The following is a 144,179-nucleotide window of genomic DNA, read 5'->3' on the forward strand; positions in this document are numbered from 1 at the left end:
AGCGAAAATCTAAAAACAACAAATAACATCAAAAATGCCAAAAACTTTCGAACTACGTTGGCTTGATCCCTTCCCACAGTACGTAGGTAGCTTGTGTCCACCCAAGTTCAGTCAAACCTTTTTAATAAATATTTTCAAACATTTCAAAACAAAAACAAAAATGGGCAAGGATGATGATTGCCAGGTCACTCGGAGCCCTCTTTTCATTCCATTTCCAGTTTTCATCGTGGTTTTCCGGTTTCCATCGGTTTTCTGACGTTTTATCGGGTTTTGGGGCGGGCGATGACGTAGCGTGGTCCCTTCACAGGGATTGTCCTCGCTGAGCCCAACAATAGGTCATGATGATCGCGAGACTTGTCCGATCTTCAGCAGATTAGGATCGCTGGGCTTGATTCTTTTTTTGAATCGCCCTCTTAGCCTATCGTGTGTCCATCTTCTTTCCTCTGGAATTTTTGGTTCTCACATGCCGTTGATTTTTCGATTTCTTTCTTTTCTTGCACCTTTTAGCTTGATGTGTGCTTATCTTAGATTTCTTATGCATTCTTGTTTGTTTGTTCTTCTAGCGTGCGATCGATTGCCATTTTCTTAGTCTTATCTCTTGCATAGGCTCGCATGCTAGTGTGTTTACTTTACTGCTTTGATTGCTTAGCTATAGCGTTTATCCATTCGTCTTAGCTTGATTGTCTGTCTAAACTTAGATATTTGCTTTCTTTATCTCATTATATCTATCATTATCTGCTTAGCTGTAGCTATGCATGCGATTGTTTATTGCTTTCTTAGATGCGATGAGTTAAGATTTGGATTTTCATTTTCTTTGCCCATCCCCGGGTCATGCATGCGTAGATAGACATTTTCTCGGGGATGATTGTTCCCATTTCACATGATTTTCCAAAACTCTTCAAAGTTGATTAGAACTGGCATAAGAGACCATGCGCTTGCACTTGGGCGAATTGGGGTGCTCTTCGGATCTTCCTCATTCGTCACCAGGCACGGACCTTTTGTATCTCTGGTTATCCGTTGCAACAGAGTATTTCATGGGATCCATGGCCCATTTCCTTGGATGGCGACTCTGAGTTATTTTCAGGTGCGTCTTGGTTTCGAGGCTCCTATCTCCTGATCAAGAGATATCTCATACATATCCATCGCCACCCATGCTGTGAGTGGCATCATGTTTTGAGAGTTCCTTGGTAGAGCTCTCCTTCACATTGTGGAGGTCTCAGAGGATTGACGGGAGATCTCGTGTCCCTCGCTCACCGTCCTTGGGATCGGGGTCCACAAGCTGGCGACTCTGCTGGGGAGTTCTTGAAATATTGCCTAACTCTGTAAATATGCCATTTTTACTAATTTTGAAGAAATTTGGGCCAAAATCGAGTTAAATGGGAACCTTTTCAATTAGAAGTCCAGGGGCACCAGATAGGTGCGTAAATAAAACAAGGGATTCACACACCGCACAACATCCATTATCATATTTTTTTTTATTTCTATCATTGTTTTTTATTGTTTTCATTATTGGCTCTACGGGATAGATACAATGCATGCCCGATTGGGATGTCATTACCCTGATGGTGCTGTTGAATCTATTTTCAAGCTATGCGTCGGTGGTGCAGTCATAGACATTGGGTGTACTTTTGTCTAAAGCAGCCGATGAGCAATGAAGCATAATATGTATAACATTGGGCGTACTTTTGTTATACATATTAAGTATGGTTCATATGCATAGTGCCCAATAGATTGAGTCTGGAGCCATACTTTGTTTTATATATTATGTATATACTTACTGACTGAGTGAAACCCCACTAGGAAGTACCCGTGTTTATATATGTATATATTGCATTCATATAAGGACGAACATGTGTTGCTTACACATGTGAAGCCTAGAGTTAGGAGCCTTGTCCCATTTGTAGACTAGGGTAGCTCACCTTGCGTGGCTACAGCGCGGTTCTAGTACACTCATCAGTCTGTCATGAGTCGAGACCTCCTTGGCTCCGCTAGATTAGACTAGGGTTGGTGCCCCTGGTTAGGATGTATATATATGTATATATTTATTATTAGATTAGGGCTTGCTTCTTAGTTAGGTTTCCTTCTAATCTAATCAATTTTTCCCCATCTATCGATTCTGTGGATTATCATCAGATTCTTGGCTCTTTTAGTCATGATCTGTCTTCCGTAAGCCTGATCCTTTGATTGATCCTGATCAGACCGTGTTCCACATGTCGATTGTGAGTCTATCTTGCCATTATCATTACCAGAGTGTGTACTCTTGCTGAGAACCCTATTTCATCTTTGTCGGCGTACTCTCTATACTTAGTTGTTTAGCCCCTTCGTATAGCCGTTGTGCTGTCGGATTTTCTCTAAAAATCTTGAGTGTAATCATTATCCTCATAGGCTTGTTGACAAACTATGTGTCTATCTTACCCCATCTCCATGTACAGCCGTTATGCTGTCGGATTTTATCCTAGGGAAGGATGTGTTTGTGCTACCTTTTGTTTCAACTTGCACATTACATTATCATGTGATTACTTCTCATTGAGCCGAGTGTTTGTCAATTCTATGACAGGAGTCTCACCCAGTTACTCATCATACCTCCTAAACCAGCTCGCATCTCTAAACTCCTCAGTCTCACCAGTCCGTTGTACCTATTCCATTTCACCTTGCCCGGATGGCTGAGCCTACTGAGAGTCTCGTCTTGGCAGAAATGAGAGAGATGATGATGAAATCCCGGACCTGATAGACGGGGATCCCCTCATTCTTCTCGAATTCAAATGCTTCTCAGAACTCTACACCTAACCATGTTGCACCTCTTTCACCCACCATGGGAACTACTTTACCCTGTCAACCCTTCATAGATCTCACCACCTTTACCTGTACCACCTCTGGGCTGGAAAATGAATGGGAAGGAAAAGGAAAGATGTCATAGCTAGAACCCCTTGAAAACATCATACCATAGAAAGCCTTGCCATTGTCAGGTGCTAAAGAACAATTTGAGTTGGGTCAACAGAAACCGAAGAGGCCCTCCCTTCTAAGATTCTAACTCCAGGATTGCTCTCTCCAATCATTATTATCATTTAATAAAGGCACGATGTCATGAACTTTCAGCGCTAGTCCATTGCCTCCAAAAAGTGTCATTTCTTTGAAATTCGTCCTTGTCGTGTGTGTAACAACTCTCTTGTCCAAGTTGGTAGGTCAAATAATCATATTAGTGTCAAGTCCAAGTATTTTGTGTCTGCTCGCCTTTCTTATGAAGAGTCAGCATTCAACCCATTGTTATGTCGGATGTAAAGCCCAATGTTGCGTGTCGAGTATCATCCATGTACATAAACTTCTCAATGAAATGAACATGTGTTTTCAATGTCCAATTTTCCTCTGTGTTTCCTCTTGGATCTAATGTTGAACAAACTAAGACACCCTTCTCGAAAGAGGATGGAGACAAAGTTCCCCTCGAGATCTGAAAGATGGTCAAACGACAGGAAGAGCGTCGAGCAAAGCCACTTGAAGACGAAATCGAAACTGTCGATGGTGGTATCAAAATCTGAAACTCGAAAAATACGGATTGGCAAAATTTTATCTCCCAAAGAGCACGAAGAATCGATAAGCCTACTAAGAGGGTTCCAAGTAGTTCTGCTTGGTCTTACGAGGATAAACCGGGAGCATGCCCTTAGTGCTAGTCTATGAAAGACTCCCTCAGCTTTAAACATCAGGTCGAAAAAGCAAAATTTTCAAGGACGAATACAAGACATCAAGTGAAGATGATCAAAAGAATGAGAGAAGACTTTCAGACAACAAAGTCATAATCATGAGAGCATGAGTCCCAAAAGAATACTTTGGCCGTGCATTCCGATGGAATTTCAAGTTAGAGCATTCAAGGAGTAGGGGCCTCCCCGACGTCCAATAAAAAAAAAGAAAAAGAAGAAAAAGAATCAGTAAAAAAAAAAAAAAAAAAAGGGAGAATCCAGAATAAAAAAAAGTGAAGGGAACCTGCCCCTACGTCAAATCCTTAGGAATGTCAGAATCCCAAAAATTGGAGTTGATAAAATGAAAAGAGATTTCAAAATCGTTTTCAGCATACCGAGAGGACCCCGAGTCACAGAATCTCGAGTACCAGTTCAAGATCCCAAAGACAAAGTGGGAATTCAACCAGTCAAGCTTGCGCAGTGCAGATGAAGTCTTGCCAGGAAATGCCGCCAGACTCCTCGAAAAAAAAAGAGAGAAAGAAAAATTCAAAAGCTGTTGAACCTCAATTATTTGAGAAAATTTCATGCCAGAACACCAGAAGGCCATCGTTGGCCATTTGAACCTTCAAAATAAAAAATCCCAAGTTCGAAAAAATCCTTTTGCAAACTCCTTTGAGCCTCAACAAAATCAAATATTCTTTCAAACACCCAACAAACCAAGGGCATTTTTTTTTCTTGAACTACGTTCGGCCTGATCCTCACCACATGGGGGTACGTAGGTAGCCTGGCCAATCCAGGTTCGGTCGAAACCTTAAAAACCAAAATTAAATCCCGTCCTTTTGAACCCTAACCCACCTAGGAAGTCCTTCTAGTGCAACAAGCAGAGGTTCAAAGTAAAAAAAAAACGATGGAGTCTGAAGACCCGCTAAGTCGAAAATCCGAAAGGGCGACTTAGGCAAAAATTAGGGTGTTAGCCCGCTGGACCGAAAAACCCGAAAGGGCGATCCAGGCAAAAGATAGGGCACGCGGTCTGCCTGATTAAAAACCTGAAAAGACAATCTGGTCAATGGCAATGACTTCCTGCAATGCGCGAATCAATGAGGCGGAGGAAGAATCTTCAGTCACAGCAAAATCTCATAGTTCAAGTTGCGCTGGCAAAGCTTACTTTGACACTCCTCTAAACTAGGGGCATCGAAACCGAGCAATCCGAAAGGAGATATTAACCATGATGGAAATATCGAAAGAGAAAATTAATGCCTCTTGACACGGTATTCGAAATACTCTAAGAGTGGCTAGGTCATACCCTTAATAAATAACACATTAGATCCAAAAGTCAGCCCGCAGTGAGTTGAGTCCTTGGAGTTATAGTCGTCTTTGGATGAGTCCATTCAAATCCATTCCTACTTTTCCATTCGTTTTCTCTTCCCTTTGAAGTCAAAGTCACTGGCGTTGAAAGAACGGCAGCACGCCCTCCAAACGATGAAGAAAATTCAGAGTAACTCCTGGTTTAGGTATCAGAAGGGGTGAGAGACATCCTAGTCAAACCTACCAGAGACCTCAAGCCTCCAGAAGCGAGCAGTGCTAGAAAGAGATTCTCAGACTCAGCCATCATGGTGATTGTCCTAATCTCTCCATACCAAAAAAAAAACCTGTGCAACCTCAAGCCTTCATGAAGTAAAGCATCTTTTCTTCAACCATCATTGTTCCACCTCCTTAAGACCCTTGTCATGGAAGTAGAAATACACTAGGGGCATCTTTTATGACTTGCGTCATAAAAGATGTCAAGCACACAAAGATAATTAGTGTCAATATCTCTAGCAAGTTGAGATGAGAGAGGCATGTGAACATCTCGAGTCAAGCCTCCCAAATCCCCAACCGAGTCAGCTCCCAGCTGAGTCCGCTCTCTAAGAAAATCTACTCCTTAGCGAAATCAGTATCTCCAGCTGAGTCCACTCTCAAATACAGTGAACTCTCCATCAAAATCAATTCCCCAACAAGTCATTCAAGTCTTGTCCTCAGCAGAGAACACGCACTCTTAATTTCTCTCGGCAAGAGATGATCAATCAATCCCCGGTAGAGTCAGTCAAAATCCTCTTCTAATTTCGAATCCAATCCAATTTCTCTAATCCCTATTGATTCCGTCTCGCTGACCTCCAGTCCCACTGGTCGTGTCTCATTCGCAGACAGGTCAATTTCGCAGACAAATCAAAATTTCTTTAGCTCATGTCTCGCTGACCCCAGTCCCGCTGGCCATGTCTCATTCGCAGACAGGTCGATTTCACAAACAGGTCAATTTCGCAGACAGGTCAATTTATCCGGCCATATAGGCCAATCCCTATTGATTCCCGTCTCGCTGACTCCCGATCCCGCTGGCCGCGTCTCATTCGCAGACATGTCAATTTCGCAGACAGGTAAATTTCGGAGGCAGGCTATTTTCATCTGCCTTCCCAGGGCATCCTTTCTAAAGTCCCTCTGAGGCATAATTTCCAAAGTCCCCTGTGACATCATTTCCAAAGTCCCCTGTGGCATCCTTTTCAAAGTCCCCTGTGGCATCCTTTCCAAAGTCCCCTGTGGCATCCTTTCCGAAGTCCCCTGCGGCATCCTTGCCAAAGTCCCCTGCGGCATTCTTTTCACAGTCCCCCACGGCATTCTTACAAAGTCCCCGCGGCATCCTTACCAAAGTCCCCTGCGGCATTCTTTTCAAAGTCCCCCGCGGCATTCTTAACGAAGTACCCTCCGGCATCCTTTCAAAAGTCCCCTGAGGCATCCTTTCCAAAGTCCCCCGAGGCATTCCTTTCATGAATTCAATCTTCGCAAAATCATTTCCTTTAATTTTTTCCTTCTTTAAACCTATTGTCGGGGCAGGTCAAAATGTGTTGTCCTTTGGCTTTGGCATTCGTGCGACAAACACCCTCTGCCAAAGAGGGGCATCTGTAGACACCTCATTTTGACCTGACCCCCAATTTCCCCCCAAATTTGAATAAAATCCTGGAACCGAACAAAGTTCCTGAGTATCCGAGTCCCGAAATCAATTTTTGAACCCTGAAATTGAGCCCTGACTGAAAGTCCAAGAGCCAAACCCAAGTGCGAAGAAAACCCGAATGATAACTTACCCATTGTACCCATTCTTGGGTGCAAATTTCCCAAGAGGCCCCTGCAAATTTTTAGATAAGCTGGGCGAAAAATTGCCAAAAAGGACAAGCCGAGCTTTTGCCGTTACCATAGCTAGGTTGAGCTAATATCAGTTGCAAGAAAAATGGCTGTGAATTTAAATTTCAAAGGTGTGCCTATACCAACCCATGTGCATTGAAACCAAGATTCAAATGGCATTCCCCTTCTACCCAGACCACCCTTTTAGACTAAAAGAGTAGCCATAATGCACTAGATAGGAGGCTGTACCAGTAAGAAGGGCGGGGTCGGAAATATCATTTTCTTTTGTTAAAACCTCACTGATTTAGGGTTCGAAGGGGAGGGGATTTTCAGATTTTTTTCACACAGTAGGGAGAAGAGGGGTAGAGAAACCCTAGTGATAAAAAAAGGGGTTCCTCTTCATTTTTAAGGGGGTTGCAGAGAGGGAGAGAGGCAGAGAAGAGAAAAAAATTGAAGGGAGAGGAAGAAGGAAGTTGCAGCCACCTCTCCACCTACCACCACCACCATCTCTTCATCTTCCCCGATGATCCTCGCCGGAATCTTGCAGAAATCCCATTAAAACCGACCCCCCACAACCATCTACTAACCTCTATCCAAACCCTCCTCCATTAAACCCCAACTCCTTTAATCTCTCAAACCCTTGTCCATTGAAACCCTTTTTCGCTTTCTATTACACCACTTCCTCCGATCCAAATCCAACCAAGCCATCACCATCTCTGGCCATTTCTCGGCCCCTATCGCCACCACCTCTCCATCTCAATCATCATCACCACCTCTAACCCATTTCTTCGACCTCAACCCATATCCGACCATCTTCACCAATTCCAGCCGGAATCCCGCGAAGCCACCTCCACATCCCCTTCGTCATCCAACACCTCGGCCATCATTTCTTCCATCTCCGGCCACACTTCTTGGGCAACACTACCACCTCTATTGCTCTTGTTTAGAGTATAAAACCCAACACAAAGAGGGTCTTCTCATTTTGCAAAGAAAAATAAGAGAGAGAGAGAGAGGAAGAAGGGGATATTGCAGCCGCCTCCTATCTCCATACCGCCAGCCACCATCTCCACCACCACTTTCAACTTCCCCTGTTTATACCTTTTCCCATTTTAACCTCCATCTCTAGCTAACCCACCCTCTTCACTACCCAAATCTAGCTCATCAACACCCATCTTCACCCCTATTGCCTTCAATTCGACCACCTCTATCCTCAATAGCCTCCAATCTCCATTACTTTGTCAATACCCAACTCCATTTCTGCTCTCTGCAAACCCACCTTCAAATTCCAGTCGAAACCGACATCAAAACCGTCAATAGATCTTCCATTTCACCTCTCAAACCAATTCCAAAACCCATATTCATACCCATCTCACTTACGGCCACCTCCCACCTCCAAACCACCACCAAATCTCTTTGTTCCCCCCTGCTGTCCGAAAATCATTTGTATCCCCTACTCCGATTCGGAAACGAAGCCATTAATTTCGGCAATCGCCATTGATTCCTGTTATTTCTCCTGGATCCGATCATCGTCATCTTCACCGGCATAAGCTCCGGTCATCATTGCTATTGCTGATATTACGTTCTATCCAGGAGAAGTTCTGACCGAGCACTACGCTCTCGTAGCGCGAGATCGTCCCCGGATTGGTTATTTTGTGAGACGTCAACAGAAAGAGCTCTTACAGAATTGATATCTATTCTACCCCGGACAGATTCAGGTAATCCTCTTTCCCTTTCATTTTTACTCATGATTAGATCATAGATCAAGGTAACGATGTAATTTTGGGTTTTGTGTGTAAGTTGCTAATGATTTTCTAAGAGATTAAGACTCCCCTTCTCTGTTCCTTGTGAAAAATGGTATCATCATGTTCTGTCTTCATGATTGCACAAGCTTGCCTTATGTGACCGAGAAAACAGGATAAGCTTGGTGTCAAGGAAATTACCTTGTCGTTTCCTCTCCTTTTAATGTTTTTTTATCACAGGCTGTTTCCAGATTATAAGAGCATTTGATTGCTCTGTGTATAATAAAAGAGAAGGTAAGTTGATACCATTGTGAAATCCAAGTAGTGACTTGGTTTGGCAACCTAGAGGGGGGTGAATAGGATGTTTATAAAATCTTTACCTTTTAAAAAACTTTTCCTAAGATTTCACCCAAGACTTATCCCTTGTTTAATTACGTTTGAAATAGTTGAACTTAAACAATATTACAAATTAATATAAGTTCAAAAACCCTTGTTGATTAGCAAACTTAATTAGGTGATTTATAGCCTAGTTAGCAAGGTACCAATATTCAATCAAAACCAAAATGCTAACTACTCACTCAATTCCAAATATGTAAGAATGCAAGCACAAATAAATAAGAAAGTGAGAGGGAGAGAAAGATAGAGAAATACCAACACAAGTGACACAAAGATTTATAGTGGTTCGGCAAACGGCCTACTCCACTCTACTCAAGGTCGCACTTGAGGATTTCCACTATTGAGACCTCCACGACGCCCGGCTCCGAGGCTTTTACACTCCAAGGGAATTAGATAAGGATGCCCTTCCACCTTTACAATGACTCTCCTTCTCCGCCGAGTTCTAAGCGCTTTCTCCCAAGGGAATTAAACACGGATGCCCTTGCCACCGATCGAATAAAGAAGAAGATAAAAGCTTTGCCTCTACGTAGGCTACAATGCAAGTTGAAGCTCCAAGGATGCTCTCAAGAATAAACAAGTTTAAGCCTAAACCAATCTCAAAAGATTTTCTCAAATCAAGGCACAAAGAGTTTGGTTGGTGAGAGAATTTAACCAAAAATAGTTCACAAATGATTTTCTATGGTTTGTTGAAGTTGGACAATGTTCCTCTCTTGTTTTAGACCCATTAGATGGGTATATATGGTATCCCAACTCCATGTGACCGTTTGGGGGGCAAAACAGTCAAAACTGGGTCAAAAATTCAACTAGCCGTTGGACAACAACGGCTATATTTTTTTGAATTCATAGTGTTCTCGGAGTTCCGAGACATTTCTCGGAGTTCCGAGCAAATTCTCGGAGTTCCGAGCAAAATTCTCAGAGTTCCGAGCAAAATTCTCGGAGTTCCGAGAATCCAAACAGAGCCTTTATTTTTAGAACCTGGACCATTTCTCGGAGCTCCGAGAATGGTCTCGAAGTTCCGAGCTCGGAGCTCCGAGAATAATTCTCGGAGTTCCGAGCCTGGATTTCCAGCAAACAGTGTTTCATTTGAAAAATTCATATCTCCCACATTTCTCGTCAGATTTCGATGTTCTTATACTCTACGGATATGAGAAAAATGAGAGCTATCTGTTAAAAATATTTTCAAAAATATTTGAAAATGTTTTAAATAAGTTTTGATAGGATTTAGTTGCTGGTCCAGGTTGTTGCTTCGGAACTCTGTTTTGTTCTTTCTTGTGTTGAATGCCATATGGGTCCCAACATGTTGGTACACCACCATGGTCATTCACTTATCCATTTAAGTCCTTAAAGGGTGTGTTAGTCTCTTTGAAAAACATATTTTAGGGGTTTTAAGATGTGCCTTGATAAGAGAAAACACAAGAGAGATAGGTGATACAATCTACCATTTTTACCACTCTCTTGAATGAACTCTTGAGGTAGTCATTGCTTGATCTTCTCTTTGAGTGCATGGCTTGCTTTGGGATCTTCAAGGTTGAGCATCTTTGCTTGACACCTTCAAAGGATGATGCCACCATTTGGTTCAAGCTCATTTGCAAGTTGTTGATCCACAAGCTTTGGCCTTCATTGATCTTCCTTTGCTTGTTCAATGCTTTGAGATGGTTGTGTGGAACTTCTCCTTGATCCTCCAGGGTGTGATTGGTCCAAGTATGTTCCAAACTCCTTTGCCATTGTGTTTGGTTCATCTTTAAGCATAGGCCAACAATGGTGTGTGCTAGCATGGATTGACATATGAATTCCCTGTGTATAGCACAACACTCAAGGCAAACAATTAATCCATAAACGACTAATCAATTTGCGTTTATTAATCATCAAAACAAGATGATTGAATGAACCCATGGGGAACCCTTGGGCTTACAATCTCCCCCTTTTTTATGATGACAAACCAAATTGATTAGACAGGTGGGAGGAACCTCTATGAGGATTAGATAGACAATTTAATCATTACTACTCCCCCTCAACATATGCATGAGTTATATTTAACAAGTTATAATACAAGAATGCATATGATAATGGATCTAATCAATTATACAAATTCTCCCCCTTTTGGCATTAGCAAAAAAGAAGGATTGAGCATTTAAGCACAATTACATAAAGCATCAAAGATATTGAATGAGAATATGATGCTCCCCTTAACTTCTTATCATGATTTACCAATTAAAATCAAGGTATAACCCAAAGTATATGTGGCATGATAAGAGACAATCAACATAGGAAATGAATAATCACAAAACAAATCATGCCTATGTTGGCAAAACAAAGAGACATTTCAATTTTAGCACAAATTTTTAGGATGTATCTTAGTATCCAATATAAATCTACCCTATGACCCGTAATATAGTAATAGATTAGCAAGTTAAAGCTTATATTTTACTTATCATGAAAGAAAACAAGCAAGTTTAAAGTTTAGCATGATAAGCCCCCTTTTTCTTTTTCTTTTTTTTTTTAAAAAAAAAATCTAATGATTTGCAATTTTTAGCATAATTAGTGGGAAAATGCTTGAATGGATAGTGTAAGCATCTTACAATGATCCATATCAACATAAAGATAGCAACAATTAGCTCTCCCCTTAGTATTTGTCATTGGCCTCAGATAAATCTAAGATTTAAGGCATGACATGACATAATAGGCCAAAGATATGACAATGGAATATTTGGCCACCAAAACTTATTCTTGGAATAGATGATATCATATTAGACCATCCAAGATAAGTCAAAAAGCCTAGAAGAATATGTCACTAAGACCTAGGCTATGGGCTTCTTGTCTTAAACTCTAAAACACAAATAAAAGTACAAGACAAGCCCGAACACCCCATATGGAGCAATCATGCTCCAGATGAGTGAACTTATCATATGTGAGGTGATAACCACATTAGGAATCATATGATAAGTAACTAAGGACAAATTTACCTTTAAGCTCCCCCTTTAAAAATGAATCATGCAATGCATGAATCCAAAGGGATGTCCTTGCATAGACTTCAAAGGTTTTTGGATATATTTTCCAAAAGATGACATGTTAGACTCAACCCTTGGGCTACAATGACACTTACTCTCCAAGTGTCGGTTTATCATGATAAAATGATAGCCATAGTTTAGCTCATCATGATAAACATGCAAAGCACAAAAGATTTTCAATCTTTGGCTCATGCTCCCCCTAAATGTGATATCATATTTTCAAATTCACGCTTTACTTCCCTAAGCATGTAACATTCGTAACTAGCTAGGGAGATCACATATAAATGTATACCTATTCATGTTTGAGATGTTGGCACAAGGCCAATTTGTTTGATATTTTAATTAAGGTGAATGTACCATCTCCCTCTTAGAATCTAAGAAGGCTAAGGGCACCAATTGAGTGACTTTTAGGATTAAGGTTTAACATCTCATACGTGTAGATATTATCAAACAAGGGGTGATAACTATAGAATATGTATGTACCAATTTGAGTTCAATTCTATAGGACTAAGACATAGTGAGAATGGTCAATAAAATACCATGTCTTAGAGAGACATCCATGATTCATGAAGGTGAGAGTATACCTTATGAGAAAGATATGATCATCAAGGTTTCCATGGATAATCTACCATGTTTGGACATAAATGGCATGGCACATAATGTGCATGGTCCAAACATTACATCCACATCCACAACCACATGTAAAATGACAAGGCATTAGGCACAAGGTGCATAAGCCCTATTGAAAACCAAAAATGTGTGGGAGGCACATGTTCCCATCACAATCTAATGTATACAACCACCTTAATGAATTTTAATTTTACTCAAGTGAGTAAATGCCCAAATATGATTCTAGATATCTATGATATTTTCATTTCAAGTCATACATTGAATCTAGATTCATGTTTCAACTTCCCTACATATTATATCATTTTGTGATTCTAGGGAAAGATCCAAGGAAAATAGAGTTTAAAGAATAATATTTTGGCATATTCACAACTTTCACTCAAAAACTATTTGATTGCCAAAAAAAAATTTCCATTTAAGTTCAAGTCTTTAAACCTATGGGTTTCTTCTCTTTTTGGTTTTGCTAGAGAAATGTGATAGATCGTACAACCTAGCTTCTAGTAACTACCAAATTAATGTTCAAATATGATGATATACTTGTTAGTACAATTTGAACACAAGGGCACAAAGGTGTGGTTGAATATCCTGTAAGCACAATTTATGATTTTCACATTAATGCTCTATTATGGTTGTCATGTGGATGAATGACATATTCTAAGTGCGATAAGATTTAAGTCATAGTGTGTGCACTTAGCAAAAATACATATAGATACATACAAGTCAAACAATATAAGTATATTGTATATATAGGTTGTTTCGTCACAAATGATTTGATCATGAAGCACATATCAACTAGATATCAAACATAAAATATCTAGGGGACCTTTTCCAATAGATATAACATTTTAGTGCAAGATATCAAAGCCTTATCAAGTTTCAAGCATAAAGACTTTGGATTTTCAAGGATGATCATTTGAAGCACAAAATATGGATACATGGCATTCAAGCAAGACAAGTATATTGTATCCAAACAAATTTTCATATGATATAAAATTAAAGCACATCCCCTAATCTAAGATAAACACAATACATATCATGCTGGGGTTTTTGGAATCCAAACCATCTTGGTTCCAAGCAAGTTTGCTCTAGGTGATAAGTCCTTTTTAACCCAAACAAACTTACTGCTTTTTACAAATCTAAACATACATTTAGATTTGTAATGTCCAAATCTACCACAAAAATCACAAGACATATATGAGTAGGTAGATGGACGGGATGAACATGATGATCTACAAGAATGGTCATGATGGCAATTATGTTTTACACTTTCTTGTAGTTTGTAATTTTCCAACTCAAGTTTCTCATTCTTGATTTTCAAATCATTGATTTCCATTTTGAAGTTATTTGTTTCAAGAGATGAGGAATTCTTGATTTTATATTCTTCTTCTTTAAGGAGTTCATTTTCTTCTCTTAGTGATTTAATGGTTTCACTTAGTTCGATAAAATTATTTTCAAACATTTCATTCTCTTCACTAAGATGTGCATGGTCTATTTCTAGTGACCTAAACTCCTTGTGAATACTAGCTAAATTATTTTTCAAGTTTGAATTCTTAGTTAGTTGATCCTCAAGTTTCTTATTCAAATCTTGAAAAGCACAATGTAGTTCTTCAAATGTGAAATCAATATTTTCCAAAGCATTTTCATTAGATTTCTCAATTATTCCACTTAAGCATAGGATTTCACTTTGACAAGATTTTTCAAGTTTGTTTAAAATCTCTTTAGCATTAGTACATGAGGATACCTTCTCATAAATGTGTGGTGGTAATGCACAACATGTTGCAATTAGGGCTTTTGTATTTAATAAAGATAATTTTTTATTATATTCATTTAATCCTTTAGATTTAGTATTTAAAATAAATCCATTTTCAATTATCTTTACCATATCTTTATCTAGACCTTTTAAGTATGTCTTCATATGGATCAACCATGATCCATAATCCGAACCATCCAAAATAGGTAGTCTAGATCCCATCTTTTAAGTTGCCAAAAAACTAGATCGTTCAACTCTTAACCGGTTAGGGTCTTAATCAAGAGCCCAAGCTCTGATACCAATTGAAATCCAAGTAGTGACTTGGTTTGGCAACCTAGAGGGGGGGTGAATAGGATGTTTATAAAATCTTTACCTTTTAAAAAACTTTTCCTAAGATTTCACCCAAGACTTATCCCTTGTTTAATTAAGTTTGAAATAGTTGAACTTAAACAATATTACAAATTAATATAAGTTCAAAAACCCTTGTTGATTAGCAAACTTAATTAGGTGATTTATAGCCTAGTTAGCAAGGTACCAATATTCAATCAAAACCAAAATGCTAACTACTCACTCAATTCCAAATATGTAAGAATGCAAGCACAAATAAATAAGAAAGTGAGAGGGAGAGAAAGATAGAGAAATACCAACACAAGTGACACAAAGATTTATAGTGGTTCGGCAAACGGCCTACTCCACTCTACTCAAGGTCGCACTTGAGGATTTCCACTATTGAGACCTCCACGACGCCCGGCTCCGAGGCTTTTACACTCCAAGGGAATTAGATAAGGATGCCCTTCCACCTTTACAATGACTCTCCTTCTCCGCCGAGTTCTAAGCGCTTTCTCCCAAGGGAATTAAACACGGATGCCCTTGCCACCGATCGAATAAAGAAGAAGATAAAAGCTTTGCCTCTACGTAGGCTACAATGCAAGTTGAAGCTCCAAGGATGCTCTCAAGAATAAACAAGTTTAAGCCTAAACCAATCTCAAAAGATTTTCTCAAATCAAGGCACAAAGAGTTTGGTTGGTGAGAGAATTTAACCAAAAATAGTTCACAAATGATTTTCTATGGTTTGTTGAAGTTGGACAATGTTCCTCTCTTGTTTTAGACCCATTAGATGGGTATATATGGTGTCCCAACTCCATGTGACCGTTTGGGGGGCAAAACAGTCAAAACTGGGTCAAAAATTCAACTAGCCGTTGGACAACAACGGCCATATTTTTTTGAATTCATAGTGTTCTCGGAGTTCCGAGACATTTCTCGGAGTTCCGAGCAAATTCTCGGAGTTCCGAGCAAAATTCTCGGAGTTCCGAGAATCCAAACAGAGCCTTTATTTTTAGAACCTGGACCATTTCTCGGAGCTCCGAGAATGGTCTCGGAGTTCCGAGCCTGGATTTCCAGCAAACAGTGTTTCATTTGAAAAATTCATATCTCCCTCATTTCTCGTCAGATTTCGATGTTCTTATACTCTACGGATATGAGAAAAATGAGAGCTATCTGTTAAAAATATTTTCAAAAATATTTGAAAATGTTTTAAATAAGTTTTGATAGGATTTAGTTGCTGGTCCAGGTTGTTGCTTCGGAACTCTGTTTTGTTCTTTCTTGTGTTGAATGCCATATGGGTCCCAACATGTTGGTACACCACCATGGCCATTCACTTATCCATTTAAGTCCTTAAAGGGTGTGTTAGTCTCTTTGAAAAACATATTTTAGGGGTTTTAAGATGTGCCTTGATAAGAGAAAACACAAGAGAGATAGGTGATACAATCTACCATTTTTACCACTCTCTTGAATGAACTCTTGAGGTAGTCATTGCTTGATCTTCTCTTTGAGTGCATGGCTTGCTTTGGGATCTTCAAGGTTGAGCTTCTTTGCTTGACACCTTCAAAGGATGATGCCACCATTTGGTTCAAGCTCATTTGCAAGTTGTTGATCCACAAGCTTTGGCCTTCATTGATCTTCCTTTGCTTGTTCAATGCTTTGAGATGGTTGTGTGGAACTTCTCCTTGGTCCTCCAAGGTGTGATTGGTCCAAGTATGTTCCAAACTCCTTTGCCATTGTGTTTGGTTCATCTTTAAGCATAGGCCAATAATGGTGTGTGCTAGCATGGATTGACATATGAATTCCCTGTGTATAGCACAACACTCAAGGCAAACAATTAATCCATAAACGACTAATCAATTTGCGTTTATTAATCATCAAAACAAGATGATTGAATGAACCCATGGGGAACCCTTGGGCTTACACATTGTGAAAACATTGTTGTGAGGGTGCCATCTCCGTAAAACATTCATTGAAGACTGATATCCCCACAACCATGTTTTGTTCGTAAAGAACCCTTTTTAGTAGATTAATTGTTGACCCTATACTCATCTATGATGCGATTTTTCTAAAGCTCTATTAAGATGCTATGGAATATGCCAAAATGTACCTGTGGATTGATGTAGCTCTTGCTCCTGCAAGCTTTATATTCTTCTGTATATCAGATGGCTTTGTTTTCGGTATAGGTGTTGAAACCATCTCTAATGTTTTGTTGGGCATCTGATCTCCACGATAGTGATGTCATGAGCAAATGGAAATTCAGCTCAATGTCCTATGTTTCTCGTCTTCTTTGGTGCTATTCTTCTTGTAATGCTTAAGGTTGGAGTCCACCTTGAATTGGACAGCATGGTCTAATACTAGGGTTCTGATTTCTAGAGCTTCTCCATGGCTGCGGGATTTTCATTAACATTCCGGAATGCTATCGGCGTTTGATCTTTCCATTGATTTTCGGAAGCCTTCCTTCGGGCCTAGGCTATGACGGAATGCTTCTTGAGCCACCCCGAACCCTTCTTATCTTCTTTCCATCCTTAGGGTTCTTACAGGGTTTGGGGTTTCCTTTTCTTTCGGGACTATTCTCTTCGTGTTCCTTGGGATCCTTTTCGTGTTTCGAGATTCTATTGATTTTGGGGACACTTCGTCATCTTTCTCAGGTTTAGGAGATGACGGACGGAAACCTCCTGAGCCAAAACTTCCCTTTCAATCAAAGGGATAAAAAACAACAAAAAACTAAACACAACAAATAACATCAAAAAGGCCAAAAACTTTCGAACTACGTTGGCTTGATCCCTTCCCACAGGGTACGTAGGTAGCTTGGGTCCACCCAAGTTCAGTCAAACCTTTTTAATAAATATTTTCAAACATTTCAAAACAAAAACAAAAATGGGCAAGGATGATGATTGCCAGGTCACTCGGAGCCCTCTTTTCATTCCATTTCCGATTTTAATCGTGGTTTTTCGGTTTCCATCGGTTTTCTGACTTTTTATCGGGTTTTGGGACGGGCGATGACGTAGCGTGGTCCCTTCACAGGGATTGTCCTCACTGAGCCCAACGATAGGTCATGACGATCGCGAGACTTGTCCGATCTTCAGCAGATTAGGATCGCTGGGCTTGATTCTTTTTTTGAATCGCCCTCTAAGCCTATTGTGTGTTCCATCTTCTTTCCCCTGGCATTTTTGGTTCTCACATGCCGTTGATTTTCTGATTTCTCTCTTTTCTTGCACCTTTTAGCTTGTTGTGTGCTTATCTTAGATTTCTTATGCATTCTAATTTGTTTGTTCTTCTAGCGTGCAATCAATTGCCATTTTCTTAGTCTTATCTTTTTTTAGAAACTTTATAAAACATTAATTTTTAGACTTTCTAAACCATAGAGATAGTGTCAAGGAGCTTTTAGCCAACTTTTGTGATTGTGGTAAGATGGTATTAAATCTTAGATTTAGGTTATAAAAGATGGAGATTGAAAAACTAGAAAGTTTCTTATTTTAGAAACTTTATAAAATATCCATCTTTTAAACATAGGAAATCATAGAAATGGTGTCAATGAGCTTTTAGCCAAGTTTTGAGGATGAGATGATATTGAATCTTAGATTTAGATGATAAAGGATGGAGATTGAAAAAATAGAAAGTTTCTTATTTTAAAAACTTTATAAAACAACCATCTTCTAGAAATAGGTGACCCTAGAGATGGTGTCAAGGAGCTTTTAGCCTAGTTTTGGGATGATGATAAGATGGTTTTGAATCTTAGATTTAGGTTATCATGGATGGAGATTGAAAAAATAGAAAGTCTCTTATTTTAGAAACTTTATAAAACATCTATCTTTTAGACAAACGATACCCTAAAGATGATGTCAACGAGGTTTTAACCAAGATTTGGAATGAGAATGAGAGGGTGTTGAATCTTAGATTTAGTTGATGACGAATGAAGATTGAAAAAATTGAAAGTTTCTTATTCTAGAAACTTTATAAGAGATTAATCTTTTAGACTTAGTAAACCCTAAAGATGGTGTCTAGGAGCTTTTAGCCTAGTTTTGAGATGATGATAAGATGATATTCAATCTTAGATTTGGTTGATGAATGATGGAGATTAAAAAATAGAAAGTTGCTTATTTTAGAAACATTTTAAAACATCCAACTTTTAGACATAGGAAACCCTAGAGATGGTGTCAACGAGCTTTTAGCTAAGTTTTGAAATGATTATGAGATGATATTAAATCTTAGAATTAGTTGATGAAGGATGGAGACTAAAAAAATAGAAAGTTTCTTATTTTAGAAACTTTATAAGACATCAATCTTTTAGACATAAGAACCCCTAGAGATGGTGTCAAGGAGCTTTTGGTCAAGTTTTGAGATGAGGATGAGAGGGTATTGGATCTTAGATTTAGTTGATAAAGGATGGATATTGAAAAAATAGAAAGTTTCTTATTTTAGATACTTTATAAAACATCCATCTTTCACACATAAGAGACGCTAAAGACGGTGTTAAGGAGTCTTTAACTATGTTTTAGGGTGAGCATGAGATGATCTTGAATCTTAGATTTAGTTGATGAAGGATGGAGATTGAAAAAATAGAAAGTTTATTATTTTAGAGATTTTATAAAACATCTATCTTTTAGTTATAGGAACCCTAGAGACGATGTCAACGAGCTTTTAGCCAAGTTTTGGGATGAGAATGAGAGGGTACTGAATCATAGATTTAGTTGATGAAGGATGGAGATTAAAAAAATAGAACGTTTCTTATTTTTGAAACTTTAAAAAACTTACGTCATTTAGACATAGGAAACCCTAGTGATGGTGTCAATGTGCTTTGAGCCATGTTTTGGGATGAGGATGAGATGGTATTGAATCGTAGATTTAGAAGGATAGAGATTGAAAAAAAAAGTTTCTTATTTTAGAAACTTTATAAAACATCCACCTTTTAGACGTAGAAAACTTTATAGATGGTGTCAACGGGCTTTTAGCCATATTTTTTAGATGAAGATTAAATGTTATTGAATCTTAGATTTAGCTGATCAAGGATGGAGATGGTAAAATTGAAAGTTTCTTATTTTAGAAACTTTATAAAACATCAATCTTTAAGACAAATGAAACCCTATAAATGGTGTGAAGGAGCTTTTAGCTAAGTTTTGAGATGAGGATTAATGGTATTTAATTTTTGATTTATATGAGCAAGGATGGAGATTGAAAACATAAAAAGTTTTTAATTTTAGAAACCTTAGAAAACATCAATGTTTTAGACATAGGAAACCTTGAAGATGGTGTCAAGGAGCTTTTAGTTAAGTTTTGAGATGCGAATGAGATGATATTGAATCTAAGATTTAGTTGATGAAGGATGGAGATTGAAAAAAAAAGTTTCTTATTTTAGAAACTGTATAAGACATCAATCTTTTAGACATAAGAAACCCTACAGATGGTGTGAATAAACTTTTATCCAAGTTCAGAGATGCGGATGAGATGGTATTGAATCTTATACTTAGTTGATAAAGGATGAAGATTGAAAAAATAGAAGGTTTCTTATTTTAGAAACTTTATAAAACATCCAACTTTTAGAGATAAGTGACCCTAGACACGGTGTCAAGGAGCTTTTAACCATGTTTTGAGATAACAATTAGATGATACTGAATCTTAGATTTAAATGATGAAGGATGGGAATTCAAAAAATAGAATGTTTCTTATTTTAGAAACTTTATAAAACATCGATCTTTTAGACAAAGGAAACCCTAGAGAATATGTCAACGAGCTTTTAGCCATGTTTTGGGATAAGAATGAGAGGGTATTGTATCATAGATTTAGTTGATTAAGTAAGGAGATTGAAACTTTATAAAAATCCAACTTTTAGACATAGAAAACCTTAGAGATGTTGTCAAGGTGCTTTTAGTCAAGTTTTCAGATGAGGATGAGATGGTATTGGATCTTAGATTTAGTTGATAAAGGATGGAGATTGAAAAAATAGAAAGTTTCTTACTTTACAAACATTATAAAGCATCATTCTTTAAGACATAGGAGAACCTAAAGACGGTGTCAAGGAGCTTTTAGCCGTGTTTTGGGATTAGGATGAGAACATATTAAATCATAGATTTAGTTGATTTAAGATGGAGATTTAAAGAATAGAAAGTTTCTTATCTTAGAAACTTTGTAAAACATACATCTTTTAGACATAGGAAACCATAGAGATGATGTCAACGAGCTTGAAGCTAAGTTTTTGGATGAGAAGTAGAGAGTACTGAATTATAGATTTAGTTGATGAAGGATGGAGATTGAAAAATTAGAAAGTTTCTTATTTTAGAAACTTTCTAAAACATCAATATTTTAGACATAAGAAACCCTAGAGATAGTGTCAAGGTGCTTTTAGCCACGTTTTAGGATGAGGATGAGATGGTATTGAATCAAAGATTTAGATGGTGAAGGATAAAACATCTATCTGTTGGACATAGGAAACCCTAGAGATGGTGTCAAAGAGCTTTTAGCTAAGTTTTGAGATGAGGATGAGATGATATTGAATCTTTGATTTAGTTGGTAAAGGATGGAGATTGAAAAAATTGAAAGTTTCTTATTTTAGAAACTTTATAAGACATCCATCTTTCAGACGTAGGAAACTCTAAAGATGGGGTCAATGAGCTTTTTGCTCAGTTTTGAGATGATAATGAGATTGTATTGAATCTTAGATTTAGTTGATAAATGATGAAGATTGAAAAAATAAAAAGTTTATGAAGGATGTGGACTAAAAAAATAGACAGTTTCTTATTTTAGAAACTTTATAAGACATCAATCCGTTAGACATAGGAACCCCAAGAGATGGTGTGAAGGAGCTTTTAGTAAAATTTTGAGATTAGGACGAGATGGTATTAAATCTTAGATTTAGGTTATAAAGGATGGAGGTTGAAAAAATAGAAAGTTTCTTATTTTAGAAACTTTATAAAACTCTTAGATTTAGTTGATAAAGGATGAAGATTAAAAAAATAAAAAGTTTCTTATTTTATAAACTTTATAAAACAACCATCTTTTATACATAAGAGACCTTAGAGGTGGTGTGAAGGAGCTTTTAGCCTAGTTTTGGGATGATGATAAGATGGTTTTGTATCTTAGATTTAGTTGATCATGGATGGAGATTGAAAAGATATAATTTTTCTTATTTTAGAAACTTTATAAAGCATCTATCTTTTACACATAAGAAACCCTAGAGATAATGTCAACGAGGTTTTAACCAAGTTTTGGGATGAGAATTTGAGTATATTGAAAAAATAGAAAGTTTGTTATTTTAGAAACTTTATAAACTATTAATCTTTTAGACTTAGTAAACCTTATAGATGGTGTAAATGAGCTTTTAGCGAAGTTTGGAGATGAGGATGAGATGGTATTGAATCTTATATTTAGTTGATAAAGGATGGAGATTGAAAAAATAAAAAGTTTTTTATTTTAGAAATTTTATAAAATATCTATCTTTTAAAAATACGAAACCCTAGAGATTATGTTAACGAGCTTTTAGCCAACTTTTGAGATGAGAATGAGAGGGGATTGAATCTTATATTTAGTTGATTAAGGATTTAGATTGGAAAAATAGAAAGTTTCATATCTTATAAACGTTGTAAGACATCCATCTTTTAGACATACGTAACCATAGAAATGTTGTCAAGTAGATTTTAGCCAATTTTTGAGATGAGGATGAGATGGTATTGAATCTTAAATTTAGTTGATGAAGGATGGAGATTGAAAAAATAAAAAGTTTCTTATTTTAGAAACTTATAAAACATCTATCTTTTAAACATAGGAAGCCCTAGAGATAATATCAACGAGCTTTTAGCCAAGTTTTGGGTTGAGAATGAGAGGGTATTGAATCTTAGATTTAAGTTGATGAAGGATGGAGATTCAAAAAATAGAAGGTTTCTTATTTTAGAAACTTTAGAAAATATCAATCTTTTAGACTTAATAAACCTTAGAGATGGTGTCAAGGAGCTTTTAGCCAAGTTTTGAGATCAGGATGATATGGTTTTGAATCTTAGATTTAGTTTACGACGGATGGAGATTGAAAAAATGAAAGTTTCTTAGTTTAGAAATTATGTAAAACATCATTATTTTGGACATATGAAACCCTATAGAAAGTTTCTTATTTTAGAAACTTTATATAATATCAATCTTTTAGACTTAGTAAACCTTGGAGATGGTGTCAATGATGAGCTTTTAGACAAGTTTGGAGATGAGGATGAGATGGTATTGAATCTTATATTTAGTTGATAAAGGATGGGGATTGAAAAAATAGAAAGTTTTTTATTTTAGAAACTTTATAAAACATCAATCTTGTAGACATATGAAACCCTAGAGATGATGTCAACGAGCTACTAGCCAACTTTTGAGATGAGAATGTGAGGGTATTAAAATAGATAGTTTTTTATTTTAGAAACTTTGTATGACATCCATCTTTTAGACATAAAAAACTTTAGAGATGGTGTCAAGGGGCTTTTAGCTAAGTTTTGAGATGACGATGAGATGATATTGAATCTTAGATTTAGTTGATAAAGGATGGAGATTGAAAAAATAGAATGTTTCTTATTTTAGAAACTTTATAAAACATCCATCTTTTAGACATATGAAACCCTATATATGGTGTCAAGGAACTTTTAGCCAACTTTTGAGATGAGGAGGGATGATATTGAATCTAAGAGTTAGTTGATAAGGAATAGAGATTTAAAAAATAGATGGTTTCTTATTTTAGAAACTTTGTAAGACATCAATCTTTTAGCATAGGAAACCTTAGGGATGGTGTCCTGGAGCTTTTAGCCAAGTTTTGAGAAGATGATGAGTTGGTATTGAATTTTAGATTTAGTTGATAAAGGATGGAGATTGAAAAAATAGAAACTTTATTTTTGTAGAAAGTTTAAAAAACATCCATCTTTTAGACATATGAGACCCTAGAGACGGTGTCAATGAGCTTTTAGCCATGTTTTGGGATGAGGATGAGAGGGAATTGAATCTTAGATTTAGTTGATTAATGATGGAGATTGAAAAAATAGAAAGTTTCATATTTTAGAAACTTTATCAAACATCCATCTTTTAGACATATGAAGCCCTAGAGATGATATCAACAAGCATTTAGCCAAGTTTTGGGATGAGAATGAGAGGGTATTGAATCTTGGATTTAGTTGATGAAGGTTGGAGATTGAAAAAATTGAAAGTTTCTTATTTTATGAACTTTATAAAATATCAATCTTTTAGACTTAGTAAACCGTAAAGATGGTGTTAAGGAGCTTTTAGCCAAGTTTTGATATGAGGATGAGATGGTATTGAATCTTAGATTTAGTTGATGAATAATAGAGATTGAGAAAATAGAAAGTTTCTTATTTTAGAAACTTTATAAAACATCAATCTTTTAGACATAGGAAACCCCATAGATGGTGTTGAGGTGTTTTTAACAAAGTTTTGAGATGCAGATGAGATGATATTGAATTTTAAATTTAGTTGTTGAAGGGTGGAGATTGAAAAAATAGAAAGTTTCTTATTTTTAAAACTTTATAAGACATCAATCTTTTAGATATAGGAAACCCAAAAGATGGTGTCGACGAGCTTTTACCCAAGTTTTGAGAAGTGGATGAGATGGTATTGAATCTTAGAATTAGTTTATAAAGGATGAAGATTGAAAAATAGAAAGTTTCTTATTTTAGAAACTTTATAAAACATCAAACTTTTAGATGTAGGAAGTCCAAGACACAGTGTCTAGGAGCTTTTAGCCATGTTTTGGGATGAGGATGAGCTCATATTGAATCTTAGATTTAGTTGATGAATGATGGAGATTGAAAATATAGAAGGTTTCTTGTTTTAGAAACTTTATAAAACATCCATCTTTTAGTCATATGAAGCCCTAGAGATGATAGCAACGAGCATTTAGCCAAGACTTGGGATGAGAATGAGAGGGTGTTGAATCTTAGATTTAGTTGATAAAGGATGGAGATTGAAAAAATAGAATGTTTCATATTTTAGAATCTTTACAAAATATCAATCTTTTAGACTTAATAAACCCTAGAGATGGTGTGAAGGAGCTTTTAGCCAAGTTTTGAGATGAGGATGATATGGTATTGAATCTTAGATTTAGTTTACGACGGATGGAGATTGAAAAATAAAAAATTTCTTATTTTAGAAACTTTTTAAAACATCCATCTTTTACACATATGAAACCCTAGAGATGATGCTAACGAGCTTTTAGCCAAGTTTGGGATCAGAATGAGAGGGTATTGAATCTAAGATTTCGTTGATTAAGGATGGAGGTTGAAAAAATAGAAAGTTTCTTATTTTAGAAAATTTGTAAAACATCAATCTTTTAGACTGAGTAAACCATAGAGATGGTTTAAAGAAAGTTTTAGCCAAGTTTTGAGACATAGGAAACCTTAGAGATGGGGGCTTTTAGCTAAGTTTTGAGGTGAGAATGAGATGGTATTGAATCTTAGATTTAGTTGATAAAGAATGAAGATTGAAAAAATAGAAAGTTTCTTATTTTAGAAACTGTATAAGACATCAATCTTTTAGACATAGAAACCCAACAGATGGTGTGAATGAGCTTTTAGCCAAGTTTTGGGATGAGGATGAGATGGTATTGAATCTTATATTTAGTTGATAAAGGATGAAGATTGAAAAAATAGACACTTTCTTATTTTAGAAACTTTATAAAACATCCATCTTTAGATATAGGGGACCTTAGACACTGTGGCAATGAGCTTTTAACCATGTTTAAGGATTACGATGAAATGATAGTGAATCTTAGATTTAGCTGAGGAATGATTGAGATTGAAAAAGGAGAAAGTTTCTTCTTTTATAAACTTTATAAAATATCCATCTTTCAGATATTGGAAGCCCTAGAGATGATGTGAACGAGCTTTTAGCTAAGTTTTGCGGTGGGAATGAGAGGGTGTAAAATCTTAGATTTAGTTGATTAAGGATGTAGATTGAAAAAATAGAAAGTTTCTTTTTTAGAAACTTTATCAAACATCCATCTTTTAGACTTAGGAAGCCCTATAGATGATATCAACGAGCATTTAGCCAAGTTTTGGGATGAGAATGAGAGGGTATTGAATCTTAGATTTAGTTGATGAATGATGAAGATTGAAAAAATTGAAAGTTTCTAATTTTAGAAACTTTATAAAATATCAATCTTTTAGACTTAGTAAACTGTAAAGATGGTGTCAAGGAGCTTTTAGTCAAGTTTTGAGATGAGAATGAGATGGTAATGAATCTTAGATTTAGTTGATGAAGGATAGAGAAGGAAAAATAGAAAGTTTCTTATTTTAGAAACTTTATAAAACATACATCCATTCGACATAAGAAACCCTAGAGATGGTGTCAAGGTGCTTTTAGCAAAGTTTTGGGATGAAGATGAGATGTTATTGAATCGTAGATTTAGTTGGAGAAGGATAGAGATTGAAAAATAGAAAATTTCTTATTTTAGAAACATTATAAAACGTCCACCTTTAAGACATAGGAAACTCTATAGATGGTGTCAACGAGCTTTTAGCCAAGTTTTGTTATTAGGATTAGATGGTATTGAATTTTAGATTTAGTTGATCAATGATGCAGATTGTAAAATAGAAAGATTCTTATTTTAGAAACTTTATAAAACATCAATCTTTTAGACAAAGGAAACCCCATAGATGGTGTCAAGGAACTTTTAGCCAAGATTTGAGATGAGGATTAGATGGTATCAAATCTTTGATTTATTTGAACAATGATGGAGATTGAAAAAATAGAACGTTTCTTAATTGAGAAACTTTATAAAACATCTAACTTTTTGACATTAGAAACCCTAGAGATGGTGTGAAGGAGCTTTTAGCTAAGTTTTGAGATGAGGATGAGATGATACTGAATCTTAGATTTAGTTGATGAAGGATGGTAACTGAAAAAAATAGAAAGTTTCTTATTATTGAAACTTTGTAAGAAATCAATCTGTTAGACATAGGAAACCCAAAAGGTGGTGTCGAGGAGGTTTTAAGCAAGTTTTGAGATGAGGATGAGATGGTATTGAATCTTAGAATTAGTTTATAATGGATGAAGATTGAAAAAATAGAAAGTGTCTTATTTTAGAAACTTTACAAAACTTCAATCTTTTAGAGGTAGGAGACCTTAGACACGATGTCAAGGAGCTTTTATCCATGTTTTGGGATGAGGATGAGATAATATTGAATCTTAGATTTAGTTGATGAAGGATGGAGATTGAAAAAATAGAAAGTTCCTTATTTTAGAAACTTTATAAAACATCTATCTTTTAGACATAAGAAGCCCTAGAGGTGATATCAACGAGCTTTTAGCCAAGTTTTGGGATGAGAATGAGAGGGTATTGAATTTAGATTTAGTTGATGGCGGATGGAGATTGAAAAAATAGAAGGTTTCTTATTTTAGAAACTTTACAAAATATCAATCTTTTTTACTTAATAAACCCTAGAGATGGTGTCAGGGAGCTTTTAGCCAACTTTTGAGATGAGGATGATATTGGATTGAATCATAGATTTAATTTACGACGGATGAAGATTGAAAAATTAAAAGTTTCTTATTTTAGAAACTTTATTAAACATCTATCTTTTAGACATATGAAACTCTAGAGATGATGTCAACGTGCTTTTAGCCAAGTTTTGGGATCAGAATGAGAGGGTATTGAATCTTAGATTTTGTTCATGAAGGATAGAGATTGATAAAATAGAATATTTTTTATTTTTGAAACTTTATAAAACATCAATATTTTAGACTTAGTAAACCCTAGAGATGGTGTAAAGAAGGTTTTTGCCAAGTTTTGAGATGAGGAAGTATTGGTTTTCAATCTTAGATTTAGTTGATGATGGATGGAGATTGAAAAAAATAGAAAGCTTCTTATTTTAGAAACTTTATAAAACATCAATCTTTTAGACATTGGAAACCCTAGAGATGGCGTCATGGAGTTTTTAGCCAAGTTTTGAGATAAGGATGAGATGGTATTGAATCTTAGATTTAGTAGATGAAGGATGGAGATTGAAAAAACATAAAGTTTTTTATTTTAGAAACTTTATAAAGCATCTATCTTTTAGACATTCCTATAAATGGTGTCCACGCATCACATCTAACATCTATGCCTAAAAAGAGTTGGTATCAGTATCATCTGTCATTAGAATGAGCAGTAGAATCCACCGTCTCTCAAGGAGGCGGAGAAGACTAGAGCCAATCCAATGCCAAACAACCCTGCTACCTCTCTCCACATATCACATATAATCCTAACTCATCTCATCTAAGAAAGCGGTAAACAAACGCAAGCGTAACTATAGCAAAAGAGACAAACCTTTACAGTGAGCAAGTGCCAGTAAATGATAGCAAAAGTAATAATCAGCAATTGTAAAGAGCTACAGCTAAGCATATGAGAACTACAGCTAAACATGTGAGTAATCAAATAAGAAAATAATCCTAGTATGAAAGAAGACATACTGTCATGGTCTTATACAAGAAATAATGATAACCACAAACACAAACCCCAAAGCACTAACAACAAACCCTAAGACTCTAATTATTTTTTTGCTTGAATCTTGGATAGTCTGATATTCATCTGAAGCCGCTTACGCATCCTTGCCTCTACAGGAATTAAGGCCACGTAGTTCTCGCACCTATTCTAAACTACAATGCCTAACAAATCTAAGACGGCTATCCTAAACTCAATCAATTAGACTTGACTAATTGTTAATAGCTTATTGCATACGATTAGTTAGGTTCCACTTGTTTGTGAGTTTTAAGACTCCCTATATGTCCTAACTAATGCTAGTTAGCCCTAAACTAATGCAGGTGGGCTCTACATCCTATGTTCACTGGGCTGTAATCCTAAAGAAGATAATGGGCTATGGAGCTTTTAGCCAAGTTTTGGGATGAGGATGAGATGGTAATGAATCTTAGATTTAGTTTATTACGGATGGCGGTTGAAAAATTGAAAGTTTCTTATTTTAGAAACTTTATAAAACATCCATTTTTAGATATCGAAAATCCTAGAGATGATGTCAACGAGCTTTTAGCCAGGTTTTGGGATCAGAATGAAAGGGTATTGAATATTAGATTTAATTGATGAAGGATAGAGACTGAAAAATAGAAAGTTTCCGATTTTTGAAACTTTATAAGACATCCATCGTTTAGACATACGAAACCCTAAAGATGGTGTCAAAGAGCTTTTACCTAAGTCTTGAGAAGAAGATGGGATGGTATTAAATCTTCGATTTAGTTCATGAATGATGGAGATTGAAAAAATAAAAAGTTTCTTATTATAGAAACTTTATAAAACATCCATCTTTTAGACATAGGAAACCCTAGAGATGATGTCAACGAGCTTTTAGCAAAGTTTTTGGATGAGAATGAGAAAGTATTGAATTTTAGATTTAGTTGATGAAGGATGTAGATTGAAAAAATAGAAAGTTTCTTATTTTAGAAACTTTATAAAACATCCATTTTTTAGACTTAATAAACCCTAGAGATGGTGTCAAGGAGCTTTTAGGTAAGGTTTGAGATGAGGATGAGATGGTATTGAATCATAGATTTAGTTGATAAAGTATGGAGATTGAAAAAATAGAAAGTTTCTTATTCTAGAAACTTTATAAAACATCCATCTTTTAGACGTAGGAAACCCTAGAGGAGGTGTTAAAGAGCTTTTAGCCAAGTTTTGAGATGAGGATAAGATGGTATTGAATCTTAGATTTAGTTGATAAAGGATGGAGATTGAAAAAATAGAAAGTTTCTTATTTTAGAAACTTTATAAAACATCAATCTTTTTTACACAGGAAACCTTAGAGATGGTGTGAAGGAGCTTTTAGCCAAGTTTTGAGATGAGGATGAGATGATATTGAATCTTAGATTTTGTTAATGAATGATGGAGATTGAAAAAATATAAAGTTTCTTATTTTATACACTTTATAAAACATCAATCTTTTACACTTAGTAAACCTTAGAGATTGTGTCATGGAACTTTGCCAAGTTCTGGGATGAGGATGAGATGGATAAAAGCTCCTTGACACGATCTCTAGGGTTTCTAATGTCTAAAAGATAGATATTTTATAAAGTTTATAAAATCTGAAACTTTCTATTTTTTCGATACCCATCCTTCATCAAGTGAATCTAAGATTCAATACCCTCTCATTCTCATCCCAAAACTTAGCTAAAAGCTCGTTGACATCATCTCTACGGTTTTAATACCATAAAAGATGGATGTTATATAAAGTTTAAAAAATAAGAAACTTTATATTTTGTCAATCTCCATACATCATCAACTAAATCAAAGATTCAATAATATTTCATCGCCATCCCAAAACTTGGCTCAAAGCTCATTGACACCATATTTAAGGTCTCCTATGTTTAAAAGATGGATGTTTTATAAAGTTTCTACAATCAGAAACATTCTATTTTTTCAATCTCAATCATTCATCAACTAAATCTAAGATTCAATGCTATCTCATCCTCATCTCAAAATTTGGCTAAAAGCTCATTAACACCATCTCTAAGGTTTCCTATGTCTAAAAGATGGATGTTGTATAAAGTTTCAAAAATCAGAAACTTTCTATTTTTTCAATCTCCATCCTTGATCAACTAAATATAAGATTCAATACCATCTAAACCTCATCTCAATACTTAAGTAAAAGCTCATTGACACCATATAGATGGTTTCCTATGTCTAAAAGATAGATGTTTTATAAAAATTCTTTAGATCAGAAACTTCCTGTTTTTCAATCTCAATCCTTCCTCAACTAAATCTAAAATTCAATACCATCTCATTCTCATATCAAAACTTTGTTAAATGCTCATTGACACCATCCTTAGGATTTCTTATGTCTAAAAGATAGATATTTTATAAAGTTTCTAAATAAGAAACTTTTTATTTTTTCTCCATCCTTCATCAACTAAATTTAAGAATCAATACCATCGCTAACTCATCCAAAAACATGGCTAAAAGATGGATGTAGGGTCTCATTGCGATCATACCAGCACAAATGCACTGGATCCCATCAGAACTCCGAAGTTAGGCGTGCTTGGGCGAGACTAGTACTAGGATGGGTGACCTCCTGGGCAGTCCTCGTGTTACACCCCTGTCACTTTTTTCGGCTATCTACCACTTTTTTCCAACAATCTTTCGGTTCTGGAATGTCGACGAGGATTGAAACGCACGTTTGGTGCGACGCCTCTTAGGTTTCGGTTCGGATATATTTATTTTCTTCCGGATGGTGAATTCAAATACGTTCGATCTTTATTATGGCGGGGTGATAGTGTCGTTTGATTGGAAAAACGGAATTCGTTCTGACATTTCATTTGCAGTCAGAATATAGCGGGGGTTTGTTTATATTCAGTGTCGTCCCGGCCATAGCGGATGAGTGTACTAGTGGATGCGAGTCAGGAATCCGGTCGGAAGGTGTTTACAGGCCGTGAGCTACCCTTGGGTGCACAAATATCGTTCCGACGATAACTTTTGATCCCCCCGTCAGATCGTGGCGAATCTTATATTGATTTGGGGGTACTCGAGAAGATTCGTCACGTGATCACAGCCCTGGCGGTCATCCGACTTCCCGACGTGCTCGGATCGTCCATCCGATGTCATCTATCAGGATTTTTTCGCACTTTCATTTAAACGGACTTCGTACGACAATGCAAATAGAAAGTCTTTATTACTTTGAAATGGAGAGGCATGCTGGGTGCGATCATACCAGCAGAAATGCACTGGATCCCATCAGAACTCCGAAGTTAAGCGTGCTTGGGCGAGAGTAGTACTAGGATGGGTGACCTCCTGGGAAGTCCTCGTGTTGCACCCCTGAGACTTTTTCGGCTATCTACCACTTTTTTCCAACAATCTTTCGGTTCTTGAACGTCGACGAGGATTGAAACGCACGTTTGGTGCGACGCCTCCTAGGTTTCGGTTCGGATGTATTCACTTTCTTCCGGATGGTGAATTCAAATACGTCCGGTCTTTATTATGGCGGGGTGATAGTGTCGTTTGATTGGATAAACGGAATTCGTTCTGACATTTCATTTGCAGTCAAAATATAGCGGGGGTTTCTTTATATTCAGTGTCATGCCGGCCATAGCGGATGAGTGTACTAGTGGATGCGAGTCAGGAATCCGGTCGGAAGGTGTTTACAGGCCGTGAGCTACCCTTGGGTGCACAAATATGGTTCTGACGATAACTTTTGATCCCCCCGTCAGATCGTGGGGAATCTTATATTGATTCGGGGCTACTCGAGAAGATTCGTCACGTGATCACAGCCCTGGCGGTCATCCGACTTCCCGATGTGCTCGGATCGTCCATCCGATGTCATCTAGCAGGATTTTTTCGCACTTTCATTTAAACGGACTTCGTACGACAATGCGAATGGAAACTCTTTATTACTTTAAGAAAGGAGAGGCATGCTGGGTGCGATCATACCAGCACAAATGCGCTGAATCTCATCAGAACTCTGAAGTTAAGCGTGCTTGGGCGAGAGTAGTACTAGGATGGGTGACCTCCTGGGAAGTCTTCGTGTTGCACCCCTGTCACTTTTTTCGGCTATCTACCACTTTTTTCCAACAATCTTTCGGTTCTGGAACGTCGACGAGGATTGAAACGCACGTTTGGTGCGACGCCTCCTAGGTTTCGGTTCGAATGTATTCATTTTCTTCCGGATGGTTAATTCAAATATGTCCGGTCTTTCATATGGCGGGATGATAGTGTCGTTTGATTGGATAAACGGAATTCGTTATGACATTTCATTTGCGGTCAAAATATAGCGGGGGTTTGTTTAGATTCATTGACGTACCGGCAATAGCGGATGAGTGTACTAGTGGATGCGAGCCAGGAATCCGGTCGGAAGGTGTTTACAGGCCGTGAGCTACCCTTGGGTGCACAAATATCGTTCTGACGATAACTTTTGATCCCCTCGTCAGATCGTGGCGAATCTTATATTGATTCGGGGCTACTCGAGAAGATTCGTCACGTGATCACAGCCCTGGCGGTCATCCGACTTCCCGACGTGCTCGGATCGTCCATCCGATGTCATCTATCAGGATTTTTTTGCACTTTCATTTAAACGGACTTCGTACGACAATGCGAATAGAAATTCTTTATTACTTTGATAATGGAGAGGCATGCTGGGTGCGATCATACCAGCACAAATGCACTGGATCCCATCAGAACTCCGAAGTTAAGCGTGCTTGGGCGAGAGTAGTACTAGGATGGGTGACCTCCTGGGAAGTCCTCTTGTTGCACCCCTGTCACTTTTTTCGGCTATCTACCACTTTTTTCCAACAATCTTTCGGTTCTGGAACGTCGACGAGGATTGAAACGCACGTTTGGTGCGACGCCTCCTAGGTTTCGGTTCGGATGTATTCATTTTCTTCCGGATGGTGAATTCAAATACGTCCGGTCTTTATTATGGCGGGGTGATAGTGTCGTTTGATTGGATAAACGGAATTCGTTCTGACATTTCATTTGCGGTCAAAATATAGCGGGGGTTTGTTTAGATAGAGTGACGTACCGGCAATAGCGGATGAGTGTACTAGTGGATGCGAGTCAAGAATCTGGTCGGAAGGTGTTTACTGGCCGTGAGCTACCCTTGGGTGCACAAATATAGTTCCGACGATAACTTTTGATCCGCCCGTCAGATCGTGGCGATTCTTATATTGATTCGCGGGTACTCGAGAAGATTCGTCACGTGATGACAGCCTTGGCGGTCATCCGGCTTCCCGACGTGCTCGGATCGTCCATCCGATGTCATCTAGCAGGATTTTTTCGCACTTTCATTTAAACGGACTTCGTACGACAATCCGAATTGAAACTCTTTATTACTTTGAGAAAGGAGAGGCATGCTGGGTGCGATCATACCAGCACAAATGCACTGGATCCCATCAGAACTCCGAAGTTAAGCGTGCTAGGGCGAGAGTAGTATTAGGATGGGTGACCTCCTGGGAAGTCCTCGTGTTGCACCCCTGTCACTTTTTTCGGCTATCTACCACTTTTTTCCAACAATCTTTCGGTTCTGGAACGTCGACGAGGATTGAAACGCACGTTTGGTGCGACGCCTCCTACGCTTTGGTTCGGATGTATTCATTTTCTTCTGGATGGTGAATTCAAATACGTCCGGTCTTTATTATGGCAGGATGATAGTGTCGTTTGATTGGATAAACGGAATTCGTTCTGACATTTCATTTGCGGTCAAAATATAGCGGGTGTTTGTTTAGATTCAGTGACGTACCGGCAATAGCGGATGAGTGTACTAGTGGATGCGAGTCAAGAATCCGGTCGGAAGGTGTTTACTGGCCGTGAGCTACCCTTGGGTGCACAAATATCGTTCCGACGATAACTTTTGATCCGCCCGTCAGATCGTGGCGATTCTTATATTGATTCAGGGGTACTCGAGAAGATTGGTCACGTGATGATAGCCTTGGCGGTCATCCGGCTTCCCGACGTGCTCGGATCGTCCATCCGACGTCATCTAGCAAGATTTTTTCGCACTTTCATTTAAACGGACTTCGTACGACAATGCGAATGGAAACTCTTTATTACTTTGAGAAAGGAGACGCATGCTGGGTGCGATCATACGAGCACAAATGCACTGGATCCCATCAGAACTCCGAAGTTAAGCGTGCTTAGGCGAGACTAGTACTAGGATGGGTGACCTCCTGGGCAGTCCTCGTGTTGCACCCGGGTCACTTTTTTCGGCTATCTACCACTTTTTTCCAACAATCATTCGGTTCTGGAACGACGACGAGGATTGAAATGCACGTTTGGTGCGACGCCTCTTAGGTTTCGGTTCGGATGTATTCATTTTCTTCCGGATGGTGAATTCAAATACGTCCGGTCTTTATTATGGCAGGATGATAGTGTCGTTTGATTTGATAAACAGAATTCGTTCTGACATTTCATCTGCGGTCAAAATATAGCGGGGGTTTGTTTAGATTCAGTGACGTACCGGCAATAGCGGATGAGTGTACAAGTGGATGCGAGTCAGGAATCCGGTCGGAAGGTGTTTACTGGCCGTGAGCTACCCTTGGGTGCACAAATATCGTTCCGACGATAACTTTTGATCCGCCAGTCAGATTGTGGCGATTCTTATATTGATTCGGGGGTACTCGAGAAGATTCGTCACGTGATGACAGCCATGGCGGTCATCCGGCTTCCCGACGTGCTCGGATCGTCCATCCGACGTCATCTAGCAGGATTTTTTCGCACTTTCATTTCAACGGACTTCGTACGACAATGCGAATGGAAACTCTTTATTACTTTGAGAAAGGAGAGGCATGCTGGGTGCGATCATACCAGCACAAATGCATTGGATCCCATCAGAACTCCGAAGTTAAGCGTGCTTGGGCGAGACTAGTACTAGAATGGGTGACCTCCTGAGCAGTCCTCGTGTTGCACCCCTGTCACTTTTTTCGGCTATCTACCACTTTTTTCCAACAATCTTTCGGTTCTGGAATGTCGACGAGGATTGAAACGCACGTTTGGTGCGACGCCTCTTAGGTTTCGGTTCGGATGTATTTATTTTCTTCCGGATGGTGAATTCAAATACGTTCGGTCTTTATTATGGCGGGGTGATAGTGTCGTTTGATTGGATAAACGGAATTCGTTCTGACATTTCATTTGCAGTCAAAATATAGCGGGGGTTTGTTTATATTCAGTGTCGTCCCGGCCATAGCGGATGAGTGTACTAGTGGATGCGAGTCAGGAATCCGGTCGGAAGGTGTTTACAGGCCGTGAGCTACCCTTGGGTGCACAAATATGGTTCCGACGATAACTTTTGATCCCCCCGTCAGATCGTGGCGAATCTTATATTGATTCGGGGGTACTCGAGAAGATTCGTCACGTGATCACAGCCCTGGCGGTCATCCGACTTCCCGACGTGCTCGGATCGTCCATCCGATGTCATCTATCAGGATTTTTTTGCACTTTCATTTAAACGGACTTCGTACGACAATGCGAATGGAAACTCTTTCTTACTTTTATAATGGAGAGTCAATCTGGGTGCGATCATACCAGCACAAATGCACTGTATCCCATCAGAACTCCGAAGTTAAGCGTGCTTGGGCGAGAGTAGTACTAGGATGGTTGACCTCCTGGGAAGTCCTCGTGTTGCACCCCTGTCACTTTTTTCGGCTATCTACCACTTTTTTCCAACAATCTTTCGGTTCTGGAACGTCGACGAGGATTGAAACGCACGTTTGGTGCGACGCCTCCAAGGTTTCGGTTCGGATGTATTCATTTTCTTCCGGATGGTGAATTCAAATACGTCCGTTCTTTATTATGGCAGGATGATTGTGTCGTTTGATTGGATAAACGGAATTCGTTCTGACATTTCATTTGCGGTCAAAATATAGCGGGGGTTTGTTTATATTCAGTGATGTACCGGCAATAGCGGATGAGTGTACTAGTGGATGCGAGTCAGGAATCCGGTCGGAAGGTGTTTACTGGCCGTGAGCTACCCTTGGGTGCACAAATATGGTTCCGACGATAACTTTTGATCCGCCCGTCAGATCGTGGCGTTTCTTATATTGATTCGGGGGTAGTTGAGAAGATTCGTCACGTGATCACAGCCCTGGCGATCATCCGACTTCCCGACGTGCTCGGATCGTCCATCCGACGTCATCTAGCAGGATTTTTTCGCACTTTCATTTAAACGGACTTCGTACGACAATGCGAATGGAAACTCTTTATTACTTTGATAATGAAGAGGCATGCTGGGTGCGATCATACCAGCACAAATGCACTGGATCCCATCAGAACTCCGAAGTTAAGCGTGCTTGGGCGAGAGTAGTACTAGGATGGGTGACCTCCTGGGAAGTCCTCGTGTTGCACCCCTGTCACATTTTTCGGCTATCTACCACTTTTTTCCAACAATCTTTCGGTTCTTGAACGTCGACGAGGATTGAAACGCACGTTTGGTGCGACGCCTCCTAGGTTTCGGTTCGGATGTATTTATTTTCTTCCGGATGGTGAATTCAAATACATCCGGTCTTTATCATGGCTGGGTGATAGTGTTGTTTGATTGGATAAACGGAATTCGTTCTGACATTTCATTTGAGGTCAAAATATAGCGGGGGTTTGTTTATATTCATTGTCGTGCCGGCAATAGCGGATGAGTGTACTAGTGGATGCGAGTCAGGAATCCGGTCGGAAGGTGTTTACAGGCCGTGAGCTACCCTTGGGTGCACAAATATGGTTCCGACGATAACTTTTGATCCCCCCGTCAGATCGTGGCGAATCTTATATTGATTCGGGGCTACTTAAGAAGATTCGTCACGTGATCACAGCCCTGGCGGTCATCCGACTTCCCGACGTGCTCGGATCGTCCATCCGATGTCATCTAGCAGGATTTTTTTGCACTTTCATTTAATCGGACTTCGTACGACAATGCGAATGCAAACTCTTTATGACTTTGAGAAAGGAGAGGCATGCTGGGTGCGATCATACCAGCAGAAATGCACTGGATCCCATCAGAACTCCGAAGTTAAGCGTGCTTGGGCGAGAGTAGTACTAGGATGGGTGACCTCCTGGGAAGTCCTCGTGTTGCACCCCTGTCACTTTTTTCGGCTATCTACCACTTTTTTCCAACAATCTTTCGGTTCTGGAACGTCGACGAGGATTGAAACGCACGTTTGGTGCGACGCCTCCTAGGTTTCGGTTCGGATGTATTCACTTTCTTCCGGATGGTGAATTCAAATACGTCCGGTCTTTATTATGGCGGGGTGATAGTGTCGTTTGATTGGATAAACGGAATTCGTTCTAACATTTCATTTGCGGTCAAAATATAGCGGGGGTTTGTTTATATTGAGTGTCGTGCCGGCTATAGCGGATGAGTGTACTAGTGGATGCGAGTTTGGAATCGGATCAGAAGGTGTTTACAGGCCGTGAGCTACCCTTGGGTGCACAAATATGGTTCCGACGATAACTTTTGATCCCCCCGTCAGATCGTGGCGAATCTTATATTGATTCGGGGCTATTCGAGAAGATTCGTCACGTGTTCACAGCCCTGGCGGACATCCGACTTTCCGACGTGCTCGGATCGTCCATCCGATGTCATCTATCAGTATTTTTTTGCAATTTTGTTTAAACGGACTTCGTACGACAATGCGAATGGAAACTCTTTATTACTTTGAGAAAGGAGAGGCATGCTGGGTGCGATCATACCAGCACAAATGCACTAGATCCCATCAGAACTCCGAAGTTAAGCGTGCTTGGGCGAGAGTAGTACTAGGATGGGTGACCTCCTGGGAAGTCCTCGTGTTGCACCCTGTCACTTTTTTCGGCTATCTACCACTTTTTTCCAACAATCTTTCGGTTCTGGAACGTCGATGAGGATTGAAAGGCACGTTTGGTGCGACGCCGCCTACGTTTCGGTTCGGATGTATTCATTTCTTCCGGATGGTGAATTCAAATACGTTCGGTCTTTATTATGGCGGGGTGATAGTATCGTTTGATTGGATAAACGGAATTCGTTCTGACATTTTATTTGCGGTCAAAATATAGCGGAGGTTTGTTTAGATAGTGTGACGTACCGGCAATAGCAGATGAGTGTACTAGTGGATGCGAGTCAGGAATCCGGTCGGAAGGTGTTTACTGGCCGTGAGCTACCCTTGGGTGCACAAATATGGTTCCGACGATAACTTTTGATCCGCCCGTCAGATCGTGGCGATTCTTATATTGATTCGGGGGTACTCGAGAAGATTCGTCACGTGGCGACATCCCTGGCTGTCATCCGGCTTCCCGACGTGCTCGGATCGTCCATCCGACGTCATCTAGTAGGATTTTTTCGCACTTTCATTTCAACGGACTTCGTACGACAATGCGAATGGAAACTCTTTATTACTTTGAGAAAGGAGAGGCATTCTGGGTGCGATCATACCAGCACAGATGCACTGGATCCCATCAGAACTCCGAAGTTAAGCGTGCTTGGGCGAGACTAGTAATAGGATGGGTGTCTTCTTGGGCAGTCCTCGTGTTGCACCCCTGTCACATTTTTCGGCTATCTACCACTTTTTTCCAACAATCTTTCGGTTCTGAAATGTCGACGAGGATTGAACGCACGTTTGGTGCGACGCCTCTTAGGTTTCGGTTCGGATGTATTTATTTTCTTCCGGATGGTGAATTCAAATACGTCCGGTCTTTATTATGGCGGGGTGATAGTGTCGTTTGATTGGATAAACGGAATTCGTTCTGACATTTCATTTGCGATCAAAATATAGCGGGGGTTTGTTTATATTCAGTGTTGTACCGGCAATAGCGGATGAGTGTACTAGTGGATGCGAGTCAGGAATCCGGTCGGAAGGTGTTTACTGGCCGTGAGCTACCCTTGGGTGCACAAATATCGTTCCGACGATAACTTTTGATCCGCCCGTCAGATCGTGGCGATTCTTATATTGATTCGGGGGTACTCGAGAAGATCCGTCACGTGATCACAGCCCTGGCGGTCATCCGACTTCCCGACTTGCTCGGATTGTCCATCCGACGTAATCTAGCAGGATTTTTTCGCACTTTCATTTAAACGGACTTCGTACGACAATGCGAATGGAAACTCTTTATTACTTTGAGAAAGGAGAGGCATGCTGGGTGCGATCATACCAGCACAAATGCACTGAATCCCATCAGAACTCCGAAGTTAAGCGTGCTTCGGCGAGAGTAGTACTAGGATGGGTGACCTCCTGGAAAGTCCTCGTGTTGCACCCCTGTCACTTTTTTCGGCTATCTACCAGTTTTTTCCAACAATCTTTCGGTTCTTGAACGTCGACGAGGATTGAAACGCACGTTTGGTGCGACGCCTCCTAGGTTTCGGTTCGGATGTATTTATTTTCTTCCGGATGGTGAATTCAAATACATCCGGTCTTTATCATGGCTGGGTGATAGTGTTGTTTGATTGGATAAACGGAATTCGTTCTGACATTTCATTTGCGGTCAAAATATAGCGGGGGTTTGTTTATATTCAGTGTCGTGCCGGCAATAGCGGATGAGTGTACTAGTGGATGCGAGTCAGGAATCCGGTCGGAAGGTGTTTACAGGCCGTGAGCTACCCTTGGGTGCACAAATATGGTTCCGACGATAACTTTTGATCCCCCCGTCAGATCGTGGCGAATCTTATATTGATTCGGGGCTACTTGAGAAGATTCGTCACGTGATCACAGCCCTGGCGGTGATCCGACTTCCCGACGTGCTCGGATTGTCCATCCGATGTCATCTAGCAGGATTTTTTTGCACTTTCATTTAATCGGACTTCGTACGACAATGCGAATGCAAACTCTTTATGACTTTGAGAAAGGAGAGGCATGCTGGGTGCGATCATACCAGCAGAAATGCACTGGATCCCATCAGAACTCCGAAGTTAAGCGTGCTTGGGCGAGAGTAGTACTAGGATGGGTGACCTCCTGGGAAGTCCTCGTGTTGCACCCCTGTCACATTTTTCGGCTATCTACCACTTTTTTCCAACAATCTTTCGGTTCTGGAACGTCGACGAGGATTGAAACGCACGTTTGGTGCGACGCCTCCTAGGTTTCGGTTCGGATGTATTCACTTTCTTCCGGATGGTGAATTCAAATACGTCCGGTCTTTATTATGGCGGGGTGATAGTGTCGTTTGATTGGATAAACGGAATTCGTTCTAACATTTCATTTGCGGTCAAAATATAGCGGGGGTTTGTTTATATTGAGTGTCGTGCCGGCCATAGCGGATGAGTGTACTAGTGGATGCGAGTTTGGAATCGGATCAGAAGGTGTTTACAGGCCGTGAGCTACCCTTGGGTGCACAATATGGTTCCGACGATAACTTTTGATCCCCCCGTCAGATCGTGGCGAATCTTATATTGATTCGGGGCTACTCGAGAAGATTCGTCACGTGTTCACAGCCCTGGCGGTCATCCGACTTTCCGACGTGCTCGGATCGTCCATCCGATGTCATCTATCAGTATTTTTTTGCAATTTTGTTTAAACGGACTTCGTACGACAATGCGAATGGAAACTCTTTATTACTTTGAGAAAGGAGAGGCATGCTGGGTGCGATCATACCAGCACAAATGCACTAGATCCCATCAGAACTCCGAAGTTAAGCGTGCTTGGGCGAGAGTAGTACTAGGATGGGTGACCTCCTGGGAAGTCCTCGTGTTGCACCCTGTCACTTTTTTCGGCTATCTACCACTTTTTTCCAACAATCTTTCGGTTCTGGAACGTCGATGAGGATTGAAAGGCACGTTTGGTGCGACGCCTCCTACGTTTCGGTTCGGATGTATTCATTTCTTCCGGATGGTGAATTCAAATACGTTCGGTCTTTATTATGGCGGGGTGATAGTATCGTTTGATTGGATAAACGGAATTCGTTCTGACATTTTATTTGCGGTCAAAATATAGCGGAGGTTTGTTTAGATAGTGTGACGTACCGGCAATAGCAGATGAGTGTACTAGTGGATGCGAGTCAGGAATCCGGTCGGAAGGTGTTTACTGGCCGTGAGCTACCCTTGGGTGCACAAATATGGTTCCGACGATAACTTTTGATCCGCCCGTCAGATCGTGGCGATTCTTATATTGATTCGGGGGTACTCGAGAAGATTCGTCACGTGGCGACATCCCTGGCTGTCATCCGGCTTCCCGACGTGCTCGGATCGTCCATCCGACGTCATCTAGTAGGATTTTTTCGCACTTTCATTTCAACGGACTTCGTACGACAATGCGAATGGAAACTCTTTATTACTTTGAGAAAGGAGAGGCATTCTGGGTGCGATCATACCAGCACAGATGCACTGGATCCCATCAGAACTCCGAAGTTAAGCGTGCTTGGGCGAGACTAGTAATAGGATGGGTGTCTTCTTGGGCAGTCCTCGTGTTGCACCCCTGTCACATTTTTCGGCTATCTACCACTTTTTTCCAACAATCTTTCGGTTCTGAAATGTCGACGAGGATTGAACGCACGTTTGGTGCGACGCCTCTTAGGTTTCGGTTCGGATGTATTTATTTTCTTCCGGATGGTGAATTCAAATACGTCCGGTCTTTATTATGGCGGGGTGATAGTGTCGTTTGATTGGATAAACGGAATTCGTTCTGACATTTCATTTGCGATCAAAATATAGCGGGGGTTTGTTTATATTCAGTGTTGTACCGGCAATAGCGGATGAGTGTACTAGTGGATGCGAGTCAGGAATCCGGTCGGAAGGTGTTTACTGGCCGTGAGCTACCCTTGGGTGCACAAATATCGTTCCGACGATAACTTTTGATCCGCCCGTCAGATCGTGGCGATTCTTATATTGATTCGGGGGTACTCGAGAAGATCCGTCACGTGATCACAGCCCTGGCGGTCATCCGACTTCCCGACTTGCTCGGATTGTCCATCCGACGTCATCTAGCAGGATTTTTTCGCACTTTCATTTAAACGGACTTCGTACGACAATGCGAATGGAAACTCTTTATTACTTTGAGAAAGGAGAGGCATGCTGGGTGCGATCATACCAGCACAAATGCACTGAATCCCATCAGAACTTCGAAGTTAAGCGTGCTTGGGCGAGAGTAGTACTAGGATGGGTGACCTCCTGGGAAGTCCTCGTGTTGCACCCCTGTCACTTTTTTCGGCTATCTACCACTTTTTTCCAACAATCTTTCGGTTCTGGAACGTCGACGAGGATTGAAACGCACGTTTGGTGCGACGCCTCCTACGTTTCGGTTCGGATGTATTCATTTCTTCCGGATGGTGAATTCAAATACGTTCGGTCTTTATTATGGCGGGGTGATAGTATCGTTTGATTGGATAAACGGAATTCGTTCTGACATTTCATTTGCGGTCAAAATATAGCGGGGGTTTGTTTAGATAGTGTGACGTACCGGCAATAGCAGATGAGTGTACTAGTGGATGCGAGTCAGGAATCCGGTCGGAAGGTGTTTACTGGCCGTGAGCTACCCTTGGGTGCACAAATATGGTTCCGACGATAACTTTTGACCCGCCCGTCAGATCGTGGCGTTTCTTATATTGATTCGGGGGTACTCGAGAAGATTCGTCACGTGACGACATCCCTGGCTGTCATCCGGCTTCCCGACGTGCTCGGATCGTCCATCCGACGTCATCTAGCAGGATTTTTTCGCACTTTCATTTCAACGGACTTCTTACGACAATGCGAATGGAAACTCTTTATTACTTTGAGAAAGGAGAGGCATGCTGGGTGCGATCATACCAGCACAGATGCACTGGATCCCATCAGAACTCCGAAGTTAAGCGTGCTTGGGCGAGACTAGTAATAGGATGGGTGACCTCCTGGGCAGTCCTCGTGTTGCACCCCTGTCACATTTTTCGGCTATCTACCACTTTTTTCCAACAATCTTTCGGTTCTGAAATATTGACGAGGATTGAACGCACGTTTGGTGCGACGCCTCTTAGGTTTCGGTTCAGATGTATTTATTTTCTTCCAGATGGTGAATTCAAATACGTCCGGTCTTTATTATGGCGGGGTAATAGTGTCGTTTGATTGGATAAACGGAATTCGTTCTGACATTTCATTTGCGGTCAAAATATAGCGGGGGTTTGTTTATATTCAGTGTCGTGCCGGCCATAGCGGATGAGTGTACTAGTGGATGCGAGTCAGGAATCCGGTCGGAAGGTGTTTACAGGCCGTGAGCTACCCTTGGGTGCACAAATATCATTTCGACGATAACTTTTGATCCGCCCGTCAGATCGTGGCGATTCTTATATTGATTCGGGGGTACTCGAGAAGATTCGTCCCGTGAAGACAGCCCTGGCAATCATCCGGCTTCCCGACGTGCTCTGATCGTCCATCCGACGTCATCTAGCAGGATTTTTTCGCACTTTCATTTCAACGGACTTCGTACGACAATGCGAATGGAAACTCTTTATTACTTTGAGAAAAGAGAGGCATGCTGGGTGCGATCATACGAGCACAAATGCACTGGATCCCATCAGAACTTCGAAGTTAAGCGTGCTTGGGCGAGACTAGTACTAGGATGGGTGACCTCCTGGGCAGTCCTCGTGTTGCACCCCTATCACTTTTTTCGGCTATCTACCACTTTTTTCCAACAATCTTTCGGTTCTGGAACGTTGATGAGGATTGAAACGCACGTTTGGTGCGACGCCTCTTAGGTTTCGGTTCGGATGTATTCATTTTCTTCCGGATGGTAAATTCAAATACGTCCGGTCTTTATTATGGCGGGATGATAGTGTCGTTTGATTGGATAAACGGAATTCGTTCTGACATTTCATTTGCGGTCAAAATATAGCGGGGGTTTGTTTAGATTCAGTGACGTACCGGCAATAGCGGATGAGTGTACTAGTGGATGCGAGGTAGGAATCCGGTCGGAAGGTGTTTACTGGCCGTGAGCTACCCTTGGGTGCACAAATATCGTTCCCACGATAACTTTTGATCCGCCCGTCAGATCGTGGCGATTCTTATATTGATTCGGGGGTACTCGAGAAGATTCGTCACGTGATCACAGCCCTGGCGGTCATCCGACTTCCCGACGTGCTCGGATCGTCCATCCGACGTCATCTAGCAGGATTTTTTCGCACTTTCATTTAATCAGACTTCGTACGACAATGCGAATGGAAACTCTTTCTTACTTTGATAATGAAGAGGCATGCTGGGTGCGATCATACCAGCACAAATGCACTTGATCCCATCAGAACTCCGAAGTTAAGCGTGCTTGGGCGAGAGTAGTACTAGGATGGGTGTCCTCCTGGGAAGTCCTCGTGTTGCACCCCTGTCACTTTTTTCGGCTATCTACCACTTTTTTCCAACAATCTTTCGGTTCTGGAACGTCGACGAGGATTGAAACGCACATTTGGTGCGATGCCTCCTAGGTTTCGGTTCGGATGTATTTATTTTCTTCCGGATGGTGAATTCAAATACGTCCGGTCTTTATCATGGCGGGCTGATAGTGTCGTTTGATTGGATAAACGGAATTCGTTCTGACATTTCATTTGCGGTCAAAATATAGCGGGGGTTTGTTTATATTCAGTGTCGTGCCGGCCATAGCGGATGACTGTACTAGTGGATGGGAGTCAGGAATCCGGTCGGAAGGTGTTTAAAGGCCGTGAGCTACCCTTGGGTGCACAAATATGGTTCCGACGATAACTTTTGATCCCCCCGTCAGATCGTGGCGAATCTTATATTGATTCGGGGCTACTCGAGAAGATTCGTCACGTGATCACAGCCCTGGCGGTCATCCGACTCCCCGACGTGCTCGGATCGTCCATCCGATGTCATCTAGCAGGATTTTTTCGCACTTTCATTTAATCAGACTTCGTACGACAATGCGAATGGAAACTCTTTATTACTTTGAGAAAGGAGAGGCATGCTGGGTGCGATCATACCAGCAGAAATGCACTGGATCCCATCAGAACTCCGAAGGTAAGCGTGCTTGGGCGAGAGTAGTACTAGGATGGGTGACCTCCTGGGAAGCCCTCGTGTTGCACCCCTGTCACTTTTTTCGGAGTCGTCTACCTAAGCATACATTTCCTGAGAATACAAATAATAAACAAACATAACATAAAATCAAAGATGTGTCACCTAAGCATAGCTAGGTTATGAGTGACATACCTAATGAGTGTCTAAGTTCTGATGTGCAAACACATGCAAGCTATAGCTAAAGGTATATGATCAGTACAATAAAGTAAGAAAACACATCAAATCCTACAATAACAGCACAACAAATCCTAAGACTGTAAATGATTAGCCCGAGTCCTCGGATGGTCTGGTATTCATCCAAAGAAGCCTACGTATCCCCGCCTCCACGAGAATCAAGGCAACGTAGTTCTTCGTGCCTATTCTAAGCTATGATGCCTAAGACATCTAGCCCTCTATCCTAGACTCGATCTAAAAGACCGGACCAATTATTAAAGTTCATTGTACGATTATTTAAATTCCAGTGAATTGTGGATTTTAGGACACCCTATATGCCCTAACTAAATGCAGCTTAGCCCTAAGCTAATGCAGGTAGTTCCTACAACCTATGTGTAACTAGGCTGTGTTTCCTAAGGAAAACAAATGGTGTACTAGCGTATCCTACTCTAGTCATCACTCGGCGATGTGGATCGCCGACTGACCGGACGGAGGCGCTCTTATAACTCTAGGACAGACCCCTAACTCTAAAACAAGCACACAACAAACAAACAATCAAACAACCTATCAAAAGAAACTCCTAACTCTAAAACTCTCTATTTAGGAGAAACTCCTAGCTCTAGAGGAAGATCTTTTGAAAACAGAGTTTTAAAGGTTGCTTATTCAAGAAGATTTAAAATGCTATTTACAAAAGTTTGGCTGGACTTGGGATATGGATCCCAAGCTGCACTACATACCTCGTGAGAGAGGATCAAGCCAATGTAGTTCGAAACGAACTCTCCTAATTAAAACCTAACAATAAAAAAGATTTAACGTTTTTAATGTTTTTCAAATGTTTTTGACATTTTTAAAGTTTTCAATATTTTTTGACATTTTTAATGTTTTTCAAATGTTTTTGACATTTTTTAAGTTTTCAAATGTTTTTGAGTTTCGACTTTCTGATGTTTTTGGATTTTAAAATATTCCAATGCTTTTGGATTCTTAAATGTTTTCACCCTTCAAGGGAACACGTAAGCATAACCACAAACTAGGGCAAAGCCCTAAATCTAAAGGGGAAACCCCGAACAAACATCAAGCGTCTCAAAGAGACGAATCACAACACGAAAGATAGTGTCCCAAGAACAGAGAAAACAATCTAAGATCCCAAGCAGGGAAGGCTCTATATGACTGAGTTAGTCTCTAATGGAAAAACTCCTAACTAATAACACTAGGGAGGGAGTACAAATGAGTCAGAGACTCTCTAATAACACGACCAAGTCAAAGACTCGCTCTAAAAGAGGAGGCCACTCTAACTTGAGGCTACGTAAGCCTCCTAAAGGAGAAACTCTCTATATGAGACATGGCTTGTCTCTGAGACACAAATGACGCAAACATCTGATGAGACTGGGCGAGTCTCCTATATACAAAGGAGGGGAGCGCTACTTGGATTGAGCAAGTCCCCTAATGATGGGCTTGGGCTAGCGCCTTCATCGCCCTTTATGATGCTAAATATAATACCTTTTGATAAACCAGATTATTGTAAAGATCAAAGCAAGGTAATGTCAAAGTCAACATCCAAGAGCACATTCATAAACACTAACTTATTTCAACGACCACACCCAGCCAACCTCACTCCTTTCAGCTGATGGAAACCAAAAAGAACATAAAATGATATCCCTCATACCCATCAACTAAATACTTATTTAATTTCTAGAGGTTATGCCACAGAGTGAGATATATTCAGCAAAGAAAAGGTAAACCAGTTTAATACCATTGAAGTATCATTGAGCACAAGATACAATGGAAGCTCTGTCTCAATTGAGGTCAGTGAATTAAATTTAACAAAAATTTCTTTGCCCACCAGATATGATTGCATATAACTCCCATGGAGATAAAATCCATTGCATAAACACATGAAGAAAGTCATGAAGAGAAAAACAGAGAAGATCAAAGAAGCCATCAGACCAAGAACACAGAACTGTCTGGCTGGTGCGACTCGATCTAAAAGATTATCAAACAATATGCAATAGCAGATCCAGATCTTTCAGAAAGTCACAAGAGCCAAGACAAAGTTCAAGATGTTCACCCAAGCCAAAGAAGTCCAAGAAAGTGCAAAGGAGCAAAGACATTCCAAGAAGACTTAATGGTATACACTATTAGAATGTATTTTGGAGTCCTCTTGATTTTATATTCAAAGCACTTTCAAAAGGTTTTCAACTGGTTTTCATACTTAAGTTTTTGTATCTTTGAAAACCATACACACAGGCAAAAATGTGTTTGAAAACCTAGGACTTAAGCCCAAAGACCATGGCCAAAAGCCCCTGAATTTTAAAGTTAAAAATGAAATTTCACACAGGGCCGGTCGACCAGGCTATGCCGGGCGACCGCGGGATGGAACCTGGAATTCCAGGACATCTCGAAATTTATCGGGCCGGTCAACCGGGGTGATCCGGGCGACTGAGGAAATGGTTATGTTGAAACATAATCATTCCAAGGTGATCTTGGAGGGCGACCGCCATGGGGCCGGTCGACCCCAATAGTGTTTTTGAACCGAAATTTTATTCAAACAGATTGCCTTCGCAGGGCGACCCCTAGGGTCGGTCGACCGCGCCGGTATGAAATTTGAAATATAAATAGAGAGCCCGATAAGGGCGGGCGACCGCCGCGGCTTGGAAAACTATTCGTTGGGGCTTGCGCAGGTTCACTTTTTCAACCCTGTTTTTTACGGTTTTACCCCCAAATGGTCACATTTCCTTGTGGGCTATATATACACTATCTAAAGCTTTCTAAACAACCTTTTGGAAGATCAAATCCTATCTTCTTGAACCTAAAGTTTTATATGAAAGGTTAAACCTCTTTGAACTTGGATTTTTACATTCTATCAAGAGGATCTCCATAGGCTTTACATTTGTATCTATTCCTTAGAAAGTTTATTAGCTTTCAAAGTTTGTAATCCACCTATTAAGAGGCATTGAGAGTTCTTATCTTTTATTTTCTTCATTTATATTCGAGGGTCTTCGATTCAGCCCGTTAACAAAAGTGAATCATTGTAAGAGGGTGTGATCCCTCACCAAGGATTCGTGCAGAAATGGTGTGTCTCCTTTGAAGTTGAAGGAGTTGGTGTACGGCTTTGAGATTCGCCCGTTGAAGAATCTCAAGTTTTAGTAGAGATCCCAAGGAGATAAACTTCAAAGAGTGGAGTAGGTCTTGTGATAGACTGAACTACTATAAAATCGTGTGTTCCTTGTGGTTGCTTCCCTTCTCCTTCTTCTCTTGCACATATGGTGATTGGTAATCTCTAACCTAACTTGTGTTTATGTATTAATCAAACAAGGGTTAGTGAATGCATGCTTAAAGTAACATCTAATTCCTAACCGTCATCATCTTGAATATTTGAACAAGGGTTAGGATATAAATGATTAATTAGTAATTTAATTTTAATAATTGAACTAATTAAGCCCAAAATTTTAATTACCCAATTCACCCGCGCTCTTACGTTGTCACACCCGTATTTCATTTAGTATCAGAGCTAAGGCTCTTAAAGAGATTTTTAAATTTTAAAATCTACAAGAGAAAAGATCCGTGACATTCCAAATAGATTTTGAGAGAGGATAATCTGCTCTAATTCCTCCATTTTTTATGGAACGAATTTTAGAGCTTGAAAAGTAAAAATGCTTGCCTATCTCAAATCCATAGATTTTAACATCTTAGATGTTATTGAAAGGGGATTTTCTATTCCAAGGAAATGTACTAAAAATGATGCAAAACTGTTTTCATCAAATTCAAAAGCTATTATTATAATATGTTGTGGACTATGTCCCAATGCTTTTGAGAAAATATCATCATGTACAAATGCAAGAGATATTTGGACTAACCTTGAAAAATTTTATGAGAAAAATGATAGTCTCTCTTCAAATGACAAAACTATTGTTCTTGAACAAAAGGAGACTATGCAAAAATCTTTTGCAAAAGAAAATTCTTTCAAACATTCAATTTCCGAATTGGAAAAGTAAATTGAAAATTTGAAATCGGAAGTTAATGAAAGTTTGAAAAGAAATGAAAAATTAAGTCATTTGAGCAAAATTTTGATAAATAAAAATGATGACTTAATTAAACAATGCAATGTCATTGGAAAAGAAAAGAAAAGCCTTGAAAACACAAACAAGCAGTTAAATGGAAAATGTAAACTTGTTTGGGAAAGTGAAGAAAAATGTAAAGTTAACTCTTCTCATCAAATAGATCATCTTAAGAATTAATTAAATGAGATTGAGTTAATTAATAAAGAACTCTCTTTAAAGAACCAAAGATTACAAAAAGATAAAGATAAAACATACATGTTCTCATGTGTATTCTTGTGGTTCTAGTTGCTCCTCATCTACCCATCCTTACTCATGTTCATATTGTGGTAGATTAGGACATCACAAATCTAGGTGTAGGCTTAGATTTGTGAAATCAAACAAGTTTGTGTGGATAAGAAAAGATTCACTTTCACACACAAACTTGGTTGGAACCAAAGTGATTTGGGTTCCAAAATTCCCCACTCAAACCATTGTTTGAAATTATTGATATATGAGGTTGTGCTTTAATTGCTACATTATATGAATTTTCTCTCTAGATACTATATCTCAAATATTGAATTTCTTGTATCTAGATGACATGTGCATAAATGGTATATCATTTTTAATTCATGAACTTGGATACATATACTTGTACTTGTTTATTAGAGGTTGTATCCATGCTCTTATTACTTAATGATCGCATCATTTTCATACTATAGTCTAAAAGTAAAACACTTGCATTTCCATTTTAGACTATATCTTGCACCTTATTGAAAATCTTTTACGAAAATCGATCTAAGTGCAAAAACACACACATACACACTTATCATCCACAACTAGAAGAGCTAACATGTCAAACCTTGCTAGACATAGATCAAACATGTATCATATTTTTGTATCTAGCAAAATACATCAAACACACATCCAAAAAGATCTTCAAATGAAAACATATGTCCAATCGTCCACTTAAGCTTAAATGCTAGAAAAATGTAAATGAATTTTTAGATGTCCTCACACAGCCTAGGGATTAAGTTTACATGTTCATTAGTGAAATACAAGGTGACAATGCAAGAGGGGGGGTGAATTGGGTAATTAAAAATTTGGGGCTTAATTAAGTGGATTATTAAAATTAATTTACCCACTAAGCCTTAGCAAGTCCAACCCTTTATAAATTAATAAATATAATGTAGGATAGGGATTAGATATGACTTTATGCTTATATACTATAACCCTTATTCAATGAAACATAAACATAAAATAAAGGGTAGAGATTACCAACCACCAAAGTACAAAGAGAAGGAGATCAGAGAGCATCCACAAGGCATAAGTTTTATAGTTTTTCGGTCACAACTTGACCTACTCCACTCTTCCAAGTTTTCCTCCTTTGGATCTCCACTAAACCAATAAGATTCTTCAACGGGCGAATCTCAAAGTCGTAGACCAACTTCTCCTTCAACGGGATCACACCCTTTTCATAAAAAGCCTTGCGAGGGCACCTCCCTCTTACAATGATTCTCCTTTCTTAACATGCGGAATCAGAGACCCTCACAAACAAATGAAGAAATAAAAATAAGAACTCTCTTTGCCTCTTAGATAGGCTGATTACAACTTTGAAAGCTCACAAACACTCCAAGGAAGATAAAATGTAAAGCGTATGGAGTACCTCTTGATAGAATGTACAAATACAAGTTCAAAGAGATTTTAACCTTTCATATAAAAGTTTAGGTTCAAGAAGATAGGATTTAATCTTGCCAAAATGTTGTTTTGAAAGGTTTAGACAGTGTATATATAGCCCACAAGAAAATATGACCGTTTGGGGGTAAAACTGTAAAATATAGGGTTGAAAAAGTCAACCTGCGCAAGCCCCAACGGATCTATTTCTATGTCGCGGCGGTCGACCGAGGCACAGCGGTCGCCCGCCCTTATCGGTCTCTCAGTTTGAATTTCAAATTTCATACCGGCGCGGTCGACCAGCTCTAGGGCGGTCGCTCGGCGAGGGCTACCTGTTTGAAATAAATTTTTGGCTCAAAAACACTATCGCGGTCGACCGTACTTATTGCGGTCAACCTCCAAGCCCAACCTGGATATTTTCTAAATTTCCAGAAAACATATCTGCGGTCGCCTGGCTTACTCCGGTCGACCGGTCCGATAATTTTTGAGATGCCCTAGAGTTCCAGGTAGCATCCCGCGGTCGCCCAGCATAGCCGGGTCGACCGGCCCTGAGTAAAATTCTATTTTTAACTTTTAGAATCCAGGGGCTTTGAGCTTTGGTCTTGAGCTAAAGTCCTAGGTTTTCAAACACATTTGAAAACCTTTTTGAAAGTGCATTTAAACATAAAATCAAGAGGGCTCCAAATACATTCTAAAAGTAAGAACCTTGAGTCTTCTTGGAATGTCTTTGCTCTTTGCACTTTCTTGGACTGCTTCGACTTGAGTGAACATCTTGAACTTTGTCTTGGCTCTTGTGACTTTTCCTCCAATCTTCAGTGCATGTTGAGGTACATGAGGTGTCACCATGGCATGTTCAACTCCAAGCTCCTTCTTTACACTTGCTGGGGAACTTGTGAGATCTTCATGTTGAGCTCCTTGACTTGATCATCTCCAAATGGTGATGACTCTAATGTAGGTGCAAGCTCTTTGCTCCTTGCTTTATTGATCCACAAGCTATGTGTTGAGTTAAGTTGTGTAATGGCGATTATGATATGAAATTTATGTATATGACACAACACCTCAAGGCAACACATTAGTCCATAAAAGCTAATCAATTTATTTTGCTAGCATCAAAACAAGAAGGTAAGGTGAATGATTAACCCGTTGGAACCCTTGGGCTTACAATTACAATCCCATAGATGCAAGAAAAATAGGAGGAAAAGGGTTAGACCACAAAATCCCTTGAAAAGTATTGAAAAATCCAAAACAGGAGTGTGGCGGTCTACCTAGCATCTGCGGGCGACCGCGAAAGGTAACCTGGATGAAAATGAAAAGTGTCGGCGAGTCGCGGTGGGCGACCGTGATAGCCCGGTCGACCTCGATGGTCGAAAACTGTGTTTTAAAGGGCGTCCGCGAATCATTTTCTAACTTCCGCCTTTCATTTCTTCTCCTAGGATTTTCTCTTCCCTTTGCTCCTAAGTGATTTTCAGTCAAGATCTTCAAAGATAGGGTGATTCGAGTAAGATTTCTTCATTTCCCTTCCTTCATTTCTCATTTTCTCATTGTCTTTTTCGTTTTTCTCCATTAAATCATATCATTGTTCATTTTCTCTATCTCTCTTTCCATTTCTCTCATAAATTTCTTATATTCTCTCTATTTTTTCATCGTCTTCGTCCATCCTCTTCATCCTCCTCCAAGTCCCTCTTGTTTTCATCTTGATTTTTCAATTCTTCTCAAAACCCTAGATTCTAAAAATGTCGTCCTCAAGGAAATCCATCGTACAAAAGGGCTAGAAATGAACCGGAAGAGGAGGTGTTCCCCATCGAACACTTCTTCAACAAGTAGGCCAAGGATCATTACAAGGTATTCGTGAATCGAATAGTCATCTCTGGAAGAAAAGTCATCTTTCAAGATTTTGATAGATTCAATCTCCTACCACTTTTTGATTTCCAAGGTTGGTCCTTCTTTCTCATTTATAGCGCCTTGGTTTATCCTGACATAGTTAGGTATTTTTATGCCAATTTGGATATTTCTCATAAAGGAGTAATTATGAACACCCATCTTCAAGGAGACAAATTTGGGTTAAATTTGAAGGATTTATGTGCTTGGCTTGATGTACCGAATGAAGGGTTAAGGATTTTCTTTTGGAAAAATGATGAGATAGAAAAACACTTTTCAAGGACGGATGTTTATAAAACCTTAGGAACTGTCCCTCCTCCTCAAGACAAACTTAACATCAATGCGGGTCTAGTGAATCATACAACCCGAATCATTCACAAGACTGTAGCCTACAACATCACTCCCAGGGCAGGAAAGTTTGATGTAGTGAAACCCTTTGAAGCCCTCATAATCCATTGCATTATGAAAAAGATCAAGCTAAACCTAGGGTTCATTATGATGGGTTATATGGATGAGGCGGTAAAGAGAGGACAAGGTGGTCTTCCTTATGGGATCCAAATTACTAAGCTCCTGAGACGCAATAAGATGAACCTGACAAATGCATTCTCTGAAAACCCTGATCCTGTAATCAACCACACCACCCTTTCTCTTATGAGAATCCCGATACCTAGTGGAGGTGGTCCTAGTGGGGTTACACCAGATGAGATTGATGAGGCCATGACAGAAACTGAAGAAGTGGCCAGGACGAAGGAGCAGACTCGATCTCATGAGCAGCAGCGCCAGGCCATGAGCAGCAGCGCCAGGCTCCTACCACTGGCTCACATGAGGAGCTTGCGAGAGATGTTAGAAACCTGAGGACTGGATTAGAAAATCTCACCACTAGATTCGACACCCTCTCCTCTGGACTTGATACCCTCTCTACTGGATTCCCGACTGCCGAGAGTCAGAGAGCCACTAATCATACTCAGATGATGGAGCTTCTAGTTGCCCACGGCCAGACTCGAACAGAGGAACATGCTGAGATGCTACGAGTTCAAGCATATCAGCATGTTGAGATGATGCGAGCTTATCAAAGGAGTTAGACCACTAGATACTATTCCAAGACTCCTCCTCATCACTGATAGATGGACCAGCACCTTCTCGGCAGCAGTTGCAGTTGATTACATCTTTTTGCTGCTTGATCATCGTTGTGATTCCTTCTCTTGCCCAGTTTGGGTTTTTGGACCATGTTTATATTTACTCTTCATGGATGATGTTTATCCCCGATGTGGGCTTTCATGTCTGGATGTATATGCCCAGAATGGGCTTGTGGATATTATGGCTTGATGCCCAATGTGGGTTTTATATTTTGTGATGGATGATGATGGTGCCCAGTAAGGGCTTTTTAGTCTCTTTTGTATATGGATGGACATGTCATGTATGGCATGGTTATGGATATTGTGATAATTTTGGTTCATGATTCAGAGACTGTGATATTGTATCCATTGTTATGGTGATGAGTTTATGTTCCTCACACTCATTTATTCATCTCTAATGATATTGTGACAGGATGTGAAGAGGGTGTGTCTCTTCCATCGTTTGATCATGTATATGAAGCTTCATCCTGCTTTATATATATACATGATCTGTTGGTTGCCATGGATGTGCTCTCCTTTGTTGTTCATTCTCTTGTATCCTTGTGGTTATTAGACTGTACTCTACTCATTATCGTGTCTTGTCTAATAATCATCCATTCACATTCAAATTGTGATTATCAAATTGTGAATGGAGCAACTACTGAGTGGTTTAAAAGTGATTACGTTCAAATTGTGGGGCCTATGTGCTTGGATCTTTTACTTTTAGATTAGATGCACATAGTTAGGGGGAGTTTTCACTTTCATATGAAACTTTTAAATGGCAAGCAACTTAAACTCAAAAGTTATTTTATAGTTTTGAGCATGTTCATGCTCATGAAGAGACTTGTCTACCCTGTCACAAGAAAACCCCCATATGAAGCAACTTGTGAACCCAAACGGTTATATCATAGATTTGAGCATATTCTTGCTCAGGTAGAAATTCACTTGCTTTAAAAATTGTCAATGAAACCCAAGTGTTTAAATCATTCACCTTTTTCAATCATTCTGCCTTGTCATGCCCTATTTCATAGGTTTCACCTAGGGCCACTGTCAAATTCATAGGGGGAGAGCCAAATAGTTATATATTCATACTTATATGGATCTTTGTGATATGCTCACAAGGTCTATTGCCCCCATAGTTGTACTTAACTTTCAAACTCTTAAGAGCAAAAAAAAAAATCCTGTTAGGACTTGCGCATGTTGCCACTAGTGGTACAAAATCCTGTTTACAGCTGCTGAGGAAATTTAACCCATTTCTGCATCTATTGTCTCTATAGTAATGCATAGCCTGTCGTCCTTCAGTAGTTTGATAGCTTCTGTTAGCATTTTCTTATGCCTATTCTTTTCCATTTCTATTTTCCCCAACCATATTGTTTGTGATTGCAGAGATATTGGAAGAGAACATCTTGAAAGCTTAAATTTGTGAGAAATTTTTGCTTACCTTTGCAAGCTGAGCTTTGTCCTTGAGAGAGGGATTTCAAACTGTGGGTCACTATTCTAAAGTTTTTTAATAGGATTTCAAAACTTTGGCAATATCTTTTAAAAAGTACATAAAAATACTTAGAAAATGCTGCAAGATATTCTAATTTTTTATATGCTTTTTAAATATGATGAGTTTTTTTAGAAGCATGACAATGCAGTATACCTTATGAGCCTCCCAATCCCTTCACTATGGGACTCATTGGTTTACTTGCTGATTAGTTTGTCTAACTTTTAATTTCCTTTTTGAATTTTTTCCTTTTTTGCTGATTAGTTTGTCTAACATTTAATTAATCTTATCATAAATATTTATATATATATATATATATATATATATGTGTGTGTGTGTGTGTGTATGTATGTATATATAACTTGATCTTAATAATAAAGCTTAGAACTAGAGCCATCATGATGGCCCCATCCTACTAATATAAAAGGCAGAGCTATCTATGATGGATATCATCCTAATAAAGTAAATAACAAAAATACATTACATCAAAAGAAAAATGTAAAAAACTAAACTATCAACACTTAAACAAGGCTAAATAACTGAAATAATCTCCCAACATATACTGGTACTTGATCAAGAATTCATTCAAGTTCTCCGAAAGTTTAATTCTTCCATTCAAGATGGAGAACAGTCCGAACATTTGCTAGCTTTGAGTTGGATTCGTGATAAAAGTGCCATGAAATCCATATGGCACCCTCTGGGGCAACGCAATTTTGGCAGTTGTGTGACCAACAACCTTCTTTGTGTCAATTATGTGAACCTGCTAGAAGGGAGCATTGTTTATAACTAATATTAACATAACTAGCTTTTAAGATGAATTCAAATATGCCTTGAACAAAAGATATCTCAAGATGATAACTTACTTGAGATATGTTATCATCTTCGTTATGAACAAAAGATATTAACCAACCATCATCTTCCTCGAGACCTCCATTCCTGGCAACAAAGGCAGCTCCTGAACAGAATTCATTTTCCTCAAATGCGTGGTAGCCCACCTTTATCTGCACTCTAGAATCTTTCTCCCTCTGATTCAAAAACTCTCATTATTAGTACACAAGAATTGATAAACACCTTTTCTTCTTTTTCTGCTAAATAAAAAAAAAATTTAAAAGTCGGAGAATCACATCCATGAACATGATGTACATATAAAAACCCTTTTCATGGTGTAAAATAAAAAAAAGTTTAATTTGAAATGCAATGATTTTGTCTTAAGGATGCACTAATTACAAGGATTGGAAAGTCTATGGATGACACTCCCTACTTCGGAGTACATAATATTTATTTTGGTTAAAATGTATGCATTTTAATATAATATAGCCTGAAACTCTTCAAACTAATGGATGTAATTATTACGCTCAATTGCTTCTAAACTCTAAATCCTATAAAATATCAAAATAAATAAACAAAAACATGGCTACAATTTTACTGAGGCATAAGAGTTCCTTACTTTAGGAATCTTATTATCCTGTTCATCCAAGTGTAACTTGGCTAGCCCCCCATATTTAGACAACCCTGCAATTAAGTAGTAAGCGCTTCCTGCTCAACTAAATAATCACTATAAAGTAAGAACAAGAAAATTGAAATTCCAAGAGGATGTGAGTTTTTTTCTCACCACAACTAGAGCTTGCAATGGAATCTACAACTTGGGTGTACCCGTACTTGTTATGTAAACCAGTGAAGTTATCATTGATCATAGGGAAATCCATTGAGAACTCAGTACCTGTGATATTTTCTTCTTTAACTACCCCTGTTTCCATGTTTAATCTCCATTCATACAAGCGAGAGAAAAGAAATCCATCTTCTGTGAAATGATCAGAATTTTCCTCACTTATAGCAATAGGCTTAAATCCTTTAGAGAACCATTCAAATTTATTCTGACCAAATTCTGGGCCTGGTATGATTGACCCATGAGCTCGGCATCCCCTCACCACAACCTGTTTCGGGTTAAAAATTTAACGTGCATTAAATATCTTTTCTACAATATTCTTGTGTTCTACCTCTCTCTTACTAGTGCATTACAGAAAGAAGAAGGCTGTTTTTTCCATTGTAGCTAATTTATTTTATCGAGAACTTCCAATACATGGAAGTGAATGAAGTAATAATACATTAGCCAAAGGTATTTTGTAGTTAATTACCTCATCTCCCTCCTCAAAGCAATTCAGCAAGTGAAAAGTGCAGTGTGGTTCTACCTCAAACCATTTAACTGAATATGAATCTCCATAGCGAGGCATTACCCCTATTCTTGCGTAAGCTTCTTTCTCAAACTTTATTAATCTATGATATGAAAACCAAATTTGGTCAGAAAAATTCAAGAATGGATGGTTTTAACTACATTACATATAAATCTTGATTAAGCAGCAAATACTTACGAGCCTCCTTTCATGACCCTATCTATGTCTATAATAAGTGGAAAATCCATGATTATGTTGTACCTGAGAGGCAGAGAACAAATGGATTAGTACTTGATTACGTCTTTTCGGACAGAGAGATGCAATCCATTGGCTGCATGGATAGAATTATTGAATTATATATATTGATAATCTACAAAAGAAGTTTGTCTATCTTGAAGAAGGTTTAAATTGTGCTCCAACTAAATTAGTGATTTTCATATTTTGCCACAAAAATCGCCACCTGCGTACAGCATTGGATTACCTATGTACATTGTGGAGCCATGGTACCTGGTCATAGATATCGTAAGATACATTTATCCATTAAAACCAATAGATTAGTATTCGTCTGCATACTTTCTTACAAAACTTTCAAGCTGTAGCACCTAATAGAATGACATGGAAATTAATCTTACCTTTCTGTAACCCCTATGTCATGTACAAAGCTATTTCTCTTGAATTTAAGGTCCACTTTATGTACTAGATTCTTTCCATCACCTGTAAACATAACAACTAATCAAACCAACGAATGCAGAATTTTGTTTTGATTTTCATATTTTGTTCAAGTTTCTATACTAAATCTTTCCCTTCCCATGAACCAACATGTCTAGCATATGCTCGTGAAAATGAAGAGGTTATCTGAGACAACACCTACAACAAAGTAAGGTTCCCTTCCATCAACCCCATGTATAACAAGGTCCCCTGTTCCAGGAGCTCTCTATTCCATGTAAATTGAATAATTAACATAGTTAGAACATTAACTAGGGATCATTTTATGCTTAAAAAATGCAGTAATACTTTAGGGGCAAATAAAGGACCTTCGCGTGGGCAGCGAAAGGGCGGTCCCAAGCCCCATTGATATCCCAGCTATCCAGTGTTTTGAGACTCAAGAGGTCTACCTCGAGTGGTAAATGGTTCTCTGTAATTGCATAGGATTTTCCACCATGTTCAAAAATGGCGGTGTTCGCAAGATCCTTGTTTACTTTGCCAAATCTTAGCTGTTGATAAAGAAAGAGATTATAGAAAGTAATATAACTAAGTAGAAACATATAACTACAGATGATAACAATGTAGTTCTATTTTCATATTCTTTCTAGCCAATCTGATTGCGTGGTGGTAGTGACCTCCTACCTGGTTTAGCAAATAAGCTGCCAGAATAGCTGGAGATTCCCCTTCTAAAGCAGGAAGAAAAGTGGGTCGATTTCTTTTTTTCTCAATGTTAAGGGTATCGGATTCAACATATTTGTTCTTGTAGGAGATATTCCAATTTCCATGAGCGTCCTTTTTCAAATATAAGGCATGAAGCATTCCTTCACCTTCAACCCATGCATGACTTGATCTTCCAAACACTGACTCTGTCAATTGCAGGGCTCCAAAGAGAGGATTTGGGCCTGCAATTGGTAGCAAAGTTATGACCCCATTTGTAGAATTATTAACAGAACTCTATCATTGCATGATTTATGATAGTAGGTGTGACGCCCGACTCGCTATGTAAATATTGTCCAATTCTGGGTCTTACACCCTCCCCGATTTTATTTTCCAACAGCACTAACCATGCCTGACCAGCTCCACGGGGCTCGCCCCTTGGAGATGTTGAAAACGCATCTACACATGAAGAAGCAGAGTTCACATATATAGCCCAGGAACTTTGTCTCCCTTTTCGATGTGGGATCTTACAGTTTAAAGACACAAATTTAGAATATGAAAAAAAATCCAACTTAGAAGAATTTTAAATTAAAAGAAATGTTGGGGTTTGTAACAAGAAATTCTAGCTAGAAAGTGTGGAGATGCATCGAGTCGTTTAGGGTTTTTGTTATGAAATTTGAAAGAATCTTCAGAAAGTAATTGTTTATATCTTCTTAGCGATCGATCATCTGAAACGTAAAGTTTCATCAAGGTGGGAAGGGGTTTGTTATGCTACTTTGCTGTATTTTTTAAAATTTATCTTATAGTTTGAATTTGCATATCATATAAATGAATCCATGATGTGTTGCATGTAACAAGACCTGAATAAAGCATAGCATAAAGAGCATTTACGTACCATTTCTTATGTAAACACCCTCAGGAAAATCAATGGGAATCTCCCCTTCTATACACTTAACCGTCACAGCTTCGCCAATCTCCTCAACCGGTCCGAAGTTGCTCTACATATTGTACAAGTTAATCTGAGTTTTGATTTATCATGTCGTGGGTTCAAACTAGCAAAAATAACAATATGATACCAACAATTTTGACTTTATAGCCAACGAGAGAAGTCAAAAATAAAGAAATAGGTACCAAAATCAAATCAGGGGAACAAATATCAGATACAAGTAGCACAAACAAAACAAAGAGCTAATCTTCAAGAATTGAGAGTATCCTCAGTTGTTTCCATCGAAATTTATGTATGTCATGACCTGCTTGGATTGCAGGAAAAAAATATTTCTTACTGAATTTTTTTCTTAAGAAAATAGTTTCTTTCTTTTTTGCAATGTGGAAATCAAAATCAGTGTGCCATGGTAAATGAAGTGTCATTGAAGTGTTCAAGGGTAATATATATATATATATATATATATATATATATATATATATGAGGAAATGGTTTGTGCGCTCGAGCGCAGATAAGCTTATCTGCGTTCGAGCACAAAAACAGGGGCGCATTGGGGGGTGATCCAAACCATTCATTTGGAAGGACCCATCATGGATGGGGGGCCTACCAAAAATCATCTCCATTGGATCACCATAAGGTGTCCATTTGTGGGGCCAATGGAGCTGATTTTTGGTGGATACCCTACCCATGAAAGGGCCCATCAAATGAATGCTTTGGATCCCACCCAAAATGTGGCCCCACCCTGTTTCTGTGCTCGAGCACATAAACCCTTCTCTCTCTCTCTCTCTCTCTCTCTCTATATATATATATATATATATATATATATATATATATATATATATATATGAGGAAAGTGTTGGTGAGCTTAAGCTCACCAAACTTATGGTGAGCTTAAGCGCCCAATCACATTGGGGCCTACTTTGTTAGGATGATCCAAAGCATTCATTTGAAAGGCCCTTACATAGATGGGGTGTGTACCAAAAATCAGCTCCATAGGATCATCCTAACCCATCCATTTGTGGAGGTCAAAATGGACAGACATTATTTGTCCACAAATCTGCCCATTTTGTCCTCTACAAATGGAGGGGTTAGGATGATCCTATGGAGCTGATTTTTGGTACACACCCTATCTATGATAGGGCCTTGCAAATGAATGGTTTGGATCACCACAGAAAATGTGGGACCCATGTGATTGGGGCGCTTAAGCTCACCAACACTTTCCTCTATATATATATACACACACACACACACACACTTATTTGTATTTCAATAGAGCTTACACAATCCATTCGGTCTTGTTTCTCCCTAGCTCATTTAGATGATTCTTATTGCATATCTTTTCATAGTCGATCCATTCAGTCCATTCAACATGTTGTACAATATGATATGTTGAAAGTTCAGTACAAAATTTTATGAAAGGTTTATTTTGTTTTTTTAAACATGATATCTTTGTCAAAACATATCATATGATATACTAACTGACAGATTTTTTAGTATAATTTCTAATAAAATAAAAAGCAGTTCAATCAGAGTTTTCTTCGAAAAGTTATCATCAAAAGTGTCAAAGTCTGTCAAAGTGGAATATTTTTTCTAAATCTTAATTTTTAAGCCTTTATTTTTCTTCATTTGTTTCATTTAGAATTACAAATTAATTTTAAAAGTTCTTTGGAATGTTTATGGTCCAAATATAATAAGTTTAGGGGAGAGGGTTTAGTGAATTATGAAAGAAAACAATTTTCTTCTCTAATTTCCGAAGATTTGATTTTTTGGACAATTATCCTTGTTTGTGTTCCTGAAAAGAGAATAAGTTTCTTCTTCTATTACCCTAATGACGTTAAAATAAGGCAAAAATCATATTCTTTGTTTATGCGAAAGCAATTTGGAATTGTAGACACCCATATTTTACTACGCTTTAAAAAACGAAAGGATTTGTTTGGTCTGTGTCAATCATCTGCATTAGGTTAGGCATTCTTGCATTTTAGGATGAATTTCACCTCAATTTAGGTGTTTTGAAGTTGATTAGCAATCACGAAGGGCTCTAGAAAATGCATCCCTCTCTCTCTTCGTCCTTGGAATTCATTCCTCTCTTCAAGTGTGTTTATCTCTCTTTCAAGCGTTCTTCACAAAAGGGGTTCTTGAACTTCTTCTTCTTCTCCAAGGCATCATATAATCAAGGATTATTGGAGTGTTCTTTGGAACTTTTTGAGCGTATAAAAGGGTTGGACAAAGTGTATATCTCGGATCACCAACCCTAGAGACAATGATCGCGATCAACGTGCTTTCATATATTCAACATATTCAACATTGGAGGCTATATTATTATTCTTCGGGGTTTTCTTTGCGATTAAAAGGGTAAGTCAAAGCATATATCCAAGGATTACTTACCCTAGAGACAATGAGAGCTGGCAAGGTTGGTCTTCTAAAACCCACTTTCATGTAGTTTAAACTAGAAGCATGCTTGGATTGAATTTGTGATTTTCTTTGAAAAGCTATGAAGATGAAAGTGTTTGTATGTGAAAATTCAAGGATATGAGATCAGGTTTAAGTTATTTCATAATCTAAAATTTTTTCTTGGAAAATTTATTTTTTAATATTAAAATTCAATTTTTGAAATTAAGAGGGTTTAAATTCACTTTACAAAGCAATTTTAATAAGCCTTTGAAATTTCTTGAATTTTTCAATCTCTAAGTCTTTTACGTATTAAAAAGCATAGAAATTTGGAATTTTCAGAAATTTTGACTTCGTTTTAACCATGATTTGACTTTTGAACTTTACCCTTAAAGGGGTAAAATTCTAAATATCAAATTTAAAAAGATGTCAAAACATATCAAAAATTAACGAAAATTTAAACATAATAGACTTGTAAGGTTCTAAAATAGTACGAATGTTTTGAAGAATTTTGGAGTTTATTTAAGGGGTTTAACAATTTATTTAATCCAAGGGGTATCTTTGGAAAAAATTAATTTTCAAACAATATATAGAGTTTCCAGAGATGAAATTTGGATGAGAAGTAACTAAGACTTGATCTAATCTCCTGTGAAGTTTTCAAGATTTTTGGTTGCTGTTAGATACTTGTTTATGATTTTTTATGCTAAATCAAGCATGCCATATTAAATCGGAAACAAATAGTAAATTGCCATGAAAATTTTGAAAAATATTTGATTACGATTTATTACTGGAATTACATACTTTCACAAAGTTTGGATTGATTTGGATTAGACTTACTATGTGTTACTTTGTAAATTCATAATCTAGATAGATATTTTTAAAATAAAACAATTGATATTAAATCAGATTTACTATTCATGAAAATTCTACAGTAGCCTTCTCTCATCAAGATCAAGTTATTGTAAAAATTTGAACATATTTAGATTAGATTTACTATGAGTTGCTGTGTAAATCTATAATCTGGACAGAACTCTTCAACATTGTAAAACTGATAGCAAAACATATTTATAATCAATGAAAATTTACAGTAATCTTATTTGGTGAAGAGAAAGCTACTGTAAAAATTTCAGCTTAATCTGAATAGATTTACTGTACGTTGATGTGTAAATCTATAATCTGAACTGAAAATTTTGAAATCCTAAATAAAATCGAAATAAATTCAATTTGTTATAAAAAATTTCAGAGAATTCTAAAACCACATCATGTATTCAATCTTTAAACGATTGAAATAGAAACCTTAGGAATCATTGATTTTCTTTGTAAATTTGCAATGCTATGATAGTTTAATCGCCAAGATTGCGTTCATAATCGTATATTAATTGCGATCAATCCTTAATAATTTGAGCATTTAAATTATAGTATGTTGTTGGCTCCGAGGTCCACTGTCCATGAAAATCCTGAGAAATATGCCAGGCAATAACATACTGTAACTTATGTGTTAAATTATGCAATGGTAGAAAGCACGATTCCCTTCCATGAATGCAACTCGAGGCTGAAACTTGCCAATAATAGAGCCATTGGTATTCCTTAGATGTTAGGAATCGAAAATCTTAAAAAAATTAAAAATCATTAACTTAATTAATTAAGATCATTTGATCCATGCTTTTGGAACTGTTGGATAACGGTACCTCCTTCGTAGGAACCTTTAGAGCCCATTTAGGAACACTTACGTCACGATTTAGGTCTTAAGGTGTCATAGAAATAGGAAGTCCAGCCTCATCACGACCGGTTGCTATTATTAGCAATTGAGTCATAGATCTAGTTATACTAATTACCCTTTTTCTCATAGGACAAGCCTAGTTACCTAGGATGTAGGTTCACCTGCATTAGTCTAAGGAATGTCTTGCACTTAGATAGGACCATATAGCATCTTAGATGGAGTCCTAAGATAATAAAATCTACTCAACTTGAACTAAATAATCTCTCTTAAACTGTTGAAACAGTCATTCCAGTCTAGATTGGTGTCTTAGACGTCTTAGGCATATAGCTTAGTTTAGGCCACCGAACTACGATCGACTCTGATTCCAGTGAGGCTTGGATACGTAGGCAGCTTTGGATGCTTCGAATGGCATACCGAGCATGAGTCGGCCCCACCACAAATGGTGGGGTTTTGTATTTTAGTTTTTTATTATAAATTCTTAACTAAATATATAGAATTTTCCTCAAATTAGAATTTTAGGAGAACATTCGCATAGATTGAATCCAAACGAATTAAGAAAATCAAGATACGCATTAGGAAATGCATTGAAATTAGATCTTAGGATGCATGTCATATAGTTTGAGCATTAATATAGAGTTAAATGAGCTATTTCAAGAGAGTTAACTTCTGAAATTGAAGATCGGATTATCGGGCAAGAATGGTGCATGTGGTGGTAACTCCACATACCTTCAATTCTCGTAATTAGGTAACGAATCTAGATTTCTGGTCAATTATGGGTCATCGATCTCTCATCTAGGTGGCGACTCTGTCATTCTCTTTTGTGTGAAATTCGGATTGCTTTAGTGATCCCAAGTTCACGGAAAAGATGAATTAAATCAATAATAAAAAACGGCACACGCCATTCGCGTGGGTACGAGAGACCAAGAGAGGCGGGTCACGCGTCGTGCCCCTCTCGTAGGATCGGGTTCCACAGACTGGCGACTCTGCTGGGGGCCACCTAACTTCATTAAAAATTTAAAGGATAACTCATTTGAATTTAGTTTAATTGGCTCATAAAAACTCTATCTTATATATTTCTGTTGCTCTTTGCTTGATTAGTTTGTTTGTTATGCTTTATTTTCTTATCACATTATACTGCAAACTTAATCTAACAAAACCTGAAGGCATCATAGATTGCGCAAACTTATTTCACACACTTACATCACTTGCATCTAAACCCTTGCATCTCGCATGTACACAAGTCCTATTTTAGGAATACTGAGTGTTATCTAGTATGGTTGACTGGGTTTCATCACCTGGTGCCTCTGTGCTAGAGAAGCATTCCACTCTTAGCCTAGTACCTTTATGGTGCGTAAACGGATCTCTTGTTCACGTACTGATACGCCGGACACTGGTACAGTATATTGAGCACGGATTCGTGCTAAGGGAACTCTTGGCCTTACCCCTAGATTACCCCACATATGCATAAAGTATACGAACACACGTGCATCACGTGTGTGAGCCTAGTTTAGGATATCCTACCCATTTGTGTCTAGATTAGGCCGTAGTCCATCTTCCAATGGCTGCGATCAGTTTTAGGTACACAAGCAAGTCATGAGTCGAGATCCTCTCTCCACTCCGCTAGACCAGGGTTAGGACCTGATGCCTTCAGGTAACATTGCATAAAATGTAAAAAGATTAAAAAACTTCCCCTTTGATGCCTCTGGATTGAAAATCCCTTTTCCCTTCTTTTCAGAGAAAAAGCAAAGGTGCCTCTGGATTGAAAATCCCTTTTCCCTTCTTTTAGAGAAAAAGTGAAGGTGCCTCTGAATTGAAAATTCATTTTCCCTTCTTTTCAGAAAAAAAATGAAGGTGCCTTAGGATTGAAAATTCCTTTTCCCTTCTTTTCAGAGAAAAAGCGAAGGTGCCTCTGGATTGAAAATTCATTTTCCCTTCTTTTCCGAGACAAAGCGAAGGTGCCTCTGAATTGAAAATTTCTTTTTCTTTCAGAGAAAAAGCGAAAGTGCCTCTGGATCGAAATTCCATCTTCCATTTCTCATGTTTTCAGAGAAAAAGCGAAGGTGCCTCTGGATTGAAAATTTATTTTCCTTTCAGAGAAAAAGCGAAAGTGCCTCTGGATCAAAATTCCATTTTCCATTTCTCCTCTTTTTAGAAAAAAAGCGAAAGTGCCTCTGAATCGAGATATTCTTCTTCCTTTTGGTTTAGAGTAAAAGCGCAGGAGCTTCTAAACCAAAAAGATTCTTTCTTCAGCCCTAGAGAAAAAGCATAGTATCTCTATGACATAGAATTTCATCCGAATAATCCAATTTCTCAAAATTCTAGGACTTCATCTAGGGTCTTGCAATAGGAAGCATTGAGGTTGCTTTGGGTGTAGTGAATCTTTTGTTAATTAAAGCTACGCAAAATGGCTATGTCACTTTTACTTTAGTATTCAATGACTATGTCGTCTCTACCAAAGAGGGGCCCATTTTACTACACTTTAAAAAGTGAAAGGATTGTTTGGTCTGTGTCAGTCATCTGCATTAGGTTAGGTATTCTTACATTTTATGGTGAATTTCACCTCATTTTAGGTGTTTTGAAGTTTATTAGCAATCACGAAGGGCTCTAGAAAATTCATCCCTCTCTCTTCGTCCTTGGAATTCATTTCACTCTTCAAGTGTGTTCATCTCTCTCTCAAGTGTTCTTCACAAAAGGGGTTCTTGAACTTCTTCTTCTTCTCAAGGCATCATATAATCAAGGATTATTAGAGTGTTCTTTGGATCTTTTTTAGCGTATTAAAGGGTTCGACAAAGTGTATATCTCGGATCACCAACCCTAAACACAAGGATCGCGATCAACGTGCTTTCATATATTCAACATATTCAACATTAGAGGCTATATTATTATTCTTTGGGGTTTTCTTTGCTATTAAAAGGGTAAGTCAAAGCGTATATCCAAGGATTACTAACCCTAGAGACAAGGAGAGCTAGCAAGGTTGGTCTTCTAAAACCCTCTTTCATGTAGTTTAAACTAGAAGCATGCTAGGATTGAATTTGTGATTTTCTTTGAAAAGCTATGAAGATGAAAGTGTTTGCATGTGAAATTTTGAGGAGATGAGATCAGGTTTAGGTTATTTCATAATCTAAAATGTTTTCTTGGAAAATCTATTTTTTAATCTTAAAATGTAATTTTTGAAATTAAGAGGGTTTAAATCTACTTTACAAAGCAATTTTAATAAGCCTTTGAAATTTCTTGAATTTTTCAATCTCTGAGTCTTTTACGTATTAAAAAGCATAGAAATCTTGAATTTTCAGAAATTTTGACTTCGCTTTTACCATGATTTGACCTTTTGAACTTTACCTTTAAAGGGGCAAAATTCTAAAGGTCGAATTTAAAAAGATGTCAAAACAGATCAAAAATCAATGAAAATCTAAACATAACAGACTTTTAAGGTTCTAAAACAGTACGAATTTTTTGAACAATTTTGGATTTTATTTAGGGGTTTAAAAATTTATTTCATCCAACGAGTATGTTTGGAAAAAAACTAATTTTCAAAAAATATATAGAGTTTCTTGAGATGAAATTTTGATGAGAAGTAACTAAGACTTGATCTAATCTCCTGTGAATTTTTTAAGATTTTTGGTTACTGTTAGATACTTGTTTATGATTTTTTATGCCAAATCAAGCATGCCATATTTAATAGAAAACAAATAGCAAATTGCCATGCAAAATTCTGAAAACATTTTATTAAGATTTACTGCTGGAACTACATGTTTTCACAAAGTTTGGATTGATTTGGATTAGATTTACTATGTGTTTCTTTCTAAATTCATACTCTACACAAATATTTTTAAAATAAATAAATTGATAGTAAATCACATCTACTATTCATAGAAATTGTACAGTAACCTTCTCTGATCAAGATCAAGTTTCTGTAAAAATTTGAACTTATTTAGATTAGATTTGCTATGAGTTGCTATTTAAATCTATAATATGTACAGAACTCTTCAACATTGTAACACTGATAGCAAAACATATTTATAATCAATGAAAATTTTACAGTAATCTTATTTGGTGAAGCCAAAGCTACTGTCAAAATTTTAGCTTAATCCGAATAGATTTACTGTACGTTGATGTGTAAATCTATAATCTGAACTTAAAATTTTGAAATCCTTAATAAAATCGAAATAAATTCAATTTGCTATTAAAATTTTCAGAGAATTCTAATATCACATCATGTATTCAATCTTTAAACTATTGAAATAGAAACCTTAGGAATCATTGATTTCCTTTGTAAATTTGCAATGCTATGATAGTTTAATCGCCAAGATTGCGTTCATAATCGTATCTTAATTGTGATCAATCCTTAATAATTTGAGCATTTAAATTATAGTATGTTGTTGTCTCCGAGATCCACTGTCCACGGAAATCCTGAGAAATATGCCAGGCAATAACATACTATAACTTACGTGTTAAATTATGCAAGGGTAGAAAGCACGATTCCCTTCCATGAATGCAACTCGAGGCTGAAACTTGCCAATAATAGAGCCATTGGTACTCCTTAGATGTTAGGAATTGAAAATCTTTAAAAAATTAAAAATCATGAACTTATAAATTAAGATCATTTGATCCATGCTTTTGGAACCGTTGGATAACGGTATCTCCTTCGTAGGAACCTTTAGAGCCCCTTTAGGAACTTAGATAGGACCATATAGCATCTTAGATGTAGTCCTAGGATAATAAAATCTACTCAACTTGAACTAAATAATCTCTCTTAAACTGTTGAAACAGTCATTCCAGTCTAGATTGGTGTCTTAGACATATAGCTTAGTTTAGGCCACCGAACTACGATCGACTCTGATTCCAGTGAGGCTTGGATACGTAGGCAGCTTTGGATGCTTCGAATGGCATACCGAGCACGAGTCGGCCCCACCACAAATGGTGGGGTTTTGTATATTAGTTTTTTTTTATAAATTCTTAACAAAATATATAAAATTTTCCTCAAATTAGAATTTTAGGAGAACATTCACATAGATTGAATCCAAACGAATTAAGAAAATCAAAATACGCATTAGGAAATGCATTGAAATTAGATCTTAGGATGCATGTCATATAGTTTGCACATTAATATAGAGTTAAATGAGCCATTTAAAAGAAATTCAATAGAGTTAACTTTTGAAATTGAAGACCGGATTATCGGGTAAGAATGATGCATATGGTGGTAAGTCCCCATACCTTTGTTAGCCCAAGGGTTCAACAAGTACTCCTATTGAATTGTTTTGATGATTAACAAACTAAATTTGTTTTAAAGGTTTTATACACTAATGATTTCCATTGGCAAAGTTATAATGTTCACAGTGTACCATCCTCAAGAGTGCATGACAAGGTTGAACTCAAGGTTGAACTCGAGGTTGAACTCAAGCACAAGAATGGCAAATCAACTCAAGCATCAATGGAGTTGAGTGAAGACATGTCAAGGCCTCTACAAGGTGCCAACAAGATTGAAGACCAAGTAAATTTAGAATGTAAACGGTCCTCAATGTTTAGTCTAGGTCTATGGCACAAAGGAGAGTTAAAATCAACCTAGATAGAATTTAATGGGTTTGTGAATGTTCATAGTGGTGTCTCAACATTGTTGGACCCTCATGACACTCCATTTATCTTGAAAAATCAAAGTTCCAAAAGCCCAAACAAAATCAGCAAAATATAAGGAAAATCTGCTGGCCGTAGGCTTCTCGGAACTCCGAGAATATTCTCGGAGCTCCGAGAATTGTTCCAGGTTCAAAAAAATTAGCCGCTCGGAGCTCCGAGCCCGGAGTCCGAGACGACCGTTGGGGTGCGAATATTTTGTCTTTTTTTGTCCCCTCTATTTATATGAACTTAGGGACTCTTGGGTTTTCTACCCAAGGACATTACAAAGATTTCAAGAGCACAAAAAGTCATTTGTTCTCCTTCTCTTGAAGATCTTCACTCTCCATCTCTCTCTTGTGCCATTTACCTTAGATTATTCTTGAGAGACCTTAGGACCTTCACTTGTTCAATCTTGTTCTTGTGAGAGTGAGTGAGCTTTACCTTAAATTAGCCTATCTAGAGGCAAGCAAGCTTTTTCATTTCATCTTCTTTGTATTTGGCACAAAGGGCGCCGTAGAAGACCCTTGGAGCGTAGAGCTCGATTTGTACAAGGCGGAAGGAACGCCGTATTTAAGTTCCTTGGAGAAGATAGTGGAATCCTCAAGGAGAGTAACTTGAGAAGAGTGGAGTAGGTCTTGAGATAAGACCGAACCACTATAAAAATCTTGGTGTCAAAGCTTCTTTGCCTCTTCACCTCTTCTTGTGTGGTAAGTTTTCACTATTGCTTTGAATACTATTTTTGATTTCCTATTCAATCTAAAACTAGTGCAATCTAACTTTTCAAAATTCTTAAAATTTGAAAAGAAACCCAATTCACCCCCTCTTGGGTTGCTAAGTGGAATTTCACTTGGTATCAGAGCATAGGCTCTTACATAGGAATTCTCTTTGAAAACCTACAAGGGAAAGATTCAAATGGCAACCTTTTCTCATAGCAATGAGGGGCAATCCACCACTAGACCTCCCTTCTTCAATGGCTCAAACTATCCATATTGGAAAGCTAGAATGAGAGTGTTTTTAAAATCTTTGGATTTTGATGTTTGGAGAAGTATCCAAAATGGATATAATGAACCTAGTGTTGATATGGAACTATGGGATGAAAATGAAAGAAGAGAATCCACTATCAATGCAAAAACAATGAATGCCTTGATTTGTGCCTTATCTCCCGAGGAGTTCAATCGAGTTTCTACTCTTGAAACCGCTAAGGAGATTTGGGATATGCTAGAGGTAGCTCATGAAGGGACAAATCAAGTGAAAGAGTCCAAGATGAATCTTCTCTTTAGAGAGTATGAGCTATTCATGATGGACCCAAATGAAACCATTGCCGAAATGCATACTAGGTTCACAAACATAACAAATGGGTTGAGATCCTTAGGTAAACAATTGTCTAGCAAGGACTTAGTTACCAAAATACTTAGGTCTTTACCTAAAGATTGGGATCCCAAGGTCACCGCCATTGAAGAAGCAAAAGACGTATCAAAAATGGGCTTAGAAGACTTAATAGGTTCCTTAACAACTTATGAAATGATTTTAAAAGGAAGAGAAACCTTAAACAAACAAAAGGAAGATACAAAAAGGAAAGGAATAGCTTTCAAAGCAAGAGTTGAGAGTGAAGAGGAAGAGAGTGAAGAAGACACACAAGATGATCTTGCTCTCTTCACCAAGAGATTCAAGAAATTTCTCAAATTCAAGAAAGGAGGCAACTCTAGCCAAGGAAGAAATAGACCCTCAAACAAAGAGGAGATGAGATGCTATAAGTGCAACAAGGTTGGTCATATACGGCCAAATTGCCCACTCATCAACAACAATGACAAAGATAGGAAGAATAGAAGACATGGCAAAAAGGCTTTGTGTGCGGCGGCTTGGGATGAAGGGAGTGCTTCATCCGGAAATGAATCCAACGGAAAGGATGAAGATCACCTTTGCTTCATGGGACTCGCCGATGTAACACAAGACATCTCCTTATCCGAGGTAAATGATGTTGATGATATATCTCATGAATTCTCTAATGATGGACTAATTTTTGCTTGTGAAAAACTTCATGAAAATTTGGATTTACAACTCGCCAAAAACAAAACAATGAAAAAGTCCGTACAAAATGTCACTAGGGATTTTGGGTTCATGAAAAAGGAATTCGATTTGCAAACCAATACAAGTGAAAAATTGTTTTTGGAAAACAAAGCTTTGAATGAAGAAGTAGACAAATTAATCTTTGAAAACAAAAGCTTAAAAGAAGAAAATGAGAAACTTATTTTGAAATGCAAAGAACTTGATTTGACATTTAAAAAATTCTCATGTGGCAAAAATAAACTAGATGAAATTCTTGAAAATAAGCTTGTCTCTCTAGAAAAAAATGGTCTTGGTTACCAACCCTTTTCTAAAGGAAAAGCCTCATTCAAAAATAAAGCTATAGGAAATTTCTCCTACATCCATGCTAACACTAGTGCCTTTATTCCCACTTGTCACTATTGTGGTAGAATAGGACACTTAAGGTTTGCATGCAATGTTAAGAAATCAAAAGCAACAAAATTTATGTGGGTTAAAAAGAATGAGCTTTATGATGTTGCTAACCTTGAAGGACCCAAGAAAAAGTGGGTACCTAAAACTTCAACTTGAGCTTTGATTCTTGTAGGTGTGCTTGAAAGGAAAACCCTCAAAGGACAAATGGTTTTTGGATAGCGGTTGCTCAAGGCACATGACGGGAGATGTAAGCAAGTTCGCCTTTGTCACCATGAGTCATCAAGGAAATGTCACCTTTGGGGATGATACAAGAAGCAAAATCCTCGGTGAAGGTACCATTAAAATTAAGGACATTAAGGTTGAACATGTTTTGCTCGTTGACGGTCTTTCATTTAATTTAATAAGCATTAGTCAACTATGTGATCTTGGTCACAAAGTTCTTTTTGAAAAAGATAGATGTAAAATTTTGAATTCCAAGAATAATGAAGTTGAATTTGTTGCCTATAGAGATGGCAATATGTATTCATTAGCATTAGAAGACCTTGAAAATCAAAACATCCAATGTCTCTCCGCCATGGATGATAACCCTTGGTTATGGCATAGGAGACTTGGTCATGCTCATATGGATTTAATTTCAAGATTATCTTCTAAGAATCTTGTGAGAGAGTTACCTAAACTCAAATACATTAGAGATAAAGTTTGCAGTGCTTGCATTCATGGAAAACATGCTAAAAACTCTTTTAAACCCATAAGTGTATTATCTACCTCTTGTCCACTCCAACTCCTTCATATGGACCTATTTGGTCCCATGAAGACTAGTAGTAGAGGAGGAAGTAGATATGTATATGTGATTGTTGATGACTACTCTCGATTCACTTGGGTGTTATTCTTAACTAGTAAAGATGAAACCTTCAAGAAATTTGTCAACTTGTGCAAGCGAATTCAAAATGAACAAGGGGTTTTCATAAATGAAATTAGAAGTGATCATGGAACCGAGTTTGAGAACTTTGAGTTTGATACCTTTTGCAATGAAAATAGAATCAAGCACAATTTCTCGGCTCCAAGAACTCCCCAACAAAATGGGGTAGTTGAAAGGAAAAATAGATCTATTATTGAAATGGCTAGAACTATGTTAAATGAGCACAATGTTCCAAGAAACTTTTGGGCGGAAGCCGTTCACTCGGCTTGCTATATTTTAAATAGAGTGCTCATTAGACCTCACCTTAACAAAACACCTTATGAACTATGGAGTGGAACACCCCCCAAAGTTAGCTATTTCAAAGTCTTTGGTTGTAAATGTTTTATATTAAACATGAAAGACACCTTGCATAAGTTTGATTCAAAATCCGATGAAGGTATCTTCTTAGGCTATTCAACCCATAGTAAAGCTTATAGAGTCTATAACAAAAGAACTCAAATTGTGGAAGAATCCGTGCATGTCAAATTTGACGAGTCATTTGAACCTCCTAATGTCATTAATGAAGATGATGATGGTGTCAATCTTCTAGAGCCTCTTAGTCAAGTAGAGTCCATTGTCCAACCCTTAGAAAATCTTAATTTAGAAGGTCAACCTATAGAAGAACTTGAAGTAGAAAGTCTTCCTAAACATAGTAGAATCATGTCTAGTCACCCCTCTACTCAAATCATAGGTGAAACCTCACAAGGAGTTAAGACAAGATCTCACTATAAGAATGTTTGTGCCAACATGGCCTTTATCTCCCAAATAGAACCCAAGTCCATAAAAGAAGCTGAAAAGGATGAATTTTGGATGATTGCTATGAATGAGGAACTAAACCAATTTGAGAGAAACCAAGTATGGAGGTTAGTTCCTAGGCCTAGTGATCACCCGGTTATTGGGACTAAATGGGTGTTTAGAAACAAACTCGATGAGCATGGAGATATTCAAAGGAATAAAGCTAGATTGGTAGCCCAAGGTTACAACCAAGAGGAAGGTATCGATTATGATGAGACCTTTGCTCCGGTTGCTAGATTGGAAGCCATAAGGATGCTACTTGCATTTGCATCCCATAAAAACTTTAAGTTGTATCAAATGGATGTGAAGAGTGCATTCCTAAATGGGTATATTATGGAGGAAGTTTATGTTGAACAACCTCCCGGTTTTGAGGATTTCAAATACCCTAATCACGTATATAGGTTGGACAAAGCCTTGTATGGTCTAAAGCAAGCTCCTAGAGCTTGGTATGAGAGGCTTAGCTCCTTCCTATTAGAGAGTGGCTTTCAAATGGGCACGGTTGACAAAACCTTGTTTATTAAAAGAAAAGGAAAATATATGCTTATTGTTCAAGTCTATGTAGATGATACAATATTTGGTGCTACCAATGATAAGATGTGTGAAGAATTCGCACAATCCATGCAAAAAGAGTTTGATATGAGTATGATGGGAGAGCTTACCTATTTCCTAGGACTTCAAATCAAACAATGTAAAAATGGAATTTTCATCAACCAAGAGAAGTATACTAAGGAACTCCTTAAGAAATTTGGCATGGATAGCTCTCAAATCAAGCCAACTCCTATGAGCACTTCCACCAAATTAGAAAAGGATGAAAGTGGGAAACCGGTTGATGAGAAAAAGTTTAGAGGAATGATAGGAAGTCTATTATATTTGACCGCTAGTCGGCCGGATATAATGTTTAGCGTGTGCATTTGTGCTAGGTTTCAATCGGGTCCTAAAGAGTCTCATTTGAGTGCCGTTAAGAGGATATTCAAATATCTCAAAGGAACTCCTTCTTTAGGATTATGGTATGAACGATCGAATGAATTCAATCTAGTAGGATTTTCGGATGCCGACTTTGCCGGTTGTAGAATTGATAGAAAAAGCACAAGTGGCACTTGTCAATTTCTAGGAAGGTCTCTAGTGTCCTGGTTTAGCAAAAAACAAAACTCGGTAGCCTTGTCTACAACCGAAGCAGAATACATTGCGGCCGGCGCTTGTTGTGCACAAATCCTATGGATGAAGAACACTCTCATGGACTATAATCTTGCATTTAGTAATGTTCCAATCCATTGTGATAATACAAGCGCCATCAACTTGACAAAAAATCCAATTCAACATTCTAGGACTAAGCACATAGAGGTAAGGCATCATTTCTTAAGAGATCATTCTCAAAAAGGGGATATTGAAATTAAGTACATCCACACCAATGAACAATTGGCGGATATCTTCACAAAACCCCTTAATGAGGATCGATTTTGTGACCTTAGGAGTGGACTCAACATTTGGAGTCTAGATCAAATGAAAGAGTTTGCACATGAAGCATGAATAGAAGACATAATTATCTTTGTATATATAAATATCTCATATTTTGATTGTGACTACATGGTTTTTGATGATCCAACCCTAACTCTAGAAATCACTCAATTGGTACCCATAGCCCACTTCATTTCAAGGGGGAGTCGGTACCATCACCCTAAATTAAGATACTTAAAACTTTGGCCTTGCGCCATCATCAAAACCCTCGGAAAGTCATCTATGTTCATGCATTGGATCATGGTTGGTTAAGTTGCAACTCAAAATATCACATGTAACTCTGTTCTCCTCCCATTCAAAAAAAAAAAATTCTCGGAACTCCGAGATTTTGTCTCGGAACTCCGAGGAAATGAACAGAGGGCTCTGGAACGTTTCTCGGAATTCCGAGAAAATTTCTCGGAACTCCGAGATTTCTTCCAGGCTTCTCGGAACTCCGAGAAAATTTCTCGGAACTCCGAGAATCGGACAGTAGAAAAATAAAAAAATTGCGTGTGTTCTCGGAACTCCGAGAAAATTTCTCGGAACTCCGAGAATCGGACAGTAGCAAAACAAAAAAAACGCTGTGTTCTCGGAACTCCGAGACTATTTCTCGGAGCTCCGAGAATCGGTCCAGGAGCGTTAAAACCCCTGGATCCGGTTCATTTTTTTCATTTTCTCCTCTCCCCTTTCCCTCTTCCTTCCCTTTCTTCTCAAATACTACCTCCATTTTCGTTCTTTTTCTTCCTTTTTCAACTTCCACAACCCCTTTTCCTCCTTCAAACCATTTCCTTTACCTCTCTTCTTCCTACCAACCCATTTTTCTTCTTCAAACCCTAAAATTTCTCCTTTTTTTCGTTTTTCTTCTTCTTCCTTTCTCCCCTTCTTCTATTTTCTTCCATTCTAGGGCTATTTCCTTGTTTTTAAACCCTTATCCATCTCTATTTCTCTATTTTTCTCTATTTCTCTCTATTTCTCTCTATTTCTCTTATTCTCCTTCATTTTAGGGCTATCTCTCTACTCACATTTCTTCTCACAATGCCTCCCAAAACCAAAAATCTCAACATTGGAGGCTCCTCCCAAGCTGCAGACCCTGAATACTTTCCTGAAGAAGTTCCCGAGGAAGAAGGGCCTTCTCGGAAGAAGGCAAAGGCAAAGGCTGTAGCGGCTGAGGTTGTGCCTAACTCATTTTTTACTGGGGATAAAGCCAAGAAACTCTGGGCCGACATCGGCACTAGGGGCATCCTCACCGGCAGGTACATTGATCCTCCTGTCCTTCAAAATTTCGACTTACAGGCCAAATTTGATGCCCTTCACTGGACATCCATCCTACACCTCAATGAACCAGTATACCCTCGATTGGTGCGTCTCTTCTACGCCAATCTCACAATTTCTCCTTCCTTCTTCAAAATTGAATCCAAAATCAAGAAAACAGTGATCAAACTCAACTATCACACCTTTGCCACTCTTCTTGGGATCAGCTTTGATGGCCTCACCCACTATTTCTGGCCGGAAGATGGGACCCATTCACTTGATGATATCGATCATGACACGGTCTATGGTAGGATTACGCGGAACTACCACTCTGGTATGCCCGTCCAATCCGCCGACCTCATTCCGGTAGCACGTATGCTTCACAACTTTATGTACCACATCTTCATCCCTCGTGGTGGGATGCGTGAAGCCCTCAGACCCTTAGAGGCCTATCTTATCTACAGCATTCTCGAGGGCCGCCAGCTTTGTCTGCCGTACATCATGTTTCGCTACATGTTTCAGACCCCTGGCCGCTACCGCTCTTCGTTGCCCTATGGCATGGTCCTCACCCGTGTCTTCCGTCACTTTGGCATCACCTTGGATGGTGAACTGACCATGACTCCGACTGCCCCGTTTGATGAGCAGACCTTTAACCGAATGGCTTTGAATCAAGTCGCGGTTGACGATGCTCCTGCCGCTGGAGGCGGCTACGAAGCCGATGCTCAGGCTGCACCGGCCCCGCAGCCATCACAGGATACATCTTCATACTGCACTCGCCAGGATTTGGCTCAGATGCAGGAGGCTCTTGAACGATCCATGGCCTCACAATTTGCGCAGCTATCTACCCATGTTGACTCTGAGATCTCTGCTCGCTTCCAGACCATGACTACCCACGTTGATGAGCAGTGGGCCGCTTATTATCGCTACCTCTCCGGTGACCAGTGGGGCCAGGCACCGGGCAGCTCTTCTCATCAGCCACCGCCTCCTCCGCCTCAGTAGATGGCTCGAGTTCTCTGATGCTCAGATTTCTATTTCTATTCGGTGTATCTATCTGTTTCTGTTGTGTATCGATAGTCTTTGGACTATACGCTGGTTGTATGGATCTTTTTTTTTTTTTTGGGATGTTTTAGGTTTATCTATATCTGTCACCATTATGCTGTGTCATGAATGCTATGTATGCTGACTGATTGTATGCACTTTTCTGTATGCCATTTCACATCCTCTATATATATCTCTATGTTTCATTCTTTTTGCTTGCATACCATGTATTATACCTACTCTCTTTATCACATTTCACGTTACTTGTTCATTTGCTCTCACCTACCCTCACTCCTTTTGTTCCACCTTTTTGGTGCTGACAAAAGGGGGAGAATATTTGAGCTCCCAATGCATATATTAAGGGGGAGCAAAGCTCTATGCTTAAAATGTTGCAATCAAATTTTCATCCTTAAAGTAATGCCTTAAATGTTCAATTAAATCAAACTCTTAGGGGGAGCCCAAAGTGTTTTATTCATCCCTAAAGGGGGAGCTCCTACCCTAAAACAAATTATGTTTGTCATCATCAAAAAGGGGGAGATTGTTAGCCCAAGGGTTCAACAAGTACTCCTATTGAATTGTTTTGATGATTAACAAACTAAATTTGTTTTAAAGGTTTTATACACTAATGATTTCCATTGGCAAAGTTATAATGTTCACAGTGTACCATCCTCAAGAGTGCATGACAAGGTTGAACTCAAGGTTGAACTCGAGGTTGAACTCAAGCACAAGAATGGCAAATCAACTCAAGCATCAATGGAGTTGAGTGAAGACATGTCAAGGCCTCTACAAGGTGCCAACAAGATTGAAGACCAAGTAAATTTAGAATGTAAACGGTCCTCAATGTTTAGTCTAGGTCTATGGCACAAAGGAGAGTTAAAATCAACCTAGATAGAATTTAATGGGTTTGTGAATGTTCATAGTGGTGTCTCAACATTGTTGGACCCTCATGACACTCCATTTATCTTGAAAAATCAAAGTTCCAAAAGCCCAAACAAAATCAGCAAAATATAAGGAAAATCTGCTGGCCGTAGGCTTCTCGGAACTCCGAGAATATTCTCGGAGCTCCGAGCTCGGAACTCCGAGAAAATTCTCGGAACTCCGAGAATTGTTCCAGGTTCAAAAAAATTAGCCGCTCGGAGCTCCGAGCCCGGAGTCCGAGACGACCGTTGGGGTGCGAATATTTTGTCTTTTTTTGTCCCCTCTATTTATATGAACTTAGGGACTCTTGGGTTTTCTACCCAAGGACATTACAAAGATTTCAAGAGCACAAAAAGTCATTTGTTCTCCTTCTCTTGAAGATCTTCACTCTCCATCTCTCTCTTGTGCCATTTACCTTAGATTATTCTTGAGAGACCTTAGGACCTTCACTTGTTCAATCTTGTTCTTGTGAGAGTGAGTGAGCTTTACCTTAAATTAGCCTATCTAGAGGCAAGCAAGCTTTTTCATTTCATCTTCTTTGTATTTGGCACAAAGGGCGCCGTAGAAGACCCTTGGAGCGTAGAGCTCGATTTGTACAAGGCGGATAGAACGCCGTATTTAAGTTCCTTGGAGAAGATAGTGGAATCCTCAAGGAGAGTAACTTGAGAAGAGTGGAGTAGGTCTTGAGATAAGACCGAACCACTATAAAAATCTTGGTGTCAAAGCTTCTTTGCCTCTTCACCTCTTCTTGTGTGGTAAGTTTTCACTATTGCTTTGAATACTATTTTTGATTTCCTATTCAATCTAAAACTAGTGCAATCTAAGTTTTCAAAATTCTTAAAATTTGAAAAGAAACCCAATTCACCCCCTCTTGGGTTGCTAAGTGGAATTTCAACCTTCCATTCTCATAATCTGGTAACGAATCTAGATTTCTGGTCAATTATGGGTCCTAGATCTCTCATCTAGGTGGCGACTCTGTCATTCTCTTCTGCGTGAAATTCGGATTGCTTTAGTGATCCCAAGTTCACAGAAAAGATGAATTAAATCAATAATAAAAAACGGCACATGCCATTCGCGTGGGTACGAAAGACCAAGAGAGGCGGGTCACGCGCCGTGCCCCTCTCGTGGGATCGGGTCCCACAGGAATGTGTAAGTCAAAATCAATATGCTAATGAAGTTTTATTTTATGTATTGAAAATTGAAGAGTCCTCATAGGTTTTCTATGCTTTTTATGTTAGGTTAGATTATCCAAGAGTCTCTTGGGGATTTATATATGAATTTGTTTGGGTTTTGTTTGGGTTGCCTAAAAGACTTATAAGAACTATAAGTATGTGTTTAATGTGGTTAGCCATTTGAGGAGTGGTTAACGTCTATAAATATGTACTTATTTGTGAAGAGAAGGTAATGTGAAAAAGGGGTGAAGAAGAAAGCACACAAAAAATTCTTGTAAGTGATTTATGTTGGAAGGGGTATTGATCTCGTAGGGGCTTATCTATGGCTTAGTTGAACCCAAAAGAGAGAAGGGTGATCCTAACTTGGTTACTCGACCCCAAAACAGGTTACTGGAACCCACGTAGGTTACTGGGCCCCAAATTGTGCAACTCAGACCCAAAACTGGTTTACTAATTAAAAGACCGCAAACAAAATTAAAACGGTTTGAACTTATCTGTCTGACAAAAAATCTTTCTTGAAATCAGATTATTGAATTTTGATGCAGAAAGGCTGAGTGGTGCCACATAGTCACTCTACTTAAGAATTGTATCCTCCCTCTACGGTGCAACCAGAATCCAGTCCATGTGCACTCCCTCCAAGATAAAACAACCAAAGAAGGCTCCAGTCCATGTGCACTCGCTGACTGGTCCACCCAGAATCACCTTAGAACTGCGCTTAGATGAAAGTTACGGAGGAGGAAGACAGACGAAGAAAACAAATTGTTTTTATGGAAGAAAACAGAAACAAAAAGAGAATTCATATTGGAGAACTTGTGTGTTAATCTGTGTATTTGTGTCTCCCAAACAATACTGTCTTCTCCCTTTATATAGAGGGAAAGTATGACTGATAGAGGGAATTAATCACCATTAGTGGGCTAACACAATTCTCTCCCAACAGTCTTATTTGCGACTATTGGAGATGAAACGGTCACACCATTAATGTGTGTCATAGCAAAAAATGTGAGGAGATTTAAGGGAAAATCAAAATGTTTTAGCACTAAAAAGTTACTTTAATTATACTCAAACCAGGACCCGGACCACAAACCACGGTCTAGCCCGGCCCGACACCCCACGGGTGTGTTTTTCCATGAAATATTTTTCATACAAACATGTTCACCCAACAAATTCCAATACCCCTTGAAAGTCTCAAGCCTTTCCTCCAACTCCACCTTATATAAGGATGAGAAACTTCTTCAAAAGTTCCAATGTGGGATTAAATGTTTTGCATTGTAGTTTAGAGCCCCTCCACACACCTCAAGGTCTTGGGTTCAAGTCCCCATAAACACAAAAGACACTTGCTTTTGAAAACAAGTGGGATCTTCCAAATTTGGAATCTTCTCTCCAAATTTTAAAGTTTAAAAAGAAAGGCAACTTTTTAACCTTTTGAATCTTTCCTGTAAATTTCTAACAATCCCCCACAAGATTCAAAATACAGAATGGAAGTTGTTAGCCCATGGGTTGCCATGGGTTCAACCAATCACCATGTTTTGATGATTAACAAACACAAATTGATTAGTCTTTTATGGACTTATGAGTTCCCTTGAGACCCTTGTTCAAACAAGTAAGATGTAAAAGCTAGGGTTTAGATGTTACTTTATGCTCGAATGCTCTAACCCTTGTTTTAATAAAACATAAATGCAAGCAAAGGGTAGAGATTACCAATCACCACAAGTGCAAGAGAGAGAGAGAGAGGAGAAAATGAAGCATCCACAAGGCACAAGATTTATAGTGGTTCGGTCTATCAGAAAACCTACTCCACTGTTCCAAGTTTACCTCCATGGGCGCTCCACTAAAACAATGAGATTCTTCAATGGGCGAATCTCAAAGCCATGCACCAAACTCCTCCAATCTCCAAGGACAAACCCTTTCTGCACGAAGCCTTGCCGAGAGGACACACCCTCTTACAAATGTCTTCTCCTTTCTTAACGGGCCGAAGAGTAGACCCTCACAATGTCTTTGCATTTCTTAACTTGCCAAAGAGAAGACCCTCAAATACAATGAAGAAAATAAAATAAAAACTTTCTGAAAGCCTCTTGATAGGCGAATTACAACTTTCAAAGCTCACAAACTCTTCAAGGTAAGATACAAATGGAAAGCCTATGGAGTTCCTCTTGATAGAATGTAAAAATCAAGTTCAAAGAGGTTTACCTTTTGATAAAAAGGTTTTTGGCTCAAAGAAATGGGATTTGATATTTCTCAAATGTTCACAAGCTTATTTATATAGGTTTTAATGATGTTTATATAGATAATCTGAAAATATGACCGTTTGGGGGTAAAACTGTAAAAAACAAGGTTGAAAAAGTCAACCTGCGAAAGCCCCAACGACTAGTTTGCCCGACCGAACCACCGCGGTAATCCGCCCCTATCGGGCACCCTTTTTAATTTTTCAATTTCTCATCATCGCGGTCAACCGGCCCCATGGCGGTCGCCCGGCGGGGGTACCTGTCCGCTCAAAATTTAAACTCAAAAACCTTATCTCGGTTGACCAACCCATGGCGGTCGCCCGCCCAAACCCATGACAGAATGGTTCTGATTCCACAGAACTATTTATGCGGTCGCCCGGCTTCCCCCGATCGACCGAGGAAGCTGAAATTCCAGCCATCCTTCCGCGGTCGCCCGGGACACCCTGGTGGACCGGCCCGTTTGAAATTCCTTTCTAACATTTAAAATTCAAAGGCTTTGGGCCATGGTCTTTGGGCTTTAGTCCTAGGTTTTCAAAGATATAAAAACTTAAGTATGAAAATCATTTGAAAACCTATTGAATGTTCATTTTACAAAATCTCAAGAGGACTCTAACTACATTCTAAAAATGATACCATTGAGTCTTCTTGGAATGTATCGGCTCCTTTGCACTTCCTTGGACTTCTTTGGCTTGAGTGAACATCTTCTACTTGATATGGCGCATGTGACTTCTCCTCCAATCTTCAATGCATATTGAATGGTACATGAGGTGTCACCAAGACATGTTAAACTCCAAGCTCCTTCTTGACACTTGCTAGGAACTTGTGGGATCTTCATATTCGAGCTTCTTTACTTGAACATCTTCAAATGAGGATGTCTTCACTGTAGGTGCAGGCTCTTGGTTCCTTTGCTTCTTGATATACAACTCATTTGTTGAAATGAGTTGTGTAATGCCAGTTATGACATGAAAATCCTGTATATAACACAACACCTCAAAGCAATACATTAGTCCATAAATGCTAATCAATTTGGTTTGCTAGCATCAAAACAAGAAGGTAAGCTGAATTATTAACCCATGGGAACCCTAGGGCTTACAGATGTCTAACATCGCCTCTTTGTAGTTAAGGGGATCTGTATCTTCTGTATTCACTTCACCCAAGTAGACACGTCTATCGGGTTGTCTGACCCCCCTACTACTATGTCGGAGTGTTAGAATAGGTTTAGTGGGTACTTGCTCAACTTGCTCATATCTCTCTATTGGATTTTCGGATTGCTCTTCTAAGGCAATCCTATCATTTCCGCTCGCATCTTGAATGAACTTTTGTTCTAAGAATGCGACATTCCGGCTTACAAAACAATTTTGCTCCCCAGGGTTACAAAAATAGAACCTTTTGTTTCCTTAGGGTATCCAATAAAGAGACACCTATTAGTTTGTGCCTCCAACTTTTCAACACCCATCTTTTTAACATGGGCAGGACAACTCCATATCCTCATATGATTCAATGTGGATTTTCTGCCCGTCCATATCTCATACGGAGTCCTTGGTATTGATTTAGTTGGTACTCGATTAAGGATGTAGAGCGCCGTTTCTAGGAATGCTTATAATCATAGTTCGATAACAGAGTTATGATTAGATAATCGTAAGCCCCAATGATTAGATGAACCCTTTCCAACTCTTTCCAACTTGTGAGCCATGATCTCTTGTCTCATGGTTGAATGAGCTTGGGTTGACCTTCTATGTTCATGCTTTGACTTTGATCTTCAACTTTGCTTGTCTTGCATGAATTTCACCTTGATCGAACTTCACTCATAGCTTTGAACCTTGGTCTTGATCTTTGAAGGGACAAACTTGAATTGGCTTATCATGCGCGAGGTTTGTCTTGATCCATCTCGACTGATTGACCTTGACTTGACTTGCTTTGGTTAATGTTGCCTTGAATTATCCTTTTTGATACCTTTCTTTGCCTGGGCATTCTTATCAAAGGTAAAACATTAGTACCAACCTACTTTGATCAATTTGGGTTTATTATCATCAAAATCATGATTAGGGTCACACTAGGGAACCCTTGGGCTAACAGTTAGTGATTTTTTTATTTTTAAGTTCATGGAATAATAGTAAGCCCACTGACTTACGATTATTCCGGAATGGTTATAATCATACTTCGATAATAGAGTTATGATTAGATAATCATAAGCTCCAACGACTTATGATTATTCCAGAATGGTTACAATCGTAAATCAGTAACAAAGTTATCTTGGAAGTATGTTTTTGTTACCTATAAGTTCATGGAATAATCGTAAGCCCTAGTGACTTATGATTATATCAGAATGGTTACAATCATAAAATGGGTCTTGAGAAAGCTTTAAGGAGGCCAGAGCCCTGTAGGAACCTTGTTGGAGTACGGAGGAGTAGGAGCGGCGCCCCATCCATGGCGAAGCATTGAGGAATTCTTCCATCTTTAGGTTTTTTATTATTTGTTTCATTATATTTAATTTATTTTCTTTGTTCTAGTATTGTGAATAGAGTATTATAGCGAAACGCCATAGGGCTTAGGGCTCCTTAGACCCTAAGTTCCATGGCAAATTCCCCCATTTCAATTTTGATAGGAAGATTAGCTCTTTTTGTTGATCCTCCCTTTAATGTCCCGGTCATACCTATGGGCCATTGGGATTAAGGATGTGAGTCATACTCATAGAGGCCTAGAAAGAGGGTTAGCTTCCTATAAATTTTTGTTTTCAAGTCCCTTTTCAATCCTTAGTCCTTTCCCATGGGCTAAGTGATCATACAAGGCTTTACAAACCCTCTTTGAGGGGATATTGATGGACAAGCATCCCTTGATAGGGACTTTTGCTTGAAAATCACCTCTGATATCTCTGGTACATGTGTGATTTCAAGGGATTCCTCTGGTTTCAACCAGATTTGTCCATTTCCCTGGTTTATGTTAAACATGTGTTTCTGTTAGTGATTCACGATTGTAAGTTCATGGAATAATCGTAAGCCCAGTGACTTACGATTATTCCGAAATGGTTATAATCGTAAACCGATAATAGAGTTACGATCGAATAATTGTAAGCCCCAACGACTTACGATTATTCCAGAATGGTTAGAATCATAAAGCAGTAACAGAGTTATGATGGAAGTATGTTTTTGTTACCAACTTATGATTGTAAGTTAATAGAATAATCGTAAGCCCTAGTGACTTATGATTATATCAGAATGGGTACAATCATAAATTAGTAACAGGGACACAAATCTATTTTTCTGAATTTTAATGATCATTTGCTCAATTCCAATATTTGAATCTTGTTAAGTTAGCCCATTTGAGCCAGTAGACTGCATATACCCAGGCGTGGGTGGTGCCTAATCCCTTCTACCCATGTAACCATGCCCTTAATTTGACTTAGGTTAGTAAGGCCATGTTTAATGAAGTCATAACGAGTCTTGGGCCCTATCCTACATGGCGATTCCAGTCAATCCCCATCAAACACTCGGTTTGTGTAGGGATAACATGTATTTTACGTCGAAATTGACCCCTCTACTAGACCCTAAGCAGAGAGCGCCCACGCTCATGGCGGTTCACCCCTTCATAGAATGGCGACTCCACTGGGGATATGAGGCATAACTCCAATGGTTCAAGTGGCTGAAATTAATAATATTTGGATACTGGTACTCAGTTACGATTGTAACATTGAGCAGTAATCATAAGTAACCCCACGTACAATTAACCTGAATAGTTATAATCGTAAGTCGTAAGGACAAGTTAGAAATTGAGCAACAGAAACATTATTCTGTTTACGATTTAATTAAATGTAACTATAACAACTTACGATTAAATTAATTGTTAGCCTGAGGACAAGTGAAAAACTATCAGAAACTCAAAATAATGTCTCTGTTTGAGATAACAGAACAGATCGTGAGATCTCTGTACTTTCATTTTTCTGCTATCTCAACAACAGAAACATTCTTCTGTTTACGATTAAATTAAACGTTAGTGTAATAACTTACGATTAAATTAATCATAATCTCGAGAATGGGTTAAAAATTATCAGAAACTTAGAATAATATCTTTGTTTGAGATAACAGAACAGATCGCGAGATCTATGTACTTTCATTCCTCTGTTATCTCAGCAACTAAAACATTCTTCTATGTAGGATTAAATTAAATGTAACTGTAGCAACTTATGATTAAGCTAATCATAAGCCTGAAGACCGGTGAAAAGTTATCAGAAACATTCTTTTGCTTACGATTAAATTAATTGTAATTGTAAAACTTATGATTAAGTTAATTGTAAGACTAAGAACACCTGAATTTTTTTTGCTAAATCTTTGAAAATGGAAAATTAGGGGATACTTGCTAGACTCTAAGACACCTAATTGCATGGTCGAAACAAGAACACAAGAACCTTTTGGTTGTAGGTTTGCTTGAACCATTGCTCATAATTGCCACCCAATTGCACTGAAAAAGCCCCGGGAGGCACCTAGGGAACCAATTGCACACACATCACCATCACTTGTACACACTTCATGAATGCATACCTCTTACCCCTGGAGTTAGTAGCACACAGGCCTATCTAGGGTGTTTGCATGAGTGATGATTTGCTTGCACCTTGATGTGACACTGTGACTGCGAAATGCTCCACCTATTAGCCTAGCACTTTTCAGTGCGTGAAATAAGTTCCAATTCGTGTCTACGTACCTTAACGTTGGAACTCTAGGCGGGTAGATCAGGCCATGGACTCGCGCTAAGGGGAAACTTTGGCCTAACCCATTGCATACCCGAACATACTTACATAGGAGTGTACCATGCCCATATAGGGTGTGTTAAGAATAGAATACGATTGCCTTAACCCATGATGATTGATGTGAGAACTTCAAATGATAGGGACACACCTAAGCCTTTGGTCCATCAAGGACACGTCCTTGACTCTAGAAAGGTCTCCCCGGGTTGCCAAGCATTGCTAGGGACTTCATCACCCTAGTTTGATGTGCACTCAGTCATAGTGCTCCAAAATCATGTGTTTTGTCTAGGGTCCATGATTGCAAACCATACCATCAAATTACGATATCCATGGCAAGCAATCATGAACCCTTGGGGAATAAGCCATATGGATGGGTCCCTAAAATGAAACTCTGAATCCCCACCATGGACTTATGTCTTAGCGTAGGTTCCAAATCCAATCTCATTCCATCCTTAGGATCTTAGGCCCAATTCCATCCTTTGAATCTTAGGCCCAATTCCAATCCCCTTCCATCATTGAGACCTTAGGTTCCAATTCTAATACCCTTTCATCGTTAAGATCTTAGGTTTCGATTCCAATTCCCTTCCAACCTTGACACCTTAGGCTCTAATTCCTATTCCCTTCCTTCATTAAGATCTTAGGACCAATTCCAATTCTCTTCCATCCTTATGATCTAAAGTTCCCATTCCAATTCCTTTGCATTCTTGAGATCTAATTTTCGAACCCCAATTCCCTTCCGTCATTATGATCTTAGGACCAATTCCATTCTTAGGACTCTCAAGGTACAGATTCCATCTAGGGATAGGATCTAATCCAAGCATCTTACTTGTAAACCTAATTTCTTTTCCCTTCGACCCTTAGGATAGAAAATCTATCTTCGGTCAAGAGCTCATCCAAGCGTCTAGCTCATAGGTTTAATCTCAATTATCTTTCATCCTTAGGATTCATAGGGTAGGGATTTCATCTTGTGCCTTAGATTAGGAATCCATCTTAATGTCTTGGTAAGCTTCCCTTTTGTCCTTAAGGTCTGTAGAAGTCCATGTCTTCCTATGAGGCTTGTCTTAGGGCTTTGATCCATAAACTCTCTGCCATCTTAGTGATCTTTTATGGGAATTGAGGTCACCCTTAGGGTTCTTTACTCCTATAAATGACCATATGTTTTCCTTAGATTAGGATCTCGTCTTTGTCTAGGATAGATTCCCTCAGATTATCTAGGAGGTATAGGTGTCCTTAGGGTTCGCAACCCTTCAATTCGCATGTCTTCCTTTCAATGTGTGAATCCCATATGAGAAACAACTTCCCAACTTCTTTACATATCCTCATCTCTCTTGCACATTTTATAGGCAGTCTGAACTAGTGTATTTGCTTACATTTTTAGAAAACCCCTACCTGTTCACCATAGCTCCTGAAAAATCCAAGCCTGCCTGGTCCAGAACCTCATCTCGCCTCATCAAAACCAAAGAATCACCAATCTCTTCAAAACCAAGCATCATGATAGAGCCAAATGAGAAAGGTTCCTCTCTTCTGAGAGTGCAACAAATGCTAGAGGACATGTCCAGAAAATTAGCCATCAATGCAGAGAACAGTCAGTTGAATGACCATCTCAATGAAAGGTCAAGAACTCCTAGGGAACCCAATCTGTCTAATGTAAAGGAGGCCCTGCCAGCGGTCCAACCAGTGGTGATTCCCTCTGACGCATTCCAAGAGGAACCATACGCAGATGAGAACTGTCCCCAACCCTTGGCTCAGATACAGAAATCATGGGGACGAGAAATTTGTAAAGATGACTCAAGAGATCAAACGAATTAAGAGTTAGGGATCGAGAGGAATAAACTTGCAGGATTTTTCATTATTCTCCGTTGTATAGCTACCGCCTCACTTCAAGTGGCCAGACATCGATAAGTTCGATGGTACCGGTTGTCCCCTGATTCATTTGAAAATGTACAAAGGCATGCCCTGGTCTCAAGGGCTGTCGTCTAAACAACTGGCTTTAGTATTTCAGATGTCATTGACGGGAATCGCACGGAATGGTTCTTGAGTTCGGATAAACTCCATACCAAAAGCTGGGAAGAAATAATGGGTCAATTCATCAAGTAGTTTTTCTACGACAATGGTACCGAGACAACCAGGCATGACCTCAAAGCCATGAAGCAGGAACCTAAGGAGCTATTCCTAGACTTTGTCAAGCGATGGCGTCAAAAGGTGGCCCATATGATCAATCGATCGTCCAAGGATGAGCAAATTCAGATGATCCAGCAGAACTTGAATCCACCATTCCTGCTTCACATGTCCAACCAATGCTATACAAGTTTCAAACCTTTCGTTGAAACGGGTAACAAAGTAGAAAATTTCGTGGCACGAGGCTGGCTTCCAAGGTCAATACTGGAGATGAAGACTGCATGTTCCACGAAATTAGAATCAGGAAAAGAAGTAAATAGTGTCAGGACTACTGCCGGAGGAGAAAAGCCAGGGGAAGGATCGACACCAAAGCATCGTTGGGAATTCTCCCCTCTCCAATTTAGCCCGACCTCAGTTATGGGGGTTTTGATTAATAGCAGGAAGCTCGCCCCACTTGACCCCCACCCCCTCTCCAAATCCCTTACCCAAACACTACAACGAAAAAGTAAATTGTGGCTTCCATCAGGGTAAGGGTCACGCTACCAACAAGTTCTTCGCATTGAAGCACGCCATCCAAGACTTGATCGACCAAGGCCTTTTGATCATCCCCTCAAACCCCAATGTCATCGCCAACCCCCTTCCCAACCATAATGACCTCTCCTCGTCATCCACAAATGCCATTTCCATCAAGCTTCCCGCCTTTGATCTTGCTTCCCTCAACAGCACAATAGCCTCTAAGCTCTATGACCGAGAAAGTGAGGATGGAAAAATTATCTACGTGAAAGAATCCTGAGATTAGTGGTGGCATTGTGAACCTAGGTCCATAAAAAGGCAGTGACCAGTTATCAAATACGTGGTGGAAACAGACTGGGTACATTACTGTGATCCGAGACTCCTGGAATCTCTATTCTTTGAGTATCCTCCAATCGTAGCCGCGATTGAGGGAGTAGAGCCATTTCTTACCCACAGGTCGTGATCACTGATGCTGAAAAGGAATTGTTCAACTGGTCTATTGTTAGTCTTCCTGTTATCACTCCAGTTTGTGTCTTGTTCGTTTTTCTGTTATCCGTCGTTTGCAAGTTAATGAACAAATCTTCTTAAAAAAATTTCGCGTCTCCTTTTTTTGGAATTAATGCTTTAATTGGTAACGAACAACCCTCCTCAGACAAAGATTCCGACGAAACTCCTTTTTATATCAAACAAGGAGGGAGCTTTAGGCAAGGCTTCTCAAAGAAGAAATCGAGATTGTTAATATTGGCACCGAATCCCCCTTTAGGAAATAGGGATTGACAAAACTTTATCTTCTAATGAGCGTGATGAATTAATAAACCTTCTATGAGAATTCACAGAGATCGTATCCTAGTCACCCAATGATATGCCGATACTGGGTAAGGAAATCATACAGCACCATCTTATTTTGATATTTTGATATTAGGGGCAAAACCAAATGAGGATGAACCCCTAGTGTGGCCTCAAGGTCAAGGAAGAAGTGATTAGGCGACTGGATGCAGGGTTCTTGCAAGTGGTTGAGTACCCTAAGCGGTTGGTAAACATCATGCTGTTACCTGAAAAGGATGGGAAAAGTAAGGATGTGCAACTTAAATCAGGCTAATACAAAGGATGACTTCTTAGCAAGGAATCATTTTTCAGATGCCTTCGAGATTGCAGCCGTGTACATAAATTGCAAAACTTGGTATTTCAATATCAGAAACCTAATCTTTGGGAAGGGGATCCACCCGGGGCCTCCAGAAAGGAAAGAATAGTGTTACAGAAGATAGCCTCTAACTATGAAGATCATAAGATTAAATTCAACTATAATCAAGGAGACAAAATTCTTGAAGAAGCCCACGAAGGAGTTCACAAACCCCACATGAACGAAGGGATGTTGTCTAGGAGGATCCCTCAACTCGGATAATATTGGCCTTCATTTAAGGCTGATTGTTTCATACTTATAAAGAAGTGCTCATTAAAAAAAGATTGAAAGCTTTGTACAACCTATAAGACTTTCAATAATAGGTCCGAGTCAAGGAGCTGAGTAAAGGAGACTTGATGTTGATAAAATGCAGGGATCCAATTTTCGATCCGATGGGCAAATTTAGGCCCATGTAGTCAAGCTCATCCGTCGTGGGTGAAGTCTTGACTGAAAAAGATACTAGACTCCCAAAACAAGAATGAAAAAGAATCAAAGCCAACGAACCTTGGAAAAATTTGTTGAAGTCTTACGCCTGAATACCGAAAGGCCATCAATCGCCGATCAAATCCTGACAAGGTCCCAAAATCAAAGAACCTTTTTGAAAACACCATTGAGTCAGCAAAAGCAAAATCATTCTTCGAAAATCCTCAAACTAAGGGCATCTCCCCTGAACTACGCTCAACCTGATCCCAACCTCACAGGCGTACGAAGGCAGCCTGGTCAACCCGGGTTCGGTCACATTTTGAAAAAATAAAACCAAGCTTTTCCCTTATGGGCCCTATCAAGCCCACAAGTCCTTTCGATATTCAAGGCAGAAGTTTTAGGCCAAAAAAAAAGAAAGTGAGAAAAGGAAAAAGATGGAGTCTGAAGACCCCCTAGGCTGAAAACCTGGAAGGGCAGTCTTGGCAAAAGTTAGGGCCATTCACCTGCTAAGTCAAAAACCCGAAAGGACAGCTTAGGCAGAAGTTAGGGTGCGAGCCTTCTGAGTCGAAAATCCAACGGGGCGATTTAGACAAAAGATAGGGCAAGCAGTGCACCGAGTTAAAAACTTGAAGAGGCGATTGGGCCAATGGAAATGACTTCCTATGAGGGTTCAGAGAAATACAAAAGAAACCTTTGTGAACTAAGTAGCCTAGGAAATACTCACTCAGAGGGAGTGTTAATATGACACAACCTCCAGCATCTTCTAAAGAGAGGCCAAACCTTACCAAATAACTAAACTCAATAGAAGCATTGATTTCAAAAGAGTTGGAATCCTTATCCCGTCTTCCTCTACTTTATAAAAAGTACTCAGCAAGGTTTTAAATTTCGGTTTCGGGGTTACTTTCGGACCTAGCCGAAACTGAAATTTCAGCCAAAATCCTGAAATTTCGGCCGAAATTCGGTAGAGACACAAAAAGTAGATTTTTTGGGCCGAAATTACCAAAATTTCGGCCGAAATTTCTGTAATTTCAACTGAAAATTGGGAAAGGAATAAAAAATTAAATATTTTTTTCAAATTTCGCAGAAATTGATGAAATTTCTGAAATTTCGGCTGAAATTTCAAAAATTGCAGCCGAAATTTTACGTTTCGCCAATTTCGGTTTCGAAAATTACGTTTCACCAATTTCGGTTTCGAAACGTTTGACCGAAATCCGACGAAAGTTAAAACTTTGGTACTTAGTTTGTTTTCTTCATTGTCCCTGAGCTAAGGTGGTCATGCAATAAAGGGCACAACGGCACTCCTCCTGAAGGTTTTAAGTGAAGATTGCGAGATGTAACTCTGACTTGATCTTTGCAAGAATCAAAAGAGTTGACAAGGCTGAGAGGTGGTGCAAATATAGAACCACTAAAAACCTGATATTCTCTTCCGAGCTCATTTCTTGTCCCTTGTTACCTAGCTTGTCTTCTATTTATGGAAGCAATTACACTGGGGGCATGTTGCAATGTGACTATCAAAATGATTTGCACATGCAAATGCTCAAACCAATCAATCGAGCGCCAAAAAAATCTGCATATATAAAGAAGTCTGACTAATAATCAAACCGTCGTTATTCAAAATCCCCATATTTGGAAGAACAAAATTTGATCCATCCCCGGCTAAGTCAATCTAGTCATCCATGTCTACGTTTAGGAAAGAGGATCCCCTCTAATCCCCACAAAATTTTAGAAACCTTGATAGTTCCAATCCTTGGGATCCCTCGAAATGTTTCTTGTTTTCAACTGCAGTTCCCCAGTGGAGGGCATCAACTGGTCTCGTCCCAAGTAGAGGACAAATTCACATCAATCAATTCTCAATGGTCATTCAATCAGTCCTTTGCCAATCCAAAATTGTAGGCATCTTCCAAAACCTATGAGGCCTGTCAACAAAATTCTATCCCCTACGGCATCGTGAGGCACCACTAAGTCCCCTAAGGAACCTTCAAATCTCTCGAGACACCCTTAGCGCCTCTGAGGCCTCCTGAAATTCATCATCGCCTCTGCAGCATTCTAGCATCACCCCTGCAGGATTCTTTCATCGCCCCTGTGTCATTCCATCTTTCCAACTTTACTCAATTCAATCCTCCCGCGCATCGGCTAATCCTGACCAGCCCATCACAACCAATTCAACTTTTGGTCCTCGGCAAAGTCACCCTCAATCAATCTTCCCATGCATGATGCATCGGAAGACTTTGGCCAAACCAACCAGTATCTGCTTAATTCAATATCTCACCACATTAGTCAATCTCAGTCAATTCATATTTAGACCATAGCCCCTTCCATGGCTTTCTGAAAATCCTTCAGCGCCTTCCACGGTTTCCTGAAGTTCCACCAACACCTTCCACGGTATCCTGGAAATCCTCTTTCAGTGCCCTCCACGGCTTCTGGAAAATCCTTCAGCACCTTCCACAGTTTCTTTAAGTTCCTCCAGCACCTTCCATGGTATCCTGGATACCCTCTTTCAGTGCCTTCCACGGCTTCCTTAAAATCCTTCAGCGCCTTCAACGGTATCCTGGAAACCCTCTTTCAGTGCCTTCCACGGCTTCCTGAAAATCCTTTAGCGCCTTCCACAGTTTCCTGAAATCCCTCCACCACCTTCCATGGTATCCTGGAAACCCTATTTCAGCGCCTTCCACGGCATCCTGAAAAATCCTTCAACACCTTCCACGGTTTCCTGAAGTTCCTCCAACACTTTCCAAGGTATCCTGGAAACCCACTTTTAGCGCCTTCGACAGCTTCCTGAAAATCCTTCAGCACCTTCCATGGTTTCCTGAAGTTCCTCCAAGACCTTCCAAGGTATCCTAGAAACCCTCTTTCAGTGCCTTCCACGACTTCCTGAAAATCCTTCAGCGACTTCCACAGTTTTCTGAAGTTCCTCCAGCACCTTCCACGGTATCCTAGAAACCCTCTTTTAGCGCCTTCCACAGCTTCCTGAGAATCCTTCAGCACCTTCCACGGTTTCCTGAAGTTCCTCCAGCACCTTCCACAGTATCCTAGAAATCCTCTTTTACCGCCTTCCACGGCTTCCTGAAAATTCTTCAATGCCTTATATGGTTTCTTAAAGTTCCTCCAGCACTTTCTACGGTATCCTAAAAATCCTCTTTCCTCACTGTTAGGCCTAAAATCAGTAACAGATACGGCAGTGACGAAAGAGCTGAGCTGGAGGACCCGAGGAGCCGAAGTGAAGGAGCTGAGTCCTACGGAACCGAAGTGAAGGAGCTGAGTCCTGCGCAAGGAGCAAACGAGGTCATAAGACCAACCCGGAGTCGTTACTCCGGACAGGCCCTTCGACACTCAAGTCAGTATGAGCAGGAGTGCAGAGCAAGTTTAAGAGTTGGTTGAGAAGTTATTACCCTCTGGTCTGAGCCCTGAAATGACCTTTTATAGAGGGAAACCTGGGGTGGTTGGATTACCTGCCCCAGGACAAGTGTCGTCCTCTTACAGGTTTAAGTTTACCTACTCTTAGGTAATTACCAAACTACCCTTGGGCCGACGCTGGGTTTGTGGTGGGCCATCCTGGAGCCACGTGTCAACAGCTAATTGGCTGCTGTTTTTCATACCCCATCACTCACCTTCACAGCACCCTGAAAGCCTTCTACGGCACCTCAAAATCCCATCTGGACTTTGTACCCGGCATTGGTTAGTTTCATGGTGACCAGCCCCTCACGACCCATCTAACCTTTGCATCCTCCTGTAACGGTTTGTTTGATGGTGAGAAGTCCCTACTAAGGACCGATCCACTCGCTACATTCCTCTCTACATTGGCCAGTTTGATGGTGAGAAGTCCTTCGGAACCCATCTAACTTGTGCACCCCTTCGCGACATTTAATCGGATGGTGAGAAGTTCCCTTCCGGAACCCATCTAATTGTCGCAACCCAAGTATCTTCTGCATATGAGAGTTTAGTCCCTTTCTCTCTTCCTTGGAAGTTAGCGCGATGAGATGTCTTTCGAGGACCCTCCTAGCTACCACACATTTTAAAACTTTAAAATGTTAGCGAGATATTTCAACTCGAGGACCTGATAGCAAGAGTTCTTGGTGAAGGCCCAAAAGCCTAATGACTCGAAGAAAGCTTGCACTCCTCTCAATAGTCCTCCTTGACAAAATGTCGTTGTCTCTCTAGCTTTGTCATTCACGTGCCAAGCACCCTCTGCCAAAGAGGGGCATCTATAGACACCCCATTTTGCAAGATCAGACTAATGATAGGTTGCTACTATGATGACTCCAATTATGATCCCCAAAGCTCCTGGCTTTTGAATGAATCGGCCACTTACAACTTTTATGGGAGCGGAAAACGGAAAAATTCCCAAAACCTTGTGCAATAAAAAGGCATCCAGCATCAGCCCAAGCTTGTCAGAACCAGATTGTAAACCAAACCCTAAACTCCCTTAGATCAAACCCAGAAACACAGAAATTCCCAGTTTCTCCTATCTAACTTGACTTACGATTGTAAATTATTTCCCTAATCGTAAGAGCTAGTGGTTACGATTACACTAAGGGCAGTGATAAATTGACCCCCATATAGGGCATTGCTTAGAGAGAAAGAGAGACAGAGAGAGGAGAGAGATATGGGAGTCGATTTAAGATATTAGGTGGTCAATTTATCACGGCCCTTACACTAATAGTAAACCATTTCACCCATCTGACTTGACTTACGATTGTAAACTATTTCACTAATCGCAAGAACTAGTGGTTATGATTACATTAGCCAATTCACTAACTAGGAATTGATACTCATCTCTTTGGGCAGAAATTACTTTTCCATCTTCCATAGCAAAGTCTAAAAAAATTCCTATGACATACTTCTTATTTCAAGCAACATTTGATTCATCTTTAGTTACTAAGGAATTCCATATTTCACTAGCATGTTCATATGAGTAATAGACATTGTAAAGCTCATTTGATAATCCATTCAGTAAGTGATTTTTGCAGATGTAGTCAGCGTGATTCCAAGAAGAAAAATTAGCAGTATCTTCCTTTGGTTTTGGTTGGGTAAGAACAAAAGTAGCTCCAATTTGTTTTAGGGCAAATAAGATCTTTGTTTTCCACCTCTTGTAATTCAAACTAGTAAACTATTCTATTTTAGAAAAATCTGGAACAATAGTCAAAACTTTGTCCACAACAGGGGTTGGAACAACAGAACTTGAAGTCTGATTCTCAGAAGTCATAAGAACAGTCATAGCTAAAATATGATTCTTAAGATTGTTGGAAGGGGTATTGATCCAGTAAGGACTGACCTATGGCTTAGTCGAACCTAAAAAAGAGATGGTTGGTCCCAACTTGGTTACTCGACTCCAAAATAGGTTACTGGAACCCAAGTAGGTTACTCGGACCCAAATTGTGCAACTTGGATGCAAAACTGGTTTATTGATTAAAAGTATAGAAACAAAATTAAAACTGTTTGATGAGAAATCTTTCTGGAAATCAGATTTTTGAAGTTTGAGGAAGAAAGGTTGAGTCGTGCCATATGGTCGCTCTCCATAAGAATCGTTCCCGCCCCCTACGGTGCAACCGAGATCCATGAATCAACGCTCCAAGATAAATAGCCAAAGAAGGCTCCACATAGAACCACCTTAGAACTGTCCTCGGATGAAAGGAATGGAGGAGGAAGACAGGCGAATAAAACAGATTGTTTTTCTGGCAAAAAATAGAAACATAAGAGAATTCGTATGGGAGAACTTGTGTGTTAATCTGTGTATTTGTGTGTCATAAACAGTGTTGTCTTCTCCCTTTATATAGAATATGACTGTTAGAGGGAATTAATCACCATTGGTGGGATAAAACGTCTCTCCCAACAGTCATATTTGTGATTATTGGAGATAAAATGGTCACACCATCATTAGCAAAAAACGTGTGGGGATTTAAGAGAAAACTACAACGTTTTAACACAAAAAAGTTACTTCAATTTGACCCGAACCACATGCGCCCATGCATGTGTATTTTTTTTACATCAACTTTTGTTCATAAAAAAATGTCACCCAAGAAATTCCAATACCCATTGAAAGGCTCAAGCCTTTCCTCCAACTCCACCTTATACAAGGATGAGAAACTTCTTCAATAGTTCCAATGTGGGATTAAATGTTTTGCATTGTAGTTGAGAGCCTCTCCACATACCCTAAGGTCTTGGGTTCAATTCCCCATAAACACAAAAGGCACTTGCTTTTGAAAACAAGAGGGATCTTTCAAATTTTTGAATCTTCCCTTCCAAATTTTAAAGTTTAAAAAGAAAGGCAACTTTTTGACCTTTATATATATATATATATATATATATATATATATATGAGAAAAGTATTTCTAAGCACGTGCTTCGATAAACTTATCTAAGCACGTGCTCAAAAACACATGTGGCACAAATTTTATGGGGGATCCAAAGCATTCATTTGGAAGGCCCCTTCCATGGGTAGGGTGTGGACCAAAAATCAGCCCTATAGGATCATCCTAACCCAATCAAAGTTGGAGTGGAAAATGGACAGACACTGTGTGTCCATGTTTCTACCCATTTTCCCCTCCACAAATGGCAGGGTTAGGATGATCCTATACGGCTGATTTTTGGTACACACCCTATCCATGGAAGGACCTTCCAAATGAATGCTTTGGATCCCCCAAAAAATGTGGGCCACATGTGTTTTTGAGCATGTGCTTAAATAAGCTTATCTAAGCACGTGCTTAGAAACACTTTCCTCTCTCTCTCTCTCTCTCTCTCTCTCTCTCTCTCTGTATATATATATATATATATATATATAGGAAAAAGGTTTGTGAAGTATCACACAGCCTGAGCAGCCCTCTATATACGCCATCTCTTATGTTGTTTGACTCATCCAACCTGTTCATTCTATATGACCTAACATAGGTAAGGTGTCCCTAAGAAATCATCTCCATAGGATCATGGTATCTATTGATTTGTGGAGTTTTAGAATGGACGGCTAGAAAGTGGGCTTCTACAGATCGAGTGGTTAGGATGATTGTATGGAGATGGTTTGTTAGCAACACCCTATTTATGTTAGGTTCTATGGGATGAATGGGTTGGACGAGTCAAACAACATGGAGATGGTGTGTTTAGTGGCTTGCTCAGGCTAAGCTATAGCTCAGAAACATCGCCCCCATATATATATATATATATATGTATATGTATATATATATATATATGTATATGTATATACATATATATATATATATATACACATATGTATATATATAATATATTGGGAAACATTTTCTGCGCGATACCTCAGATAAGTTATCTGAGCAAGAGCTCAAAAACTCATGTGGGCCCACATTGTTTGGATGATCCAAAGCATTCATTTGATAGGCCCTTATATAGATAGGGTGTGCCCAAACAATCAACTCCATAGGATCATCCTAACCCTTTGATTTTTGGAGGTTAAAAATGGACAGATTTGAGGAGGTTTATACCCATCCACTTTAACCTCCACTTTTCAAAGGGTTAGGATAATCCTATGGAGCAGATTTTTTGTGCACGCTCTCTATCTTTGGACTATCCAAATGAATGCTTTGGATCATCCGAACAATGTGGGCCCATATGTTTTTTTGACCTCTTGCTCAGATAAGTTATCTGAGGTATCACGTAGAAAACGTTTCCCCATATATATATATATATATATGTATGTATGTATGTATATGTATGTATGTATATATATATATATATATATATGTATGTATGTATGAGGAATGTGTTCGTGCGCTTGAGCTCTAACATTAAATGGTGCGCTTGAGTGCACCAATCACATGGGTCCCAGAATTTCTGTGAGGATCCAAACCATTCATTTGCAAGGCCCTATCATAGATAGGGTGTGTACCAAAAATCAGCTCCATTGAATCATCCTAACCCCTCCAAAAGTGGAGGGCAAAAATGGGCAGATTTGTGGTCTGTCCATTTTGACCTCCACAAATGGATGGGTTAGGATGATCCTATGGAGCTGATTTTTTGTACACACCCTATCTATGTAAGGGCCTTTCAAATGAATGCTTTGGATCATCCTAACAATGTGGGCCACATGGGTTTGAGAGCCCAAGCGCACCATTTGATTGGAACGCTCAAGCTCACAATCCTTTTCCTCTCTCTCTCTCTCTCTCTCTATATATATATATATATATATATATATATATATATATATATATAGAGAGAGAGAGAGAGAGAGAGGGAGGGAGGGAGTTTTTATAGGGTGTAAGCCCTTATAGTTCCCATTTTTCAAAAAGTACTGTACGACCCACACTATAGGATGATCCAAACCATCCATGTGATGGAACATAACGTAGGTACGTTGTGCCCAAAAAATCATTTCAATAGGATGATCCCAGCCCTTCGATCTATAGTGGAACTCCATATTATGGAAACCTCAATAGATCGAAGGCATAGGATCATCCTATTGAAATGATTTTTGGGGCACAACCTACTTACGTTATGTTCCATCATGTGGACAGTTTGGATCATCCTATAGTGTGCTCCGTACAGTACTTTCACAAAAATACGGGAATATAAGGGCTTACACCATATAAAATCTCATGTATGTGTGTGTATATATGCATATATATACATATATGCATATATACATATATGCATATATACATGTATTTATATATGTATATATATATATATATATATGTATGTATAGAGAGAGAGTAAATAGTTCCTACGCTCAAGCTCAGATAGCTTATCTACGCTCGAGAGTAGGACGCAAGGGTGGGCCCACATTTTTTGGGTGATCCTAAGCATTCATTTGAAAGGCCTCATCACGGATGGGGTGTGTACCAAAACTCAGCTCCATTGGATCATCTTAGGGTGTCCATTTGTGGGTGAGAAAATGGACAGATATTGTTTGTCCACAAATCTGCCCATTTTTTCACCCCACAAATGGAAGGGTTAGGTTGATCCAATGGAGCTGATTTTTGGTACAAACCCCATACATGATGGGGCCTTTCAAATGAATGCTGAGGATCATGCAAAAAATATGGGTCCACCATGTTTCCTGCACTCGAGCGCAGGAACTATTTCCTAATATATATATATATATATATATATATATATATATATATATATATATATATATATATACTACAATATACCGGAAGGAAAAAGAAATTTCTTTTCTTTTTATGTGGGATTTACACTTCAGAATTACTCTTTTACCATTAACCCCTTTGCTGATATCTAACATCTATCTCTATGAGAAATTATTTGAGCGTAAAATCGTAATCTACATACAAAAAGTACCGTCACAGGGTACCTGTCTAAGACAATTACGGAAAAAAACTACCAAGAAGAGGTAAAGACATATGACAATGACGAAAGAACTACTTTATATTACTAATGCAGGACACTTGCAAAATATTGACGGATTCCGGGCACTTGAAGAGGAACAACAACTATGGATACCTCTATCGATTGGAGGGCTAGGATCAACCTATGGAAATGATTTTACGGGCACAACCGATTGATGTTGTGTTCCATCACATGGACGGTTATAGATCGGCTATTTCGGATCAACCTATGAAAATTATTTTTGGGGCACAACCTATGTAGGCAGTGGCCCATCTAATGGACGGTTTGGATCATCCTATGGTATGGGCCATACCGTACATTTTAATAAAGTGAGGAGTGCGATCATCAAAATACGATGAGTAATGCCATTATAAAATATGGTAGTGAGGACATTAGCACTATATATAATTTGAAACCATCATCGTTACTTGGATGTTCCCACGTGGGTCGGGTTCAACTCGAATTTGGGTTGGGTCTTTCGCAAATGGGGTTGGGTTGGGAAAAATCAACCAGAATTGGAAATCAGGTCGGGTCGGGTTGGGCTGTCGGGCAACCCGACTCGACCCAAAACCCGAATTTGGATTCCATCTGAAGAAGTTCTGTATATGTGTTTTTCTTTTTCAACATTGAAAAAGTCTCCACAGTCCACAATGGATGGTTAGGATGATCCTATGGTGCGGGCCCAACCCGAATTGAAAATCGGGTTGGGTCGGGTTGAGGAAATTGCAAATCGGGTTGGGTCGGGTTGGAAATCGGGTTGGGTTGGAAAATATGGGTTCCTCGGGTTGGGTCGGGTTGAGACCCAAGTTGCACCCCTAACGATGACGAAAAAACTACTTTTCCTTATTCACTATGTGCGGGTCAAATTACGGAAAGTTTGATATTATGAATCCAGGACACCTGTAAAAATATTAAAAAATTCTGGGCACCTTAAGAGGAACAACAATTACGGAAACCTCTATAGATTGGAGGGCTAGGATCAACCTATGGAAATTAGTTTACGGGCACAACCTATTTATGTTGTGTTCCATCACATGGACGGTTTAGACCAACCTATGGTGTGGTATGTACGATCTTTGTCGGCCCGTGCATCGCGCGGGGTTTTTTGCTAGTATATCTATATAGCAGAAGAGAAAACGTGAGAATTATTTGAATTTCTCCAAAAATTCTAATAGAATTATACATCACTTTTTTTGACTTTTTATTAAAGCCACTTAATTTCAATCCTACCCCCCTCCTTTATGCTTTTTTAATTATGGAAACCTCTATAGATTGGAGGGCTAGGATCAGCCTATGGAAATGATTTTACGGGCACAACCTACTGATGTTGTGTTCCATCGCATGGACTGTTTGGATCAACCTATGATGTGGTCCATACAGTTCTTTGTCGGCCAGTGCATCACACAGGGTTTTTTGCTAGTATATATCTATATAGCAGAAGAGAAAATGAGAGAATTATTTGAATTTCTCCCAAAATTCTAATAGAATTACAGATCACTTTTTTTTACTTTTTTTAACAAAGGCACCCATTCAACCCACATATTTTCAATCCTACCCCCTCCTTTACGCTTGTAACAAAGGCACCCATTAAAGCCACATAATTTCTATCCTACCCCCCTCCTTTATGCTTTTCGAATAAGAAAAGTGGATAATACGTACTAAAGTGTTGGAGGAACATTACGGAAAGAGTGCTTGAAAGTTGCAAAATTACGAAAAAAAGTACCGACACGGGTACCTGTATATGACAATTACGGAAAAACTACAAAGACGAGGTATTATATATATATATATATATATATATATATATGACAATTACGAAAAAACTACTTATGAATTTTTTTGAGGATATTATGAATTCCGGACACCTTTAAACATATTTACGAATTCCGGGTACCTGAAGAGGAGCAACAGATTATGGAAACCTCTATAGATTGGAGCGCTAGGATCAGCCTCTGGAAATGATTTTACGGGCACAACATATTGATGTTGTGTGCCATCACATGGACGGTTTGGATCAACCTATGATGTGGTCTGTATAGTTCTTTGTCGGCTCGTGCATCGCATTGGGTTTTTTACTAGTACACACTATATAGCAGAAGAGAAAGGAGAGAATTATTTGAATTTCTCCCAAAATTCTATGAGAATTACACATCACTTTTTTTGACCTTTTTTTAGCAAAGGCACCCATTCAACCCACATATTTTCAATCCTACCTCCTCATGTATGCTTTTTAACAAAGGCACCCATTAAAGCCACATAATTTCAATCCTACCCCCCTCCTTTATGCTTTTTTAATTTTGGAAACCTCTATAGATTGGAGGGCTACGATCAGCCTATGGAAATGATTTTTGGGGCACAACCTATTGATGTTGTGTTCCATCACATGGACGGTTTGGATCAGCCGATGATGTGGTTAGTACAGTTCTTTGTCGGCCCATGCATCGCACGGGGTTTTTTACTAGTATATATATATATATATATATATATATATATATATATATGGGCGAGGTTTCTTAGCTATAGCTCAGCCTGAGCAGCATTCTATAAATACACCATCTACATGTTTTGACTAACTCATCCTACCCATTCATTGTATAGCACCTCACACAAATAGGGTGTTCCTAACAGACCATCTCCATATCATAATCCTAACCATTCAATCTATAAGAGTCTAATTTCTGGCCATCCATTTTAAACCTCCCCAAATCATAACCATAACCATAACCCATAACCGTAACCATAACAATAATCATAATCCTAACTATAACCAATAGAATGAATGGGTTGGATGAGTCAAACAACTATGGGAGATGGTGTATTTAGAGGGCTGCTCAGGCTGCATGATACCTCATAAACCATTTCCTGACATACACACTCGTTTATAATTTATTTATTTATTTCATTATTTGTGTTTTAGTGGAGCTCTATATCGGCCTTTTGTCCGTGTGTCTCTCTAGCTCTGTCAAATGATTCCTATTCAATATCTTAATCGATGATTAAATCCAGGTCAACACTGTTAACTATTATGAGAGAAATTAGAGGATTATGGTTAATTTAGAGGGATATAGTCATTTATTGAAGTTCCCTGTACATAAAAGTAGAATATGATTTGCTCATGTTTCCCTTATTGGTGTGTAAAATAGTAGGAACTTTTGGATATTTCTGCAATCCAAACAGGGCCTAATGTCATATATGTTGGTCATGATGCAATGCAAACTTTAATATAAACATTATCAAATGTCTCTCTCTAAATTTCTTTCTCAACTGAGATGTAGATCGATGTGCTTTGTGGGTTTTTTTTTAGCAAGGTATGGTGCAAATAGGTGTGTCCCTATTCTTATATTTACCACTTTTTTTTGGTAGAAAATATAGAAATATTATCAATTCCTGCGTCTCTTCCATCTCATTACTAATTACGTGATTGAAGGGAGGTAAAGACTAGTAGGTTCCATGCATATAGTATAAAGGCCTGTTCGATTGAGATTTTGACAACCGATTGTGAGTCCAAAACTGATTTTATCGAACATGATTTTGAGTCCAATAATCAGTTTTGGACTCACAATCGGTTGTCATAATCTAAAACTAACAGGGCCTAAACGAAAGGATTTGCATGAGCAGATTATGCCTGAGTTGCTGAGTTGCGAGAAACTGCGCATTGTTATCCAAATATTGAAACTCAGGCAATTATACCTGTGATGGGAGCAATTGTTGATCGGAGAATTGAAACACGGAATCAACAAAAGCATCCAGGATTCTCTCGGAAGTTTTCTTGATGGCGGTAGAAACATCAATTCTCATGGGAAGATTCTGCAACTCTTTCAACAAAGGCTGCTTTAAAGACCAAGAATAAATCAAGTTAGTTGTTAGCTTCTATTGATACTTTTACATTCCATCTCTTCAACTCTTTCAAGAAAGGCTGCTTTAAAGAGCAAAAGCAAATCAATTCAAATGCTAACAGCTATTGATAATCTAACATTCTATCTTAATTTGTGCACTAAAATGAAAAAGATAAAAGGCAAGAATCAACAAATAAATAAGGAGAAATTGTAGTGATCTTGAGGAGATGAATTATCTTTACAGCAGAAGAAAGTAATGTGTTGAGATGACTAAAGTCCGGTGGAATTGAAGGCTTTTTCATAAGACCATGTGCATGGAAAGCAAAGCAAAAGGAAGAAGCCATGTTTGGACGTTTTATGTCTGGTCTCTGGTTTCTTATAGACATTACCACTGGCTACAGTTGTTCTAAAACAATTGAAAGCGTTGCAAAGCCTAACCAATTAGAGATTCTCGTTCGGAACCCCTCAAGATTCCTTCTAGAAAACGAGCGAATCAAGACAAATACCTCTTGGCACTTCCTGTATTGCTAAAATTACAGGAATATTCTGTTTGCGAGTTTTAATATTAGGTGAGGCGCCAAGAATGATATGTTAATTAGTTTTCCTTGTCATACTTTAGGAGGAATGCTATGCCCAACAAGATTCTATTTCTCATATGCAACCTACTATTCACGTTCCATATGTGTATTCCGCAATTGATTGGGTATTCCACTTAGAAAATGGTGGCAGTGGCGCACCATATGTATGGCCCTGTGGGCTTCCATGTCATATCTCACACGCACCATCACGAGTTCATCAATTTTATCTTTGGTGGATGTGGAGGGGAGAATGTTAGAGGTGCCCTGAAACATATGAATTCTCGTCCAATATTGGGGACATATTATTTTAAGAAGAATGCTAGGGTCAAGCGGTTAAAGAGTCGCTTGAACCTACTCGGGTTGCCATCGGATGAAAGTCCCCCCTGTTGGCACTCATTAATATCCAAAATCCTTCTATTAACTACGGTTAAAAGCGAATCCTTATTTAGTCGGTTGCTTCCTTTTTCTTTTTGGATTGGTTTCCCTCCCTAATGAGAGTTACCTTCTTTAAGAACGGAACTCGGCTCTACAACGTTGCGGAGGAAATTCCTCCGCAACCCTCTAATAGCAAGGGGTGTGGAAATATCAATTTCATACCCCTTGATATTTCAATACCCCTAATTGATATTTCCACACCCCTTGTTCCCCTTGATATTAGAGGGTTGCGGAGCCAAGTTTTGTTCCCTTCTTTAAAGCTACTAATTGAGTTTTTTAGTTTGAATACTTTACTTGGTGGGACCGGTGATATTTTGATGCTTATCTTTCCTTAACTTACACAAATTACCCTTATAATAACATCAAAATTAGGCCCATCAACAATTCAGGATCATTAAAATATCAGTTTATTACTGGCTATTTTAGTCAACCCAAAAAACACATCTCTCTCACGTGCACCCTAAGAAACAGTGGGGCCTACTTTTTTTTGGGTTATCCAAACCGTTCATTTGTTGGGCCTGATGTACATAGGGTGGGCCAAGAAGACTTCGTCCATAGGATGTTCCTAGCCCTTCGATTTGTGGCAGTTTAAAATGGACAGCGCACTAGAAAAACTTCCATGGATTCGAGGGCTAGGATTATCCTATCGAGAAATTTTCTGGGCCCCCCTATCTACATCAGGGTCCAACAAATGAATGGTTTGTATCACCCAAAAAATGTGGGCCCCGATGTCTTGGGGGTGGGGGTTGCACGTGCATGCCCTAGAGGCACCTTATAATTTCTCATAAAAACCAACTTGACTATAAATCCAGACCGTTGCTTCATTGTATTCTCACTGCCCTTTTGACAATCACAATTTGGATGGTTAGACTAGTTCCCTTGGGACCAAATTTGTTCCATGAAATTTCTTGGATTCAGATCTTTACATGGAGTTTGTCTTTCTTCTTCTTCAATCTATTCCTCTCAGTAGTATTCTTCGTTGGCACTGTATTTTTCAGATTTTGTTTTTAGTATCTTAACGTGGTTTTGCGGGAATTTTAACGGTAATTAAAGCACTGTAATATTTTTGGACTAAAACAATGCCAAGATGGCGCCATTAAAGCTCAGTTTAGAAAAATAAAAAGTAGTGAAAACCAAAAAAATGCACTTACTAGCATTAAAGAAGGTAACTTGTTAGAGAGGGCAACCGACTAAATAGGGTTTCTCTTTTAACCGTAGTTAATAGAAGGATTTTGGATATTAATGAGTGCCAACATGGGAGGACTTTTAGCCAATAGCAACCCAAGTAACCCAAGTAGGTTCAAGAGGCTCTTTAACCGCTTGACCCTAGCATTCCTCTTATTTTAATGTCTATAAGATTTTATATAAAAGGAGTTTTATATAAAGGCCCAACATGGAACGAATTTTCTTTAGTGGGACCCACTCGGTTTGAAATTGAATAAAACTCTTTGAATACTCTTTCTTGTATCAATTGTTAAGGGAGTTCGTGGTCATATAGGATTTCTTTCTCCTTATCCAAGTCTCAGCGGCCCATGAAAATTGGACTCTCTTCCCATCTCACCGACAAACTTGTTTCCAAAGCATGATAATCTCTACTTTTAGAAATTGTGGACACCTCATTTTGATCGAACCCAAAATAGGTGTGTGTGAATAAAAAACTTATCAAAATAGCATTTTAAAGTCCCATATTATACCCTAGGGTAGTATAGGATCCCAATTAGGTCCCTCTAAAATATCGTTTAATTCCGTCGAGTTTTGCCCGATAAACGAGTGAGGTTCGTAGCGTAGTGTAGTGTAGGGTATTAGAGGGGTGATTTAAACAAGGAGGGGCGTGTCAATATCAACCCATATGCAATGAAAGAGGGCGTAAATATGTCAATCCCAATGGACGGTGGTTTATCAAGGCGGGAGAGTGCCCTTACCAAATTTCTGTGTACAACTATCCATGAAAGGAATAAGAGGTGAATATATAGTGTGTTTACTAAAGGTAGCTGTCCATGGGAGATAGAAGGGGGGGTGTATATATCATGTTTTGACTTGGGGTTTTCTTACCCGAATCACCCCCTGCAATAAAAAGCCAGGGCAAAGTATATCAAAAGGGGGTTGTATTTGGAGATCAAGGGGGTGTTTATTTCGCCCTAAAAAAGGAGACAAATGGGCTGATCGCATCCCTTAAGAGAGAAAGAACCAAGGGTGAGGATCAATCTAATAACCCTAATCACATCTTATAAAGGGGATAGAGAAATCGATTGAAGGAGGAGCCTCATTCTGTAGCCGCAAGAGAGAGAGAGAGAGAGAGAGAGAGAGAGAGAGGGAGAGAAGAGAGAGGGAGAGAAGCTAGGGTTCCTTTTCTCCGATCGTCACCTCCGGGAGCCTTACCGGAGCTCCGGCCGATAGATTTTCTGATAGATTTCCTAAGTTGCTTCTTAGATTAGTCTTTTTGTTGTTGTTATGTAGCTAAAAAAAAAGCTAGCTTTGAAACTCGTTCCTGCTAAAAAACCCTTCTTCCCAGCCATATTTTCCGATCAAAATCCAACACACTCTCCAACCAATTCATCTTCTCCGGCAAGCCTTTCCCCGAATCCGGTCAGGAGCTTAACTGGTCTTCTCATTTTTGCCTTGAAAATCTCAGATCTGTATCATCTTTGATCCGAAACCCTAACTCGTTTTCCTTTTCCTCGGCAAGTTTCTTCTTTTCCGATCATCTTTCTTAAGGCTCCGGCCATAATCCGGCGGACTCCGGCAAGTGGATTTGGTCTATTTTCTTCTTCTCTCTCATCTACTAGGTTTCAAAAACCATGGCTTCTTGTTCCAAGATCTTAACAATTGCATCTTCTTCCCTGAAACCCTAGATCTGGCCGTTATTATCCTAATTCCAACTATCTTCAATGTGCTCATCTTCATCTTCAAGAGCAAATTTGCAGAGGGAGACAGGAAAGGGAAAGGCTTGGACATCATTTCCATTATTTGAAATTCCTTCAAATTTCATGGTCATGTCTTCCATTCTCCAAAGATTTGGAGTGGGAGTTCAATTTCTATCGGCAGCTTCAAATATACATCATGTAGTCTATGAGATCAATGTTAAATCTGCCGAATAGAGCAAGAAGTGTTGTCATTAAGTGTCATAGTATGGGTATTAGTTTTCTGCCATTAATATTGGCTTCCTTATGTTTCGATAAATACACAAAATTAGCCTGTTGTAGACACCCCATTTTGACAAGGCCCTAAAGTCCCCAAAATTGAATAGAATTCCCGAATTTCGAGTCCCCAGATGTCCCGAAATTAATCTCGAAATTCCTGAGGGGCTGGGTCCAAAATGAGAAGAAGGTTTGAGTCTTGGAGCACCTTATTACGCGCACTCCGGGGTACAAATTCCCCAGGAGGTTGTTGGTATTCTCGAGAATCCCCCTGCAAAATTTCAGGGCGATCGGGCAAAAAAATGAAGAATAAGACATGCGAAGTATGTGTGATAATCAAAGCTGGGTTGTGGTAGGGTAAATCATCAAAGCATGGTTGTGTGGATATCCCCCCCCCTTTTTTCCAAAAAAGACAAGATATTTTGTTGGTAAAATAGTGATTTCTCATCTTTAGAAGGGCAAGTTTGGAATTCTGACAATTCTTAAGGTGTAAGTAAACTTTATAAGCCATTGGATCAAATCAAGGGGTGAGGATCATTTGAGGAGGAGTGAATAAAAGGAATGGGCAAAATGCATTAGGAGGGGTTGTCCAGGTGAAGATGAAGGGGTGCAAATTCACCATCCATTTTCTTTAAAGAGCCCAAATCTATTAGGGTTTGAGAGGGGTTTTTTTCCATGGCTTGGAGGAAAAAAAGGGAGAGAAGGAGAGAAGAACCACCTCAACCACCATTCCCTCCTCCACCAAGCCACCACCACCACCAAAACCGGTTCTAACCAAACTCACCATCCCTCGCAAAACCCATTCTAAAAAGAAAAAAAAAAAGGAAGAGGGCAGCCAACACCATCTTCTCCGGCAAGCTTGCCGGAATCCGGCAAGCCTATCCCCTCCCACCTTCTTCTTCTTCCCCTCTTCTCAACACCACATCTCCCAAACCCAAAAACCCATTTCTTTCGAAAAACCCAACCACCGAGCCGCCACCTCCATTAAACCTCCACCCTCAGCCACCGTACCCCACCACCTCTGCAACTCCATACCCGAACCTCCACCCTCAGCCACCGTACCCCACCACCACCAACCACAGCCACCACCAATCGCACCAATCCCCAACCACCAAAACCCATTTTCTAAAAAACCAACAACCCAAACCCATTTCGGAAAAAAACCGACAACCGCCACCACCCACACCACCAACAGCCACCCAAACCCTTCGAAAATCCTCCACCATACCCAACCTCCATTAAACCACCACCCCCACCAAGCTTCTCCACCGCCACCCCCTCTTTTACCCAAAACCCAAAAAAAAAAAAAAAACCGAGAAACAGAGGAGAGAAAAAAAAAGAAGAAGAAGAAGAAGACCCACTCCGGCCGTGCCTCCCCCCTTTGTCTCCATCAGCCACCACCGCAACCCTCCCCGTTTCTTCTCTTCCACCACCCTCGGCACCACCACCACCATTTTTATTTTCTTTATTTTTAAAAAACCCCAAACCCAAAAATCCGACCCACCGGCCCTCCTCTCCTCCCTCATCTCCATCGGCCACCGTCACCACCGATCCCCCTCTACCATTTTCCCCAACCCATTTCAAAAAACCCAACTCATTTTCTACCTCCCCACAGCCGCCGCACCTCCCTCTCTGTTTTCGGCGATATTATCAAAAAAAAAAAAGAAAGGAAAAGAGAGAGAGAAAGAGAGAGAGAGAGAGAGTGAGAGAGAGAGAGTTGAAGGAGAGAAGAGGAGGGTTTTCTCGATGTTGTTTTATTTTATTTCTTTGTTAGAAAAATCAGAGTGAGGGAAAGAAATTGCAGAGGTGGACTCGAGCCCCACCCTCGATCCGCGGCCTCCCCATCGCTGCCGATTAGCACCATCATTGCCATGCCCAAAACCACCTCATCCTCACTTGAGAACCCAAGCTGATCCCTTTTTCGCCATCTCCAAGCTTCGATCCATCGAATCCCAAGCGCAACCGACTCCAGCAAATCATTCGAGCCGTGCCGACCATCTTCAATCTGAGGTAATTGCTACTCTCTTTCTTCTACTAGTTGTTTATAATGTGGGTGGTTTGATTATCGTGGAAATTCAATTTACCTGAACATTGCTAGCCTTGTTTTAACTAATGGAGTATTTCTGGTCTTTAAAAGCATGGTATATCTATACCCCTATCGTTCGATCTCATCTTGGGTTTTCCTATTGGTTATTACCCTAAGGATGTATCGTTCGATCTCATCTTGGTTTTTCCTATTGGTTATTACTCTAAGGATGTAAAAGGTTCATGATTTTTGTCTTGTGATTAATTCCTTTGGTCTGTTAAAAGTTTTAGTATCTGTGTCAGAAATCATTATAGATGGGGTTTGAGATTCCTTGTGTTCTTCAATTTGGAAATAAGAACGGTGCTAAGTTGGCCAATGCATGAAAAGTAGAGGTTTACTCAAATACATGTTGAGGTGATTTATCCTAAAAAATGTATCTTCCGTGTTTGAATGAGATTTGAATGTCTCGTGGGAGCCATGAGAGGTCCGTGGGTTAATGTTAGAGCAAGTTATCTTAAACATGTGCTCAATCCTGTTTGCGTGCTAGCTAACCCAATTTCATTTGCTTAGTTGAACTTCCAGCATATTGACTTTAGTCAGGAGAGGCGGGAATAGTAAAAGATGCTTCTATTCTTGTATTTGCATGTGCCAGGTGCTATTTCTTGTCTCTTTCCCCTTCTAGGATCCTTATAGAGTTCGGGTTTCTTTTGTGTTTCTGGTTCCCCTTTATTATCATATTTCCATAGGGCCCAGGCTATGACGGAACGTATCTTGAGCCAACCCCTTCCCTTCCTGCCTTAGAGTTTTCGCAGGTTAAGGGATTTCTTCTTTTTTTAGAGTCTGTCATAGAGAGTTTAGGATTCCGTCCTTCCATCTTTCAGAGTCAGTCTTCAGCATAGGAGTCAGTCCTTCAGTCTTTCAGGAGTCAGTCCTGTCATCATAGGGGTTAGGATTCTGTCAATCCCCTCATCCAATCGCGTGATTTTTCTATCCGCTCTTGCAAGGTATAGGATGCTGTCCAACCCTTGCAGAGTTCTTATTCTGTTCATTCCCCCCGCAAAGCATAGGATGCTGTCCAACCTTTGCGGGATATCAGGAGTCTGTCCTCCCCTTGTGATGATAGGATTCTGTCCTCTTGTGTCGAAAAAAATCAAAAAAATCTGAAAAATCAAAAATCTCAAAAATCTCGAGTCCTTAGAGTGTAGTTAGGAAATCTAGTCCGAACTACGGATGGCTTGATCCCTAGCTGAGGGGTACGTAGGCAGCTCAGGCGTGCTGCTGGCATCCTGAGTTCAGTCACCTTTTTTTTTTGCAAATATATTTCACAACTTCAAAAACTTCTATAAGCTTCAAAATCTTTCAAACCTCTCAAAACTTCAAAAATTCTTCAAAATAACCTTACCAGAAATTTTCAAAAGATCTTCTCATAGAGTTAGCAGTCTGTCCTAGGCGTGTGGGGTGTCTTAGAGTTAGGAGTCTGTCCTGACTGTGTTGCTTTGTGTGTCTGGTCGTGTGAGTGTCCCTAGAGTTAGGAGGCCTCGAGTCGTGGTCGGTTAGACACTTAGTCGAGCCGATGACTAGACTAGAATGCGCTTAGATAGCCCATGGTTTTCCGTAGGACACGCAGCCTAGTCACACTTAGGGTGTAGGTCCACCTGCATTAGTTAGGGCATATAGGGAGTCCTAAAAATTACCATTCACTTGAACTTAAGCAATGGCGCAAAAAGCTTTAAAAACTAGTCAGGTCTAGTTGATCGAGTCTAGGATAGCGGTCCTAGAGGGTTAGGCATTGTAGTTTAGCATAGGTCGCCGAACTACGTTGGCTCTGATTCTTCCCGAGGCCGGGATACGTAGTGCAGCTAGGATGGATGGCCATCCTGGTCCGAGTCAATTATCGCATTAGAGTCTAGGGTTTGTCATATTGTATGTTTTGCTGTGTTTTCTTACTTTCATGTACAGATCCTATACTTTTAGCTGTAGCATGCATGTGTTTGTCCACCAGAACATAGACACCAATTAGGCATAACACTCATAACCTAGCTATTCTTAGGTGGCATGTCTTTCATTTCTTTTTGTGTGTGCTTCTTATTCATCTCCGAGATATGCATGATTAGCTAGACGTTATCTCGGGGATATTCGTTCCCATTTCACATGATTTTTGCCCAAAACTCTTCAAAGTTAATAATAAATGGCATAAGAGACCAGGTGCTCGCACTTGGGCGAATCGGGGGCGCCTAATCCCTTTCCCATTCGTCATCAGGCACGGACCTTTTATATCTCTGGTTATCTGTTGCGACAGAGCACAGCATGGGATCCAGGGCCCACTTCCTTGGATGGCGACTCTTTCTTTGTTTAAGGTGCGCCTCGAATCCGGGTTAGTCCCCGAATCGAGAGGTATCTCACTTTACATCGCCGCTCATGCTGTGAGGGGCACTCTTTCGAGAGTTCCTTGGTGGAGGTCTCCTTCACGTGGATGATCTAGAGACTTCCTGGGGGACCCGTCCTCCCGCCTCTCTCGGATCGGGGTCCACAGATTGGCGACTCTGCTGGGGAATTTTTGAAACATTACCTAACTCTGTAAAAATGCCATTTTAATTAATTTTGAAGAAATTTGGGTCAAAACCAAGTTAAATGGGAACTTTATCGTTAGAAATCCAGGGGCACCAAGTAGGTGCGTAAATAAAACAATGGATTCACACACCGCACATCATGCATCGTCATATTCTTTATTTCTTTCATTGTTTTTCATTGTTATTGGCTCCACGGGATAGATTCGATGCGTGCCCGACTGGGATGTCATTACACCCTGATGGTACTGTTGAATCTATTTCCAAGCTATGTGCCGGTGCTGCAGCCGTAGACATTGGGCGTACTTTTGTCTACAGCAGCCGATGGGCAATGAAGCATACTATGTATAACATTGGGCGTACTTTTGTTATACATGTTAAGTATGTTTCATACGCATAGTACCCGATAGATTGAGTCCGGAGCCTTACTTTGTTTTATATATTATGTATATACTTACTGGCTTAGTGAAACTCAACTAGGAAGTACCCGTGTTTATATACATCTATATTGCATTCATATAAGGGCGAACACGTGTTGCTTACACTTGTTGGAGCCTAGAGTTAGGGGCCTTATCCTATTTTTTTAGATTAGGGTAGCTCACCTTATGTGGCTACGACACGGTCCTAATACACTCACATGTCTGTCTTGAGTTAAGTGTCTTGACTCTGTAGGATTATATTTAGGGCTGGTGCCCCTGGTTAGGGTGTATATACGTATATATACCTATTTATATTGATTATTAGATTAGGGCCTACTTATTTAGTGAGGTTCCCTTATCTAATCCTATCGATCTATCTTCAAGATTTAGACCCGGTCTATGACTTACTTCTGTCATTTTGTGGTCGTGGTCTTCTTTTTGATCTACTGATCATCATCGACCATAGATGAAAAATTCAGTGTTGCCTATCATATCCTTTTCCTATGATTGATTCTGATCTGATTATATTCCACTTGTTTGATTGCGAGTTTATCTTGCCGACATTCATTCAAGTGTGTTTTCTTGCTGAGAGCCTTACTTTATCTTAACCCTGTTGGCATACCCTTTGTGATTAGCAGCTTTAGACCCTCCCTTGCATAGTCGTTATGCTGTCAAATTTTTTTCCAAATACCTTGGGTTTGGTCTATATCATTTTAGACTTGTTGACAAACTCTATGCGCTTATCTTACCGTATATCTTTGCATAGATGTTATGCTGCCGGATTTTATCCATGGGAGGATATACTCGTACCATCTTTTGTCTCAGCTTGTATATGGGATTTTCATTTGATTGCCCTATATTGAACTCTAGTGTTTGTCAATTCCATGGAGAGAGTCTGACCTTGTTGACTTCACTCATTTGCAGTACCTATTTCTATTCAACCTACACCAGAACCTATGGCTGAATCCGGAAATACTCTGGCTGAAATGAATGAATTGATGAAGTCTGTGCTCCAACTGATGAATAGCATGAGTGAGGAGATAGTCCATCTGAAAAGTGATAGAGGTTCTGCTTCTGAAGAACCTGCACCCCAGCAAATTCCACTTATACCTCCCCCACCTCCTGCAATGGCCAGGCCTGCTGTTTTGAATGTCGAAAGACGATGTCGAGGATAAGCATTATGCAGAAGATAATTGTCTCCCTCATCTGGAGAGAGCCAATGAGGGCAGAGCGATAACAGATAGGTTGGATAAGCTAACCCGAGAAATGGAAAGCATGAAGTTCCAAGGCCCTAAGAAGTTGAACATGTCCGACTTCATGATAGTCCCGGGAGTTGTTCTTCCTCCTAAGTTCACAGTACCTGATCTTGACAAGTATGATGGGACGGGATCCCCCACCAGTCATCTGAAATCTGTCATTCCTCTTCTACAGCAACATGGACTTTCTCCAGAGCAGATTGCCCTCGTATTCCCTCGATCTCTAGTCGGAACTGCAAAGAAATGGTTTTTGAGTCTGAAGTCTGAAGAGATCCGAACCTTAGAAGGCATTGCTAACAAGTTTGTGGAACGATTTTCCATGGAGGAAGGGATCGATGTAACCAAAAGGGATCTGAAAATGTTGAAACAAGGGCATGATGAAACTTTCACTTTCTTCATCCGCAGATGGAGAAGGAAAGCTGCACAGATGACTCATCGATTGTCCGATGAAGATCAGATCAAGATTGTGGTTAAGAATCTGTCTCCACAGTATTATCATCATATGGCTATCCAATACTTTCTCGATTTCAATCACCTCATCAAGACGGGAACCCAGGTAGAAGATGCACTGACCAAAGGCCTAAAGACAAGAACCTCGACTGATGTCAGAGACGGAAAGAGGACTATGGTAGCAGCTGAAGAGGTCAACAATGTGGAGACCTCCCGTCAACCTTTCAAGAAGGTGGCTCAGAAAAGAAACAAGCCCATTCAGAAGCCAGATAAAGAGATTCCTCCATTGTCGAAGAATTTTGGAAAAGCTTTGAGAGAATTGGTCGAAGTGGGTAAACTTGAACTTCCTGAACCTTCTTCTCCTCCAAATCCTCTTCCTAGCAACTTTTATGAACAAGACTTCTGTGAGTATCATCGAGTTCATGGACATTCAACCAACAGTTGCCAAGCCTTGAAGCATAAGATCCTAAAACTTATCAAGGATGGTAAGGTAGTTGTTGGAGAACCCGGGGCTACCAAAAAACCAGTGCAAAGATCAGTTGGCCCTTTACCGATGGTAGGAGCTATCTCTACAGATGAACCATTATTGGATCATGCATCCCTTATTCGTCCTATCTCAGAAATGCCACCTGTTCCATCAAGCTTTCGACCAATGGAGGAATCTTTTGAAAGGTCGGCCCTCATCCGAATGGAAAACTGGATGGTTAAACTCTTTGGTCAGATGTCCATGTTAACTGAAGAAGTGAAGGAGATGAAAACTCAGATACGATATCTGTCTACCGGATGTGATTCAGCTCCTAAGCAGTTTGCCGATATGGGTATTATAACAGAAGAAACATCAGTTCAGAGTTTAATTCTTGACAGATATGTTGATTTGCATAGTGGGACGAAGCCTGTATTTGTTCCCAGTGAAGTTCAGAATGTTGAACCCTATCGTCAACCTTTTAAGAAGCCAATCATAGAAGTGGAAGAGAGGATGGGTCAGAGACTGAGGAGGGAATACGCTCAGCTACCATGTTCTCAGGAAGTTATCATGAAGAAATGGGTCAGCGAAGGTCGTTTGACACTTTTAGATCCGAAGCTTATTCCTAACCCACTCCCCAAGCACTGGAGAAGAGATCAGTATTGCGAGTACCATGGAGGTATTGGTCATACAACAGAAAAGTGCCTGGCATTGAAACACAAAATTCAGGACGAGATAGATGGAGACTCTTCCCTTCTTCCTGAACTCTGTGCTTTCATGAATTATGCACCGGTTAGACCTATTCAACCCTTCAAAGGTTCCACCACCTCTGTTTATGCTGCATCAAAGCAGAGGGATGAATCGAAAGGAAAAGAAAAAATGTCAGAATTTGAGCCTCCGAAGGATGTCAGGGCAGAGAGCATGATGCCACCAGCAGGTTTTCAGGGGCAGTTTGGGCCAGGTCGACAGAACTACATGGGACCACCTCTTCCGAGATTCCTATACCAGGACCGAAACTACTAGCCGACAACATCATGGAGGAAGACGTGTACTTCTGAACTTCAGTGCCTAGTCCTTGTCCACGTCCAAGTGTCATGTTTCAAGTGAGGTGTTCCAAATGTCATGTTTCAAAATTTATCTTCTATCGAGTGTATACCAACTTTTGAGTTGAAAGTTGGTGAGTCATAGTGTCAATGTCAAAAAAAAAGAAACAGAAAGAAGGGGGTGTCATGTTTGTCAGTCTTTTTCATTTAGAGTCAGTGTTTTATTTTCTGTCAAGTCTGATGTAGAGCCCACTGAGGCGTGTTGAGAACTATTGATGTACTTGAAAGTTTTCAATTCAGTAAAGTTTGATTTCAATATCTTCAATGTTTTATGATTCACTCTTGGATCTAATGTTTAAAATAACTAAAGACACCCTTCTCGGGTGAGAATGCAGACGAAATTCCCCTCGAGATCTGAAACATGATCAAACAGGAGGAAGAGCGTCTAGCATAGTCACTCAAAGAGGAAATCAAAGCTGTTGATAGTGGTATTGAAATCTGAAACTCGGGAAAGATGGATTGGCAAAATTTTATCTTCTGAGGAGAGCGAGGATTTGATAAACCTGTTTATAGGGGGTTTGAGGTAGTCTTGTTTGATCCTATAAGGATAAACCGGGTGAACGCCCTGTGCAAAGCCAGACTCCATCGGCTTTAGATATCAGTTGTAAAGCAAAATTCAAAAGAGGGAAACATCAGACATCAAGTGAAGTTGATGAGAACATTGAGAGAAGGTTTTCAGATGCAAAGTTGTATTCATAGAACTTGATCCACAAGAAGAACATTCGAGTTGTACATCTTGGTGGGATTTCAAGTCATTATATTCATATAGTAGGGACAATTCTTATGTCCAAAAGAAAGAGTACATCTAGAAGAAACAAGAGCCTGGAAAAGAGAAGGGAATGTGTCCCTAAGACAACTCCTTAGAAAAATCAAAGACCCAAGTGATGGAGTCTATGAGATAGATTGGATATCAAAATTGTCTCCAACATTTGGAGACTATCGAGAGCTGTATAACCTGGAGCATAAATTCAAGATATTTGAGAATCGCACAAGTTCAAATGGGGCACCGTGGCTGAAGTCTTGCTTGCAAATACCGCCAGACTCCTCGATGAAAACATTCAAAGTCGTTGAACCTTATTCTTCAAAAAGCCTGCATGTCAAAACACCAGGAGGCCATCATTGGACGTTTGAGCCTTTATAGCCAAAATCCCAACGTTTTAAAACCAAACAATTCTTTCAACCGCATTATAAACCAGGGGCATTTTATGCACCTGAACTACGCCATGACCTGATCCCTAACTCTTCGGGGGTACATAGGCAACCTGATCAACTCAGGTTCGGTCAAATCCTTGGGATAAAAGCTAAATCATCCCCTTTTCAAACTTTTGAAGCTAAAAAGCTAAACCATTCTTTGTTAAACCCAAAGCGAACTACGCGGATCTGATCCTCCATTTTGGGGTACGTAGGTAGTCTGGCAAGACCAGATTCGGTCCAAATCGTTTGAACTTTTGATATCTAACCCTTTTGAACCCGAGCTTACCTGGAAAGTCCTTCTGGTAAAACAAGCAAAGGTTCAAGGCAAATAGAACAAAAACAGAAAGAAAAGAAAAGAACGAGAGTCTGAAGACCCACTAGGTTGAAAATCCGAAAAGGGCGGCTTAGAGAAAAGAAAAGTCTTGCTAAGTCAACAACCAAAGGTGTTGGCCTATGCAAAAGCAAGGGTAGCGGTTTGCTAGATTGAAAACTCAAAGAGACAATCTAGTCAGCAACAAGATTTCCCATGAAAAAGAGCTGATGAGTTGTGGAAGGAGTTCCTCAGCCGTGAAGAACTCAAGAATGCAAGCAGTACAAACGAGAGTTGAGACAGACGGTCTGCAAGATTGAAAATCTGGAAGACATCCGTTTGACTTCCTGGAAAGAAGGAGAATTAAAGAGTTGGAGAAGCAGTCTTCAAACAGGGCAGGATCCCGGAATCTGAGTAGTGTCGGCGAGACTTACTTTGATACCTTTCTAAACTAGGGGCATTAAAACTGAGCAATCCGAAGGGGGTAATAACCATGACGGAAATACCGATGGAGGAAATTAGAACCTCTTGACATGGTTTTCGAAATTACTCTTAGAGTGGCTAGCCTCACCTTAAAAAAAATAATAATAATACATTGGATCTAAGGGTGAATCAAAAGTGAGTCGTCCTTTGAATCGTATAAATTTTCTTTGATCGAGTCATTCGAAGTTTATTCCTCATTCTTGTCCATGTTTCTGTCAAAGTCTCAAGTTCTCAAGGTCTAAAGTTGTCTGGCACTGAAGAGCGAGAGTACACCTTCCAAAATGCGAGGAAAATTTAAAGTGAATCCTGGTTAGGAATCAAAAAGGGGCAAGAGACATCTTGTTTAGACCGGCCAGAGACATCAAAATTTCGAATAGTGAGCATCGACAGAAGAAATTCTTAGCCTCAGCCATGGTAGAGATTGTTTTCCCTATTTCAAAGAAAGAACCCATACAAATTCAAATTTCCCTTAACTATCCTGGTTCCGCTTCCTTAAGACTCTTGTCATGGAATCACAACACACTAGGGGCATCTTTTATGACTTGCGTCATAAAAGATATCAAGCACAAAAGGCAATCAGTGCCAATGTCTTCAGTAAGTTGAGATAAGAGATGTACGAGTATATCTTGAGCCAAACTTCAAACTTCTCAGACGAGTGCACTCTCTGAAAGGTCAACTTCCCCAGAAAATCAGTTTCTCCAGTGGAGTTTAGAATTTGCTCCCACAACCTTCAATCTCCAGCAGAATTCAGTTCTCTCGGAAAAAATGGTCTACTCAAAACCTCAGCACGTTACTTATGTCCGGTCCTCAGCAGAGATCGCACATTCCCAGAGTTCTCGGCAAGAGACAATCAATCCTATAATGGAATTGATCAAAATCTCAGTTTCTTGAATCAAAACTGTTCTTTCTTGAGTTTCATGGTATTGATTTGTTCAGTGAGAAACTGTCTCACAATTTTAGTGCGTGCTTGGTGAGAGGCTGTCTCACAAACTTAAGTGGTTATGTGACGAACAACTGCTTATCATTGCAATTTATGGTATGGTAAAAACTGTTGCAAATCTTTTAAAGCTGTTGAAAAGAAAAAGAAAAATTTTCAAAAAAAAAAAATCTTTCAAAGCTGTTGAAAAGAAAAAAACTTTCAAAAAACAAAATCTTTGTAACCCAAATTTCACGAAAGAAAGCTTCTATGTCCTGGTGAAAGTCGGGACATATAAGATACCTAGCATGCGATGATAGTTGAGATAGCAGTCTTAACAAATCAAAATTCGAGGAACTTCAACGCATTTTTCAAAATCAAATTTTCAATTTGGGTTTGATCATGATGCTCTCTAATCATTCCGCTTTGTTCATCTGTCAAGATGCTGTCTTCTCAGATCCTAATTTAGATTTGATCATGATGCTGTCTAATCATTCCGCTTTGTTCATCTGTCAAGATGCTGTCTTCTCAGATCCTAATTCAGGTTTGATCATGATGCTGTCTAATCATTCCGCTTTGTTCATCTGTCAAGATGCTATCTTCTCAGATCCTAAATTGGGTTTGATCATGATAACTGTCTAATCATTCCGCTTTATAATCTCCAAATCTCTGAGTGGCTTAATTAGAGGCTGTCTAATCATTCCATTCTGCAAATTGTGAGAGTCTGTATCACCATTCCATTGAGAATCTGTCTCACCATTTCATTGAGCCTTTTACTCATTCGCAGTCTCGCTCATATCTTCGACCTTTCGGTTCATTCGCAACCAGGTCAATCTTTTGAGCCTTTGACTCATTCGCAGTCTTGCTCATATCCTCGACCTTTCGGTTCATTCGCAACCAAGTCAATCTTTTGAGCCTTTGACTCATTCGCAGTCAAGCTTCTATCCCCGACTTTTCGGTTAATCTGTAACCGAGTTTAATCCTGCAACTTCTGATTCTGTCAGATTATTATATTTTTGGTTCATTCGCAACCAAGTCATCATCTCGGCCTTTTGGTTCATTCGCAACCAGGTCAAAATCTTAGGCTTCCGACTCATTCGCAGTCAGGTCTATTTTCTAAATTCTTGTCTCATTCGCAGTCAAGTTAATCTCTTTGACTTCGGTTCGTTCGCAACCAAGTCATCATTCCGGCCTTTTTGGTTCATTCGCAATCGGGTCAAAATCTTAGACTCTTCGGCACGTTCGCTGCCAAGTTTCTTGCTGATTTCTTGATTCATTCGCAATCAAGCTAATCTCCCTGACTCTGACTCATTCACAGTCGAGTCAATCCCTAACTTTCTGGTTCATTCGCAATCAAGTCAACTATCCGGTCTTATAGTTCATTCGCAACTAGGCCAATATCCTTGACTCTGGCTCCCTCGCAGTCAAGTCACCCCTTTGTTTTTCGGTTCGCTCGCAACCAAGCAAATTTCTGACCTTCCGACTCATTCGCAGTCAGGTCCATTATCCGATCTTCTGGTTCATTCGCAACCAAGCTAACATCCCTGATTCTTTGACTCCTTCGCAGTCAAGTCAATTCTCGGCTTCTGGTTCAATCGCTACCAAACCAATACCCTTCCCCCGCTCTCTCACAGCCAAATCAACCATTCAACCTCGACTCGCTCGCAGTCAACCCATTTCTCTTCAATTTTCAAGCTCGCTCGCAGCAAAAGCATTGCTTGCAATATTTCCAGCTCATTTGCAGCCAATCGATCCTGTCGATACCTTTCGCAAGGGATGCCAGAGCAATGTCTCTCCAAAGTTTTTCAATCAGACGCTAGAATGGCGCCATCCATAACCCTTTTCTTGAAACTTCTTTCATTACACCCTTTCGTTTCATCTGGAATCTTGGGCCAGTCAAAATGTGTTGTCTGCTCGGCTTTGGCTTCCGTGCGACAAGCACACTCTGCCAAAGAGGGGCATCTGTAGACACCCCATTTTGACAAGGCCCTAAAGTCCCCAAAATTGAATAGAATTCCCGAATTTCGAGTCCCCAGATGTCCCGAAATTAATCTCGAAATTCCTGAGGGGCTGGGTCCAAAATGAGAAGAAGGTTTGAGTCTTGGAGCACCTTATTACGCGCACTCCGGGGTACAAATTCCCCAGGAGGTTGTTGGTATTCTCGAGAATCCCCCTGCAAAATTTCAGGGCGATCGGGCAAAAAAATGAAGAATAAGACATGCGAAGTATGTGCGATAATCAAAGCTGGGTTGTGGTAGGGTAAATCATCAAAGCATGGTTGTGTGGATATCCCCCCCCCCCTTTTTTCCAAAAAAGACAAGATATTTTGTTGGTAAAATAGTGATTTCTCATCTTTAGAAGGGCAAGTTTGGAATTCTGACAATTCTTAAGGTGTAAGTAAACTTTATAAGCCATTGGATCAAATCAAGGGGTGAGGATCATTTGAGGAGGAGTGAATCTCTCACCCTATTTTCTACCTGAGGCCCCCCCTGGTAGAATAAAAGGAATGGGCAAAATGCATTAGGAGGGGTTGTCCAGGTGAAGATGAAGGGGTGCAAATTCACCATCCATTTTCTTTAAAGAGCCCAAATCTATTAGGGTTTGAGAGGGGGTTTTTTCCATGGCTTGGAGGAAAAAAAGGGAGAGAAGGAGAGAAGAACCACCTCAACCACCATTCCCTCCTCCACCATTTCCTCCTCCACCAAGCCACCACCACCACCAAAACCGGTTCTAACCAAACTCACCATCCCTCGCAAAACCCATTCTAAAAAGAAAAAAAAAAAGGAAGAGGGCAGCCAACACCATCTTCTCCGGCAAGCTTGCCGGAATCCGGCAAGCCTATCCCCTCCCACCTTCTTCTTCTTCCCCTCTTCTCAACACCACATCTCCCAAACCCAAAAACCCATTTCTTTCGAAAAACCCAACCACCGAGCCGCCACCTCCATTAAACCTCCACCCTCAGCCACCGTACCCCACCACCACCAACCACAGCCACCACCAATCGCACCAATCCCCAACCACCAAAACCCATTTTCTAAAAAACCAACAACCCAAACCCATTTCGGAAAAAAACCGACAACCGCCACCACCCACACCACCAACAGCCACCCAAACCCTTCGAAAATCCTCCACCATGCCCAACCTCCATTAAACCACCACCCCCACCAAGCTTCTCCACCGCCACCCCCTCTTTTAGCCAAAACCCAAAAAAAAAAACCGAGAAACAGAGGAGAGAAAAAAAAAGAAGAAGACCCACTCTGGCCGTGCCTCCCCCCTTTGTCTCCATCAGCCACCACCGCAACCCTCCCCGTTTCTTCTCTTCCACCACCCTCGGCACCACCACCACCATTTTTATTTTCTTTATTTTTAAAAAACCCCAAACCCAAAAATCCGACCCACCGGCCCTCCTCTCCTCCCTCATCTCCATCGGCCACCGTCACCACCGATCCCCCTCTACCATTTTCCCCAACCCATTTCAAAAAACCCAACTCATTTTCTACCTCCCCACAGCCGCCGCACCTCCCTCTCTGTTTTCGGCGATATTATCAAAAAAAAAAAAAGAAAGGAAAAGAGAGAGAGAAAGAGAGAGAGAGAAAGAGAGAGAGAGAGAGAGAGAGAGAGAGAGAGAGTTGAAGGAGAGAAGAGGAGGGTTTTCTCGATGTTGTTTTATTTTATTTCTTTGTTAGAAAAATCAGAGTGAGGGAAAGAAATTGCAGTGGTGGACTCGAGCCCCACCCTCGATCCGCGGCCTCCCCATCGCTGCCGATTAGCACCATCATTGCCATGCCCAAAACCACCTCATCCTCACTTGAGAACCCAAGCTGATCCCTTTTTCATTTTCGCCATCTCCAAGCTTCGATCCGTCGAATCCCAAGCGCAACCGACTCCAGCAAATCATTCGAGCCGTGCCGACCATCTTCAATCTGAGGTAATTGCTACTCTCTTTCTTCTACTAGTTGTTTATAATGTGGGTGGTTTGATTATCGTGGAAATTCAATTTACCTGAACATTGCTAGCCTTGTTTTAACTCCTGGAGTATTTCTGGTCTTTAAAAGCATGGTATATCTATACCCCTATCGTTCGATCTCATCTTGGGTTTTCCTATTGGTTATTACCCTAAGGATGTATCGTTCGATCTCATCTTGGTTTTTCCTATTGGTTATTACTCTAAGGATGTAAAAGGTTCATGATTTTTGTCTTGTGATTAATTCCTTTGGTCTGTTAAAAGTTTTAGTATCTGTGTCAGAAATCATTATAGATGGGGTTTGAGATTCCTTGTGTTCTTCAATTTGGAAATAAGAACCGTGCTAAGTTGGCCAATGCATGAAAAGTAGAGGTTTACTCAAATACATGTTGAGGTGATTTATCCTAAAAAATGTATCTTCCGTGTTTGAATGAGATTTGAATGTCTCGTGGGAGCCATGAGAGGTCCGTGGGTTAATGTTAGAGCAAGTTATCTTAAACATGTGCTCAATCCTGTTTGCGTGCTAGCTAACCCAATTTCATTTGCTTAGTTGAACTTCCAGCATATTGACTTTAGTCAGGAGAGGCGGGAATAGTAAAAGATGCTTCTATTCTTGTATTTGCATGTGCCAGGTGCTATTTCTTGTCTCTTTCCCCTTCTAGGATCCTTATAGAGTTCGGGTTTCTTTTGTGTTTCTGGTTCCCCTTTATTATCATATTTCCATAGGGCCCAGGCTATGACGGAACGTATCTTGAGCCAACCCCTTCCCTTCCTGCCTTAGAGTTTTCGCAGGTTAAGGGATTTCTTCTTTTTTTAGAGTCTGTCATAGAGAGTTTAGGATTCCGTCCTTCCATCTTTCAGAGTCAGTCTTCAGCATAGGAGTCAGTCCTTCAGTCTTTCAGGAGTCAGTCCTGTCATCATAGGGGTTAGGATTCTGTCAATCCCCTCATCCAATCGCGTGATTTTTCTATCCGCTCTTGCAAGGTATAGGATGCTGTCCAACCCTTGCAGAGTTCTTATTCTGTTCATTCCCCCCGCAAAGCATAGGATGCTGTCCAACCTTTGCGGGATATCAGGAGTCTGTCCTCCCCTTGTGATGATAGGATTCTGTCCTCTTGTGTCGAAAAAAATCAAAAACATCTGAAAAATCAAAAATCTCAAAAATCTCGAGTCCTTAGAGTGTAGTTAGGAAATCTAGTCCGAACTACGGATGGCTTGATCCCTAGCTGAGGGGTACGTAGGCAGCTCAGGCGTGCTGCTGGCATCCTGAGTTCAGTCACCTTTTTTTTTTGCAAATATCTTTCACAACTTCAAAAACTTCTATAAGCTTCAAAATCTTTCAAACCTCTCAAAACTTCAAAAATTCTTCAAAATAACCTTACCAGCAATTTTCAAAAGATCTTCCCATAGAGTTAGCAGTCTGTCCTAGGCGTGTGGGGTGTCTTAGAGTTAGGAGTCTGTCCTGACTGTGTTGCTTTGTGTGTCTGGTCGTGTGAGTGTCCCTAGAGTTAGGAGGCCTCGAGTCGTGGTCGGTTAGACACTTAGTCGAGCCGATGACTAGACTAGAATGCGCTTAGATAGCCCATGGTTTTCCTTAGGACACGCAGCCTAGTCACACTTAGGGTGTAGGTCCACCTGCATTAGTTAGGGCATATAGGGAGTCCTAAAAATTACCATTCACTTGAACTTAAGCAATGGCGCAAGAAGCTTTAAAAACTAGTCAGGTCTAGTTGATCGAGTCTAGGATAGCGGTCCTAGAGGGTTAGGCATTGTAGTTTAGCATAGGTCGTCGAACTACGTTGGCTCTGATTCTTCCCGAGGCCGGGATACGTAGTGCAGCTAGGATGGATGGCCATCCTGGTCCGAGTCAATTATCGCATTAGAGTCTAGGGTTTGTCATATTGTATGTTTTGCTGTGTTTTCTTACTTTCATGTACAGATCCTATACTTTTAGCTGTAGCATGCATGTGTTTGTCCACCAGAACATAGACACCAATTAGGCATAACACTCATAACCTAGCTATTCTTAGGTGGCATGTCTTTCATTTCTTTTTGTGTGTGCTTCTTATTCATCTCCGAGATATGCATGATTAGCTAGACGTTATCTCGGGGATATTCGTTCCCATTTCACATGATTTTTGCCCAAAACTCTTCAAAGTTAATAATAAATGGCATAAGAGACCAGGTGCTCGCACTTGGGCGAATCGGGGGCGCCTAATCCCTTCCCCATTCGTCATCAGGCACGGACCTTTTATATCTCTGGTTATCTGTTGCGACAGAGCACAGCATGGGATTCAGGGCCCACTTCCTTGGATGGCGACTCTTTCTTTGTTTAAGGTGCGCCTCGAATCCGGGTTAGTCCCCGAATCGAGAGGTATCTCACTTTACATCGCCGCTCATGCTGTGAGGGGCACTCTTTCGAGAGTTCCTTGGTGGAGCTCTCCTTCACGTGGATGATCTAGAGACTTCCTGGGGGACCCGTCCCCCCGCCTCTCTCGGATCGGGGTCCACACCTGTCCTTTCTATTTTAATGGGGTCATCATAGCATTGTTTTGGTATATGGAGATAACCTTTTGCTACTGTGTCCATGAATAAAAGACTGGATAGTGGCTGTACCTGCAAGAGCATGATGCGTGCTATCCAAATCAGCTTCATTTGATGAATAGTTGTTTATTTGGGTAAATTTTATTAATTCAGTTTCATTTCCAGCCCTCGAATCTCTTCCTTAACACGATCATTGGCAAACTACCCCAATGTATTATCTTTCCCATCTCTCAAAATTCCACTCATGGCAGCTCCACCAGCTTGAAGAGTAGTATTGGCCCAGCCCAATTTCAATAGTTGCATAGCTCTATACTTGTCCTTACATTTGGTGGGGAATCCTAGCTATGTCTTGATAATTGCATCGCTACTTCATCTTTCCTTTTTGAATGGCTTGTGAATCTTTTGGAAATTGTAATAACCCTTGGAGCAGTCATATAAACTCTAAATGATGAGATGTTTTTGTGTATTCTACTAAGATATGACAATGCTGATACCATTGCCTTCTCCTACAGTAAGTTGTCACTACAAAAAAACAATGTTACATGCATGCCGTCCAGTTCTGAATTGTCCCATTTTTTGACCTCAAATGCTCAAAACTTCTAAAAACAAACATCAATCTTGTAGATCTCGTCGAGCCGGTCAGTTTGACATATGGCAGCCCAAATTTGGCCAAAAGACGAGAGAGTTATGCACGTTTAAAGTTTTTAGCCTATAACGTTGTTTTTGTTTAAGTTTTTTAGAAATTATCGTGTCGAGTAACTTTTGGGCGGCTTCTGGTCCGAATTGTTCGAAACTGTCCACTGGAGAAGTATTTGCTATAATATTTCCTAAAGCTGTCTTATTGAGCAAATTTTTCCATAAAGGTTTTTTAATATGTCAAAAACTACTTACAAGCTTCCGTTTTTCTGAAAAAAAATGTCATTTCTATGTTGTCATTGTTGTGTTGTCATTGTTGTGTATTTTGTTATGTTTTCTTACTTTCATGTTTAGACTTTATACCTGTAGCTGTAGCATGCATGTGTTTGTCCATCAGAACTTAGACACTAGTTAGGTATGTCACTCATAACCTAGCAATGTTTAGGTGACACATCTTTCATTTTTTTTTTTGTGCTTATTATTTCTATTCTCAGAAAATGTATGCTTAGGTAGACGACTCCTGAGGATTGTCCCCATTTCACATGATTTTTGCCCAAAATTCTTCGAGGCTAATAATAAATGGCATAAGAGACCAAGTGCTTGCACTCGGACGAATTGGGGGTGCTCTTCGGACCTTCTCCATTTGTAATCAGGCACGAGCCCATATATATTTCTGGTTATCCATTGCACAGAGGATTTTATTTTGGGGTTCCATGGCCTATCCATGGATGGCGACTCTTAGTTTATTTTAGGTATGTCTTGGTTTCGAGCCTTGGCTCCGGATCAAGACATATTTTTCTTTTTATATCGCCACTCGTGCTATGCTATGAGGGTGTGTGGGACCCGATCCCGCGAGAGGGGTGGGGCGCGAGCCGCCGCGCTCTCTCTCTTGGTCTCTCGTACCCACGCGATTGGCGTGTGCATTTTAATGTTGATTTGAATTAATCTTTCCTGTGAACTTGGGATCACTAAGGCAATCCGAATTCCACACGAAAGAGACTGACAGAGTCGCCACCTAGATGTGGGATCTAGGACCCGTAATTAACCAGAAATCTAGACTCGCTACCTGGTTACGAGAATGGAAGGTATGGGGAGTTATCCGCCACATGCACCATTCCTGCCCGATAATCGGTCTTCGATTCCAAAAGCTAATTCTTTTAAATTTATTTTAAATGGCTCATTCAACTCTATGTTAATGTGCGAACTAAGTGACATGCATCCTATGATCTAATTTTAATGTGAATCCTAGATGTGTATCTTGATTTATTAATTTGTCTGGATTCATTCTAAGTGAAAGTTCTCCTAGAATTCTAATTTCATGGAAAATCCTAAGTGATTTGATTAAGCATTTACAAGAAAATTAATATACAAAACACCACAATTTGTTTGTGGTGCCGACTCGCGGGTGGTATGCCATCAGACATCCAAGCTGCCTACGTACCCAAGCCTTACTGGGATCAGAGTCGACGTAGTTCGGTGCACCTAAGCTAAGCTACTTATGCCTAACTCAACTAGGACACCGACCTAGACGGGATTGACTGTTTCAACAGTTTTAGGAGAAGTTATTTAATTCAAGTTGAGGATTTTATTATCTTAAGATTTCATCTAAGATGCTATATGATTCTCATCTAAATGCAAATGGTCCCTTAGACTAATGCAGGTTTGCCTACATCCTAGTTTACTAGGCTTGTCCTAGGGAAAGATTGGGTGACTAGTGTAACTAGACCTATGGCACGGTTGCTATACATAGCAAACGTCCGTGATGAGGCTGGACTCCTAACTCTAGGACTCCCTAAAACCTAAGACTCCCTAAAACTTAGGACACGACACGACACCGGTGTTCCTAAATTGGGCTCTAAGGGTCCTTACGACGGAAACCGTAATCCAACGGTTCCGAGAGACACGAGGTGAATCGATTTCAGTTCTTGAGGTTAGTGAAAAAAGGGATGGAAGAGATGATGAAATAGTGTGAGGGAATGAGAAAGATAGAGAAAGGTGCGACTGAACTTGGGAGTGCCAAATTGCCTACGTACCCCGCGATGGGGATCAAGCCACACGTAGTTCCGCTGGGGAGGTTACTTGGATTTTGGAAAACAGAATTGGTATTTGGATCAGGAATCGGGTTTGTATTTGAGCATTGGACTTGAGATTCAGAAACATTGATTTATCAATGGGATTTTGGAATTGGGAATTTGCATCAAAGAATTGAGCATATAGGAATCATCAAGGGTTTGAATTTTGGGAATTCAAAATGGGCGGGCTTATGAGATTCGGCCAAATGGATTCAGACATGCGACTCAGATTGTGTTGGGATATGACTTGGTTAGGCAAAAGGGAGGAAGTTCTATTAGGTGTAAACGGGCATTAGTAGAATAGGGGAATGACTCGGTTGTGACATGGAAGGCCGCCACTTGGTCGAATGCGACTCGGTTGCATTGGGATGGGTTGATTAAGGAATTGGATTGAGTCAACTAAGGGGAGAGTCCAATCGGTTAAAGAGGTTGAGCATACTCGACTAGAGAGTTGGGTCAACTCGACTAGGGAGGTTGGCTAGAGTTGACTCAGTTGAGCTGGGTTGGGATCCCACTTGGTTGGATTGTATTGGGGCGATTTGACTTAAGCTGCAGGTGGCCTGGCTGGGTTAGATTTAATGTAACCAGATTTATGGATAAATGGTGTGCCTCAGTGAGTGGACAAAGGTATGGCTTGGGTTGATGTGACTCGGTTATAGGGTTTAAGGCTTATGGGTATGGGGTTTAGTGAGTTGGGTCTAAGTTAGGAGCAAACCCGAGACTAGCCATGGTCTAACCAGGAGGAAGCAGGGTACAAACCAGGGTGCGGACCAGGGTGCACCAGGGTGCGAACCAGCAGGGAACCAGGGTGCGAACCAGCAGGGGAACCAGGGTGCAACCAGCAGGGAACCTGGGTGCAACCAGCAGCGAACCTGGGTGCAACCAGGGTCTAACCAGAGTGCGAACCAGCAGGGAACCAGGGTGCGAACCAGTATCGAACCTGGGTGCAACCAGCAACGAACCTGGGTGCAACCAGGGTCTAACCAGAGGCTAACCAGGGGGAACCAGGGTGTGAACCAGGGTACGAACCAGAGTACAACCAGGGGCTGGCCAGGGTGCGAACCAGGGTGCGAATTAGTAGGGAACCAGAGTGCGAACCAGCAGGGAACCAGGGTGCGAACCAGCAGGGAACCAGGGTGCAACCAGTATCGAACCTGGGTGCAACCAGCAGCGAACCTGGGTGCAACCAGGAGCTAACCAGAGGCTAACCAGGGGGAACCAGGGTGTGAACCATTAGGGAAAAATAAAAATGAAGATCAGATGGGTTAAGAGAAGAGGGAAACATGTATAACTTCAAAGTCTACCATCAAGAAGAATATGAGTAAAGATTGATCCTAGATGCTTCCTAACATGGTTTTTCTTTTAAAGTAAAAGATATGCATGAAAACAGACCCTACATAAAATTGAAATAAATGCCTACCTCTTTGAAAACCCACTTTGTGTTTGATTTTTCTTTGATGTTAATTCCTTGAAGATGATTCCTTGCTTGATAATGACCGCTTTTGATATATATCACCCAACGTATAAAATCACCCGATCCGGCAAGGATGGCCGATCCCTTGAAGAGATGAGGGAGAGGGATGAGTTTTCTAAGAGAGGGGTTCTTTTTTTTCTTCTCTTCTTCCTTCTCCTCCTTTGGATGGTGGGATGAGAGGGTATTTATAGGAGAATGGGATAGGAGGTTAGGTGAGGTTAGGTGAGGTTAGGTGAGGTTAGGTAAGGTTAGGTGAGGTTAGGTGGTTAGGTGAGGTTAGGTGAGGTTAGGTGAGGTTTGGATGGTTAGGATGAGAGGAGAGGTTAGGTGAGGTTAGGTGAGGTTTGGATGGTTAGGATGAGAGGAGAGGTTAGGTGATTTTGGATGGTTAGACCTAGGTCGAGATCTGCCATTGATCTAACGATTTACGGAAATCGGGTCTCGGAATGGAATCAGGGTCCGGGCTATGAAGTGACCCTAGCTTATTTTGTCCCGATTGATGATCCGTAAAGTCAGATCAAGATATTAATGACCTAAAACATATAAATCAATGATAGAGGGGGTTCTCACATGGATTTAACACACTAAATTCACCAATCAGGGTATTTTTCAATTTTTCGGGTCTAATCATCTCACCAGGTACATCTCTTTATCATTTTGTTTTTTTCAAAAAATTTGAGGATGCATACTTTACCAATGAAATTCTACGGATCAATATATTAGGTTATTGTTGGTTAAAGTAAGGCAAAATGTGGGTGTCTACAGATGCCCCTCTTTGGTAGAGACGACGTAGTCATCGAATACCAAAGTCAAAATGACAGAACCATTTTACGTAGCTTTAATCGACAAAGAACCCCCTAAACACAATGCAACCTAATATAATGCAAGACCTTAGATGAAATCCTAGAATTGGAATGCAATAAAACAAACCCGCTGCGGTGCCGCTGGCAACGAGAGAAATGGGATACCATTTTCAAATGGATTTTCGGAGGGAAAGGAATATCGCTTTTGAACAGCTTCAGAGGAAATGAGACGTCATTTTCAAATGGTCTCAGAGAGAATAATGGATGACTTTTGAAAGATTCTTAATGAAAACGCAGCATCATTTTTGAATGGGCTTGGGCAAGATGAAATACCGTATTTATACGGATTCGAAGGAAATGAGACATCATAGTTGTATGATGTTCAAAGGGTATAAGAGACCATAGTTGTATGGACTCGAAGAGAATGAAATACCGTATTTGTACGGATTCCAAGGAAATGAGACATCATAGTTGTATGATGTTCAAAGGGGATAAGAGATCATAGTTGTATGGACTCGAAGAAAATGAAATACCGTATTTGTACGGATTCCAAGGAAATGAGACATCATAGTTGTATGATGTTCAAAGAGGATAAGAGACCATAGTTGTATGGACTTGAAGAGAATGAAATACCGTATTTGTACGGATTCCAAGGAAATGAGACATCATAGTTGTATGATGTTCAAAGGGGAAAAGAGACCATAGTTGTATGGACTCGAAGAGAATGAAATACCGTATTTGTACGGATTCCAAGGAAATGAGACATCATAGTTGTATGATGTTCAAAGGGGAAAAGAGACCATAGTTGTATGGACTCGAAGAGAATGAAATACCGTATTTGTACGGATTCCAAGGAAATGAGACATCATAGTTGTATGATGTTCAAAGGGTATAAGAGACCATAGTTGTATGGACTCGAAGAGAATGAAATACCATATTTGTAAGGATTCCAAGGAAATGAGACATCATAGTTGTATGATGTTCAAAGGGGATAAGAGACCATAGTTGTATGGACTCAAAGAGAATGAAATACCGTATTTGTACGGATTCCAAGGAAATGAGACATCATAGTTGTATGATGTTCAAAGAGGATAAGAGACTATAGTTGTATGGACTCGAAGAGAATGAAATACCGTATTTGTACGGATTCCAAGGAAATGAGACATCATAGTTGTATGATGTTCAAAGGGGATAAGAGACCATAGTTGTATGGACTTGAAGAGAATGAAATACCGTATTTGTACGGATTCCAAGGAAATGAGACATCATAGATGTATGATGTTCAAAGAGGATAAGAGACCATAGTTGTATGGTCTCGAAGAAAAGAAGCACCGTTCTCAAACGGGCTCGAAGAATTTAGAGATTTTTCATAGGATTGGATTTATTATTATTTTTTTGAATCGGGGATTGGATTTGATGAATTTTTTTTAATTTATTTTTTTAAAATTTTATTTTTGAGAAATGAAACATCATAGTTGTATGATGTTCAAAGGGGATAAGAGACCATAGTTGTATGGACTCGAAGAGAATGAAATACCATATTTGTACGGATTCCAAGGAAATGAGACATCATAGTTGTATGATGTTCAAAGGGGATAAGAGACCATAGTTGTATGAACTCGGAGAGAATGAAATACCGTATTTGTACGGATTCCAAAGGAATGGGACATCATAGTTGTATGATGTTCAAAAGGGGATAAGAGACCATAGTTGTATGGACTCGAAGAGAATGAAATACCGTATTTGTACGGATTCCAAGGGAATGAGACATCATAGTTGTATGATGTTCAGAGAGTATAAGAGACCATAGTTGTATGGACTCGAACAGAATGAAATACCGTATTTGTACGGATTCCAAGGAAATGAGACATCATAGATGTATGATGTTCAAAGAGGATAAGAGACCATAGTTGTATGGACTCGAAGAAAAGAGGCACCGTTCACAAACGGGCTCAAGGAGAAGACGAGACCATTCACAAATGGATTCGAGAAATGAGGCACCGTTCACAAACGGGCTCAAGGAGAAGACAAGACCATTCACAAATGGACTCGAGAAATGAGGCACCGTTCACAAACGGGCTCAAAGAGGACACGAGACCATTCACAAATGGACTCAGAAAATGAGGCACCGTTCACAAACGGGCTCAAGGAGAAGATGAGACTATTCACAAATGGACTCAGAGAATGAGACACCGTTCACAAACGGGTTCAAGGAGAAGACGAGACCATTCACAAATGGACTCGAGAAATGAGGCCCCGTTCACAAACGGGCTCGAAGAATTTAGATATTTTTTATGAACTTGAATTTGACGTAGGATTGGATTTTTTTTTTTTTTTTAATTAAGGATTTGGATTTGATAAATTTTTTTATTTTTGGAAAATGAGGTACCGTCCGCAAACGGGCTCAAGGAGAAGATGAGACCATTCACAAATGGACTCGAGAAATGAGGCACCCTTCACAAACGGGCTCAAAGAGGACACGAGACCATTCACAAATGGACTCAGAAAATGAGGCACCGTTCACAAACGGGCTCAAGGAGAAGATGAGACCATTCACAAATGGACTCAGAGAATGAGACACCGTTCACAAACGGGCTCAAGGAATTTAGAGGTTTTCATGAATTTGAATTTGACGTAGAATTGGATTTGATGAATTTTGGATTTGAACTTAATGAAATCGGGGACATTATAGATCGTGCCCAGTAAAGATATTGGAAACCAAGACTTTGACGAATGATGAGACGACCAACCTTATGAACGAAGAACCATTAGTAACAAGAATGGATTAGGAACACTTTTATGAAACTTCAACAAGATTTTTCTCAATGAGACTGTTGGTCTTGTCTTCTTGGGATTTTGATAACTGAAACCTTGAACAAGACATTTGAGATTGGTAATTTAGAACAATGGCTCTCTTGGATATAATCATGAAAAAGTGGGATTTGCCTCTTGACAGGTGTTTAGATAAACATTTCTTGACCAGGATAGTATTTAACTAACTGGAAGGAGATTCCGAATTTTAATGGTTCATCTTTCTGAGAAATTGGCTCAACCACCATTGCATCTGGGGCTCTTCCAAGCTTAAGGTGCCTTCCTGGGGTATGATCTTTTTACGGAAGCTGGGCTTTTTGATGTTTCTACTTCTGAACTCTTCTGAGTTGATCTTCTTTGAAATGTAGCTGTTTGACTAGATTCTCGAACCCTTTCAGGTATAATTGCAGGGAGCTGCCTAGGCCGGGCCTCCTTCACCAAGACAGTTACATCATTTGGACATAGGAACGACGATTGACTCTTTCTAAAGAGAAAACTTAGATGAAAGGCACTACTCAAAGGATTGAGCAGCCCTGAAGGAGTGAACTTAGAATGACAAAGATTGACTAACTACACTGACAGACACAGTAATGCTTCTGACTTAGTTAACATTTTATTTGGTAAGTCTATCCTTTCGAGGAATGCTTTTTTTTTAAATCGTAAACACTGGACTTCTTCCTTGAAACAGTAATGCCTCAAGAATTTAATTACGACCCCTAAGATTGCTTAGCTTCAATGCACCCAGTTTTGAGGATGTCACTTGAATTTGCTTGAACTTCAGTTGATCTTCAGTCTTGATACCGGCTGTAGCCTTCTTATACTGATTCTCTTACCGTGACCAAGTCACCTCTTCGGGGTTTTTAACTTGGCGGACCGTGCTAGCCTTAACTTTTGCCTGAACCACCTTTCTAGGTTTTTGATCCAGCAGGCTATCTCCTTAGCTTCTGCCTAAGCCGCCCTTTCGGGTTTTCAACTTAGCCGGGGAATGATCTTAAATTTTGCCTAGACCGCCCTTTCAGGTTTTCAGTCTAGCAGATCTTCAAACTCCGCTCTTTTTCTTATTCATCATTTTTTTTTTTTTTATTGTGTCTCGGGATCTAGCTCATTAGTTCTGAACACCAGAAGGACTTTTATAGGTAGGATAGGGCTTTTCAAAGAATGGCTTAAGGCTCAACAAAGATTTCGACCGAACCTGTGAACAGGTCGCCTACATATCCCAAGGTAGGAATCAGGTCGTGTGTAGTTCAGGGCGAATGCCCTTAGTTTGAAGATAAATTGTTTGAAGGTTAATTGATTTTTTCCTTTTTTTTTTTCTTTCTTTCTGGAATAATTGACCTCTCTTCTACTGGAACTTGTCCCTCTTTTTTTTTTGAAATGATTGAATTTCTTTTCCTTTTTGAATCGACCGAACTCGGTTCAACCGAGTTGCCTACCTACCCCAGTATAGGGATCAGGTCTCGCGTAGTTTGGGGAAATGCCCCTGGTTTGATGGGTTTTCAAGAAAATTTTATTCAGGCTCGAAGGGTTTGCAAACCGGTATTCTTTTGACATTGGTTCTGATTTTGGGATTTATTCGGCCAAAGGGGGCCTTCCGATGTTCAGATTGGCTAGAGTCCGTCTGGTACTGATTATTTTTTTCTTTTTTGTTTTGTTTTGTTTTTTTTTTTTACGGAGTTTGACGGCATTTCCAGGTAAGAGATAATGGATCTTCTTCTTCCAAGATTCTAAAGTGTGCTTTCGACTTTCATAGAGCGAAACTTGTTCTTTGACATCCTCCATCTATGGATTCGTTCTGATGATCACTTTTCAATGCTTGCTCTTGAACTTCTTATCTTGAATTTGTTGGCTTTATGTTATGAATTTGAGAACCAAGGTCATTAATTGGAAATATGAAAGTTGTTTCCACTCTATGCCCCTTGTATAGCATATATCTTCTCACTTTCTTCATTTTCTTTGAGCTTTCCAACTATGTCTTGCCCCTGGTATCGGTTGTAGCTTTTCTAGACAATCATCTTATTCTTGAAATAATTTTATCAATTCTTCACACTCTTCAGAGGGTAATGTATTTTCAATCGGCATTTACTGAATCAAAGTTTCAGTGCCAGCGTTTACCACTTCAATTTCATTTTTGAAAAGCTGGGATTGGCGCTCCTCCTCTTGTTCAAGTAATTGCTGTGACTCAAGTGGAGTTTCGTCAATTTTGTCCTCATTTGAGGAGGGAGTCTTATTTTAAGATCAGAAGCACACTTAAGAAACAAACACAAGTGAATTATTGGACACGACCTATCCTGAACATGCTCAGGATTCACAACTCTAAATAAAAAAGAGAGATGATTTGCCTGGACTAGGCATTGACCTTGAAATGTAAGACCGGACTCAACAATTGTACTGACCATGATGACTGATTCGCATAGGGGAATGCCCCTAGTTCAAGGATTATGATAGTGAACTCTGAAGGACTTAGCAAAATATTCTTGAAAAAGGTTGCCCTTAGAGTAAGAAAGGACTAAGGGTACAAGTAAGATTGGATCATCTGGACCAGGCATGATCAGATCATGAGATTGCATAATCGAAAGATTGTGAGATTCTGCTCCTGCCAGTTAGGGGATGGCATGAAGATACGATCGAATTGTATGACAGAAGAATGAAAGACGCACGATCAAGAGATTAGATGAGATAGCATAAGATTGCTTTCAACGGATAGATCATGAATGACTAATCCTATGAGATCTTTGAAAATGATGGGATTTATATCCTAACCCCAAAGGGAAAGTTTTTAATCTTCACACATTTTAACAGTGTTACCTGAGGGAATCAACCCTAATCCTAGTCTAGCGGAGTGGAGAGAGGATCTCGACTCATGACTTTGTTCGTGTATCTAAGGACCGATCGTAGCCATTGGAAGATGGACTACGGCCTAATCTAGACACAAATAGGTAGGATATCCTAAACTAGGCTCACACACGTGATGCACATGTGTTCGTATACTACATGCATGTGTGGGTTAATCTAGGGGTAAGGCCAAGAGTTCCCTTAGCGCGAATCCATGTTCGATATACTGTACCAGTGTCCGGCGTATCAGTACGTGAACAAGAGATCCGTTTACGTACCATAAAGGTACTAGGCTAAGGGTGGAATGCTTCTCTAGCACAGAGGCACCAGGTGATGAAATCCCAGTCAACCATGCTAGATAACACTCCGGGTTCCTAAAATAGGATGTGTGTGCACGTGAGATGCAAGGGTTTAGATGCAAGTGATGTAAGTGTATGCAATATGTTTGCGCAATCTACGATGCCTTCAGGTTTTGTTAGATTAAGTTCAAGTAAAATGTGATGAGAAAATAAAACAAGACAAAGTAATCTATCAAGTATAGAGTTTTTATGAGCCAGTTAAATTAAATTCAAATGAATTATCTTTTGAAATTTTAATGAAGTTAGGTGATCCCCAGCAGAGTCGCCAGACTGTGGTACCCGATCCCGCGAGAGGGGTGGGGCGCGAGCCGCCGCGCTCTCTCTCTTGGTCTCCCGTACCCACGCGATTGGCGTGTGCATTTAATTATTGATTTGAATTCGTCTTTCATGTGAACTTGGGATCACTAAGGCAATCCGAATTCCACACGAAAGAGACTGACAGAGTCGCCACCTAGATGTGGGATCTAGGACCCGAAATTAACCAGAAATCTAGACTCGCTACCTGGTTACGAGAATGGAAGGTATGGGGAGTTATCCGCCACATGCACCATTCCTGCCCGATAATCGGTCTTCGATTCCAAAAGCTAACTCTTTTAAATTTATTTTAAATGGCTCATTCAACTCTATGTTAATGTGCGAACTAAGTGACATGCATCCTATGATCTAATTTCAATGAGAATCCTAAATGTGTATCTTGATTTATTAATTTGTCTGGATTCAATCTAAGTGAAAGTTCTCCTAGAATTCTAATTTCATGGAAAGTCCTAAGTGATTTGATTAAGTATTTACAAGAAAATTAATATACAAAACACCACAATTTGTTGTGGTGCCGACTCGCGGGTGGTATGCCATCAGACATCCAAGCTGCCTACGTACCCAAGCCTCACTGGGATCAGAGTCGACGTAGTTCGATGCACCTAAGCTAAGCTACTTATGCCTAACTCAACTAGGACACCGACCTAGACGGGATTGACTGTTTCAACAGTTTTAGGAGAAGTTATTTAATTCAAGTTGAGGATTTTATTATCTTAGGATTTCATCTAAGATGCTATATGATTCTCATCTAAATGCAAATGGTCCCTTAGACTAATGCAGGTTTGCCTACATCCTAGTTTACTAGGCTTGTCCTAGGGAAAGATTGGGTGACTAGTGTAACTAGACCTATGACACGGTTGCTATACATAGCAAACGTCCGTGATGAGGCTGGACTCCTGACTCTAGGACTCCCTAAAACCTAAGACTCCCTAAAACTTAGGACACGACACCAGTGTTCCTAAATTGGGCTCTAAGGGTTCCTAAAGGAATTTTGAATCCACCGGCTCTTGGGAATCTCGAATTCTTTTGGGCTTGTGGAAACTTTTAGAGTTTTCTTGAAGCTTTTATTATCTGAAGGTATTTAGTGTGTTTGGTAGCTTTTAAAGTTGTTTATTTAGAAGGTTTTAGTTTCACTTGAAATTTTTAGTGGTCTTTTGGTTAATGGCTTTTAACGGATTTTTATCAGTGGATTTTAAATGGGTGAATTTTAGTTTTGTTAATTTTAGGTTGGATGTACTTTAGATTAATGTCTTTCGATTTTGGTTTGGAAAATGACGTTAACACAACCAAGTTTTGACAATTGCACAAATTCGACAAACCATTGACCATTAAAAGATCTGACAAATGCAGCCCACTAAAACTGTCGTAACTCTTTAACCGCTTGGCCAAATTCAACGTACAAACATGCGTTGGAAAGATCTTTTATAGGGCTACAACTTTGTAGTTCTCCATTGTTTGTAAATCTGTGATTTAGAGGTTCGAATTTGTGTTGCAAACAAAAGGACAGCAACATTAAACTGGAAATGCCTAAAGGTGTGCCGCAACCATTTTGGACTTAACTTTTTAACCGCTCGCTGTCTGATCTAGCACGAATACTCGTTGGAAACGGCACGAAAATATCTACTACTTTGTAGTTAACCATTTCCCACGATTCTGTTGTTTAGAGGTCGAAAAATCTGTTTAAAGTCTAACAGCTAGCACTATGACGGGAATGATATTGGCACCCCCATGTTTTCTTTTGATAGTTCTTATTTTTTTAGTGATTAAAAGACGGTGAATATGAAAAATGGCTTGAATGGGCCTGAGATTAGATTCAAATGGGATGTTTGAAAAAGGGGTTGTTTTTATCTACTTGGCAAGGTGGGGTATGGATATTGGGTTCTTGAGATTGAGTGGGGGCTGTTGTTATCAAATTGGAGTGGGGGCTGTTGTTATCAATTGAAAGATGGAGGTTTTGTAAGCCAAATTAAATGGGTTTTGATAATTCATGTAAAATTCAAGTTTTCTTTCTTGTAAATGTTCAAAATTTTTAATGAATTGTTTTCCCAAAAGAAATCTAAATTCCCTAACAAGCCAATGATTTCAACATCCCATCGCAAATAGGTTCTAATGACCCTAACACATTAATTATATTTAGCATAAGTGAGAACATGACCAAGGCCAAACTAGTACAAAATTAAACATGACATCAACCAAAATATACGCAAAACAACACTCAATCCTACAAATATAGAAAAGAAAATAAAATTCCAAAAGACATACCTTTTTGTAGACGATATTCCATGCAAACTTATGGAGAAGAGGGATTTGGTCTAGAGAGAGGGCTTGAATTTTCTAAGAGAGGGGTTCTCTCCTCTTTTCTTTTTTTTCCTCCTTTTCTTTGGTGAGATGAGAGGGTATTTATAGGAGAATGGGATAGGAGGTTAGGTGAGGTTAGGTGAGGTTAGGTAAGGTTAGGTGAGGTTAGGTGATGTTAGGTGAGGTTAGGTGAGGTTAGGTGAGGTTTGGATGGTTATGATGGGAGGAGAGGTTAGGTGAGGTTAGGTGAGGTTTGAATGGTTAGGATGAGAGGAGAGGTTAGGTGGTTTTGGATGGTTAGACCCAGGTCATGATCTGCCATTGATCTAACGATTTACGGAAATCGGGTCTCGGAATGGAATCAGGGTCCGGGCTATGAAGTGACCCTAGCTTATTTTGTCCCGATTGATGATCCGTAAAGTCAGATCAAGATATTAATGACCTAAAACATATAAATCAATGATAGAGGGGGTTCTCACATGGATTTAACACACTAAATTCACCAATCAGGGTATTTTTCAATTTTTCGGATCTAATCATCTCACCAGGTACATCTCTTTATCATTTTGTTTTTTTCAAAAAATTTGAGGATGCATACTTTACCAATGAAATTCTACGGATCAATATATTAGGTTATTGTTGGTTAAAGTAAGGCAAAATGTGGGTGTCTACAGGGTGGCATCCGTTTTGAGAGTTCCTTGGCAGAGCTCTCTTTCATGTGGAGATCTTTGAGGATTGCAGAGGATCTCGTGTCCTCCGCACTCGTTCCCAGGATCGGGGTCCACAGGCTGGCGACTCTGCTGGGGAGTTCTTGAAACATTGCCTAACTCTATAAAAATGCCATTTTAATTAACTTTGGAGAAATTTGGGTTAAAATCAAGTTAAATGGGAACTCTATCGTTAGAATCAAGGGGCACCAAATAGGTGCGTAATAAAACAAGAGATTCACACACTGCACATCATGCATTATCATTTTATTTACTCCTTTCATTATTTTTTTTTATTGTTTTTCATTATTGGCTCCATGGGATAGATAAAATGCGTGCCCGACTGGGATGTCATTACCCTGATGGCGCTGTTGAATCTATTTCCAAGCTATGCGCCAGCGCTACAGCCGTAAACACTCGGTGCACTTGTGTTTACAGCAGCCGATGAGCAATGAAGCATACTATGTATAACATTGGGCGTACTTTTGTTATACATATTAAGTATGGTTCATACGCGTAGTACCCGATAGATTGAGTCCGGAGCCCTACTTTGTTTTATATATTATGTATATACTTACTGACTTAGTGAAACCTCACTAGGAGGTACCCGTGTTTATATATGTATATATTGCATTCATATAGGGACAAACATGTGTTGCTTACACATGTGAAGCCTAGAGTTAGGAGCCTTCTCCCATTTGTAGACTAGGGTAGCTCACCTTGCATGGCTACAACATGGTCCTAGTACACTTACAAGTATGTCTTGAGTCAAGATCTCCTTGACTCCACTTGACTATATTTAGGGCTGATGCCCCTGGTTAGGTTGTACATATATGTATATATGCTTTTTTATTGATTATTAGAATAGGGCTCTCCTCTTAGTTAGGGTTTCTTATCCAATTCAATCAGTTATATCCATTTTTTATTCAGATCTAGATCTGGTCTGTGGCTTTTACTTGCCGTTACCATGGCCATAATCTATCCTTCGATCTTTCAGTCATTGGAACTGACCCGTTGTTATACGTTCTCATCTATGGTTAGTCCTTCATTTGATTACCTTTTTTCCGGTAGTCATGTTTCGTTTATTGGTTGTGAGCTTTTCCTGCCACTGTCATTTGAGTATTAGTATTCTTGTTGAGAGTCATGTACTATTAGTTTTATTATTATTCATATACAATTTTGTTGAGAGCCGTGGGGATCCCTTTGTGTAGCCGTCATGCTGCCGATTTTACCTAAAACATTTTAAGCATGACCGCTATTCTTTTGAGTCAGTTAAACCATGAGTTTACCTTACCTTGACCTTCTTGTCTAGCCGTTATGCTGCTGAATTTTTCATAGAACATGTTGAGCATGACTGCTATTCTTTAGAGTTAGTTACACCATGAGTTTACCTTACCTCGACCTTCTTGTATAGCCGTTATGCTGTTGAATTTTACCCAGTCAGGGATAAACCATGAGTTTGTTTTATCGTGATCTTTTTATTTATTCTTATCTATCCATCTTGTGGGTTGTTCGTCAGATTACTTTGATTATTAGACTAGTGGCCTATACATGTTTTCTTGGCCGCAGTCTATTTGCTACCCTTTGATTGTGTATCTATTCTTTTGTTGTGTCATAGATTCATGTTGTGTATATATTATTCATTATGCCCACCTGTTCTGTCTTAGATATGGTCGATGGCTCGTCGGCTTGATTGTACAGTTGTTGATATTCATCTTTAGATTTTAAATCTGGTCCTTGACCCTACTTTTGTCATTCTAATGGCCATGGTCTATTATCTGAGCCATTGATTTTCCATTTGATCCAAGTTTACCTATCATATATCCTTTTACCCTTGGATCATATCGAAATCGTTGATGGAAAAATTTGATCTTACCTGTATCCTTTGAGTGCATGATTATTGCTGAGATTACAAATCTGTTTAGATTAGGGGTGTTTATTATTCCTATTCTTTTATACAAAAAAAAGAGTACCGTCATAGCCAAAGAGTTTGAGAATTCTTTGAGACCATGTTGGTATGGGTCATGTCATCAACACTTACCCTTCTTTGACTTTCTGTAGACACCCCCATTTGGTGAGATTTTTTACTGACATCAGATCACAATTAAAATTCACAAAATTTTTACAGTAGTCTTATATTTTATATTTCTTACTGCTGTAAAATTTTCAATTGATTTGGATCTTGTTGCCTAAGAGATGTAGTGTAAATTCATAATCTGGTCTTAAAATTGAAAAATCCGAAATTAGTAGTAAATAGTCTCAAAAATTCATGAAAATCTCACAGCATGCAATGTTTACTCATATCTTACTACTGTAGAAATTTCAACGAATTTAGATTCCTATTTCTAGTAGTTTCTGTGTTATTTTTACAATCTGGTCATATGATTATTAAATCAGAAATAAATAGGAGCTTAATGTAAAAATCTGTAAAACTCTTCTAATAAGCTACATATCTTCACATCTTGTTGCTGTAGAAATTTCAATTCATTTCGAATTCGTTTGCAATAATTTCACTTGTAAAATCACTCAAGTAGTCTGAAATTGATAAAATCCGCTAAAAATTGAAGTTAATTAAAAATCATTATGAAAATTCCTAAAGAACCTTAAATTTCTGTCACATGTTCACTCCTCAATCCATTGAAAACAGAAATCTAAGGATCTTTAGATTTCCCAGGCAAAATGGCCAGTGTGTCCATAATCGTATCTCAATTGCAATCGATCGTTGACGATTTGAATATTTAAGCTATAGCATGTTACTGGCTCCGAGGTTACTGTCCACGGAAATCCTGAGATATGCCAGGCAATAAGGTGTTATAACCTAATTATTAAATTGCACAAGGAAAGAGCGCGCGATTCCCTTCCGTGGATGCTATTCTAGGCCGAAATTGGTGAACCCTAGAACCTTTGGTGTTCCTTAAATGTCCAGAAACCGAAAATCCTTGAAATCTGAAATTCATTAACTTGAAGAACTTAAATCGATTTGTCTTGTGTCTCTCGGAACCGTTGGATTACGGTTTCCGTCATAAGAACCATTAGAGCCCAACTTAGGAACACTTATGTCAGGTCGTGTCCTAGGTTTTAAGGAGTCTTAGGTTTTAGGGAGTCCTAGAGTTAGGAGTCCAGCCTCATCACGGACGTTTGCTATGGATAGCAACCGTACCATAGGTCTAGTTACACTAGTTACCCAATCTTTCCCTAGGACAAGCCTAGTTACCTAGGATGTAGGTTAACCTGCATTAGTCTAAGGAACAACTTGCATTTAGATAGGACCATATAGCATCTTAGTTGAAGTCCTAGGATAATAAAATCTTCAACTTGAATTAAATAATTTCTCTTAAAACTGTTGAAACAGTCAATTCAGTCTAGATCGGTGTCCTAGATGAGTTAGGCATAAGTAGCTTAGTTCAGGTGCACCGAACTACGTCGACTCTGATCCCGTGAGGCTTGGGTACGTAGGCAGCTTGGATGTCTGATGGCATACCAACCGCAAGTCGGCTCCACAACAAATTGTGGGGTTTTGTATATTAATCTTCTTGTAAATTCTTAAATAAAACACTTAGGATTTTTCATGAAATTAGAATTTTAGGAGAACTTTCACTTAGATTGAATTCAAACAAATTAAAGGAATCAAGATACACATTTAGGATCTACATTGAAATTAGATCATAGGATGCACGTCACATAGTTCGCACACTAACAAAGAGTTGAATGAGCCATTTAAAATAATTTTAAAAGAGTTAGCTTTTGGAATTGAAGACCGATTATCGGGCAGGAATGGTGCATGTGGTGGATAACTCCCCATACCTTCTATTTTTGTAACCAGGTAACGAGTCTAGATTTCTGGTTAATTATGGGTCCTAGATCCCACATCTAGGTGGCGACTCTGTCACTATCTTTTGTGTGGAATTCGGATTGCCTTAGTGATCCCAAGTTCACATAAAAGATGAATTAAAGTCAATAATAAAAGAGCACACGCCAATCGTGTGGGTACGAGAGACCAAGAGATTACATGGCGGCTTGCACCCCACC

General features: G+C 39.6%; 1 protein-coding gene, 1 long non-coding RNA gene and 21 other non-coding genes across 23 annotated transcripts; 21 read left to right on the forward strand and 2 right to left on the reverse strand.

The window, feature by feature from the left end:
- Nucleotides 1-30,596: 30,596 nt before the first annotated feature.
- On the forward strand, nucleotides 30,597-30,715 carry LOC143875386 (5S ribosomal RNA). Its single transcript, XR_013250032.1, has one exon. It is a non-coding gene; the product is annotated as a 5S ribosomal RNA (ribosomal RNA).
- A 597-nt stretch (nucleotides 30,716-31,312) lies between these two features.
- LOC143873940 (5S ribosomal RNA) lies at nucleotides 31,313-31,431 on the forward strand. The gene has a single exon (XR_013248634.1). It is a non-coding gene; the product is annotated as a 5S ribosomal RNA (ribosomal RNA).
- A 597-nt stretch (nucleotides 31,432-32,028) lies between these two features.
- Nucleotides 32,029-32,147, forward strand: LOC143875136 (5S ribosomal RNA). Its single transcript, XR_013249797.1, has one exon. It is a non-coding gene; the product is annotated as a 5S ribosomal RNA (ribosomal RNA).
- A 598-nt stretch (nucleotides 32,148-32,745) lies between these two features.
- LOC143874311 (5S ribosomal RNA) lies at nucleotides 32,746-32,864 on the forward strand. The gene has a single exon (XR_013248995.1). It is a non-coding gene; the product is annotated as a 5S ribosomal RNA (ribosomal RNA).
- A 598-nt stretch (nucleotides 32,865-33,462) lies between these two features.
- Nucleotides 33,463-33,581, forward strand: LOC143873637 (5S ribosomal RNA). Its single transcript, XR_013248339.1, has one exon. It is a non-coding gene; the product is annotated as a 5S ribosomal RNA (ribosomal RNA).
- Nucleotides 33,582-34,179: 598 nt separating this feature from the next.
- Nucleotides 34,180-34,298, forward strand: LOC143875096 (5S ribosomal RNA). Its single transcript, XR_013249758.1, has one exon. It is a non-coding gene; the product is annotated as a 5S ribosomal RNA (ribosomal RNA).
- Nucleotides 34,299-34,896: 598 nt separating this feature from the next.
- Nucleotides 34,897-35,015, forward strand: LOC143875028 (5S ribosomal RNA). Its single transcript, XR_013249695.1, has one exon. It is a non-coding gene; the product is annotated as a 5S ribosomal RNA (ribosomal RNA).
- A 598-nt stretch (nucleotides 35,016-35,613) lies between these two features.
- Nucleotides 35,614-35,732, forward strand: LOC143874847 (5S ribosomal RNA). Its single transcript, XR_013249515.1, has one exon. It is a non-coding gene; the product is annotated as a 5S ribosomal RNA (ribosomal RNA).
- Nucleotides 35,733-36,330: 598 nt separating this feature from the next.
- On the forward strand, nucleotides 36,331-36,449 carry LOC143870666 (5S ribosomal RNA). The gene has a single exon (XR_013245448.1). It is a non-coding gene; the product is annotated as a 5S ribosomal RNA (ribosomal RNA).
- Nucleotides 36,450-37,047: 598 nt separating this feature from the next.
- On the forward strand, nucleotides 37,048-37,166 carry LOC143873941 (5S ribosomal RNA). Its single transcript, XR_013248635.1, has one exon. It is a non-coding gene; the product is annotated as a 5S ribosomal RNA (ribosomal RNA).
- A 598-nt stretch (nucleotides 37,167-37,764) lies between these two features.
- LOC143873659 (5S ribosomal RNA) lies at nucleotides 37,765-37,883 on the forward strand. The gene has a single exon (XR_013248362.1). It is a non-coding gene; the product is annotated as a 5S ribosomal RNA (ribosomal RNA).
- Nucleotides 37,884-38,479: 596 nt separating this feature from the next.
- LOC143875205 (5S ribosomal RNA) lies at nucleotides 38,480-38,598 on the forward strand. Its single transcript, XR_013249862.1, has one exon. It is a non-coding gene; the product is annotated as a 5S ribosomal RNA (ribosomal RNA).
- A 597-nt stretch (nucleotides 38,599-39,195) lies between these two features.
- Nucleotides 39,196-39,314, forward strand: LOC143875173 (5S ribosomal RNA). The gene has a single exon (XR_013249832.1). It is a non-coding gene; the product is annotated as a 5S ribosomal RNA (ribosomal RNA).
- A 598-nt stretch (nucleotides 39,315-39,912) lies between these two features.
- Nucleotides 39,913-40,031, forward strand: LOC143873942 (5S ribosomal RNA). Its single transcript, XR_013248636.1, has one exon. It is a non-coding gene; the product is annotated as a 5S ribosomal RNA (ribosomal RNA).
- Nucleotides 40,032-40,628: 597 nt separating this feature from the next.
- LOC143873660 (5S ribosomal RNA) lies at nucleotides 40,629-40,747 on the forward strand. The gene has a single exon (XR_013248363.1). It is a non-coding gene; the product is annotated as a 5S ribosomal RNA (ribosomal RNA).
- A 596-nt stretch (nucleotides 40,748-41,343) lies between these two features.
- LOC143875206 (5S ribosomal RNA) lies at nucleotides 41,344-41,462 on the forward strand. Its single transcript, XR_013249863.1, has one exon. It is a non-coding gene; the product is annotated as a 5S ribosomal RNA (ribosomal RNA).
- Nucleotides 41,463-42,059: 597 nt separating this feature from the next.
- On the forward strand, nucleotides 42,060-42,178 carry LOC143873276 (5S ribosomal RNA). Its single transcript, XR_013247993.1, has one exon. It is a non-coding gene; the product is annotated as a 5S ribosomal RNA (ribosomal RNA).
- Nucleotides 42,179-42,775: 597 nt separating this feature from the next.
- LOC143874963 (5S ribosomal RNA) lies at nucleotides 42,776-42,894 on the forward strand. The gene has a single exon (XR_013249632.1). It is a non-coding gene; the product is annotated as a 5S ribosomal RNA (ribosomal RNA).
- Nucleotides 42,895-43,491: 597 nt separating this feature from the next.
- Nucleotides 43,492-43,610, forward strand: LOC143875152 (5S ribosomal RNA). The gene has a single exon (XR_013249812.1). It is a non-coding gene; the product is annotated as a 5S ribosomal RNA (ribosomal RNA).
- Nucleotides 43,611-44,208: 598 nt separating this feature from the next.
- Nucleotides 44,209-44,327, forward strand: LOC143874592 (5S ribosomal RNA). The gene has a single exon (XR_013249268.1). It is a non-coding gene; the product is annotated as a 5S ribosomal RNA (ribosomal RNA).
- A 598-nt stretch (nucleotides 44,328-44,925) lies between these two features.
- On the forward strand, nucleotides 44,926-45,044 carry LOC143874657 (5S ribosomal RNA). The gene has a single exon (XR_013249329.1). It is a non-coding gene; the product is annotated as a 5S ribosomal RNA (ribosomal RNA).
- Nucleotides 45,045-56,019: 10,975 nt separating this feature from the next.
- LOC143866541 (carotenoid 9,10(9',10')-cleavage dioxygenase 1-like) lies at nucleotides 56,020-104,384 on the reverse strand. Its single transcript, XM_077375996.1, has 13 exons — nucleotides 104,241-104,384; nucleotides 103,853-103,990; nucleotides 59,805-59,907; nucleotides 58,895-59,154; nucleotides 58,582-58,761; nucleotides 58,406-58,481; nucleotides 58,180-58,264; nucleotides 57,746-57,808; nucleotides 57,512-57,650; nucleotides 56,989-57,310; nucleotides 56,824-56,888; nucleotides 56,240-56,401; nucleotides 56,020-56,136 (listed from the first exon to the last, which is right to left on the reverse strand). Exons 1-13 carry the CDS (start codon nucleotides 104,382-104,384, stop codon nucleotides 56,020-56,022), a joined length of 1,854 nt encoding a protein of 617 aa, XP_077232111.1.
- Nucleotides 104,385-135,886: 31,502 nt separating this feature from the next.
- LOC143853261 (uncharacterized) lies at nucleotides 135,887-139,515 on the reverse strand. Its single transcript, XR_013237064.1, has 2 exons — nucleotides 139,408-139,515; nucleotides 135,887-136,232 (listed from the first exon to the last, which is right to left on the reverse strand). It is a non-coding gene; the product is annotated as an uncharacterized LOC143853261 (long non-coding RNA).
- Between the last annotated feature and the right edge of the window lie 4,664 nt (nucleotides 139,516-144,179).

This window comes from Tasmannia lanceolata, unplaced genomic scaffold, assembly GCF_043159265.1.
Source record: "Tasmannia lanceolata isolate RefF3 unplaced genomic scaffold, GAP_Taslan_0.1 ptg000003l, whole genome shotgun sequence".
Lineage (NCBI taxonomy): Eukaryota > Viridiplantae > Streptophyta > Magnoliopsida > Canellales > Winteraceae > Tasmannia > Tasmannia lanceolata.

Coding starts and splice junctions, on each gene's coding strand:
- LOC143866541 (XM_077375996.1), bottom strand. CDS start 104,384: ATGTCTATAAGAAACCAGAGACCAGACATAAAACGTCCAAACATGGCT. Junction 57,651..57,745: donor AGGGTCATGAAAGGAGGCTC/GTAAGTATTTGC, acceptor TTCATATCATAG/ATTAATAAAGTTTGAGAAAG. Junction 56,137..56,239: donor AAGATGATAACATATCTCAA/GTAAGTTATCAT, acceptor CCCTTCTAGCAG/GTTCACATAATTGACACAAA.